The sequence below is a fragment of the Brachypodium distachyon genome, chromosome 3 (assembly GCF_000005505.3).
Source record: "Brachypodium distachyon strain Bd21 chromosome 3, Brachypodium_distachyon_v3.0, whole genome shotgun sequence".
Lineage (NCBI taxonomy): Eukaryota > Viridiplantae > Streptophyta > Magnoliopsida > Poales > Poaceae > Brachypodium > Brachypodium distachyon.
The window spans coordinates 33,933,708-34,071,283 of NC_016133.3; the positions used below are offsets into that span (position 1 = coordinate 33,933,708).

The window sequence follows — 137,576 nt, forward strand, 5'->3', positions numbered from 1 at the left end:
CCTGCAGCTGCAATGATCCACGCATTGTTCGCATGCATATATGCTACATGTTGATCACGGTGACATGTGGAGAGAGAAGCCATGCATATGTATGCCGGCCATGGCATTAATTCTTGTGAGGCCAGACAAGATTTCGACAAGCATTCACAACAATGGCGATTGAGGACCTAGACGCAGCGGCGGGGCTTGAAGTCGTGCCCGACGCCCCACTGCGACCCTCAGATGGACGCCGTCCTCTTCAACTCGAGCAAGTCAAGCACATACGCGGCCTTCTTCGACAGTTCCGCCTCCGGTGACCAGTGCTAGTACCACGACGGGTCGGCCTCGAGCCAACACATACATATCCGAGGTGCTCACGCTCAATCCAGCCAAGCCCGCCGCTGCCATCAGCGAGTTCTAGTTCGGCTGCAGCCACACGCAAGCACCTACGAGAGCTTCAACAATAAGAGCGCTGAGATAATGACGCTTGACCTCGGCACCACGGCACGTGGCATCAGCAGGCCGTGTCGATGCGGTGGAGAAGTCCATGTTGATGTTATTGATTGTTGTTGTTGATCCTAGTCAGTTGTCATGTTTGTTTTACTGCTCAAATAATCTGGTAAGTAGGCATAAATAATCTGATAAATACGCACAAATAACCTGTTAACCATGGAAACTGTAACATTTTGTAAGCCATGTCAAGTAGGCTTAGATAATCTTGTAGGTAGAGAGATAAATAACTTGGTAACCATGAGACATGTATTTTTTATAAGGTTTTATAGGTAGGCGTAGAAAACCTGATAAGTATGCACAAATTATCTGGTAGACAGTCATAAATAACTTGTGAAACACGAGAGTTGTAGGTCCTAGTATGTAGGCACTAATAATGTGGTAAGTGTGCGCAAATAATGTGATAAGGGTGCACAAATAATCTGATAGATAGATACAAATAATTTGGTGACCACGTGATTTGTACTTTCTATTGGTCCTGATAGTAGGTGCAGATAATCTGATAAGTAGACACAACTGATATGGTAATAGGATACAAATAACCCGGTAACCATGAGACTTGATAGGTACTAGTAGGCAGGCGTAAATATACCTGATAAGTATGCACAAATAATCTGGTAGATAGATACAAATAATCTGGTAACCACGTGATTTGTACTTTTTATTGGTCATGATAAGTAGGTGTAGATAATTGGTAAGTAGGCACAACTGATATGGTAATAGGATACAAATAACCCGTAACCATGAGACTTGACAGGTACTAGTAAGCAGGTGTAAATATACCTGATAAGCATGCACAAATAATGTGGTAAGTACATACAAATAGCCTGATAGACATGAGAATTGTACTTTTTATATGTACTGGTAAATTGGCTTAGATAATGTGGTAAGTGTGCACACAAGTGTGCACAAATAATCTGGTAAATAGATAAAAAAAAACCTAGTAAACATGAGACTTGTATGTTTACATGTCTTAGTATGTAGGTGTAGATAACCTGATATATAAGTACACAGAAATAATTTGGTAGGTAGACCCAAATAACTTGATAATCATTTTACTTTCATAAACCCTAGTATGTATCTGGACCTCACACTATATTGGGCAAAACCGTGTCAGCCATAGTAGCACCATCATTGTTATCACAAAGGTCGAACAAAGACCTAGCATGCAGATCCCACCCACTGGTCAACGTGGAAGAGTACCGTGTGCTCAATCTCGTCGGAGACAGAGACCTACACGTTGCATGGCAAACTACTCATACGTGCAACGTGAACCGAAAAAGTAGAAGTACTTCTGCCGGGAAGACGCAAAGTGAAAGGCTCATTAAGCTAGGCCCAACGCAGCCATGAAGGAACAGGCTGCGCTAGCTGCCGCGTTCGCGCTTGCGCTCGTAGTCAGTACGAGGGCGCCGTACGCTAAGCTAGAATGCGACGTCGCTAGATAGTTCGGTCCTTTATTGTTTTTGAATGCAAAACAAGATGGGGCCGGCGTGACACGAGCACGTAACGACCCGGTCCGAAAATGATGAAAATAAACCAATCCAAACGAGCGCAAATTCCCTTTTTTTTTTAGAAAACTAGTCCAGATGGGTCTGGGTTGCACCTTCTCCTGGCCCAGTTCATATTTCTGTATTTTTTTATTTTGAAAAACAGCCCGAACAAACTGAAACAGCCCCGGTTGCTGGTGAACCTGTTTCGGGCCGGGCTCATCTCGTGTCTAGGCCGGCCCGATGGCCATCATTACAGGCTGTAGTAGCCTGCTCTAAAAAAATAAAAATGTGGTTGTTTTTTTTAGATAAAAGGCTTTTCGTCCTATTCCATTTCCATAGAAACGAAACAATATTTTGTCCAGTTTAAGCTCCGAGTACAAGCACCAAGTGCTGAATTGCAGAAACTCGAAAAAGTAAAGTCTACCACCCACACATAAGAGGAAAAACAGGAACTATTTGTCGTTAGTTTGCCCCCAGCTCGATTATCTCTTGCATCAGTACATCTTCAGAATACCCTTGACCTCCAGCAGGTTGGGTGTTCCAGGCTCCATCACATCTGTTCGGCGTTTCTTGATCAGTGCAATCGGGGAGCCTCCGTTGCTTTGCATTCCATTAGTAGCAGACATTGGTCCCAGATCAGGTTGTCTCTCTTTGGGCAAAGTGGTTGCCAGCGCTTTAATAAGCGAAGTAATTTCATCCATAGGACCTGTATATTCAACCAGATATGTCGGCCAAACAGAAGATCGTTACGAAATTTCCAGATTGTCCAAGTAAAAGCAGAAGTAATCGTATTCACAACACCATTTCGTTTATTGCACAGCCAATAAGTGGCCAAATGTTGATAGGATGTAATAGCAGGTTTCTGAATGATGTCCACTAAATCCTGTAGAATTGTTTTCGCTACCACACACTCAAAAAAGAGGGGGTGAATCGATTCTAGCTCATTATAGAAAACACACGTTTTGTCATTTAATTCCTGTCTTTTACCCAGATTGTCTCTAGTGAGTAATCTATTGTTACTTAACAGCCATAAGAACATATGGATTTTCAGGGGAATGGTGATGTTCCACAAAGCTGGCACATAAACATGGGACACACCTCTGAAGTTAACTACATCATACAGAGATTGTGAAGAATAAATACCAGAGGTATTAAGCTTCCAGAACATTTGGTCTTTCTTTGTGGTGAATTCAACACTAGTCAAGATCTGAGAAAGAAGTTCCCATTGTTCCAGCAACCTAGGTCCAAAATTCATTCTAAAAGACAATTTAGTCTCTATCCCATCCCAAACAGCATCTAGAGTTGCTAGTTTTTCATTACAAATGACATATAAGTCCCAGAATTGTATAGCCAGGCTAGAGCCTTCAAAGCACTGATCTTCCCAAAAACGAATGGATTTACCATCACCTACAATCCATTGGTATCCTAGTTGGGCAGCATAGCTGGCCCACATTATACCTTTCCAAAAAGTAGATCCCACCTCTTTGTTACAGGCAAAGATATTGGGGTTTGAAACATCATATTTAAAATCAACAATTTGTTTCCATAGTCTATTGGAGTCAAGGTTATATCTATGAATCCAGGAAGCAAGCAAAGAAACATTAAGGTCTCTTAAGTTAGGGATTCCAAGGCCCCCATATTCTTTTTTTGTGGCCATCATTTCCCAATTTGCCGGATGATACTTGAAGTGTCCTTCATAGTTGTCCCATAGACAGTGTGCCATTTGAGAGTTTATGGCTCGGATGGCCCAACTTGGGAATTTAATAAAAGACAATAGATAAATAGAAATACTTGCTAAACAAGCCCTAATCAACACAAGTCTCCCTCCATAGGAGAGCAACCTACCCCTCCAAATGGCTACTCTTTTAATGACCTTATCAACCAAAGGTTGAAGGTCCTATGTCCTCAATTTACTCTGATGTAAAGGAACCCCAGGATAAGTAATGGGAAGTTCACTTGTCTTACAACCAAATACTTGAGAGAGTGAGTTGATTTCCACCTCCTCTAGATTCATAGGAATTAAGTCAAATTTATGATAGTTAATTTTCATCCCAGAGATCTGTTCATATAGGGTGAGTATCCATTTCAAATTCTGTGCAATCAGCATATCGTTTTTGAGAAAAATTAAGGTGTCATCTGCATATTGCAGGCTAATAATGCCACCAGGGCAGAAAGTAGGTAGAAGGCCAGTAACCAGGGAATGGTTAGCTGCTTTTCTGAGCATCCTAGTGAACACATCAGCAACAAGGTTGAACAGGAGAGGGGATAGGGGGTCTCCCTGTCTCAAACCTTTACCAGTTACAAAGTAACTACTTTCAGCATCATTCAATCTAATTCCAATGGAGCCTCCATGAGTTAGGGTTTTTAATTTAGTTCTCCAATTCAGGCTAAAGCCTCTTTGCAAAAGCATCTGGTCTAAAAAATCCCAGTTGACTCGATCATAAGCCTTCTCATAGTCCAGTTTGAGTAGGATACCCTTTTCATTTTTATGATAGATTTTATGAATAATTTCATGTGCTGTGACCACGCTATCTAGAATATATCTTCCTTTTATAAATGCAGTTTGATTAATGGAAATTAACCTATCTGCACAGCACCCCATCTTGGTGGTGCAAGCCTTAGCAAAGATTTTAAAGCTGCAATTTGTGAGGGCTATGGGCCTGAACTTTTTTAGGGAAGTTGCATCAGGTTCCCTTGGGAATTAATGTAAGCATAGCAAAATTTAACCTATAAAGGTCAGCATTATTCTTATCAAAATCTTTAAACAGATTCAAAAGATCACACTTGATAGTGTCCCGGAACTTTTGATAGAATAAGAAAGGAAATCCATCAGGTCCTGGGGCACCTTCAGCATAAGATGAGAAAACAGCTGCTTTAATCTCCTCCTCAGTGAAAATCTGGTCCAGGTAATTATTTTCCTCTTCTGCCACCAAGTCTTCTGGTCTCCAAAATTCATTATCAAGATTGATGTTCATTCTCGTCTCACTACCAAAAAGGTTTTTGTAAAGGTCCACTGCAATCTGCAGCATGGAAGGGGTATCATGAACTAGACCGGTAGATCCCTCTAGTGAAACAATCTTTTTTTTTCTCCTTTGATTTGCAACAACATGAATAAGCTGTGTTTTTGTCCCCTTCTAGTATATCTTTTTCTCTAGCTCTTTGTCTAGCTTTAATTTCCTCCATTGCCCAAATCTTATTAAGTTCAGACCTAATGGCCTTCAATCTTTCCAGCTCTTCTAAGAGCAAAGGTTAGGATTCAGATAATATATCTAGACAATCATATTCTGCAATCAGGGATTTCTTATGCTTTTTTTGTGCAGCTTCAATGTTCATACTCCAGCCTTTAAGTAGTTTTCTTAACCTTCTGATTTTGAACTGCCAAATATCCATAGCATTTTGATAGGGGCAGGGAAGGTTCCAATTATTAGTAATTAGCTCTACACAACCTTCAATTTCTAACCACCACTTCTCAAATCTAAAGATTTTCCTAGATGGGGGGGTGGCCCCACCACAATCCAACCAAAGAGGAGTGTGATCACTGCCAAGTCTGGCAAGGGTGGAGAGGAGGAAGGAGGGAAAATGAGCTTCCCAACAGGTAGAGACAAAAAATTTATCAATGGCCGCCATAATAGGTGTGTCTTGATTGTTAGACCAAGTGAATCTTCTATTTGCAGGTTTTAATTCCATTAGAGCAGCTGCATTAACCCAGTTGTTGAACTTATCAGCCCAAGACTGGTTAATGTTTCTAGAACTCTTCTCAGCTGCTAGTCTAATGAGGTTAAATTCACCACCCACTAAAATGGGTATGGAACAAGAGGCACAGATAGAGTTAAGTTCATCTAAGAAGTCTTGTTTAAGTTCCTCACAGGCAGGGCCATAAACAGCCACAAACCTCCAACAAAAAGTATCAATTTTATTCCTAATATCACAAGAGATGTAAAAACAACCAGAGTTTTTAACAGAAATGGCAAATATATCCAGGTCAACACCCATCAGAATTCCACCAGCAGTCCCAACAGCAGGGAGATGATGCCAGCAAAAATTGGCATAGTTGACAAAACTGGCCAAGAAAGATGGACTAAAGTCCATTTTCTTGGTTTCTGATAAAGCAAGTATAGCAGGATGATGAACTCTAATGAGTTCAAAAACTTTGTTTAACCTTAATGGGGTCATTCAGACCCCTAACATTCCATATAAGGAACTGCATCTTGAAAATTTTGAAAGGAATTTTTTGCTTTGCAACTTCTATCCTTTTTTAGCTTAAATGAGACATGAACCACATCATCCTGCTCATGGTCATGCTCATTATCACTAATAGGAGAAGCATAATTATATAAAAGAGAATCAGATTCATAATCATGTTGTTCAAGTATATCATCTAGAGTGACATCAATATCAGTAGGTAGAAAAATAGAAGGTTCATCACTAGCAAGTTGTTGTAACCTAGCATGCTCATTTTGCTTCAGTTGATCAATCTGTTTATGAATAGCATTAGGTGTTGGTTCCAAACAGATATTGAGTTTTTTAGCCGTAGAAGCTAATTCAGAATTGCAAATATTAGCGAAAGAGTGTTTGAATTTACCTTTATAGGAAGGCTTCTCCAAGTTCTTCTGAGAAATGATATCTTGAGCTCTGTTGAGAATAGATTTTCCATCCTGAGCTATTCTTGCACTTTGTCTAGTTGGCACTACTGGCCCCCACTTTTTCTTTTTGTTTTTCTTCTTGTTTGCCTCAGCTGGTGTAGGGAATTCAACCTTCTCAATTGTTTCAATGCTGTTATCCATCTCCATTTCATAATTCAATTCCTCCCCCAGAATGGTCTGAACAGTCTCAGTTTCAATTGGTGCCTCAGTACTTTGCAAGGTAGCATCAGATGCAACTGTCAACTTGTGAGTATCTGTCAGGTTCTCCTCAGGAGGTTGCATGCAGGGATTGTCCTCTATTTTCACAGGGATATGTTCATCATCAGAATCAACAAGATTTGCAGAAGCTAACACATGAAAACTATTCATTGAACCAGCTTTTGGAGGTGCAGAGTGTGAGCCTCCTAGAGGAGGTTTATGAGAGGTTTGTTTCTCCTGATTGTTGCTTTGAGTCTTTGTTCTTTGTCAGATCTTGTAGCTCATCTTCCATAAGATTATCTTCTTCATAATTCTCATTTGCATCATAGTCTCTGTCATCTAAACCCATAACCTTGTCAATATCTACTCCATCCCATTCCACTGTTAATTTTAGGAGATAGAACTTTTTCCTAAAGACCACCATCCTCTCAGATGGATTTTTTGCTGGATTCCTCACAGCCAGTTTGACTCTCACAATTTTGTACATAGACTTGAAGATTTCATTCCAATTTACATCAAGCAGCAGTCCAAAGGACTTTGAAATCTGTGTAATAACTTTCCATGTGCATCTTTTAGGAGGAATCACCTCAATCTGCACCCAAACCTCAGTAAGTTCACCCATATCAGTGAGATCTCCATCACATGGTAAGATTTTGATAGTTACTCTATCCTTATCAGCCCCTTCAGTTAAGTTGATTGAAGATAAGTCAATCAGGTCTTCCACTTTCTTGCTTGGTGGGAACCTGACCAGGAAGCTTTTCTCTTCAAGTTGTCTGAGTTGCCATGGCCAATTGTTATCCCAAGTTTCAGTCATTCTTACCACTAGATCTTTTTCTGAGATGTCTCCATGCATAACAGCAATGATACCACAGTTCTTCATGTTCAGTCATTTATTGGATTCTTTATCATCAATGCTTATGTGAAAGAATCCCAGTCCACCATTGGCATTCCCCACAAATTGTGCCATTGGAATCTCCTTTCCCCAAGCTGGACAGTTGTCCATATGATGCCCGGAGTTACTACCAATGAAACAGATCTTAGGTTTTACACAATTCCCTACATAGTGTCCTGGGGCACCACAATTGTAGCAGATCAGGTCTTTGTGTCTTGGATCCAAAGGTTGGATACCTTCCTCCCCCAATTTTTGTTTGCCAAATCGACCACCTTGCTGTGAGGTGTTCTGTTGAAGCTGTTGTTGTTGCACACCTATTGGTTTAGCTGGTTGTTTCTGTGTCTGTCTAGTATTGTCGTTCAGCTGAGGTTGTTTGTCCTGTACTGCAGATTGTTGAGCTTGAGCAGTTGGAGCAGGCATAACCCCTGACCCCTGCAGCTGTTGAACCAGTTGCGATCCCTGTGTATTGTGGTAGTCAGCCAGGTTCTGTCCCAGTTGGCTTGTCTGAACACCTTGCACCTGGTTCTGTTGCTGTAACTGAGTAGATTGAGGATGGAGCTGGAATTGCATTTGCTCTTGGTATGTCATCTGAGCTGTTTGAGGTGGAACCACTTGTTGGCCCCGCAACGGCCCTTGCGGTGAGAAGTTAAACTGTTGTGGTGGCTGCCCTTGCCCAAGAGTCTGCTAGAACACAAGAAATTGTGCTCCGAACTGTTGGCCGAAACCAAATTGCTGTTGAGGGAATTGCTGACCATAGGAGAATTGTAGCGGCTGACCAATTGTCTGTTGTGGTAACATTTGGAGAGATAGCTGCGCCTGATTCCCCATCTGCGCTTGTTGAAACTGAAGAGAAATCTGGTGGTTCTGCGATTGCGCCTGGATTGAACTTTGCGGCTGTTGTGTCTGCGATTGTAGGGACTCCGTCATCTGTCCTTGCGGGAGTTGAGGGTGATTCTGTTGCATGCTCTTCTCCTGATTCTATACCTGTGCCTGAGGTTGAGAAGGGGGCAGCGCTTGCTGAGCTCGATTGTACTGATAGGGGTTGCGAAATCCCCCCTTCTTCTGAAATCCGCGGCCTCCTCCTCCCCGGGTTCCTCCCTGATTTCCACCACGACCACTTTTCATCGGATTTCTGCGAAGAATGTTCGGGAAAGTCGCGCGACCGTGGATTCGGCTCCAGAAATCCTTGGCAAAGCTGAAGGTCTTCGGCACGCAAGCGAAGCGATCTGAGTGTCGTGCAACGAAGCAGTCTGCGGCGGTGAAAGTTTTCGCTACAAACAGGTCTCGCCGGACCCAGACGAGAGTGGCGGCAGATGAGGGATCCTGGTCTAGAACCCTAGATGAGGTTCGCTCTGCAGGGAGGGCCCAAAGCTGCCCATAGTATTCCTCCAGAGCTTCGTCCTCACCACGTGCTGGGTCCCTGTCGTCAGCCGCCCTCCTTCTCCGCAGGGGGCGAGTGGTGGGGATGCCGCCAGGTGTCGAGGATCTGGGCTCCCGTGTTTCAAAATTGGAATCGCGCCTTGGGAAGAGCTCTCGAACAGCCGGGAAATCGCCCTGTGCCTGCGGCGGGATATGAGAAGCATCGCTGGCAGTGAGGGAGGAAATCTCGTCGGTGGTAGCGGCTGGAAAAAGGTGGTAGGTGGGGGCGGAGGTGTGAGCGAGAGCTCCTGCCAGAGACGTCTGTTAAAACTTTCGAGTGAAGAAGTCAAAAAAAAAATGTGGTTGTCGAGAAAGCTTGAGGTGGATCGTACATCTGGTTGCTCCCTAGTTCCCTCCCAAACCCGCAAATCTCAAACTCCGGGAGCAGCGCCGCCGCGGCATCATGGCGTCGCCGGCGCCCCCTCCCCCGTTCGTCTACATCGACGCCGCGGCGCTCCACGAGTTCCTCCCCTTCCCGTCCCTGATCTCCCATCTCCGCGCCGGCCTCCCCGCCTTCTCCGAGGACATCCACTGCCCACACCGCGTCTCTTTCCCGCTCCCCACCTCTCCCTCCGCGGCGCTCCTCCTCATGCCCTCCTGGTGCGCGCACCCTTCGCTCCCCTACCTCGCCCTCAAGGCCGTCACCTCCTTCCCCGCCAACTCTCCGCGCCTCCCCTCCGTCCACGCCGCCGTCTCCCTCTTCAGCTCCGCCACCGGCGCCCCCCTCGCCTCCCTCGACGGCTCCGTCCTCACCCTCCTCCGCACCGCCGCCGTCTCGGCCCTCGCCGCCTCCCTCCTGGCCTCCCCCTCCCGGCCCCCGTCCACGCTCGCGCTCGCCGGCGCCGGCGCCCTCGCGCCCTACCTCGCCGAAGCGCACCTATCCGCGCTCCCCTCAATCTCCCGCATCCTGGTGTGGAACCGCACCAAGGCCAAATCCGCCGCGCTCGTGGCCAAGCTCCGGGAGGCGCACCCGGGGGTGGCAGTTGAGGAGGTCGACAGCATGGACGAGGCGGTGTCCGTGGCGGACGTTGTGAGCTGCGCGACGGGGTCGCAGGAGCCGATTGTGCGCGGGGGGCTGCTGAGGCCCGGCGCGCACCTGGACCTGGTGGGCTCCTTCACGCCGGCGATGCGTGAGTGCGACGACGAGGCGCTCCAGCGGGGCAGGGTGTTCATCGACTTTGAGGCGGCGATGGACGAGGCCGGGGAGCTGGTTGGCGCGGTGAAGCGCGGCGTGCTTCAGAGGGAGGACATGGCCGGGACGCTCGCGGAGCTGGCCGCGGGGACTGTGGCGGGCCGTCGCAGCGACGACGAGATCACCGTGTTCAAGTCCGTCGGCACCGCAGTGGTCGACCTCTTGGCGGCGCAGCTGGCCTACGAGAACTACATTGCAACCAAGAACACATGAGCTGGATCCATGAATTGCAATTCCTCCAAAGAGTCATCAGAGAAACGCGAATAAATAAACTGATCAGATGAGTGCTTCTGATCATTCTCTGTGGCACATGTTCATTTGCTCGTCGCTAGTGGATTCTAATAAGAATGTGTTGTGATCTCTTGATGCCTTGTCTCTCTTTTTACTGATAATACGGTGTGGCATTATGAAAGAGAACTACAGTGTCATAATTTGGTTCTAGTGATATTTTGAATCTTTGCGACGTGTGTTGCAATGTCAGGACCGTCAACAATGCGGCACATCTGTGTGCTCTCCTAGAGCTCAAGATTTGCATTGTGCGCCTCTGTGCTTCCTCTGCAGGTACTGAACATGGTTAAGAACTCTAATGAGCTCAGACCTCAACTGGGAGGAAGCACATTTAAAAGCCCCGGTGCAGTTAGTCAATTTTTTTCTTCTAGGTGACCCTACATCACTTGTTCTGGGGCTTTGATCATATGAATCATCAGGATGTGGTTTCCTTTGTCAACACCTCGAGGCTTCATAGATAATAAAATGCACAAATAACCCATAGGAAAAGTTAGCTAAGAAGGCCATATGCCGAGCCGCTTATCGCAAGCCAAGACGTCCTGGCGCCACTTCTCTTCTAGCCAAGAATAATCCACCTCTTTCCCCCTCAATTATTGCTCCCTCCTAATAGCAATTTTATTGATGAATACAGACAAATCGGCGTCCCGGGCCGGATCAAACATATAAGTCGTCATCTTGCAATGTACCATCAATCGGAGTCCTGAGCTGCCTGTATTCAATAGGTTCTTTGTTGTTCATTCTATTTTGTCCACGAGCCATGTCCTCGAAGTTGCAATGCCCAAAGTATGTTTCTGAAGATGGATGGATAATCTTGGCCCCTTTATAGTCACAATGGAAGCAGCAGCCTTCTCTCAACATAAAACAAAAGAAACGGTTGTCAACTTAACATAGGGAGAAGAAACCTAATATACGAACACAGGTGATGAAAACAGGAACATCAGCTAGTGTTGCCGGGATGCACATCAGAAGTTTGCATCCTTTCATGTGACACACAGATAGCATAAAGCTCGTATTCCTGTCCCTATAATCAGATAGAACTAGAGCTAGTGCTAGCTAAGAACAATAAAGAACTAAAAACAGGTTTCCCTTACCCGTTGTTGTGCATATCTGCATAATGAAGCTTCAACCCCGTCGACAATTGCACTCTGACGATCCTCAAATTTCCCACGGTAGGCTGACATTATTTCGGAGGCGGAACCGACTTCAAAGATTTGCTTACCGGAAGTAGTCGTGACAAAGTTTCAGGTATGGATATGGTACGACCATCACTGGAAGAGAGTATCCACTTAACCTTGAGCACTGACCGCAGGGTTTCCCCCACCTCCAGGCTCCAGCATCACCGCCGATGCGAATTTTATTAGAGCAGAAGGGCCTGGCCGGAGGCTGGGATGACACGCTGCATGCATGAGACGCGGCATCATAGGTATCAGATTCAGAAAAGGGGTTGATTCGATGATGATCGTCATCTTTTGCCATATCAGTTACTACTTCCTCCGTTTCATAACTCTTGTACTATCATATTTGCTTAAAAATAAATGTATTATGGAACGGACGGAGTACGTGATACCTTGTGAGCCGGAGCCCGACTTGTTGTGGTCGATACCTTCCAACCCGGTACCTCATTAATCACGCGACGGCGGGCGGCGGCGGCGGCCATTGCTTCTCTCGCTCCTCTCGTGCCGATGGCGGAATACTGAGTCTTACGTTGCATCCTCAAATTGGGCCTGGCCCAAATATCAGGCCCAAAGTCTGCAGCCTCGCACAGATTTGGGGAGAAGCGAAAAGCCGAAAAGGGTGTCCGTCTCCACTCTCCAGTCTCCAGCAATCTCTCCGGCGAATCTCTCTCTCTCTCTCTAAACCCAACTTCGCCGCATTATTCTCCCCAAACCCTTGTCCCCGCCGCGCAATGGCGCAATCTCGCATCCCAAATCCCCTTGTGCCGGCTCTGTCCGATTCCAAGTTGGCCCGGTGAAGATCGACCGGCTCTGTCCTGATTCTAGGTCGTCCCGGTGAAGATCAAGATCCTTCTGCGGATCCCCGGAGACTTTGCTCCAATTTCAAGTCCTGACACGCAAAAAAGCCCCCAAGGTATCTTCTTCGATCTGGACGAATTTGATCTTGGGTTGACGCGGTTTCGGAGCGGTTCTAGCCAATCGGTCCCTTCGTATTTTTCCGGTTCGGTTGGACTGATCTATTCGTAGACACTAAACAGGACATATGTTCAAGCGTGGCTCAGCTTACTTTTTCTATTAATAATATGAGCAAAACTTTACTAGCCTACTAGGACATTTCAGCAAATGGCCTTCTAGCTCCAGGAGAAGCTAGCTCCTGCTCTGCGTTAGCTTGGCATACAAAATTTGATCTGCTTTAGTGAGCATTGTCAATTGGTGTGACGATGTATTCATGCAATGCTTAATTTTTTGTAAACATCAGGCAATGGTTTATTAGTTATACTAGACGAACTAATACAAAAGATAATGCTGTAATGCTCTATGCTGTTTAGCTTGTCAGATTTGTCTTGCTTGTCGCTTTCCTGATGGAGTACTAATGTTGGTTACTTTTCCTGTTCATATTTTTTCATCAAGGTCCTACGCTCACCACCTTTATAAATATTTAGGTTGAATACTTAAAAAACATGTGTAAATTTGTCTCAAGATGTACTTCAATACATGAGTTATATAAACATACTTGAATAAGATGAAGTAGGATTCCATACATGGTTGAAGTTGGATTCAAGAAGTACTTAAATACATAAATTAGTGATCAAAGTTCTATTTTAGAGACCTTTTCAAAACGAGCGTTTTCATGAAACTGGAGGCAGTCTGTCTTTAGTAACTATAAGCTGGGAGTTTTGTTTGTGTGATATGTTCCATAGGTTCCTGTGTATGCATTCCAATAAGATGAAGTAGGATTCATTGTGAATTTGAGCTTTGGTAATTTATTTTTTGGTTGTCAGATGTCTAATCTAACAGAGCCCTCAAAAGAAGGTTCTACAGCTGATGATTCAAGCCCTCTCCAGAAAACTGGAACCTGGAGTAACATATTGAGCACTCTTATCCAGCAAGCTTCAGTCTATGGTTTGGCTATTGGTTATTGCCTGTCAGCATCTCTGCTCTCCATTATCAACAAATGGGCAATCATGAAATTTCCATACCCTGGGGCACTGACAGCTCTACAGTACTTAACTAGTGTTGCTGGAGTTCTCTTATGTGGACAACTAAAGCTTATCGAGCATGATGGCCTGAATTTGGCAACAATGTGGAAGTTCTTACCTGCGGCTGTGATGTTCTACATCTCCATCTTCACAAACAGTGAACTGCTGCTGCATGCCAATGTGGATACATTCATCGTGTTTCGCTCTGCTGTGCCGATATTTGTGGCAATCGGAGAGACGTTGTACCTTCACCAACCATGGCCATCGTTCAGGACATGGCTTTCACTTTCCACTATACTTGGTGGAAGTGTGATATATGTTTTCACAGATTACCAGTTCAGTGTGACTGCTTACAGCTGGGCAGTTGCCTATCTAGCCAGCATGTCAATTGATTTTGTGTATATCAAGCACGTCGTCATGACCATTGGGCTTAACACATGGGGCCTTGTGCTCTACAACAATCTTGAGGCTTTGATGCTGTTCCCCCTCGAGCTCCTTATAATGGGAGAGTTTAATCAGATGAAGGTGGACAGCTCTAAAATGGCAAACTGGCTTTCATTCGATGTGATTCTCCCTGTTGCTCTGTCCTGCCTGTTTGGGTTATCGATATCCTTCTTTGGGTTCTCATGTAGAAGGGCCATCTCTGCTACCGGATTTACAGTCCTTGGTATAGTGAACAAGCTCCTGACTGTCGTGGTTAATCTGCTTATCTGGGACAAGCATGCCTCCCTTGTGGGAACAATTGGGCTGCTGATATGCATGTCCGGTGGTATTCTCTACCAGCAGTCCACCACAAAACCAAAGGCACCCAGCGTCGAGCCAAAGGAAGAGAAGGACGAGGAGGAGCAGAAGTTGCTTGAGATGCAGCAAGGGCTTGAGGCCAATTCCACTCAAGAACATAGTAGTACCTCGTAAGCCTTGTGCTAGAGTTTTGCTTCCCTGGACCATTCGACAGATAAGTTTGGCCAAAGGGTCCAGTTGACATGAGAATCTCGCGGTGCTGTAGACACTGCAAGTCACGGAGAAAGCTGAATTTCATTCAGCAATTCTTTTGTCATCGTTTTCATTTGTTAGACAGGATTGCTGAGCTGTAGGGGCAGCAGACCCCTGAAACATGCCAACGCCGAATACACAAGCAACTATTGCAGTTTGTCATTTCTTTTCTTTGCGGTGAAAAAGGTCTTCCTTTGTGACGGAATGAAAAATTCCTTGTATCAGTAAGGCTCAATGAGCCTCAGTCTCGCAACCGTGTTAGTAGTTGTATATACACATTGCAATGATCTCGCTGCGTTGACTTGTATTAGTAGTTGTATATACACATTGCAAGCTCAGTAATCCATGTCATCGACAACGATTCTCGTACAGACTGGATTACGAAGTTAACCACGGAAACTCCCGCGTCCCAAACAAAGCAGCATTTTTGCATTGTTTTCTGTCATTGAAATGTTGCTAGCTAGGAGGTGGTGGATCCTCTGACGTGCTGCAGGGCCGACGTAGGCCATGTATCTGGACGACGCGTTGGCCAGCGGGTTAGTCAGCTACGCACACGTCCCCAGCCAGTGAAGCTGACTTCGATCAGTACAGCAACGAGGTCTAAGTCGCGCCTTCACACATATCGTTCTCTGCGAAGGCGACGTTGGAAGAAACGGGTAGCCGGTGATGATGTTGGAGACCCTGAGGCCATGACCTTTCTTGGAAAAGGCGTGAGAAGAAAGTGCCTGGAAGAAGAGGAAACCGAACCGTTACTAGCTAGGTATAATCAGTTGGAGGCTGACGGATAATTTACTTTTGCAGGTGTGTTGCATACTACTATTCTACTTTCACCTCGGTTGGGTGTCAGTGTCATGGTCTGACGACGAGAAGGAATTAAGGATGTTGCTTGCGTCACCTACCAGACGCATGGTGCCTACGCCACCGCGTGGCAGACAGCGTTAATGTTAGTACCGTGGAGGCGTGGAATGGCAGCTTGCCTTGTGGTCAGGACGAGCTTAACTCGTGAGCATCAGACCGGGAGCAGACAAAAATACCATGCATTAGTTGCAATGTCCTCATCAACTTTGCATCCAGGAGGCCAGGAGCCCATCTCGCTAAGTATACTTGCACGTTGGTCTCTGGAGCCTCGAGGGTGGTGGTGGCCATTTAGCACTTGTTTGGTAATAGTTTTTTTTTGTGTGTTTTTAGGATATTATTCATTTTAATTTGAAAAAAAATAGAAATCCAGAATGGTTGTTTGGTATGGAGAGATTAGAGGGAATTATCTCTATTTTTTCCAAAAACATCTCATTTTTTATCAATTAAAAACACTTCTCATACTTGTGTTTTAGAAAAACACTAGGGTCTTGAGGGTTTTTTTAGAGTATTTGGTGAACATCCAATCCACTTAAATAGCAAACATTAGTGACTAAAAATACACTAGTGACAAACAAAAGTCTTGTTTTTTTTCAATGGGGGCGGATATTACATGTCAGTATGTCACACACTAGGCCTTGTGTGTCATGATTTAATGTTAACTCTTTATGCTCATTTTCAGTAAAGTACTTTATTTCCATAGAGACAAAAACCACATTGGTTCAACTCATGACTTTTCCTGTCGGACAAAAAACACATGTTATCTCAAAACAATAGAGGTTAAATCAACCAATTCGGCAAACTTGGCCTATAATATCCACTCTCACACCTCAGTGTTAGTCATCCCATATACCACCGGACTGCAAACTTTATTTTATTTTTCATGAAACAAGGAGCTACCCGCTTTTAATAACCACATTCCCGTTGCCCGTTGCTTGACAATTCCTTTCAACTTTTTTTGTATCCTGCTTCTTGACAAACATCTAGGCCGGTAGAACTAGCATGTTTCACGGTTCTATTGCCACCGAATATTATACATGAAGCGCCCGCTAGTTACAGAACACGTGAAAAGAGTTAAGAATACCAAACCTAGATAACAAAAAAAAATCCGCTGCTCTCATCGTTCTAGGGCTCGAGCAGAACCGTCGTTGGAGCAAGCGGTCAGAGCAAGCCTGCGCGACAAACAGCGATGATGGGGTCATCTTCCCCTCGCGTGTTCTTGTGGCAGTAGTGGTCCACGGTAAAAAGTTTGGTAGTCGACTTTCTGACGTTTCCGCTGGATCTCAGCGTGTTCTTCTGATGATGTGAAGTCGGAGCCGTCATGCTCTTCCAGTTAGTGGCGATAATAGCGATATACTTCTGTTTGCGGTGACTACCTTCTTGGCACAAACTTTGCACATCTCACTTTCAAAGATTGACTCAGAATTAGAGTTGCCGATCACCGATATGGAGGGGTGAGTGTTTGGCTTATGCAAGCATGACAACATGCGATTGGTCTGATTGTTGCGTCGAGGGATCGTTGTTATTCGTCCGGTTTTTCGCTAATTAATCGATATATAAAAAACACCAAAAATGCACAAATTTAAACAGATTTAAATTACTAGCAGTAAATGGAATGGATATACGGTGGGCATTTTAACCGATGACTGAAGTACCGAACCGAAAAAAACGGGACCGAAGCCGAATAGACTGAAACCAAAAAATTCGGTGGTAAATTCGGTTAGCAATTTAAAAAATCGAATTGACCAAGAGAAAATTTTCTCGGTTCCCAATTTTTCATTGAACCGATCGGTTCGGTTTACCCGAAGGCCCAGGCTTATACACATTTTTACCTTCGGATTTTCTCTTCTTTTCTCCCCTGGACACCGCCCCACGCGCGCGGTCTCCGTCTCCGCCTCGGCTGGCTCCCAATCCTCGTTCCCCCGGTCGCCGCCCAAGTCAAAAAGAGGGGCGGAAGCTTCTCCACCACAGTCCCCAACCCATCAACGACTAGTCGCTGTGGAGCACCAACCCTAGCACCCAACCCGACTGTTCTCCCCCTCGCGAGCGGCGAGGAAGACGCCATGGATACTTCCGGCGGCGGCGGCGCGGGTGGGGCGGCGCAGATCCAGGGGATGGCGACGCACGGCGGGCGCTACGTGCTGTACAACGTGTACGGGAACCTCTTCGAGGTCGCCTCCAAGTACGCCCCTCCCATACGCCCCATCGGCCGCGGCGCCTACGGCATTGTCTGGTGCGCTCCCTCCCCCTCTTTACCCCCTCCCGAATCGCAGATTATATACGCGCCACGCGCAGTTAATAGAAAATCTGAGTTGCTATCTATGCCCTGTGTTAGGATGTTCCGTATCCATTCCGTATGGTGGTGTTTGTGTATAGGTTGCGTACACGTGTGGGTGAGGCGTTTTAGGCATGAATTTATGGCTCGCAGTAAAAGTGCTTATATTTCCCTGTTCTGTTTTCCCTCTCCATAGCGCGGCCGTCAGTTCGGATACTGGAGAGGAGGTTGCGATCAAGAAAATTGGAAATGCATTTGACAACCACATCGACGCCAAGCGGACACTGAGAGAAATAAAGCTTCTTCGCCACATGGACCATGAGAATGTAAGAGTTATCTGCTTTCATTTGTTTGGACATTTCTACTGGTCGCCAAGTGTGCTTGCCTTACCACAACTAGGTATTTATTCTGTGTGTGTTATATACATTTCTATACATAGAAGGTCACCATTGGGCAAGACATTTTTCCATTGTGAACACTTTGTTGTTTTGGACAGAACACTTTTACTGCTCTTATTAGTTCATTTTCGAATATTTGATTCTGGCATATGTAAGTGGTCTTGCACTTTTTTCCTTCTGGTTATAAATAATTGCTATACATAAGGAAAGAAATAATTCATCTGTAATACCCCCTCTGTTTCTTACTATCTATACATTTGGGGTTGTCCTAAGTCCTAAGTCAAACTATGTCAACTTTGACCGAGTTTGTAGATAAAAATACCAGCATATGCAATACCAAACAAATGGAGTGTGAAAATATATTTGATAGTAGTCCTAACGATACTAGTTTGGTATTTCTTATCTTATGTTGGTGTTTTTTTTCCTACGAACTTGGTCAAAGTTGACATAGTTGACTTAGGATAACCTCAAATGTATAGATATTTTGAAACAGAGGGAGTATGAGACGAATGAACTCAGAATAGTACTGGATCCAGGTACTGGTGGTTTTTGTTCATCTGTCTACATTTTTAGAAGTGGTTTTGCCTAGTGTGGTTCTGATTTCCTGTCATTACAATTTCACCGTGGATGGGCCATGTTGTACCTGCTTATGCATACTGTCAGACATTCCTACGATGGGTTTTGTCTAATTTTGGTTTCAATATTGCATCACAGATTATTGCCATAAAGGACATAATACGCCCCCCAAGAAGAGACGATTTTAAGGATGTCTACATTGTTACTGAGTTGATGGACACCGATCTCCATCAGATCATACGCTCAAATCAGCCATTGACCGATGACCATTGCCAGGTTAATTCTGCTTGTGCCAACTTCTTCTGTATTTGATGAAATTGTAGTTAAAACCAATCTTGTTGTGGCTTATCTAGATGTCGAATGACATGTGCTTTCCTGTTCACAATTGTCTGTTTGACTCTCTAGTTTTTATCCCATCTTTGTCTGATTTGTTCTGTTCAGCTATCATAAATTACATGTTTTGCATTGCTGTTTTGCATTGCAGTACTTCTTGTATCAGTTGCTACGAGGGCTAAAATATGTGCATTCAGCAAATGTCTTGCACCGTGATCTGAAGCCAAGTAATTTATTCCTAAACGCAAATTGTGATCTCAAGATTGCGGACTTTGGGCTTGCAAGGACCACATCCGAGACTGATCTCATGACAGAGTATGTGGTCACTCGTTGGTACCGAGCACCAGAGTTGCTGTTGAACTGTTCACAATATACTGCTGCTATTGATGTCTGGTCAGTTGGGTGCATACTTGGTGAAATTATTACTCGCCAACCCCTATTTCCTGGGAGGGATTACATTCAACAACTAAAATTGATCACTGAGGTAGGTTTGTTCAACTCATGGCTTGGCTTCTTCTAGTGTCCACACAAACAAGTTATGGTGCTGTATATTTGCAAGCTGTGGTCAGTGAAGCTGGGATTGTTTTGTTAACATCTTTAATAGAATCTGACAATTGGTTAATCTGGAACAACAGGCTCATGTGACCTTTCTTTGCACAGCTGACTAGAGTTGTCAAACCTGCTTTCCTCTCTTGTTTGAATAGAAGTTATTTATTATTGTTCCTTGAACTCTAAACTAATAAACGTACTCCCTCCGATCCATATTAATTGTCGAAATATTACATGTATCTAGACGCTTGTTAGGCGTAGATACATCCATATTTGGGCAAATTTGAGACAACTAATATGGATCGGAGGGAGTATTTTTTTTTTTTTTATTTTTGCTTCTGGTAGCAGGGGGCGACATATTCTGATAGATACTGTTGATAATTCCAATACATCCTGAAGTTCATTTTAGCCATTTTTAGCGCCACTTTTGCTTGTTTTGAATGGTGTCCCTGGAACCAAAATTTTATCAATACTAATCAGCTCTTTTCCCTTCAAAAGTTGATAGGGTCACCAGATGATTCGAGCCTGGGATTTCTTCGGAGTGATAATGCACGAAGATATATGAAACAACTACCACAGTACCCAAGGCAGGACTTCCGCTTGCGCTTCCGCAACATGTCTGATGGTGCAGTTGATCTGTTAGAGAGAATGCTGGTGTTTGATCCAAGCAGACGGATCACTGGTACATGGACTTGCACGAACAACTTATGTTAGGTCTGTTGGCTTTGCTATAACTCAAGCACTCACCATTATTTTTCGGTGCAGTTGATGAGGCTCTGCATCATCCATACTTGGCTTCTCTTCATGACATCAATGAAGAACCCACATGCCCGGCACCCTTCAGCTTTGATTTTGAGCAACCTTCATTTACAGAGGAACATATGAAAGAACTCATCTGGAGGGAAACTTTAGCATTTAACCCTGATCCTCCCTACTAAGAGATAAGGTTTGTGTGTGTTTTGTTGAAATGTTTTGTTCTTAAGAACCAATGATCTATAGAATAATGCGTCATGGACGACTAATCTAGATCCTGACATAGTGAAGGTTTGTACTGACTTCTTATTGATATTTATCTGCAATATTTGTATGTTGAGTAGTTTAAATATTAAGAATTATGTGTCCTTTTCAAAACCAATTATCTGGTTCAATAAAAAATTTCTCTATAACTTACAGCTCGTTTGGTAGCCCTCATAGAAATGAAATCAATTTTTTGATAGGATTTCACTTGGTTGAATTTGAATTCCAGATTCAAAAATCATGTTTGTCTGCCACATGGATTTGTAGAATGAGTTCCAAATCTAGAGAAATGATGCCTTTTAGAGAAGAATTAGGGTTAGGTATAGGTGTGATTCCATGGAATTTCAGATTGAGTTCATGTACCCAATTCCAGGATTCCACGCCCAATGATGGGAGCCAAACAAGCTGTTAGTGTTTTGTAAAATTATATTCGCAAGGCAAGTCTTTATGTGACAGATTGTTTTCCACAAATTCTTTCCTTCTTGCCAGTTATCTGTTGTCTTACTTCACCATTTTGAATTTCAATTGCTTTGGTTCAATATTTGCCTTCCTGCTATTCATGTTAAATCCTGCTGTTTTTCCTTGTGAATACAGAACAATTTACCAGCTGAAGGCATCGAAAATCTGTAGCTCCAGCGAAGCCAAAACTTCCATGCCTGTGCAACTATTTATTTTGTGCCCATATATTCGGCAAATGGTCAAGGATTATGTCTTGCAGTAACAATCTTTCCTAAGGCCTCTCTAGAGAAACAGCTTCCGTACCATTTTCGGATGGCCTGCACCTGGGCTTTGTATCATACCGGTTGATTGAATAAACTCTTCTTGTGTATCTAGGCTTGTAATTTTGTGGACATTTACTTAAACATCCCATGTATATCTGAGTTTGACATCTCAAGTTGTATTATCTGGAACATGTCATTTTGCATCCTGTGACTCTTTTTGAGGATGCATCCTGTGACTCTCCATATCGAAGTTTGTTGATTTGCTTTGGAATTCCATTCACTGGTACCAGACACGTCGATTGATTGATTGATTGATTGATTGATCCATGGCTATTATTAGCCTTACTGTACCAAGTAATGACAAACCGGAAACTGTAACAGTTTTCATGATTGCTGCTAGCTTGGCGTGAGGTCACAAATTGGCTTGACCTGTTTTCCTTTTCCTGGGCAGGAAGCGAGCTGCAGTTGTACTCCGTTTTGATTTGATACGACGGCATAGCCAGGTGGTGGAGCAAGTTCGAAGAGAAAACAAGTTCTCAAATAAGTGACTGGATTTATAAATCTATGCGAATCCACGTCACGTTTTGGGATGGAGGGAGTATATGTTGTTTCTAGAGATGCACACGTAAATGAGAGAATCTGTAGCCTGGCATTGGCATGGGTAACCCCACTTCGCTACTGAGATCTGTACGTGCGTGGAGGTGGAGCACATGAATTTGATGTGATTTGCACTAAATATTGTCATCGTTTTAACTATCTGTTACCTTTGCAGGTAAACATATCTAGCCATTGTACTCGTCGGTTTTTAAAACACAAGGTTCATAAAACATATAAGTACATCTTCGAGAGCACCTCACTGTTGACGAGTTCATCACCTATTATTAAAGAAAAAAAATCTGAAATAAACTTAGTTAAATGCGAGCAGCCATGCAATATCTAAAACTTAAACTTGGTTGAAGTAGTTTCATCAAAAGAAATCTAACCTACTGATCTAGCAGTCCGTTACACTTGGTATTTCTGTATACACAAAATGGGTACTCCCTCCGTGTCATAATTCTTGTCTTAAAATTGTCCAAAAATAGATGTATCTATTTCTAAAAAGCGTCTAGATACACATGTAATATTTCGACAAGAAATATGGAATGGAGGGGGTATGTAGTAGGTCTATGTGGGTTTTGTAATGGTGTGTAATTGTGTACAGGAGTTCTGCAGCGGTGTTTTTTCTTTTTTGACATGGCAGTTGGTGTTTTCTTTCTTTATTTATTGACAGCCTTGCAATAGTTTTGTTTTTAAGTTGCCGGTTACAATTGCGAGTTGCGACGCCGCCGAGACTTGTGATTTGTGAAACAGGAAAAGGAATGCTGGTATCCGGGGCCATATCGTCAGTGACCGTAGCTCCAAAGTTTCCCGATCCCATCGCCGATAAGAATATCGGGAGTCATTCGGGACCAAACCGAGGGAGGACGTGACCACCTGCAAAGCAACCACCCACGCGCCGTCGATTCATTCGATCCCTCTCCCCGCTTCAACCCGACCTCTCCGCCTCCTCCTGCGCCGCCGCCGCCGCCGCTGCCGCTGACGGAGAGGGAGGGGGAGCGGGACGGGGAGGGGCTGCCGTCGTCGATGAGATGAAGGAGGTGGTGCTCCACGTGTACGACGTGACCAACAGCGATTCCGAGAAGACCAACAACACCATCCTCCAGATCAACCGCATCTTCAAGGACCGCATCGGCCTCGGCGGCATCTTCCACAGCGCCGTGCAGGTCCTCCTCCCCCCCGCTCGCCTGGATCCCGGCGACCCATTGCCTGTTTGCTTTTCCCCTTGCTCCAGATCCCTAATTTGTTTTGCCCCGATCTGTTTCGTGCAGGTCTATGGCGAGGAGGAGTGGTCGTTCGGGTTCTGCGAGAACGGCAGCGGCGTGTTCAGCTGCCCCATCAGCAAGAACCCCATGTACACCTACCGCGAGCGCATCGTCCTCGGCGAGACAGAGTGTACCATCGCCACCGTGAACCGGATCCTGCGCGAGCTCAGCCGCGAGTGGCCGGGGCACTCTTACGACCTCCTCTCTAGGAACTGCAACCATTTCTGCGACGTGCTCTGCGACAGGCTCGGCGTCCCCAAGCTCCCAGGTAAGGAAGGGGGTGATACATGCGGCTTTGTTCTTCTGATTAGCCACTGGACTTGCAATAAGGATATTTTGTGGAATGTAAATCTGGCCCCTAATCTGGATGGGTGAATCTCAACATTGCTGATATGGAGCGGAGGATTCCAGTTTAGTTACAGAAGTTAGACTGGCTAGAAAAAACCTGAAACTAGCCTGACTAGGGAAATAAACTGAAGGTGGACACTAGTCAAAGCCTAGAACATACAGTTTGGTGTTGTTGCTACACTTCTAGCAAGGATTGGTGATGTTCAAGGGTGGTGGTGTCGATTAAGCTGAAGGGATTGCTTTAGCTTGGTGTTAATTGTCTCAGTAGGAGAAGGGATGTAGCTGGAGGGTAGGCTATAGGGAGTTTTTTAGCTATCACTTGAAGGTGTTAATTGACTTAGAAGTAGAAGGGATTCACCTGAAGTAGATCGGAGTGGTGCCAATGCCATCGGCCTCATGGGCCCATGATGAGCTACCTATCTTGAGCTCCAAGTGTATATTAGCTTGTATACCTTGTAACTTGTAAGTATGGTAATTAGAGGTTTGATGATTCTGGAGCTGGGGAATGATGGTAAGTCGCGATAGGTTTCTTTCACCATTCGGTGATGAAGGGTTAGAAGCACCCCACTTACATGTACCAGTGGAGTCAATTTTGCTAAGGTGGGTGGTTCTAGTTTGAGCTCAACTTAAATCACTCTTGAGGCAAGTATGGAAATTTGAAAGATAAGCTGGTATTCCCTTACACCCGAAGCTTTAGTGTAAGATGAGTTGTATGAAGATCTCTAGGATAAGATGATTACTGTGTAAAAACTATATAGCTAGAAGTAGAACTGATTAGTTAATTTCAGTAAGCTTGATTTATGCACGGAATTTTAAGCTGGGCCAGATATGCCCCAAAGGTGATGGTAGATGTTCATTTTTGTCTGGCTAACCTTGTATATTAAACTTGCAGGGTGGGTTAATCGTTTTGCCAATGCCGGCGATACTGCTGTCGTGGTTGCTGAGAACACAGCAGTTAAGGTGAGCAATCCTCTTTTGGTTTTCTGATACAAAGCAGCTGTATTCTGAGTAACTGTTTTCTGAGTGCTCGATAAGTTTACCTCGTCGATGTGTTGTATTTGTATATATATTTCACAACAGCATTTCAGTAAAGCACTACATCATTCACAATGTGTAAGGAAGTTTAATGGCATATCGACTGGAAATATCTGATTTATTCCAAATATATACTACGAACCAATACATGTTGGTGATAGATGTAAGGAAGTTTAATGGATTTAACAGAAGACAATTCCTAGTTCTGTGCCTCCTCTTGTATGCTATGTTTATGCCATGTCCATCTTGGATGCTCGAGTAATCTAATCATACAATGTTTATTTATTTCCAAATATTATGAACTGTTTTTCAGTTGAACAAAAAATTATGTTGTAATGCTCTGTCTGTTTGGTTCTCATAATTTTTGTTTCCCTAATGTTGGTTACTTTTCCTGTTCATTATGATTCAATGCTCACATATGTTGCATTGTTGTAACTTTGTGTATTGCAGTTCAGGCAAGCTAAAACAGAAATTGTCAATGCTAGTAGAGTAGCATATAGATTTATGGCAGGCCTGACTTCAAAAAACCAAGCTTCGCCAGAGTCCTCGGGTGACCAAAATAGAGGTGGCCCAACTTTCCAGGGAACTTGGTTCAAGAATGTTGTTTCAGCTGGCGCGAAGCCATCTTCGAGTGGATCAACTCCCTCGCAGGAAGTTGATGATGTATCCCCCTTGCAGCACCAAAAATCAGCAGAGCAATCGACACGGTTGTAGCTGCAGTGTCGGCAGATCTATCAGCCGTGAGTTGAATCTGTAGTGTAACATTAGCCCACATTTGTTCAAAAACAGTGTCATGTTTATTCATACATGAATCTGTGTTCTACCTTGCACCTGGAAACATGAAATGTTGAAAACACTTATCTAGCTTGACAAGTTCCCTAACCAGTCAACTCTTGAAAGTACCTAGTGCCTGGCACCTTGCAAAACTCTGACATTTGGATGCAGTTGCTTTGAGGGCATTCAAAAAGTAGCTTATGGAATGCATGCCAACTGACATTATATCATTGCCTTTATTTTCATCACGAGCAGCAGCAGGCAACCCATGCCGAAGAATTGGCATTTGTTGTATCGGAGCCCTATTGGAGTGGATTATCTCGACACTTTCTTTTTCACGGATATCTTGATACTTATTTGGTGTATTATGCATGATTTAATCAGTATTTAGTTTCAGGTTCAGCAGCACTTGCATAAAAACTTGGTAAAAGAACTGGAGATCCATAGTTAGTTGACAAGTTACCAAGCTACAAGGGCACAAACCTGACAACTTACAAGTTTAGGTTTTATTTCAGTAGGTTTATGTAAAATTTGAGTAAAGAACTGAAGATCAATAGGTTCGGTAGTTGAAAAGTTGACATAATTCTGACAGCTGCACAGTATGATCCCAAGTATTGACAGCCACATGGATTCGTTTCATCTGACCGATGGCTCACTGAATTACGAATGGCAATCTGTAGAATACTAGTGCCCAGGCAAAATCTAGAAATTTTACTTTCAGAGTTCAGGTCTCAAAAGGTACAACAGTCCTCTCTAGCACATACATGACAATGCTACCCACTGGACAAAATGGAGCAGAAAAGGGAAAGGCTCATTTACAAGAATGCAATGTAATTTAATTTACAGCGTGGGCCTGCACAGCGGGGAAAATTACAAACAGGGTAAGATGCTCCTGGCTCGCTACATTAAGCGTTTTCTCAGATAGAGATGATCGTGGTGAAGAGCAGAAGTGGCAGGAAAATCCCAATTCCAGTTCTGGAGATACCTACTCATAACAATATCAAATCAATTTGCGAGCAAGATATTGGAAAAAGGAACTAACAGACCCTAACATTGTACTAGCGAGAAAATGTTAAATGTTAAGTACCTGAGCTTCCCGATAAGGGTGAGACTGGCAATGCAGGCAATGACATTTCTGAAACCAACAGAGAAAAAGGCCAATTTAGTGAAAATCATGAGATAGATGATTTGGTTACGTCTTGCATGTTATTTCTGTCTCAAAAGGAAACAAACATTTCTCACCTGGTGCACAAAGCGACAAGGATTGAAGAGACGACGAGGATGGCCATGGTGCTGCAATGTTGTCACTCAGATCACACGTAAAGCTAATGCCAGTAATGTTGTCGAATACAATGTCTGTCGGTAAGCTCCGAAGTAGACAACCTTCAAAGAGGAATAGCGAATTTAGCATGGAACTACATATATGGAGATCTATGGATGAACCAGATAAACATGATTAAACAAAACTAACCTTGTTGCCCAAAAGCTATTCCAATTTGACACATGGCACCAAGAAATATAGACAATGTTATTAGGTATTCCAATATGATGCAAATATTGAAGGTAAAGTCCTCATGTCTTATGTGCATCATACCTTGCAGGCTGAAATCTTTTAAGTCAATATCACATAGCCCATAAATATCATTCCCCACACCAGCTTTCTGTAGCATTGATCCAAACATTGTTGCACAGTTAATTGCTTGCAAATTCGTGACAAATAGTTGCTTCTGCCTAGTTGCAATGTAAGAATGCAATGCTGCACAACATGATGGCCTTGGAGACGATGCATTGCCGCATGCCTTAACGACTGAGGAAGGATCATCAAATTCCAGTGGACAAACTACATGATTAAGACAAGAGTCGGATAATCCATTAGATGCCATGCATTATTATTATGATAACAATGATATCACTAAGCACACCCGGTAGGGATGACGCGAGGGAAAGATTGTAAAAAAACGTTGTTTTAATTTAAGCATGATGATATTTGTGAAATCTCGGTGTCCCAGACAACCAAGCAAGGAGTTACCATCAGCCAAAAATACCCAAGGTAGTCAAAAGAACATGTGACATTACATACCTTTGTTCACCTTGCAACCAGATAATACTCTGAAAGCAGTATTCACCACTTCTGAAGAAAGCTTCATAGATAAGTAGGAGTGAACTACCCCTTTACAATCACTAACAACATTAATCCCGGTAGCACTTCCAGGTATGCTAGAACTTCCAAACATGCTTGCCCCGCCTGTGGATAGATGAACCGCTGCTTCCACTATTGCTGGCTGGCAAGCTGGCCTACAACACTCTTTCAGTGGGTCAACGCTGCTGCATGCATCTAGGAGCTTGCTGGCGTTAACTATTCTCTCAAATGAGCTAACATCATTCACAGGGCAAGAAGCATCAGTAAGATTTGTTGGCCTAAGGGTACATAGCTCAGGGATGTTGGTGTTTGCCCCTTTACTTGCAAGTATGCTCATAATGTCAGAGAAACATGCATTCGCTGATGCTTGGTTGAGAACAAGCGTATTGTTTCCACCACCATATGCAGCTTGGAAAATATTCATCAAGCTATTAACTTGGGGACAACATATAACATCAGCAACTAGTGGTGCTAAAGGAACGGTGCAATCGGATGCTGTCTTGCCCATAATATGAGAGAGCTCAGAAAAGTTCACATGGCATTTTCCAGTCAAGATCGGATCATAGGACGTATAGTTTGGATACATTGGTGACACTGGCTCAGCTGGGTTAGCATTGTGTGGAAGAACGGATGGAGAAATCTCTATTGGATCAAACAGACCAATAGGTGGATCAGACAGAAGGAACTTATCTTCCGGTTTGAGGGTTGTCTTCTGAGACAGAACATGCTGACTGCCACAAAGCCAAACCACAAACAGCAGAGAACAACAATACACTGCACCTGCAATGCAATGTTACTTTAGCATAGCTCTAGACACGAAGATCACAGAATGCACTTTACATATGGGTATTTCACTAACAGAGCGCATAAATTTACACATAATGTGCATCTCCTTTAACAGCTAGCTCTCAGTTGTTCAGTTCATTACCTAGGATCTCTAGTATCATGGTCAAGATTACAATGGTTTAATGACTGGGAATAGTTGTCGAGTTCTTAGTATCATGTGGACTTTTGGAATCCAAAACAAAACATTGCATTGGTGTGAAGGAAAGTCGAAACTACAACTATTTATTCATTTTCATATGTATAACTGTGTTGACATGCAAACATTGGAAGTACACATACCACATGCCTATGCGACAGCTTAGTGCTTATAAGTTATAACGGCATACACTGGGAACTTAGGTGAGGCACTCATATGCAGAACTTATAAATTCCTTAAAAAGATTCAGCATTCAGTATTAAGAACTGGAGGTTAACATTTCCTATATGATATTCTAAAATAACTCAAATGAAATTTACTGTGTGATTATATTTATATATGCATAAAGCCAACAAATCGTGCACACAACATAAAAGGCGGAAAGACACTCACCGTGCCGACAAGAACCAGAGCTGGAACTCTCCATTTACTTTAAGCTGAAGACACAAGTGCAAGCATGAGGCTCTGCGCACAAGGTCCTCAGTTCCAGCAAAAGTTGAAGTGCAGTACTTCGAATCGCAGGAGCATTGGAGGCAGTAGCGCTGCGCCAAACAAACAGGATTAAAGCAAGGCAAAGCTACTTCCATTCCCTTGTTTCAACCAAAAAGAGTCGGTAAATGCATACATTAGTCGCAGATTTGCTGTGCTGGTGACCGGCAGACACTACAACTACATCAAAAGCGCGTCGTCTCAAGTGCTCTAGCAGGCGCCTCACCTCGGTATCCCGCCGGAATCACTGGATCTGAAAGCGCAGACGACCTCGACGCCGAGTCCGCCGGAGGCGAGCGGGTTAGGGTCCCACCTCCCACGGCGCTGCGCGTGCCAGCGGCGAGGGGTGGAGCGGGCGGAGAGCGACTGCGCCGAGCTGGAGGGGGATTAGGGTTGGCGAGCTGCAGCAGGGAGTGTGAGCTGGTGGCTGGTGCGTGCGTGTGTCAGTGCGTGCGTGGATACACGGTGAAGGGGAGGAGGAGTCGAGGAGAGGAGGAGGATGATCCTCGTGTGGGCCGGGTGAGCCGTGGGCTGATTCGGCAGCTCGTTGTTGAGAGGAAGCCTGGGGGCCTGGGGGCACGCGGCAATGGGCCGATGGGTCGTGTGCTACATAGTGTAAGATTCCTTTTTTTTTTAACTGCCGTTGTATCGGTTGGTGCCATTTCTTCTCTTCGAGGCGGGGCAATAGACGCGCGCCTTGGTCCCGGCCCAACGGACGCATCCCCAACCCCCATACACGTTGGCCCCTGCTCGCGGTCGCCCGTCTCCCTCTCTCCCCGGCTACCTACCCTTGGCCTCTTGCGACGACACGATATCCATCCAACTCGGCCAAGATCTCTACACATGCACTACTGGCTACTGCTACATCCCAAGCACGGGAAAGGAACAAGGCAACAAGCTGCCTGTCTGCCGCGGAAATCTATCATAGGATGCAGACACACTTGGGAGAGCGAGTTCAGAGTATAGTATAGTTCAGAGCACTGGCATAAGCAATGATTATGATTATTCAACACTGCGTTATGAGTAACATGTGTTTACATGCGCATTGTCCCTCTCCTGTGGGTGGCGGCCGGAAAAGGTCTTTCGGCTTGGAGAACTGTCGCCGGTCGGGAACCGGGGAGATGCGACAAACTGGGTTTCCATCCAACGTGTCGAGTTCATCGTAAATTATTCGCCGGTCTCTGGTCCCGCCAGCAGATGCATGTCGAGAGAGAGAGATATAGAGGACTAGTATAGGGTGACCGTGTGGTGCTACCGAACAATAAAACGACATTCCTACGTAAACACCAAGTGAATTTCGTCCATTTTCATCCATTGCGGCAAACCGCTTTGTTCGCGTCTCGTGGACTGCGATGTTTAATCAACCCACATAATCATGTTTAGGATTATTCGTCAATCAAATACTCGCAGCTCTTTAGGAATAAAAGTCCATTTTTAAGGCAACCGATTTACACATGTATTGCTAAAGTTGTATAGTACAACATTAGCTCTTCCAGATAACCACACAATAATCCCAACTCCTTTGATAACAGTCACTCCACAATAATATAAAACAGACACAATAGCACAATTTTTTCATAAACACTAAGCAATTCTATATTCGTATATTCCTAAATATGTAAACAAAAAACATCAAAAGGGAAAATATCACAAAAAAAGGAAAAAGGAGATGTCGATGGCGAGTTTGTCCGAAGAGATTGGCGAGGGGCATGCATCGGATGGCGGAGCTCAGCGGGGAACACCACCGTGGTCCTGGAACAGCGGCAACAACATTTTTTCTGTTAGGCCTCACTGTTGAACGGTTCAAAATGTCAAATCCCGTCACCATGAGTTATGCATGGAGGTTCCAAAAGCAAAGAGAGGGAAACGTCTTGGGACGAAAGGAGATGGTTATAAAAGTGGCAGGAGTACGTACCATCAACACCAACAGGGACAACAACACATGTACCTCCTAGGCATATGATACATGAATCTGCTGACGCCTACGTGCCGTTGGCGTGTTGCCTACAGACAGAGGAAGAGCCAACTGTTATGCCAGTATTGACCATATTGGGATAAGACCGCACGGCCATCAAAATCCGTTGTCCTTCACTTCAATGCCCTATAGAAATGTTAACCCATGATGGTTTACCAATTTTATAACAATTGAAAACCTTACCAATGAAGAATCACTTCACCTGCACTGGTATTTGCCATGTATACTTACCCTTTGCTCATAAGCTTCAAAATCCCTTTTAACCTTCTGCTTAGATGTCTTTGTAGTTCTGGAGAAGTTGTGAAACTAACTGAGCCAAGATACAAAACTAAAACAACTCATATATCTTCTATCAATGCATCGAGACGCAAGCTTCCAGTTTTCTCAAAAAAACAATTCGTACATCGACTATGCTGGCTTCACCCTATATAAAGAATTCGATATATGCATCCCTCGCTTACCAGGCCAAGGTTACTGTAAAGATATTTTTAGGGCAGTACTTTGATTCCAGTTGTGGGCGCCCGCCGATCGCGTCTAGCCACACGAGATAAACAAAATTAGTTTGAAATCCCAAACAGAACATAATTCCCTGGTTTACGCAAAACAAATAAATCAAATTGCACAAACATGTACGGTACCTGAATATGCAAGGTTATGTCTTTGGCCACAAAATAAATCAAATTCCGACTACTGTGCTGTTCTTGAGCCACAAAATCCATAAACTTGCCCAAATATATTGCATCTGAATATGCAAGGTTATGTCTTTGGTATCCGACTACTGTAAAGATATTTAAAGCATGATGTAATATTGATGTACCTCAAACAAACACAGGTGTTTCTATGTCTAGTGAAGCCATCCAGCATGTGCATCGATGATGAGAAAAATTAATAAATCAGTCCTGTTACGTCAAATATTTCTCAGAAAAGCCAATGCGTAGTCAGAGTTACTACCATTCAGTTCAGACTTGTGCTAGAAAATCAAACATTCAGCTTCCAGATTATGTAACCAACAAACTGAATCAGTTCAATTTACATGCATATGGTCCTCCATACATCACAACCCTATCTAAACAAATTTCCAGGACTGGGAGACATTAGTTCAGCCACCCCCATGATACCCCAAACCACATCATCTGTACTATGTTTTCTACACAAGTGGAGTAGATGGTAAATGAAAAAAAATTAGTTTTCTCAAGTGAGCATAGTCATAATTCATAAATATGCAATCTACAATAAGCACTGACAATCCTACAAGTCGATATATGAAGAGTTAACTTCAATACAATTTCACAAAATTAATCAATCAAACTGACACACTAACCTGAAATATGTGGTAGCTATTTACATGTGTTACTAATTCTGAACCATTATGATTCAGTGAAACCACATGAGCTAGACATAGAAAAATAAAGATATTGATTTATGGTTATCCAAAGTATTACACATGTAGTTATCCAAACAGAACCCACATTTTTGTACATTCTACTATGTATTATTCTAGCATACAAAGATGGATCATAGCATTGTTCCCAAGCTAAATTCCTTATGTCCAAAAAGGAGAGTTAATTTCGTACACAATACACATGCTGACTTGAGGCATATATTTCTGAAAAAATACACGGTGAATTATCCGTTCTGCACTGTACAACAATCAACTCGCAAATGATACAAAGAGGTAAAGTGTGTACAGACTTTTAGCATTCAACGACTTAGTCGCAACTTACATTTATAGATGGAAGCTAAACTTGAGCTATTGCTAGAAAAGATTTGACATCCACCTCTGCAGTTGATGTATCAAACGAAAACAGTGTTTGTCCAACATAATTATTCAGAAAATATATACAAGTATTGCAACTACTTTTAGCTTTTAAATATCTCCAGGTCTGACAAGATCAATCTACATTTGAGATTTGACAGCAAAATTAAAACTACCCCTAAATTGCAGTACACGTATAGGGGCCCTAAAAAGAACAAATGATTGCAATAAAGTAGTGCCTTACAGAGTGTCTGTATCTCTTCAGGCTTGTCAATTCACTCTCTAGCATCATTCTTACGGTGGCACCCTGCCGCTGCCCCGCCCGCACGGTGCCGCAGCCGCCAAGCGCGCACCCTGCCGCCGCAGATCTGAGGCTGGGAGTAGGGTGGCACGAGGAAGGGGGGAGGTCGACGGTGCTGCGGAGGAGAGCTTGGGCAGCAACCTGCAGGGGCCACGGCGCCCGTTGGCGAGCTCGCGCGGAGAGAGCCGGATATGGGGGGCAGAGGGGAGGCGAGGGGCGGAGGAGAGCAGGGGCGGGGCGGCGCGACGGAGGAGGAGAGGGCCAGAGGGGGCTGCGGGAACGATGCGAGTGGCGGCGGCTCGGGGATGGGATCGGAGGGGGGGCGCTGCGGTCGCGATTTTCTGAGTGCGTGGGGTGGGAGTTGGACGAGGTACGACGGAGTAACGTAAATGTGAATTAAGAAATAGTAAAGACGAAAAAAAAAACGTGGGATGCTACGGAACAACGAAAAGTGTATCAAGCACGAGCCGGTGGAGACGAAGTCTGGACATTGATTTTTCGATTGGATTGATTTTCATACTGAGATTGATACCGAGATTTTTTGTTTGGGTTCGGATTGATTTTCATACTGAGATGAATACGAAGAATTTTGGATTTCATACTAAGGAGCTTGATTTATTTTAGGACTGTTCGTATTATGTTATGACAAATTTGGACCGTACGATAACTTTCGGTAAATCTAAACCGTAGAATTTCTTCTACTGAAAATCGTGAATAAGACGGGAGGGAAAGAAAATAAAAGGCAGTGGCATATTGATTGTACTTTAACGAAGTTGACCGACCAACACCAACCAACGACGTCCACCCATCACCACCGATTCTAATTTAATAATCATAACAGATTACAGGGAGCCCGTGCGCACGCGAGCTGAAAGGTCCATTTGGATTTCCCGTCACGCCTGATTGCCGGGGTACATAATTCCTTCACGCGTGTGGTCGATCTCCTGTTTCCATGAGTAGCTACGTTGAAAAACAGTGATGAATTACGCAAATAATCAACGCATGCCGGAGGATCGATGCTAGTCTTTGCTTGATTAGTTTTTGCTGGTACCAAAATGGCGTCTGTTAATTCCGACGGGAATGAAAACGGGTTTGTAATTTTCTGAGACGACCAAGAATATATATTCTTTGGATGGCTATTGGTGCGAAATTAATAAAACTAGTTTAGACTCATAAATATTGGTATATTTTTATACTCACAAAATTTATCAAAATTTAAGAAATCGGACATGAACAAAGTTATGACTACTTGCACTGGCGGAGTTGAAATTGTTGTTTTGGGTAGGCCAACTGGGCCTTTGGGCTTTTTTCTAGGTTTTTGGGGTTTTCTTTGTATTTATGCATAATATATATGCGAGACCAAATTGCTAGGGTGGCCCCATCTGGTTGCCCTAAAGAAAGGGTGGCCACACATGGCTACCAGCAGTAACAAATTCTAGGTGGACTTAGTTATAGCATCGAAATGATCCCTCTATGCAATTTAGAGCAAAGACGATATTAGTAGCCAATTGTTGGTTATAAGTCATCTATAGCCAGCCTAATACTCCTTCTGTTTCATGATTTTGGACCCAACTTTCTCTAGATATGGATGTATCAACACAATTACTGTGTAGATTCATTCATTTAGAAAGAACTCGTGTCAAGAATTATGCAACGAAGGGAGTTGCTCGCATGTACTCCCTCCGATCCATAAGAAGTGTCGCTCACTTAGTATAAAATTTGTACTAACTTAATACAAAATAAGGACACCTTTTATGTATGCAAGGGGGTGTAATAGTTAGTGGTAAAGACGTAGTATTTTGTCAATACTTGTCCCACGTCCCGCTCTCACAAATAGCCTAAGAGCTCGTGCTGCAGCTGCAGCTGTTATCATTGCTTATAGCCCGTTGCTCCAACTAAGCACAAATATGATATTCAAATTCCTGTAGCGAGTTTATATCCCACTGTTATCCTTGCTCTGACAAGATCTTGTTATGTATTTTGTTAATTTAACATGTGAAAACTTGGGTGAATAAATAATTTGGTCGAACAAACGAAAATATGAGACGGATCATGACACTCAATTAATTAAGTGTTCTGTTAAAGTAGCACAAGTAACAATCTAGCAGTATTGCTTCACAAAGTTAAAGCACCTCGGAGCACATACCGTCCATCCATACCCTGTACACCGTATGCCACATGCATATACACCAAGAACTCAAAATGGAAAAGAGAAAGCAGAGGAACAAAATAAACGAGGAGGCGCCTCCATTGGCTCCATCTCTCTCCGGATTCTCGCACGATGAAGAAGCGCTCGTCTCGATCCGGGCCTCAAAATTACACATCCTGTTCCCGGACGGATCTCTTGCAGTAGAGGATGGCGTCGCGCACGGCGCTGTCGGCATTGCCGTGGCACCAGTACTGCTCCACCGCGCTGGCGTAGCTCGACGTGGACTGCCTCCCCGGAGACGCCGATGCCGATGCCGTCCGTGGCGAGGAAGACGCCGCGAGCGCCCTCGCCTTCCGGCACAGCGGCGCGAGGAGCCGCAGGTACCCTTGCAGCACCCTCCTCGTGGCCAGCAGCAGCGGCCGCGGCGCCCTGGCCGCGCGGCGCGGGCTGTCCGCCGCGGCCGGCGTGCTCCGCGCAGAGTAGAACGAGGCCGGAGAAGACGCGCTCGGAGGGAGGAGCCCTGAGGCGCCGACCAGCAGCGGGGAGGAGCAGTACTGGTACTGCGCGGCGGCGCATGGCAGGCCGAAGTCGAACTCGGCAGATTCGTCGGCGTCGGCGTCCGGGCACGAGGTCCATCGCATGGAGAAGAGGTCGGCGGGGTCCATGTCGATGAAAGACGCGGAGCTGTTGAAGGAGCAGCACTCAAGGCAGGCGGGGCCGGCGTCGAGACGGGGGATGCTGTCGCTGCTAAGAGACGGGGAGGCCTCCATGACCATGGCCATGAAAGTAGCTAGAGTGGTAGCGAGGGAGGCTTGGGTGATCAGTGTGCGTGTGAACCGTACGTGGTGAGAGAGGGCGGGAACTGTGGAAGTGAGTGGCGCGAGGATGAAGATAATATAGAGGCAGGAGTCAGTCAGGCGAGGTGGGTACGTGTGTGGCGCGAGCCACTGAGAAGGGAAGAGAACAAACTGCAGGTTGACGTCTTGGTGGTACAAAGGCGTTTGGTGCCATGTCCATGTTGTCCCCTACTCCCCTGCCCCCCACTCTTCTTCTTCTTCTTCTTCTCTCTTTTGTTTGTTTCTAACCAAAGGCAAAAAAGGAAGCAAGTTTCTATTTCAGACCCATGAGCATTTCACTGTCAAGTACTCAAATATGCCAGAGTATATGTTCACAGCGAACAATTGCGTGCCATAATATGTGGTGTGCTAAAAATCTCCTCAGAGGGAACCATATTAACCAACTGAGTTACTCTACAAGTCAGTACACTCATCTACTGAATACTCTGAAAGTAGTGTGTCTAGTAGTCGACCAGGCACATGGAAAAATACAATCTTTTTTTAACAAGGAAATGACAAATTTTTCCAAAAAAGGGAGGCAAAGTCCGAACCTGTCAAGGACAAGCTCATCGACGCAGCAAGCAAATACGGGATCAGTCGGGTGGGTGAGGTAATCCGGACAAAAGAGTGTCCCCCCAGAGAGCATCTCCCCTTCCAGAATCCAGATGGGACAATGTTCAATGTTTCCAGATCACAAATCCAGCACTATCTACCAACAGTTTTGAGGAAAAATAATCTATGGTTCAGAGCCAAGAGGCCAGAGCAGTTGGTCCTCACATGCGAAATCTCTGCAAGATGCTGCATGCCAACTTGCCAAGCAATAAGCATCATCGTTTCGGTAATCGACCCTCATGATGTCGCCTCTGTTGAGCCATGGCTGCAATATTCAAATTCATGGAGCATGAGGACATGAGATGTGTAGGCTGACCTGGGAAACAGGAACAGATTCTCAAGGGAAAATTTAGTGGTGTTCGACGAACCTGGTCTCTGAGCAAAACAAAGTTCAACACTCTTAGAAGATGGGACAAGGCAATGGTCTGCGCAAGCATATGATGGTGTACGGTCTACCCGTTTGTTGACGAGGCTCGGCGACGTGGGACCTGTAATATTCAATAACAAAGTATGGTTTTAATTCCAGTAGTCCTGCAGATGCCGTCCCTTTCTTCTTTCCATTGATCGGCGGAGCTCCTGCTTTTAGTGACAAAAATTATTCCAGAAGTAGTGAGTACTGATAGGGATGCAGATGAGAGTTCACTTGGTGAAACAAACAGCACAAGGCAGATCTGCTTGTTTCTGCAGTGGATTAAAGGTGCTGAAGTTGAAGGCAAGACCATAGAAATATGAGTTGGAAAACTACGCTGACATAAGTAGAGTTTTAGTTCATGATATCCTTTAACAAAAGTACTACTTCCTCGGTCCAACAAAGGATGTTTCAACTTTTCCAAATTTTGACAAACTTGAGACATGTTTTGTTGGACGGAGGAAGTATATTATTGTTGTCTTTGTTAAACGCTTCATGTCGGCACAAGTGTTCACTTTAAACTCACTTCCTCACTCTATGTGCCCAGTTAGCTGCTCTGTTAGCTTGACCCATGTTGTTTACTAGTACAAGCAAAGCCAGTTGGTAAAGAAACTTATGGGCAAACTAAGGAACAACGAGAGGTGGAAAGTGGATAGGAACCTTAGCAGAATAGCAGTGCAGTGTAGTCTGGAATTGAAGAAAAAAAAGTATCTTTTACAACTTCTGAAATATATCTCAAATTTACTGATTAAATAGGAAAAGTAGTTGTATTCATAAAGGGTTAATTTGATATATGCCATTGCAAATTCCACTGCAACTTCGTGACTTCGAAAAATGCCATTGCAACTCCATCTTATTTGGATAGATGCCATTATGGCCACTTAAACTGAGATACCCAGGATTATACAGCCATATGAGTCTCGTATATACGGAGGAGCCGTGTAGATATGATTCAGCCCAAGAAATCAACTTCTGAAATATATCTCAAATTTACTGATTAAATAGGAAAAGTGGTTGTATTCATAAATGCCCAAGCGTTGATTAATACCCGACGGCCCAATGCATTTTGGCAAACTTTGAAAAGTCCTTCAGATAACAACAAAAAAAGAGCAAACTGAATAATTCGATGGTGATGCCATTTTGTGATCTAGTATAAGATACAGATGATATCATAAACCACAAAATGCGAGAGTTACAACATTCAGCAGCTATCTGCATGATTCCTAGTCGGTATGAGATGCAAAAAGGACAACTAAGGTTGGGAGACATGAATGACTACTGCTGCTGGCTTGTCATCGATTTATAGTTGGTTCCAAAACTTAACAACAATTCAGGCATACCAACTATATATCAATTGGTGCCGACCAGGCAACCATACCTGTAATATGACAGATTCTGTACTTTTTGTTACAGCTGGTCGAACAACAGAGTACATTTTGTCCCCACAAATCCTAGATTTGCAAGGGCACAGATTTGCAGGCCCTTTACTCAAAGCACCTTGCATCATTATTCAGAATGTGACCCTGAAGAATCCATGTTCCATATAAATGGATGTCAGAGCTGGCATGATTACCCAGACAGCAAACAAACTCAAAGGGCAACAGAAATAAGGGAAGCTAAACGTTACCTGCATATTGTCAACAACATGCACTCCAGACGTTGTACAAGAGATAAATAACATTGAGAACCAAACCGGGTACATGTGAGATTTCAGTTTCACCTGATGCTATTCCATGAATATATTGTACTTCCTTCGATCCATAATTAACTGTCAAAAATTTAGTACAAAGTTGTACTAAATTCTCGACAGTTATTATGGACCGGAGGGAGTAATAAACACAGAGGTACTATTGCTGAAACAAAGAGGTGCAGTAAAAGGCTGGTACCGACAGAAATCACATGTAACAGAACATCGTGAAAGAAAATAGCTATTCAATCCTCGCCGTTTGTGATGTTCTACTTTCAGGTAGTAGCGTTTAAACATAAGCATTGAACTGATACACCAGTAGACAAGCCCATTTTGGCCAAAATAAAGCCTGGATACAATCTTACAAAGCGATGAAAGGACCTCATTTCTTACAAGCAACATTTGTGTTTGGTTGGTGACAAGAAGCAGCAACAGAACATCCAAAATGGTTGCATTCTATTCAACTCCAGAAAACTAACAGTATAAATTGATCTTCAAGTCACATGATTTGGGAGGTAAGTGAGCTCAACAATTTCAGAAAAGCGAGATAAAAGAACTGTGGCGCAATTCGGCTGAACAAATATATGGTGGGCCAAAGATCAGCTGCATAGACCTGCACACTATAAACACTAAACCAGATTGCCAAATGGTTTCACCATAAAATCTTTAGACTTGGACAATGGTGATCAATACGAACTGTTATACAAATCTGATGACCTGCAGTATTTTACACCTGTGGTTTGCCTAACTCAATAAAGCTAAAGTATTAAAGTGGCAGCACCATCAGCAAGGCCACCAGCATAAGAGGGCACAGTTCACAACGCTCCATGTAAACTCACTTCAAAGCTTCTTATCAGATTGGTCACCGGTGCCTATCAAGTTATCTGGCTTAAGTCTTGGTCTTTTTGTGCTACATCCCTCATCCTCCAGAGACTTTAACTTGTTTTTTATAGCAGCTATTTTTGCAGCACGATCAGTTTGAGCTGTTTTGCTTCCTGAACCACCTGCCAGTTTCTTGTCTTTCAGCACTCTGTGTGAATTACCAGAGTCCAGGAAGCACTTCTCGCTAGCCAGGTGAACAACCACAGGGCGCCCGCAGACTAACTTGCCATTCATCTTTTCCTTCGCCAACTGAGCTTCCTGCATGCTCACTTCAGGTGGCAAAGGTGAGAAATTACCAGGACCCATCAATATTGCAACAGGTAAAGAATATTACTCTTACCTCTTTGGTAGTGAACTGAACAAAGGCATAACCACGGGGCTCGCCTCGTTTTGGGCCACGTGTGTGCCACAAGAAATCCTCGGCCATAATCTTTCCATAGGGGGAGAACATCTTGATAACGTCAGACCTAGAGAATCACACTATAATGTTGGATTGCATATTAAAAGATACAGACCTTGGAAGGAGCATGCAAACAAAATACACACGATATAACTCACTCTGATATCCTGAAATCTAGATTCCCCACATAGAGCCTACTCGCCGACTTTTCACTGTCGAAACCCTTCAGATCCTGCAAACTAAATTTGTTACGAATAGAGCAATGTATCCATGCTTTACAATCACAAGACCCTTCAGATCTGTTTCGAAAAAGAAAACAATTGCATGTCACTCCTTTATAATTCAGACTCACTGACCATTGCCGCTTGAAAGAAGAAACCGGCGTGTATGCCAATTCACCACCAATTTCAGAAAATGATAGTAACTGGCTCACTGCAGAGAGCAAAGAGGGCCTCTAGTGAGATGGGTGAATTCTGTCAATTTACCACAGCTGCTTCTCTCTCTACAACAGAATATTGCAACCATTTTCTAAGTACAGGCATACTGTATGATTAACCTAATCCCAGGAAGCTTAGGCCATATACAATGCTAGTCGCTTATTCAGGCGCTTGACGTGATTAAAATAAATAACAAAAATGAACGAATTGGTTAAGCAATTCTGTTTCCAGTGCTGAGTGCTACTTCCAGGCACTAAAACCACCCTCTGATTCTCACGTTGCAAGCCAAAAATGCATTAAGCGGCCAGCGATTAATTAGGCAGCGACGCTACAGGATAAGCTGGGATTGCACGCAACAACTCTATTTTGGCTGGGATTATGTTCCTGGCATCGGTCCTTAGCGCTTGCGCAGGACATGCCCTTATAATTTAGCTTCAGTTTGCACAATGTACAAGGATTATGCAAAAAAGGGGTATCAACAACATTTTCTTGTTTCTCTCTCCCGACATTAAATCTACAAGCAGTCAAGCATACCGAATGCATAAAAGAGAGTCAGTTCTCTAATTTTTTCCTTTACATATTTGCTCCTGTATCACAGATTATTTCTTATTCCTTTACCTGACACACCAGTTCATTACACAAGTCTTGGAAAATTTAAGGCTTGAAATAACAACCCCTTTTTGTTTTTTCGAAGGATTTCGACAATGTGGCATAAGCCAGTAAGCCACTACGTAGTATGTCATTAGCAAAGAGGGCAAACAATCAGATGTTCCGATTTAGTCTTATCCCTACAGAACAGTCCCGATCCAAGTCGCTGGGCAGTATGGTACTGAATGGATTCAGTGGTACTACAGTACAGGTACAGACTACAATTGCCTTACCCGTGTGGCAACCGGCGCCTTTCCCCGCTCGCCGCACGCACGCTCGTCGCCCGAGCGTCCCCGGCACGAGAAAGGACGGCAACGTCTCCGCCGATGCGCGCGTCGTGAAAATAGTACTCCTCCTCTTCGATCACCGGCGACGCTGGGGATTCGGGAACTAGGGTTGTCTCCGCCTCTGCCGTCCGCGCCCGTCGAGTGTGGTTTGTGGAAGGAAGGGAGTTTGCACTACTGGTCTACTGCGGGTTCAACCTTGGGCTGGACCTTTCCAATATTTAGCTTGGCTGGGCCTCATCCAGTTCTGACGACCCATTTAGGACGTTGTATTTGGTTGAGGATATGGGAGAGGATGTTCTGCACAGCTTTGCCTCATCAGATTTGAGCAAGCGAGACGACACACAAACTTCAATCTTCGACAGTTTCTCTTGTCTCCTGCAACCGATCTGTCGTTGAGATCCATGGGCATCAATGTCTGACATCCAGGTTTGTTATCATTTTTGTTAGGTGTATTTTTGGCGGCGGTGTTTTGGTGACGGAGAAGACACACTCTAGAAGACAAGTGTCCTGGCTCCGTTTTTATCTGGTGTAGGCGTTGCACTCAACTCCATGTAGCTAGTGATTCTCATGGTTTGTCTTTTCCTGTCTTTGGTCTTTTTTCATGTCGATTCATCAATGGGGCGGCGGCTGGTAGCTTGTCTAGTGAGGGTCTACATTCTCACTGTGTGAGGGTGGTCGGCTCATGTGGCTTTTCAAAAACTATGAGCTTAGTAAAACTTGTGCAAACACAATATATTATGCCATTTCGTTTTGAATTTTTGGAAAAATGTTAAGATGTGAAGGGTAAATCCATATAAGTTGACATTGAAGGACCACGATGGAGCTTTTAGTTTCATTGAGGATTTTCATTGTTTGTGTCCATTTCAATTATATCTCTGTCCGCCAAATCGTCGTATATTTCACCAATTTTGGTACTCTCTCCAACCCATATTACTTGTCGAAATATTAAATGTATTTAGACGCTTTTCAAACATAGATACATGTATATATGGACAAATTTGAGACAAGTAATATGGGTTAGAGGGTTTTAGAGTTGGATGGCAAAACAAGCATAATGTACAAGTCGAGTGGCCGCATTGAATTATACTCTTTGGAAAATAATGTGCCAGTGTACACTTATAGACCTAGCACAAGTTGAGCGGCCAAAGTGAATTATACTCTTTCGGAAATCATTATGTTGTTCAGGATGCACAAAGCTATAGTCATTTTCGTTGTCTCTTTGAATAACCTATGAGAAACCAGACAAAATCTGGAGACCGTACGTTTCTGCTAGTAAACGTACGTTGTCCGTGTTCAAAGCTACGTACACCGCATGCAGCTCAGAGCTCCTAGCTATAGCAATCCTCCGGAACCTACACAGATCGGCACGCACATCATCTTCATCATCATTGTGAAGCACGCATGACCACCGTTGAAGTGCAGTACTAATGCGAAAATCAGTCTGACTAACGAGCTATGTTAGTCCCCGGCCGTACTCCCGTCCTAACGAGCTAGTGGATACAAGGAACTTCTTTGCCGGCCGTCTCGTTTCTCACTGTCCGGCCGTATGCCGGGACCGCGCGCCCCTGTTCCACCGGCCACCGCTATCTCCTCGCGTCCTCTCCTATTTAGTCGATCTCACTGCATGGATGCAAAGATTAGAGCCACATTCAGGCACGTACGGATGATCGATCTGAAATGAATTAACGAAGCAGAGCAGAGCGCGCACCGACCTAATTCTCAAGAATTGATCTTAAACCTTGGCGAACTCGCCTTCCCTGCACACGCCGACGCTGACGGTCATCGACCGGTCCTTCCCTTTCGTCGGCGACGACACCACCTTGCAGCAATTCCTCCTCGGAGACTGCAATGGCGACAGCAATGGATGCTCGCTTGTTAACTAACGACCAATATATGGAGACTGTACCGATCGAGTTTCAAGCAGAAGGTACGTACGGGAGATGCATGGAAGGAAGAATGGAACTGTAACGTACCCTTTTCCAGAGGTCGGGGTCAGGCTTCTTGTGGACGACAATGTGGTCGAGGAGCGCGGCGGGGTCGGCGATGCGCCACCGGCAGGGTGGCGGCTTCACGGCATGGTGCCGCTCGTACTCCGTGACCGTGGTGGTGCCGTTCCTTCTCCGCTCCAGGCGCGCCTCCCGCATGTAGTACACGTGCGGCTTCTGGCACGGCTGCCTCGCCACGGGCCGCGTGTTGAACGAGTAGGCCGTGTAGTCGGCCCGCCGGTACCAGTTGAGGAAGGACCTCACGGGCGTCTCCATCTCCCTGGGCGACACCACCCCGCGCACCACCATCACCGCGAACCCCCACGACACGGACACCGTCCACTGGTGCTCCGCGTCGTAGCACACCGACTGCTGGGCCACGGCCGCCGAGTCCAGCCTCACCGGCCCGTCGAACAGCCTCTTCAGCGCCCCGGCCCGCGACGGCGGCGTCGTGGGGAACACGGGCTCCAGGAAGTCCAGATGGTGCAGCGTCACCAGCGGAGCCACCGGATGGGCCCCCAGCAGGCCCAGCACGTCCCCCCACAGGTCGCACTGGTGGAACCCCGGGTGCCTCGTCAGCGGCACCCCGAGCTCCGACATGCATGCGTGGATCCGGTCGTCGCTGCCGTACAGAGCAGGGTACCGGTGCAGGCACCCGTCCTGCATCTTGGCCAGCTCCTCCGCCAGGGCCCGGCTGATGGCGAACCCGCCGCCGCCGAACGCCATGCCGTAGGAGAAGATGAGGTTCTGGATGTGGCTCTCGGAGGGGGACCCGATGTAGTAGGGCTGCGTGTGGTCGTAGCGCGACAGCACGTGGACGAGGTTCTCCGGGAGGAACACCGTGTCGTCGTCGCCCATCACGAACCACCGCACCCCGGGGAGCCCGAGACGGAAGCTCTCGGAGACGATGCGGGAGATGCGGAGCGCAGAGCGGCTGCCGGCGCCGTGCGTGTAGGGGAACTTGGACGTGTCCGAGCTCACCATGATGGCCGGGAGCCCCGTGCGGGAGCTCTTGGAGTAGAACTCCGACACGGGCTTGTCCATCCACACGAACCCGCGCATCCGTCCGGGCCGCCACCACAGCTTGATGTACTCCTTCCGGCTCTCCCACAGCGCCGACGACGCGCCGATGCCGAACACGATGTGGCGCAGCCCCGTGGGCGCCTCGTCCGCGGACACCATCCCCCGCGAAGGAGGAGAATGGCCATGGGACGACAGCGTCGTTGAGCCGTTCGACGCGGCGGAGGAGGAGCCGTTTCTGGGATTGGCGGCCACCACGAAGTGCGCCATCTCCGGGGAGCACCGCGGGTTGTAGAGCGGCGATACCGCGACGAGGACCATGTACAGGGACAGCACGGGCAGGACGACGTAGAGGAGGACGCCGTAGAGGAAAGAAGAAGACGGCCTGGCCTTGCCGGGGCCGTGCATGCCGTTGGGCGCCTGCTGGAGCTTGTCTCCGGCGCCGGCGACCCCTCCTCCGCCCCTCATTGCGACCGATCGCATGCAATGGCCGGCCGGGCTTGATCGACGGTTCGACTTGCTAAAAGAGGGAATTAGTGTGCTAATGGTGGCGAGGTCGTTTTGTTCGTTTGTTCGAGGGGCGTCCAAGGAGGGGGCAGGTGCGTGTGCATGCCGAATGGGGAACTCGATTGATACCTCGGGCCGTGGCCTGGTCAATGGCCTCGTCGCCTTTCTTGGATCTTATATTTGCCCGTGCTGTTGTCCGAGTCCATAGTACTGATCAGAAATGCAAGCCTTGTTGATCGATTAAATAAATGGATCTCAAACCTCAATACATGAAGTAGTAGTAGTACATGAACATAGACATGAGAGCTTAGAGTTTGTACAACAAGAAACTAAACACTCCTACACGTATACGATTCAATCCTAGCCATTTTGTTTCCAGCAACAGTTAGATCCTTAGATTTTTGGGCCTCCCAACTACACAAACCGAAAAACTCAAACAATAGACGATCGATCAAACAATTACAGCCCGCTATCAGTTCCTCCGCCGACCTTAACAGGCCCCGAACCTTAATGGGCCCAGCATAAAAACACAAACGGTAAAAGGGCCGACGGAAGGTTACCCAAAACCTCATAACACATATGCATAGATAAGACTCCAATACTCTTTGTCGAGTTGACTTCTCCTAGGTCCCTCAAAAAGACTTGGTTGACTGCCCTCTTGCATGCTTGAAATCCTCACAAGGCTAGGCTCGGGCCTGATTTAACAAGCTTTATTTTAGTTTTTTTACAAACTTTATTGCAGGGTTTGCATATAGGCCCGTTGTTTTGAAGTTTAGATTAGCCGATGGAAGGTTACAAGCCAACGGTAGTATCGGAAGTCCTTTTCCTAATTAGATTTCCGAACGCCATGAACCGTATTTTAACAAAAATATAATATTGAAACGTGAATTGTGATGGCCGAACCATTTTATATCTCCGCTGAAAATAGACATGAAAGAAGGACACAGTTGCTTAAATCTGACACTAAAATTGACAAAACTTGTTAGAAAAGCTAGATTATTATAAAGCACCGCAATGCCAAACACTAACTCAATCTGCACTTGTATCCTCGATTCCATAGCATTTATGAAGAGATAACTCCGTTCGCCACGCATTTGCGCGGGCCACTAGGTTAACCAAGAAGAGTACACGTAATTCATTCCCTTCAAATTCTACAAAATTCTATATTGGGATAAAAATTTCTCAAGCGTTTGAGCCTAATAATATTGGATTATGATGGAGAGTCCCACAGGCTGATCATGCTCAATAAACATTCGTCTTAAACTTTTACAAAATTAAAATAAAATCCCTTACTGAGCCGTAGAATAAACGGAAACATACGTGAGTGGGACATAATGTTTGCAATATAGACATGGCACATGAATCTTTTTCCCTCCTCGTTAAGTTTAGGTGTCGGCAGCGCTCGGTTCCCCTCAATAGATCGGATTCAAATCCTCTAACGTTGTTCTACAATGTCACGGGCTAACATTGCTTGATTAGTATGAACCAAACAATGTAGACCATAACGTTATAGAGCAATGTTAAAGGATATGGATCCAATCAAACCATCCCATAACGCCAGGAAGCTATTAGGACGGTGCGTCACCCCTCCAGTTGCCATATTTCGCTGGTGGCTGTAATCAAGATTAGCCCCCATTTCTTCCACTGCTCACTTTTCTTTTCTTTTTAGGGCAAAAGACTGTAGGCAAAATGCCTACAAACATATATATTAAAAAAGATAACTGTACAGATATACAAGAGCCAAGCGCGCCCGCTTACAAAAGACTATCTAAAAGAATTTATCCAGTCTGCAAATCCAAAGTAGCTCTTTCTTTTTGCTCTGTGGAAGACCAGGTTTAGCTCTTCTTTGAATATCTGCTTACACCTATAGAGACTTGGCCTCCTTTGATTAAAGATGAAATCATTTCTAATTTTCCAAATGCTCCACGTGACCAGAGTGATGATTTCCATGAAGAATGTCACTTTTAGCTCCCTTTTGAGGAGAGCAATATTCCTATGCACGTTTTGCAGGGGAGTGAAGTTGGGGCAGATGTAATTCCAGCAAATTTTGGTTTCCAGATGACATCCATCACAAAGCACACAATCATATGCTGGCAGTTGAAAGTTCTTTTTGAGGGGCATAGCTCTAGTGTTGACTGTTGAGCCTATCGACGAGCAATAGCCAAAAAAAGGTCTTGTGCTTAAGCTGGCAGCAGAATGCCCATAGCCAATTAAAATCAGGTGGCAGCTCCAGATTATGCTCACTTTTCACTTTCCTCCTGATTCTACATCCTTTCCCGCACATTCGATGATGCCACATCAATCCGAGGATGCTCGTGCAATCAGTTACTAAAACTTATAAGGACCGGATGCTCAAAAAATGTTACCAACAGTAGTGCCAACTGCCAATACAAAGACCAAGGTGGCAGATCGGCGGGGCTTGGTGCGGCGGTTTTTGATGACTGCTTTTACCTCGCCTCTGATTGGTCAAAAATATCCTTCCCTCATTGTCCCCGTGAAGCGAATGTGGTGGCTCATGAATTAGCTCAATTAGTTAGATATTCTCCCCCTCTTGTTTGGCTTGAAAATCCCCCTGAGAGTATCGTACCTCTTCTTTTGAAGGATGTAACCATTATAGCTAATGAATAAAGAGGTATTTTACTTGGTAAAAAAAACTGCCAATACAAAGACCACGTGTCAACATGACATGTAAACCACACCGTGCACAGACACGCGGGAAACCACGCTTCCCGCTTGCAGTTGTAGCCGCACTCCATCAGACGAACTCCAACCTATTGGCAAGCTCTCTCGGGCCCCACGACTAAAGAATTAATCCATCGACTTTTGCATGACTGCATCATCATCCGTAAAGAACCCCTACGTACGTAACGGTGTAAGTGGCGCTCGCTTTCATCTTCCGACGGGAACCCAACGCCAAGACCGAGATACGAAAATGACATCCCAACAAACCAAACCTTCCTCGCCGTGTCCGTTCGACCAATCAATCGCGCGGCCTCCGCGGCAACGGCGACGTGCGCGGCTGACGTGGAAAACGTGGAATGAAACGCAGGGTACGTACGTACGAACGAACGAGCTGGCCGGCACAGACGGAGACGCGCTGCCAAGAAATTAAATTAGAGGTATCTAAGCGCTGCAAAAATCCAAAGCCGCGCGCGTACACCGGTGAGCAGTCCAGCACGCGAGCTGCCATGCATGCCACCCTGGCTAGCCGTCGTTTACACATATCCCCCAATTCAATCCCCCATCATCGTTAAGTGCCACGTCGAAATCGTCCGGCCGATCAGCCGGCGAGGTCGCGGAGGAGGTGGAACCCGGCGGTGGCGCCCAGTACTCCTCCCCGGTGGTGGTAGTGCGACGCGGCAGGGTCGGCGCCGCCTCCCATGCCGCCGGGCGCCCCGAACTGGCCTCCCAAGTGCTGCTCGCCGGACATGAACAGGAACTCGGCGGCGCCGCCCCCTTGTGCCGCGGCAGACGACGTCGACGGGGACGCGGACGCGAACGCGGCGACGTTCACGCCGCCGTGGTGGTGTTGGCGATGCGACGGGTCGGCGTGCTGGTGCTGAAGCCCCAGCGTGAGCGACACGGCCCCGCCATGGCCGCCGAACCCGTGCACGCCGCCGCCCGCGTCGTACGCGTCGAAGCCGTCGTCGTCCATCGTGGACATGCCGAAGTCGAGGCTCTGGCTCTGCTGCTGCTGATGCACCCGGCCGATGCTCACGACGGAGGCCAGCGAGCCCGCGTCGTGCAGCTGCGCCCGCGTCGGCTTCTGCTCGCCGCCACCGCCGCCGTAGCTCCCTGCAGCTGCAGTGTTATGGTTCCCCAGCAGCTGGTCGCCGCTGCTGGCCTGTAGCTGCGCGGAGTACTGTTCACCAGCGCCTCCGCTGCCGTCCTCCTTGTCCTTCATCTCTTCCGCGTACATCTCCTCCACCATCGGCTTCCACAGCCTCACCCTCGCGTTGATGAACCAATTCGAAACCTGCGTACGTACGCAAATCAAGAGCAGACATTAATTACTTTATTTGTCCGTGTCAACATATTTTTTTTTTAAAAACAAGAAAATCAAGAGCACACATAAAACGTAAGTACGACGCTGACGTAGCATCCGACCGACCGACCGGTGTTGACGTGTCATCGCCAATGCAAGTGGCATATATCCACCTCACAACAATGCGTGTGCTTGTGGAAATGGAATCAATCGATTTTACCGAATTAATGGCACGAAACCGGACAGCATTATATATGTGTACGCCTAGCCGATGACAGGAACAACGCAAAGCGATTGCGACCTGATGATCGGTCAGTGTGCGTAGGCCGGCCAGGGGCCAATTATTGGATAGGAACTTGTTAACATTTTTGATTCGACGACGGATCATGCGATGAAGTGATATGATAACACTGGTGAATGGTGAGCAGTGTAACGTACTTGGCTCCGTGAGAGGCCGGTCTGCCGCGCCAGGATGTGCTTATCCACGTCGCTCGGGTACCTGAAGGATGGATGACAACGTCAAATGATTTTGTTTCCATGTAGGGTGCGGTTGGAAATTGCACGTGAATATAGAACAGACAAACCTACATTGCTTAAAAAACCTTACATATATATATTTACGTGTAGAGTTGTTTGGAAGAAGGGATATATGTTTGGATTGTTCGCGGGTAACTATATACATGGAATATTCTTACAAGACAAGTGTGGTATTCGATGTAGACATTGCAACCGTATATGCAAAAGAAGAAAGAGCATCCATAAACCGGCGCGTATAAAGTGTAACATGCATGTATAGTTCTTGATATCAACCACACAGACACAGTACTATAGCCTAAGGTTGTACATCCATATAAGTTGTCTGATCTATTTAAAATCACAGTATAATTGTAATCATCCTTTATATATACATTTAATCATCTTCATCTAAAGGTTCATATGTAAATGGGTGAGAACACCTCGTATAGATTTGTTCACTAAAACTGCACAATTAACTTCAAAGAGTGCAATATTCTAGGTTTAATTAGTTGTACTGTGCACTTTGAGGTGACTGACATTACAAAAAAGTCCAGACAACTAAAATCAGCAAAAGGGATTAATTAGCTAAGAAAATAGTGTGACATCTTTTTTTGCCATTAATTATGTAATTAATTAAAGATTGGAAGTGTGCATACATGTAAGTATAATTAATGGCACCTACGACACGTAAACATAAGAAGCACAACTCCCTATAGTGTAATGTGTACGAGGTTTCATAAGATAAGGAATTTTTCTTCAAGTTGAATCAACAAAGAATTATTTGATGCACGATGCATATAATGGAGGACAAATAGGATGCGGAGAGAGCAATGCCACGGAATAGAACACAAGGCCAAATGAGATGTTATGAATGGGAATCACAGTTAAGCATCATGCCATCATCGATCACTCGACTTGCAGATTAACATTTAGTTCGTTAGCATCTTTTGCAAGTAGCTGACGCACGTACATACGTACGCGCTTGTATGGCTCTTAGCTTTGATTGTTTCGTTAGGATATGCTACTCCGTATTAGTTTTTCCCGCATGTATATTATGGAGTAGTATTTTCTTTCTGGAGATTTTGTTTTTGCGAGGATCTGAAGGAATGGAAATGAGTACGTGTCATCTAACATTATGCAGAGATGCATGCCGATTAATATTTTTACGATGCTATGGAAGATTAATTAATGAGAGTAGTATAGAGATTAATCTTCAAAAAAAGAGTGGTATAGAGCGATCATTTCTTACGGGTGCAGGAAGTGTTCGAACAGCCATGCCCGGAGGACGGAGACGGCGCGCTCCGGGAGGCCGCGCTGGGGCCGCCACGGTTGGCTCTCGAGCACGCCGGACTGGTACGCCTTGTGCTGCCTCAGGCACTGGTCCAGCGCCCGCAGCCTGGGCGTCTCCCCCTTGGTCATCCCCGGCGGCGCCGCCGCGTCGACCTTCTCCCCAAGCGCCACGCGCACCGCCCTGGCCTGCGCCGCCACCCCGTCTCTGAGCGTCCGGAAGTGCTTCGAGATCGTCCGCGCCGCCGTCCTCGTGTACGCCGCCGCAGCCGCCCGCCCCGCCGCCGCCTCGAACGACCCCGCCACCGCCCGCATCTGCTCGCGGTACCTCCTGTACCTCCTGTCCACCTGTCAGAGAGCCATCCGAGATCACGTAGTTAAGCTCGCAAATCGTATAAAAATGAAGGAAGGAGCAGGTGGAGATTAGGAAAATTCTGATTAGCTTCTCTAGTGTGCTCTTTGACTGGCTCCAGCTCTGCGTGACTAGATAGTACGAGGCTACAGGCACCTACCTAGCACTCTAGCTGCTAGGTTCTCTGCAAAGACCAAGTTGCACTGCACCTAACTATGAATTGCACTGTGCAAGACTGCAAGTGCGCAGTGCAGTGTACACAAGAATGGCAAACGGAAGCAGTAAATGTGGTGAGGAGGAGATGGGCATAAAAAGGCCGAAAGCAGGAGGGAGTACGTAGTGGCCTGCAAAAAAAATGCAGAGATCGATCTCTGGGGTCGCCATGGCCCTATTGATCTGTGACTGAGAGTGAGTCCATGCATGGAGAAAGAGAGAAAGTTGTGTGGGACTGTTGGAGAGAGAGAGGGAGGGTGTAGGGGTTTGCCTTGCCTTGCCTGCCTAATACTGTGAGTACTGACACCTAGCTAGCTAGACCTGCAGGAGGCAAAGGTATGGAGGTTTCCAAAATCGGACGGCGAGGCCCAGGAAGGAATCACGCCTACTGTGCCCGTCCCAGGAACCCTCCCTGGGCAAATTTTAAGCCATGATGGAACTGCCAGTTGCCCTGCAGCCTTTTAGATTTCCAAGAAACTGGTGCGTCGTCTGTGTAGTTCCTGACGGGCGGAAGCTCGATAGCTTGACCCGTGAATCGTAATCGATCGATGGCTCGGATTTGGAACCAAGGTTAATTAGCAAGCTAGACTGACGGCTGACCTCTTCGAGCATGCTGTAGAGCTTGGCCTTGAGCCTCTGCAGCTCGGCGGCGTCCGTGGCCTGGATCTGCGCCGACGGGGCCGGCCAGGACGCGGACGACCCGCCGCCGTTGGGGTTTTCTTCTTGCTCCGGCCGCTTCGGCGCCTTGGAGGCGGTGGTCTCCGCCGGGATGCTGCAGAATTCCTGCAGGAGCTGCTGTGTCGGGAGCAGGAATCTGGACCCGCGCAGGTGCCAGCCGGCGCCGGCGCCCTGCAGCTGCCACGCCATCTCCCCGCCAAACTGGTGCTGCAGCATGAACGACGACGCCGACGCGGCGTCCGGCGGCGGCCCGTGGAGCGACAGCGACAAAGGCGCCTGCTGCAGCTGGCTCATCATCTGCCGCTGCTGCTGCTCGCTGCGGAAGAAACTGATAGCAGCGGACGAGCCGTCGTCTTCGTCGACGGCCACCTGCTTGCTCTGCGCCACCGATACCGCGGCGGCCGGCGCCATGAATCCCCTCAGCCCGAACATCTCCACCCCGGACGGGAGGGACTGGTGGTGGTGGTGCAAGCCGACGCCGCCGTACATGTCATGCTCTCCGGCGGCGTCCACCTCCGGCACCAGCGTCGCGCCGCCGCTCCCCGCCGCCGCGAAGTAGTCCGCGTACCCTGCCAGGCTCGGATGATGATCGTGCGCCATCTTTATACCCGCCCGGCTCCTCTTCCCCGCGCACGCACGGCGGCCGGCCCGGGCAGCTCGATCGATCGTTAATCTGTCGTCGACGGAAAAGGTGAAGGAAGTAAATTAAGCAAGACAAGGGCAGGCCGGTCGCAGAGCACCGGCGGGCCGAGACACGGAGCTAGTAGAGGGGAAGGAAGTAAAGCGAAGGGGATGGAGACGCACCTTTGTGCAAAGGAGGGAACAGGACCATATGTTTCTGGGAGGAGACCTGAGCTCAGAATGAGATTGGTGGATGGGATACTAGCAGCGGCACCGGCAGGAAGAGGTGCTCGTACTAGGACTTGTACCGCCGATATATGCCAGTACAACGCTACGATTAAGTAGATGATGCGACGTCTGGGGCCGTTTTGAAAGAGTTGTGTTTCTCCTTAGAATTTTGATACTCCCTCCTTCCGAATTAACTGAAGTGAATTTGTATAGATTTTTATACAAATCTACGAAAGAGTTGCGTTTCTCCTTAGAATTTTGGAACTCCCTCATTCCGAATTTGCTGACGTCAATTTGTATAGATTTTCTTATACAAATCCACGTCAGTTAATTTGAGACGAGAGAGTATTTAAGTTAAATTTGTCAAAAACAAAATGTTGTACTCCCTCCTATCAAAGATTTTATCAAATTTTGTACTAGAATTGTATTAAATCAGCGACGCTTATTATGAATTTGAAGGAGTACTAGTTTCTACCATGGTTGCAGTCTAGTACGTTTATGCATTGGTTTCTATTGCATATTTTGTACCACACATTTGCTATCGTGTTTCCGCACCGGTTCCAGCTGAAGTGCTACAACCTTCCAGTTGCCGGTCGAGTCGAAACTAGGAACCAAGCAATCAGACCAAATCTACACGATCTTGATAGTTGATGAGTGAAATTTACACACTAGAAAGGTTGATCCTTCACACTTTGACACACTTTTGTGCCCCAAGTGTGGCAAAAGTTGGTTAGAAAATGAATTTATGACATGTGAGGTAGGAGGCTAAGGAACTTTCGCATGCCACAAGGCTGCAACCAAACACTTGCCACTTATTTGCCTAAGGTTTAACAAAGTTTGCCTATGAACCAAACATGCCCATGTACTTTCACAATAGTTGGGGAACAAAAATCTCTCCTACACAATAGGAGGAGAGAGGAGAGTCAGGAGACAAACACTGACCAATCAAACGGAGCAAGATCACGGTGAGAACTTGTGCACACGAACAACTTATTTGGCACAATGGTGAGAAATTATTTGCATCATTGGTACATACTTCCTCCGATATAGTACTCCTTCCGATCCATAATAAATATATGTTGGATCCATAATAAATATATGTTGGATCCATAATGATAGTATCCCAAGATTTATTATGGATCGGAGTGAGTACAAATTTATAATAAATCCTAAACATTTATTATGGTCGGAGGGGAGTAGTATATTGTGAGTTTTGGACTTAACAAATCCCTGAGAAATAAAATATTATCTTTTATTCATTTCCAAAAAACACACGAGTCACGGCACCGTTGCAAAATTGGCATGAAATCGAAGAAAATCGCAAGACACAACGTGCAAGCAAAAATCGAAAAGCATAAATAGTACTCTTTCCGATTTATAATAAGTGTCTCAAATCTCGTACTAACTTAATATAAAGTTGTACTAAGTCAGAGATATTTTTTATAGATCGGAGGGAATTGCTAATTAAGGTCAGTAGAACTATTACACGATCTATGTGAGTATTGTTTAGATAGGACTGACATCAGCAACTTGTACATATGCTCCGCTCCCCTCGATCTTAGGCTCTTGCTTTTTTTTTCTTGAAAAAGAGTTTCACTGCCTATCCTGGCTAGCATCCTAGGCCCCTGCCACAGTACTACAGTACTACTCCGGTTAATTGAGGTTCGCAGTCAAACCTCGGCACACTGATGTTTTGCTAGTCCATTTGGTTCGTACACAAACACATAGACGTAGATATCGAAGGACGTGCACACGCGCTCGCGGTTCTCTCCGAGAAACGCGGTGGTTGCAGCGTCGAGCTTTCGCTCGCTAGTAGCCTCTCGCTGCCGCAACTTGCACCAAGCGGCAACGCTTCAGGGATAGAGCGCCGACGACGACGTGCGCCCGGTCCGGCCGGGGGAAGAAGAGTGGTCCACGGCTAGTCGTCGACGGACCAACTAATCTCACGGGCCCGGCCCGCCAGGGAAACTGGGCTCGCTATTGGAGAGGAGGACGGAGCTGGCCGTGGGCCCACCTACGTCGCTCTCGCGCATCCCCCACAGCTGGCTGCTCGTTGCTTGTTGATCCGGTGGAGTGCTGTGTGCGACTGTGTGACGGTGTGAAGAGAGAAATCTCCTGAGTCCTGACGTACTCCGTACTTATTTATTTAACAACTCTTTTGATTAAAAAACTGTTTTAATTACCCCTCTTTCCTCCGTTGTTGAGGTGTTTGGACTTCTGGAGCGATCGGTCGATACACCAATACGTCCTGAGAGTCCAACAAAAAATGTCTCGTAGTTAAAATTTGGATGTATTTAGATGTGAGTTAGTGTATAGGTGCGTTCAAATTTAATCAAAGTTGAGACATTCTTTGTTGGACGGGAAGAGTAGAATAGTTTTAGATGTCTAAAACAAGGAAGCCTGCTGACGTGTCCTAGAACGGTTAGATGTCTAAAACGAGAAAATTTGAGACGTCTGGGAAATCATGGGGCAACGTTGATTGATTGATTTAGGGGGGGCCTTTCTCGATTGGAAGACTGTAGACTGTAGTAATCAGATATTTTTCCAGAAGTTTTTAGGGCGTATGGGAAATCATGCAAGGACCTTCTCCGTCTATTTAAATTTTGTATTAGGGCCCTTTGATTCAAATGATTTTTATGAGAATTTTGGTGGATTCTATTTCTAAGGAGTCTTCTTCTGTCCTACTCCTTTGATTTATACGATTTAAGACCACGGCATTTTTTCTATGAACTAATTTGCATGCAATTCCAAAGGAAGATTCCCATGGGGTCCAACATCATGAAAAATTACGTTTATTTTATGACAAACATGGCTAGCATATAGTTCTTCAGTTAAGTTACTGTATTTTTTTCCGTGGTGCAATCAAACGGTTTATATCAATTCTTATACGATTCAACATGGCATGACATTCAATTTTTTTTTTGTAATTCCTGTGTTTTTGAAACCCCGTGAATAAAAAAAAGCCCTTGATCAGTTATTTTCCTACAAGCATGAGTCAGTGAGTGTGAGAGAGTACGTACCAAGGAAATCCACAAAGTAAGGTTTATCTTCTTGCTCGTTACAAATTTCTATCTTAACCGCACCCATTCCAACTCTCTTCGATCCTTCACCTTCATCTTCACCGGTCCCCATTCTCGCCATGTTGCCGGACTCATTGTGCTTCGCCGGCCACTCCACCTCAATTTATCCTCCAAAAATCCAAAGACTCATAAGTACATCTTGGTATTTTTTTTTCTTGTTGAAATAGTACACACTCCCTCGGTTTCTAAATACATGTACATTTTGGGTTGTTCTAAGTGAAACTTTGTCAATTTCGACCGATATTATAGATAAAAAATAGCACCTTATGTAATACCAAAAAATACGATATGAAAAAAATATATACTTGATATTGATCCTTATGATACTAGTTTGGTGTTGCATATGTTTGTAATGTTTCTATAAAATGGGTCAAAGTTAACTAAGTTTGACTTAAGACAATGTAAATGTACAAAATTTAGAAACTGAGGTACTCCCTCGTCCCTCCGACCCATATTACTTGTATCAAATTTGCCCAAATATGGATGTATCTATATTTAAAAAACGTCTAGATACATGTAATATTTCACAAATAATATGGATCGGAGGGAGTAGTACATTTTTAAATTGGGATACATGATAGCAAATAATCTGCTCTTGGGAATGCCGGGCTAAATGTTGTCAATCCTTACTTAACCCCTTCTAGGCCTCTCCTTTTGTTTCTGAACTTCTTTGTCCATTGCGCAACTGTACGTATGGAAGATTTGGCATCCTACTGCTACTGCTGGAGCTAATTAAAGCTGCCCAGATTCTTTCGTCAGATTCCGGTCACCATTACCATTGCACGGTCCTCATCTGCAAGGCTGCAACTAGCAAGAGACAAGAGTTAACAAAACAAGAGCCAACGAACAAAGCAGATGTCCCAAATTTAAATTAATCAATTCACACAAATTCAATGTTTACGCTATTCTTTTTCACATAAGCCAACGTTTATCTTTTTTTTGTTCATAAAAACCAATGTTAGTTGGTTGCTATTTTGTACTGATTCTAGTATTTGGTGAGTAGTTTAGATTGCACTGACGTCTCCCATATATCAAATGGCATGTGGGACCATGTGTACGTTATTCCTGCTTATATGGCCCACGCAAGGTTGACACGCTCTGCAATGGATCCCCGTCACTCGTTCACACGATCGACTTGACGTAGAAAAGGTTTAATAACTTGGCGAAACTGGTTTGCTTTGGATGGACATGGGGACATGACGGATTTAATTAACCAACACGAAATGTTTCACTGATATACAATTTTCCTTCTCAGTGAACAGCTAGACTCTGACAGGGTTAACTGAGTTCGCAGGCTCGCTGCATATCCGCCTGAAATTCTCGTGTTCCTAGATCGCCAGCACCCGTGAAAGACATGTTGGTAGCTAGAGAACTAGAGATGGAGCCGGAAGATTTCTTCGGGCGCATCTCTGGTTAATCGATGAATCGATCCGATCCAAAAACAACACTTTGCAACTTTCTCCATCGTTGTGTGTATACAACTTGGTCGTGTTGAGAAAATTCGTTTGCACGTACAACTAGCTAGAAAGGTGCATTTCAGGACGGGATGATAGATTGAAAAGTCTAAGGAAACAGTTATGGAGATGGATCGTGATGCCCGATACGCTGCTATATATGATTATCAATCTGAGGATGGCAATCAGTAGGTCGATCCCGTCAATCTCAATTAGTTAAGGATGTTTTGGTCCTTCTACGTGGCTAGAAAAACATGTGCAAGCTTATCATCGCGAAAAGACTCCCTGTGTTCCCGACTAAAAAAAAAACCCTCCCAGTGCGAGTACCCATCGTGACGTTCTGATATTGGCCACGCTCCATTCTGTTTCTGCTCTCGCCCGGTACTGCTCAGAGCCAGGCTTCGGTGGCAAACAAAAACGTAGAATCTCCCAACGAATAAAAAGGGTGAATTAATCGACAAGGAATTGGTTATACATAAGCACTAGCGCACGAAGCATTCATGGAGTCGAATCAAGGCATGCGCTTCGAGACTTTTTTCGATAAAAGGCTTTTTAGGGCCCGGCTTTATTAGAAAGCCAAAGAGGTTCTGTTGGGGTTACCAGCGATATCAATCATACAACCACCACCGATACCAGAAACTAGAATTCAGGAAAACTTCACACAAACCAAAACCACCGGCCCCTAGCAACATGTTGCTCAATGCGAATCGAAAACAAAAGTCAGGAGACACAGCATTTAGCCCACACCTACACGAGCATCACCGCCCTCCGAGTCCAGCAAACAAGCATGGATAGACTTGATCGTTGCCTCTAACTTGGCGTGGCTCCTACTCGGGTGAAGATTCTTCCAGAGTGTAAGTAACAACCCCACCTTGTAGACCACCTGCACAGGAGAAGAGCAATTTTTTGATTGAAAACCATATCATTTCTGATCAGCCAAAGCACCCAAGCAATGGCTGCCAACAAAGCCCACCAAATGTAATTAGCTTTCAACCCTTCCTGTCCCATACAACAAGAGAAAAAATCATTCACATACTTAGGGGCACCAGACCACCCAAAGCAGTCACGCATACAGCACCAAAGGAAAACAGCGATGGGACAGGCAAACAAAAGATGATCCGCCGATTCGGGAGCCCCACAAAGCTGGCATCCCCGCTCCCCAGGCCAGCCCTTTTTAAAAAGTTCCTCGGTCACCTGGATGCGCCCCCTAATACTAAGCCACAGAAAGATTTTTTGCTTAAGGGGAATATGAGCCTTCCAAAGTTCACCGATCCGTAGGTCACGTACACCCCGATTAGTCATGGCCAAATACAGAGACTTAGAAGAGAAGATCTTGTTTTTTGTAAGCCCCCAAACGCCCACATCTTGTTCCTCCCGCAGAACAACCAACGACAAAAGCACACAGAGCTCTTGCCATTCGTCACACTCACCAGGACCAAAAGCTTGACGAAACGTCAACCCAGGCGATGTCGGCTGAAGTATTTCCTGGACTGTCCCCCACTGTTGTTCATTGCATCAAAAAAGCCTATGGAACCTTGCATCTAATGGAGCCTGTCCAAGCCACACATCATTCCAGAAATGAATGGAAGCCCCATTGCCTAACCTGTATTCACAGCCAAACTTAAACCACGATTTGACTGCATGTAACCCTTTCCAAAACTGTGAGGATTGCGCTGATGAGGATTGGAAGAAGCCCCCATGGCTAAAATATTTTGCTCTCAGCAAACGACAACTGAGATCCTCACAACCCCCTTCGAGCTTCGCAATCCACTTAACAAGCAAGACCACATTTCTGATCCTACTATCAAGAAAACCCAAGCCGCCCGCTTCTTTGGGTCTACACAGCTCATCCCATTTAACCATGTGGTATTTCCGTTTCTCACCCACGCCTTCCCAAAAGAACCTCGCACGGATCGAATCCATCTTCACATGAATCCCATCCGGCAACCTATAGAAACCCATAATATACGTGGGAAGATTGTCTAAGCAAGCATCAATCGGGATCTTTCTTCCACCAAACGAAAGATCGACCCCTGCCAATAGTCAAGTCGTTTTTCCACTTTTTCTGGGACACACGCAAAATGTTCCAATAGCAGTATCGTTGGGGAGATAGGAATCCCCAAATACTTGATCGGAAAAACCCCCACCTCACAGTTCAATAATTCCGCAATCCTCCGATTCTCCTCCGCAGAGCTACCAACTAAAAAGACCTCACTCTTTTGGAAATTGATTTTCAACCCCGACATCTCTTCAAAGCAATACAATAAGAGTTTTATGTTCCCAAGAGAGATCTCATCATTTTTCACAAATAAGATTGTGTCGTCTGCATATTGAAGATGCGAACCCCCCCCCCTCCCCCCGAATCAAGTGAGGCACCAACCCTGTAAGATGATCTTTTTCCTCGGCAGATTTAAGCATAACACCAGGCGCATCCCCCACGATGTTAAAAAGGAGGGGGGACAGCGGATCCCCTTGCCGTAACCCCTTGAACGTCCTAAAGTATTCTAAGTAATCTCCATTGAGATTAATGCACACTCTTCCCGATTCCACAGTAGCGCGAATCCAATAAATCCATTTCATATCAAAACCCCGTTTTTCCATCACCTCAAAAAGGAAAGGCCACCGAACCTTATCGTAAGCTTTTTCGAAATCGAGTTTAAGGATCACGCCCTCTTCTCTCTTACGCATTAACTCGTGGAGAACCTCATGTAATACTACAACACCCTCCAAATGGATCTCCCAGGAAGAAAGGCTGTTTGCACCCCACTGACAATACGAGCCGCCACCGACGTGAGACGAATTGTTAGCACTTTCGTAATCAGCTTAAAGATCACATTCAGCAAGCAAATAGGTCGGAATTGACGGATATTAATCGCCCCTTTGACCTTAGGCAAAAGAGTAATAACCCCATAATTCAATCTACCTAGATTAAGGCGTCCCTGGTACAATTCATCCAACATATCTTTAACCAGACCTTTCATCTCACCCTCAAACTTTTTAAAAAACTGAACGAAAAACCATTCGGCCCTGGCGCTGTTTGGGTTTTAGTTCTTTTAATAGCAAGTTCAATCTCAGCCATAGTAAACGGTTGAGTAAGCTGCAGATTCTCCTCCGGCAACACCAAGTCTTCACCACTCCAAGCTAGATCCGACAAATGGACACTAGTATCACCCTCACGACCAAAGAGCTGTTTATAATATCCAACAATCAGCGCTTTCAACTCTTCATTTTCAGAAATTATTTTGCCGTCTTCCTCCAAAGAGAAGATTTTTCCTTTACGTTTGCGCCCATTCGCAATTTTGTGAAAGTATCCAGTATTTTGATCCCCTTGAAGAAGCCATTGGACGCCCCCTCGGCGCTGCCAATACATCTCATCTGCCGTGTATACCCCAGAAAGTTCACCCTCAATCTGATATCTCTGTATCCAACCCCTCTTATCAAGCATATCCCTATCACCCAAGGCATCTAGCTGTTCCAGTTGAGATAGTAATTCCTCTTTCACACGCCTAGCCTCGCCTTTCAGATTTGAAGCCCCAACCTTTCAGAAAACGCCGCAACACTCCCAGCAATCTATGCCAGTAATCTTGTATATGTTCTGCCCCTCGGCAGGGCCAATGGTCCAACACCACTTGTTTAAAATCTGGTTCCTCAAACCAGCTCGGTTCCACCCGAAAATGAAAACAGGACTGCTCAGTGTGGCTCCCCAAATCCACAAGGAGCGGGGAATGATCGGATCCAACCCTAGTAAGCGATCGGACCGACGTAAGAGGGAAAAGAACTTCCCATTCCGCACCAATGACACCATTACACCAAAGACTATTGTACGTTCCCGTCAAAAAAGACTATTGTACGTGCCATTGCTGTCTGTCTCGCTGGTATTTAAGCTCGACCGGGTCCCGCGAAACAGACGTACATCCGATCCATCCATGCCGAATAATCCTCCACAGCCTACCGCTAGCTAGCGATATAACGCATTGGTGACTTGGTGAGCTCAACCGTCGACCTTGACCGCTTGCTCTTAGCAGTATCTTGGCTCCTCGTATCTTGGAGAAGAACAGGAAAGAAATACATAACGGAAAAGCACGTAGCGTGCTCGATCACGTGTGGGGTTACACACGGACTGTACACGAGAAATGGACTTTGTACTTGTGCGTGGTTGTTTTGCGCGACCGATCATCTGCCTCCTCCTAGGCTCCTAGCTTCGTCGTCTCCCACGTTCGAGCGCATATGCATGGCCAGGTCTGACATGCAGACGATCGACGACGACTACATATCCACGGAGGAGGGGGACGTACTGCAGCTAGCACTTCTGCTCTGTGTGTGTGTGTGTGTGTGTTTTTTCAGGAAACGATCGGCCGTCAAATTATCGGGAGCTCCGATCCCGTCCGGCCGGCCAGTACTGCGGTGCCGGGTGCCGACACTACCTGCGTTTTGATTCGCGGCTCGTTAATACAGTGCCGATTGCCGACAGGCGACAGCGCCTGCATCTGCATATATAACCGCGCTTCTACCTTAGTCGGTTGATCGAGAGGCTTCCAGTACTTTTGGTGCCTGCAGCCATAGGTTCCAGGTTAATTTCGATCCTTATATTTGGCGTTTGGGACTGTCTGTTGCATACAACACCGTCCTGCATGCTCCGCGTTGTCCATGTTTAGTTTTAGAGAAAATTAATTTGTTAGTCTTCGCAAACAACAAAAAAAACTTAAATATTTGCAAGTTCTGGTAATCTGCATGCTTTTCTCTTTCACAAAAACGTGCATGATTTTGGTGACTTTCGCCAACTCCTGACTGGGCCGGAACACTACACGACTCGACAGGAGCCCATACCAAGGGGTTGCTTGCCTATCCGCATTAGGTTCCGTCAGAAAAATTTGTTGGGCCTAGGCCGTCTTTCCATCAGGATGCTACAGTACATTTTAACCTAAATTTTCTGTCACTAAAAAGATCGAAAAACATCTTATTACACACTGTTCGTCGTCTGGATGTCATTGTGCGCATCGTTTTCGTCAAGTGAAGTAAGGCCAGTGTGGAGCAAGTTCTGTATGGGACACGGTCGTCGCCCGGAGTCGAGGTAGAAGACTAGAAGGCATTGACACATGCGTTGTGGTGGTTAGGAGGTCACGATTCCGTGTTGGTTTTCCTTGATGTGTTGGCGTGCACCTTTGGGCGCCAGTAATCAGGCTGAGGATATATGACGCAACTATAGAGATTGATGACGGCTGCATCAGGGCCAGCTCGATCATAGAGTGGCAACACGGATGTAGAAAAGGAGGAGAGGCTCACTCCATGTTGCCTTCACGAGCTTAGAGTAGACATGTGTAATCCTGCCAACGGTGTCGACAATCAGGGCAAACCATCAGGCATCTCGCTCGTCCAATGGGGGAAGAAACGAGAGTATAAGAACGGGGAAAGCTCGAGGATTTTAGGGATTTACGGGCGAGGAAAAGGAGTCCGGATGGCACCCAGCCTCGTTGGGTACGGGTAGAGCTCAACCATACCCGTACTCGACGACTCGACCGGCAACCCCAACCCGTACCCATGGTCGGGTATGAAATTTTACCATACCCACACCCGCCACGGGTACGAATATCTGCAAGTATTTATACCCGATCCGGTGGAAACGCAAAACAGCTGACAAATGATATTGGGTTGGGCTTTGGCATCTGAAGGGGCCTTAGGCAAGGGTTAATAGACCTCTTGTACTTGGCTGACAACGGTAGGTGCGGATACACGGGTAGACGGGTTCATGTCTTCCAATACCATACCTGTAACTGCCAAACCCGTTGGGTACAAGATCTTATTGTTGCGGGTATTTTTTTACCATCGTATCTTAAACGGGAAATAACCCGTCGGGTATGCGGGTATTGGTTACCAATTGCCACCCTAAAAAGAGAAAGGTTTGAGGATGTACTGTTTAGTTGTGAGACCCCCACCAGCTAGTCGATGTGTGCCATGTCACCAGAATACGCAGGGTCATGCGTATAAGATCGTACACACAAGTTCAGTGACCTGAAATTTTCAGAATCTGAGGACTAAATCATAGTGTCATGACAGGTTCCACATTTAAGAGTGCATTTTACCCTTCAATTTGTGGCTGCATTTGTAAGTTGGCTGCATGCATGCAGCAAAAAGCAATGAAATACTTTCTTTTATTGGAAAAAGGTCCCACGGTTCAGCAGCAAAGTGATAGCTCCTCTACAGAAAAGAAGCGAAGTAAAGCAGATTCAGTCCCTCGAAATAGAAAAGGAGGATCCCTCATTCATACCCCCTCTCCCGCGTCCAGCTTCTGATCTCTTTTCTTTCCTCTAGGAACAAGACAGTAGAGGATCAGCGATTCTTTTGGTTTCTTCCAAACAAAGCGTGCAGCACAGCACTGCAACCGGTAGAGAGACGTGCTCGTCAAACGAACTCCACTAGCTCCTCCCTGGAAGCCCTGTACCGTAGGTAGGCAGCACGTCCTCCGGTGAGAACGCCGTGCCCACCCCACGATCGACGACGACACATACCTGCTCTTGGCCTTCCTAGCTGACAAACCTCAGCCCGATGCGATGGATGCCGTCGAATCAGTCTTGCTGGTTTGGACACACTGGCTTGGCTGCCTTTGTCTCTGAATTGTGTAGCCACAAATGGCAAACCGGGGGAGAGATCAAAAGTTCAGTTATGCAGCAGCGACGTGTTCCGGACTTTCGGAAACAGATGTCTCATTCAATCTTTGTCATCACTGGTTTCGTCTGAAATCGTTGCGAGGAAACAGTGGAGAAACCTTGCAAGCCTTCCATTGACCCGGCGCGGTCTAGAATTAACTCGGTCCAAGTTGCCGCATGTTGTGCTATGTTTCTGAAATTCATGTGGCAAATACTGAAACTTTTCTTCTTGTGTTGTATTAGAGCTAGGGGCATGCACGTGCTTGGTTTCTGGAAGAAAATTGGACTGCTGGAAGTAAAAGTTCTGTAATCGCAGGAAATGTGAGCATGCACAAGAACAACGGACGGCCACAGGTACAGCTCGTCCTGCGTTTCATTGCATCGCAGGAGGCCGAACAAACCGCGACTGTTCCGTATTTACATGACCTTCACTTACATGTAATTAACGCGTCGAGATGTACATCACATGACGAACTAGAAATGTAAAAGCTCGACAAAATTTTGGCTACGTTCGAAGACAAATCTTCATGACGCCTACGCATATATATATCTCTCTCTCTTCACTTCTTCATGCTGCACTACAACTCTCTGCTAGCACTCCTACGGATCAGGCGAGAACAGTGTCAGACGCTACACTGCTTCAGCCCTTTGGGTGTTTGGTGACCGCCTTTCAGCCGTACCTGCATATACGAATGAATATTTTTCATGCCGTGGTTCAGAAGAAACAATTTTGCTTACGGCTGGTAAATAATTTTGCTCTTTCTTATATAGCTGATAAATAATTACTATTTCTAAGTCACCGCTAAAAATAACCCGTATCATTCACTGATAAATATTCGGCCGCTACGCGTTAATGACCATGCGAGGGAATCCTATGACCGAAAGCTTCGGGGATGACATCTCAGTATAGTATACGACACACTACCCCCAGCGGGCTTAATAATGGCTGCATTATTCTGAGGACAAACTCCAGGGGCTCCGCACGATTTCTTTCCGTCGCGTGAACGTGAATTTTAATTTATTTTTTCCAGCAAGAGATGAGTGCGATTTGCAGAGGAAAAGAAAGCAGAAAGAGCAGTCTGGGGACGGGGCTGGCAGTACTCACGGCCTCGACGTCGATCCGGTAGACGAGCAGGCGGCGTCGCTCGCGGCAGCTGGTCCGGTACGCCACGGCGAGGTGTGCCACCGCGAGCGACAGCGACAGCACCAGCATCGGCTCCGGCCCCTTCCCGGCCGCGGCGGCGCGGCCTGGCAGCACGGCTGCGGCCTTGGCCAGCACGTAGGCCACCGACCCCGCGGCGCTCGCCGCCACCGCCCACACGTACGCCGCGCCTCCTCCCCCGCACGCCGTGTACGCGCCTGAACAAAAAAACAGAGCTTCCAAATCAAATCGAAGCAGCAGCAATGGCGAGAAAATACGGTGGAGGATTCGGATGGTTACAGAGGATGAGGAGGGAGCGGGCGGCGGAGAGGGCGGGGAGGTCGACGAGCGAGGAGCGGAAGTCGAAGGCGCGCGCCTGGGCGAGCGCGGCGGGGAAGAAGGCGCGGTACGGCGTGTCGCCGGCGGCGCGGAGGTGCGCGGAGAGGAGCGCGGGCGGGAGGGCGAGGTCGAGGAGCACGACGAGCAGCGGGGAAGGCGCGCAGACGAGCAGCAGCGAGGCGAGCATGGCGGCGAGGACGAAGGCCGTCTTGGCCCACCGCCAGGGACGCGCCCACAGCGGCTCGCCGCCGTGCTGCTGCTTGTGCGCCAGCGCCATGGCCAGCGGCAGCTTCTTCTCCATGTAATCCTCCTGCCGGCCAGCGGGAACGCACGGACAACGGATGGTTGATTCTAGCAGCCGTTGGCCGTGGTACCGGGCGTCCAATGGGGGTTCGGCGGCCGGATTCTTTTTAAGGCCGGGACGGCGAGGCGGGAGAGGGAGGGCGATCAAGTAGGGGAGGCAGGGCAGCGCAGCTGCGATGTGTTCGATGGGGATGAATGGGATGGTTTTTGGTTTGGTTTGCTTCGCCGCGTGGAGACCGACGGACGGTTGATGGGGACGTGGCGTGGTGGCGCTGCCGCTGGGTGACTTGTTGCGAGTTTGACCCACCCCCTTGCCCTTGCCCTTGCCGCGGCAGCAGCATTATAGCAACGGCCTCAATCCAAGCGCGGGAAACGTCCGTGTTTTTCTGCAGATGCTGAAGCTTCTTCGGCTCCAGTCTCTGCTCCTACGGTAACTGCCGGCGGAGACCACGATTCTTTCACCGTGTCAGGACCGGCCGGACCCCTGATTTCATCCTCGTTGCACACTTGTACTTGTACTTGGAGTCTTGGACCAGGACCAGGGAATGGTGAAAAGCACTGCCCCGTCAAAAAGGGTAGATTCCCGATTCCCGCAGGTAAAACACAACACAAAGGACGGGTGATTAGCACTCTGCGGGCGGGCCGGCCGGCCGGTGCAAAAGAATGAAAATAAATGACGTGTGCACTGGATCGCGAAACTGAATAATGCCGGCCGGTGCAATCGCCCGGCAACACATGGCGCCCATGGGCTACATACGGGGGCAGCCGGACACATAATACTACGTGCGGCGCGGCGAGAGGCAGAGCCAAACCACAAAGGTCCAGAAGCCCGGACCACGTGACAGTATGTATGATGCACGTACGTAGGCCAAACACGCAACAAGATACTAGTACCAATAACACGCACGGGTCGTCGAGATTTGAAAACATAAAAAATGGCACGGGGCCGTCCTGGTGCCGTCACGATCCGTGCATGCTCTTCTAGAACCGGAATGGGCATTTACATGCATGGAGGCGACGGGGTAACCGCTAACTGTAGGCAATATTAACAGCGCTAAACGAGCCGGCCAAATTACGATGAGTGATATTGACGGGAGAAATAAAAGAAGAGAAGAGCCCGATAAACTCTCACCTCTTCTTGATCTGTTATATATCCAATGACAACTGCTAGTCTCTGCGGTTTCTAATTCGGCTGTTCTAGGACGTTACGATTTGGACTTTGGAGTTGGAGATGGAGCTGGGGTCGCGTTTGGATTTAGGGCCGGGGTTCTGTTCTGGAACGACCAAGAACTATATATAATAACTAATTAAACGAACGCAGGAGTAATTAAATTAACAGGCGCATCGCCTTGTACTTTCTTAGGCCAGAGAGGATAGAGCTGGCGCACAGCACGTACGGACGACGTAGACGACGTCTTAGTGGGCATCAAGACAGATTGTTTTATAGCCTTTCTCGTCTTGTTTAATTAGCCATGGTACCAGTTTGTGTACTTCCACGCTACTAGAAGAACAAGTCAGAGATAAGCTTCGACACCTGCCTTTAGTCTTAAAAAAAGATGAGCTTCGATATCATAGAGCTAAATCTTCTTTTAATATGCACCAGCTCAATCAGTGTTGGCCTCGGAACAAAGTTGGAAACGTACGGAAGCACAACGAAGCAGGGTACTGCCGTACTGGAGACAGGTGAAGAGAATTGCAAGCAACACAAAAACAAAACAAAAGGACTAAGAATAAAAGCAGAAATATCATTATGCAGCTTCATTTGGACAAGGCCCCCGGTCCGGGATGGCTTCGAAGGGTAAATTATTCGATTTACATTCTCAATACGCTCAAAAAGTTTTGGGGTGGGAATGGTACGGGCTTCATATATCTTAATTCTGCGACCATCATTCTGCTTCCAGAGTCAAACTAAGGCCTTCTCTCCTACTGATTTCAAGGCACTCGGTCTAGTTCATAGCGAAGCTCATCACCAAAATCATGGTCAAAAGTCAAGATGGTAACGGGGCCCCAAACCTGAAAATCCACGGGTTTTTAACCCATTAGGGGACAGGTTTGGGTCAAATTCAAACCCCTGGGTTTGCTCATGGTCAAAAGTGAAAGCCAGTGGGTTTCCGGGTTCAAACCCGGTCCCGCACTCCCCGAACCTGGTACCCGTGAAACCCACGAAGACTCAATATGGCCCATAAAAATGGCCTGGTACAGCCCATATTTCTATACCAAATGACATTGTTATATGTGAGAACTATATGATATTGTTATATGTGTGAAATTGTGCCTAAATTATAATGTTTTGTCTTATCTTGGTGCTGAAACGGGTTGTTTTTCATTTATGTTGCTGCTGCAACTTTGGTTTCGTGCTGAAATGCTGGCGGGTTAGGGTTCACCGACGGGGATGAAAAACCCGATGGGGACGGAGCTGGGAGAAAACTGAAACCCGCGACCGGGAACGGGGATGGGTCTGGGTCTGGGATGAAGGTCGCGGGGACGGGTTTGGGCAGCCATTGGCCGGCGGGTTTCGTCCCCGTTGCCATCCGGAGTCAAAAGGCAGTGGCGTAGCAAGATTTTAAAACCAGGGTGGTCCAAATTTTTCTTCCCGCCACAATGTAAAATTGTTAATATACTACTTTCTCCATTTCAGAAAACAATTCAAATAAATTTTTCTCATTTGTTCCACAATACACCTCATTTAATTTTTCTCTTCATACCCGCACCCAGACAATAAATACTCACATCTATTTACTATTAATCCAATATGAAGGGTCAGACACTAGAAACAAGAGTTAGATTGATCCAAGTACACAAATCTATACGAGGTGTATTTTGAAATGGAGCGAGTACTATGGAATTCAATAAAAACACATATAGCAAGGGGAATCGCCGAAGTGTCGATCAACAATCCAGTCTCCGAGACCCATTTAGATCAAACCCACTATATCATATTGTCTCTGGACTGGATTTTTTGTTTTTTGGGCTGACATTATACAAGTATATTGGGCTGGACCAAAATCCCATGTGGGTCTATGGACCACCTTGGCACCCTTTTGTCAAGATGGCAATGGGCCCCGAAACCCAAAAACCCGCGGGTTTTTACCTCATTAGGGGACGGGTTTGGGTCAGATGCAATCCCCGCGGGTTTGCTCATGGGTCAAAAGTGAAACCCAGCGGGTTTCACGGGTTCAGACCCGATCAAGCACTCCCCAAACCCGGTACCCGTGAAACGCGCGAAAATTTCCAGATAGCCCATTAAAATGACCCAGCACAGTCCATATATCTACCCCAAGCCCCCACATATATAACACTTCTAACCCTAAATCCTCCCCAAATCCCCGTTCTAGCCGCCGGCCCGCCACTGCCTCTCCCGTCGCCCGCCGCCACCGCGTGCTCTCTCCACGACGTGACGCCACCCACTCCTCCGTCTATTTTGTGAGAACAATAAGTTATTAAATGATTTTGATGTTTGATATATGTGTGAATGGTATTGATTTTTTTTTTAATGTTGCTGCTGCTATTTTGGAGATGTAAAACGGGTTCGGGTTCCTCGACGGGGATGAAAAACCCGACGGGGACGGGGCTGGGAAAATTTTGAAACCCGTGACCGGGAACGGGTACGGGGACGGGTCTGGGTTCAGAATCTCGTGGATGGGTTTGGGCAGCCAATACGCGGCGGGTTTCGTCCCCGTTGCCACCCGGACCCTTTTGGCTACGCCAATGTCAAAAGGTTGCACCTGGTCATGTTGACCTTATTTTCGCCTGACCAAAACGCGGTCATCAAGGGATGAAGTACCCATGACAAACGTTGCCCATGTCTTTGCCCTTGCGAGGGCTCTGAATGCCGAGATGATCCTGGCTTTGCTGACTTAAATTGACATCTCCGAAACTTTTAACTCGGTTTCTTGGGAGTTTCTTCTCCATGTCATGACTGCCAGTGGTTTTGGCCCTACTTGAATCTCTGCAGTGACTATTCTGTTAATGCTCTTTAACTCCATCATGGATTGACGGGGGCTAAGACAAGGGGGCCTCTCATCACCTCTGTTTTTTGTCCTGGTGATGGACTGTCTAGGAAGGGTCACTCAATTTGTTGAGAATTCCGGTATTTTCAAGCACCTTGGGAATTTGGGGCTTCATCGTTTTTCCTTCTATGTGGATGATGTCGTAATATACCTGAGACCTACCCGGAACGAGATTGATGCCATGCGCGCGATCCTCCAGTTGTTTGGTCAAGCTTCCGGGCTCCGAGCAAGTGTGTTTTTACGGTACCCTGGCACAAAGTTTTAGGTGAGCTTGGCGTATCCAACCTTACTTTCCGTGGTCGGGGTCTTCGCTTGCGATGGCTATGGAAGAACTGGGGTACTAGACCTTATCTGGCTTGGGATGGCCCCAACGATCACTCGGATGGCCACATTGTTGCTCTGTTTAGAGCCCGCACCACCATTGCGATTGGAAATGGTGCCCGCATCTCCTTCTGCCATAATGTCTATGCCATTGGCAATTTTGTGAAAACCTTCTCTGTTATTATCACCTTTTAACGAAGGGAGCCAAACATTATTGTATGAGGATTGAATGTTTGTTCTTGGTAAAGCTCTATGTCAATATTAGAAAAATTATAGCTTATGCACCACCATATTTAAGGGCTAGACTAAGCTAGCACCGGAACTTACTTAGTTTGGTACTACTTAGTTTGATACTCACTCCGTCCAGAAATAACAAAAATAAACGTACTTCTAAGTTTTGTCTCAAGTAATTTTTTTTATTAAAATCTGACCGATTTTATTAGAAACATAGCAACATTTTGAAACACTAAACTAATATCATTAGCTCTGTTTTGAAATGTAATTTCATTATATACCGATTGGCTAGCTACCGATTGGCATATGTGTCGCTACTCTTTTCAACAAAGTTGGCCGAATCTATTTTTTTACATAAATCAAAACCTAGAAGTGCCTCGAACGAACCATCAATTTGGTTGACCCCAGTTTTTTTTTTTCAGTCTTGATTACGTATGTGCTTTACAAACAATTTCGGCACTTTTCAGTAAACGAAAGGGTCTCGAACGTACGTTCCTGTACACCCTCCTAAACATAAAGTGTTTTAGGTTAAAATTTCCTATGACTTGGAAAAACAAGGGGGCTACACTTTCACGATAGCCCGTCCGCAATCCAGGCGTTTTTTTTGCTGAATCACAAATCCCAGTGCCACGCCATCAAATCCGGTCCACCAAACGGCTTTGGCTGGGATTAAGGGGTTCATTGGCCGGGATTAGGTAGGTTAGGTCCCGAAAATCCGAAACTAGAATGTCACGGTTTGAATCAGACGAGTTCTACGAGAACAAGATTTAACATGGACTTTTCTCCTTACCAGGACTAAAGAGCTACCGGATCGGGTTGGGGTTAATTGTAGTAGGATCTAAGATGTTTTTTCCTTCTATTATTCAGTTTCTTCAGATATTTCGAATATTCGTGGGTCAAAAACGACTTAAATATATTCAGTTTTCTAACTGAACTAAAGACCGGATATTTTTTTTTCCGGTTTCGGTTTTATATCGGTAGGTTCTGTACACGATTAATATGATCATCCCTAGCTAAAGAAGTCATCCTGGGCTCCTAGCCCACATTTTGTCCACCCACGAGCCCACACGTACTAGCCGCCATTTGGGAACGATGTGCGCATCCGCCGAGCGGCATCGCCGTCGCCCGCACGGCCATTTCTCGCGGAGACTTCGTGATCCGGTCACTCTTTGGTCTTCGCCTTCCTTCGATCTAAAGCAACGGAAACTTCTTTACGTTCAAAGCAACCGTTTTTTCCTTTCCAAACTACGACTCTGGCATTGACTGACCGTGTCGTTCGACCATTAACTCTTCCATTGCACGCAGAGGACTGGTGGTACCCAAAAGGGAGCGCGCCTATCTTAAACGACCAGCCTTTAGCCCATCGCCAATTCGCCATTGCTAGCTAAGCTAACCATCTAGCTCCCTCTCGGAGGAAAGCGATCGGAGGCGAGATGGCGGCGTCGCAGGCGTACATGGACAAGGCGCAGCTCCGCCAGAGCTACCGCAACGTCTGGCACACCGACCTCACCAGTGCCATCCAGGCTGACTTCCCGTGTGTGTATCCTATTCCTGACAAGCTTCCGAATCATCTGCTTGTGATGACTTGAGTGAAATTTTTGATTCGTTTGCTCCTTTCCCTGCAGACTGCTGCCTGTCGCTGTGGTGGTAAGTATCGCGCGGGGGAGCTCAGCTCTTCTCGTTTTCTGAATCTCGGAGAAATCATTCATAGTACTAGTTCAATTTAACAGCGAATCTGTTTTTTTTCTCTCTCTTTCCCATTGTTCTACAGCGGCCCATGCATCTCCTACATGCTCCGGAGACGCGCTCTCTACAATGACATGTCAAGGTAAAAGTCCCAAGTTTGTTCTGATCTTCTCGCCCCTTTTAATTCGTGTCCTGGTGCAATCCTCTGTTCTCCGTACGTGTGCCGCAGATACGTGTGCTGCGCCGGGTACATGCCGTGCAGCGGGCGTTGCGGCGAGAGCAAATGCCCGGAGCTATGCCTCGCAACGGAGGTACGCACAAAATCCTTCCACAAGTTCGATCTCCTCTCGATTTCCATTTCTCTGATTAGCAGATTTGCCCTGTCGATTCAATTCCCAGGTGTTCCTCTGCTTCGGCAGCTCGGTTGCGTCCACCAGGTTCCTGCTGCAGGACGAGTTCAACATCCAGACCACCCAGTGCGACAACTGCATCATCGTATATACTCACCACCACTCCTACCCCTACAACTGCCGTTTCACCCGAAGTTTTCAGTTTTCACCACTGCTGCAGTGCTGATGTTTCAGAACTCTGTAAGTGATCACAGGTCACAGCCAGTTTTTTGTTGCCGCGTGCAGGGCTTCATGTTTTGCCTTCAGCAGCTGGCCTGCATATGCTCCCTGGTCGCCTGCATCGTCGGCAACCAGGAACTCTCCGAGGCCTCGCAAGCCATCTCCTGCCTCTCCGACATGGTCTACTGGACGTAAGACACCCTATTCTCTTCAGTCTTCCCCAAGATCATTTATTTCATTTTACAAACAATTACTCGTATCTCTGAACTGAAAGTGCCATGGTCTATTTCAATTTGTGCAGGGTCTGCTCCTGTATGCAGGTAAACAGCCCACTAGTTTAATTTACTTCCCCGACAATTGATGTTTTCTTGTTCGTTGACATCAACACGGTGATCTATATGTAAACATGTGATGGGGTTTCCAGACGCAGCACAAGGTGGAGATGGACAAGAGGGACGGCAAGCTGGGTGGCGCTGTGATGGCCGTGCCTCCAATGCAGCAGATGTCGCGCATAGACCAGCCGGTGCCGCCTCACGTCGTGCAGGCGCCGTAGCCGGCGCACTACAGATAGCCAGCCCGTGTGAAGAGGTTTGGCTGGCTGCTTGTGTTTGCTTGCCATCCAAATGAGATACCACTGCAGGTCGAATGAATGGCCTTTGAGCCTTTACCAATTCTGAGATTGAATATTCCTAATACTCATATATGAGTTTTTGTATGGAGCTTATTATGTATAGAATTGATCACTGTTTATTTCTACTACGTTTAGAAATATCACGGAATCATTGTTATGCTTACTGCAGAAAGATTCATGTCCATACCTGTGGGCGCACAAAATTCATCGGCAAAAACTGTAAAAAAATGGGGTTCGTCCTCCCGAGTTTAATTTTCTGTTTATTTTTATGGCTTTGTAAGTAACTTTGTTCTCCTTTCTTAAGAAATGAAAATCAGCGATGCTGCATTTTCGTAAAAAAAAAAAACTGTAACAAAATTTACATGTTCACGCCATATGATTCATTGCCAAAAATCTTCGATTGCAGTCACCCAAGACTGCTGTCGCAGGCTTGCAGCTGTCAATTCCTCGAAGTTCCTGTCATGAGAATTCAAAGGAGATTAAATAATGATATCAGTAACGAGAGCATGGCAGCATCAAAATTACTAAGATGGGTGCTCTTATAATATATGCTTTAAAACCTGGATATGTTGAATATGTGTTCATATTCTGACGAGGTCAAACAACACAACCTCGGCGGCCAAGTTTCTTGAACTGGGAGTTATCGGCGGTGCCACGAAGTAAGGAAATTTTATCGTCTGCAGGTTCAGCGTGTTAGTTTTGGGTTTTGTGTCCTCGTAGAAATATTCATACCGATCTGATGAGTTTTGTTTAGTGTGTCGTGGAGTCCTTTTGTGATGTGTTCAGATGAAGATCTTGTGGTTTGATGGTCTTTACCTTCAAGGGATCGTACCTGGCTCAAGTATGTTCAACGTCTATGGCTTTCCATCTTTTTTTTTTATTGAGAACTTGAGGACTTTTTGAAACTTTTAAAGACAATCAACTTCGTGCAAGTGTTCGAGTGCTGGTGTCGGCGTGTTGCTGCTCTAGTCTGACTGTAATCTCTTCACTGAACCCTTGATGGTACTTCATGTTGCAAAGATTGCTACCACGTAGAAGATTTCTTTGAAGACTGCATTGTCATCCTTTTATAGGAGATATTTTGTGTTTTTTTGGATTTTATGACGCAAATCACTGTGCTTATAACTGATGTTGGGTTTGAATAAAGTTACATGTGAATCTTCTTTAAAAAGAAAGTTTGCCGTTGACCACTAAAAAAAAGAAGTTTCCTCTTGACTAGCATTTCCAAAAGCATGATCGGTGCAAATTTGAAGAAACACAGCGTTGTATTTATTTCCCTCTAGCGATAATAGCTGTGCGTGTTTTTCAGCTGGCTGGCAAGTTCCAGAAAAATATGTTTTTGAAACTATTTTCAGGACTGCTGCAGAACGAAGAGGGAAAATGCACACGAAATGAGTAGACTTCATCGTGGAGCTGGAGGGAGGCAAGCGAAGCAACATTGGACCCCTGTGAGCCAGGCGTCTCAATGTCGTGATTCAAATGGATAGTTGTCGTATGTTTGAAGTTTCATGAGAAGAAAAACAAGAATGAGGCCCAATAATACATTCTTTTTTTAGACGAGGTGTAGAAGACAACAACAGCTGACCATTTATCAAGATCGAATACTTAAAACAAAATAAATGGTGTTCAGGTTTGTTTGACTTTCCTTTTCGAAAAGAAAACTGCGTCGAAGACCTTGTAACAACAAAAGAAATGTTTAGCGCACCTTGTCGGCCGGCATCAATGTGTTTTCAAAAGGAAGAAGAATGTTATCATCATGTGATCACAAACACAATTCCGTACAAAAAAAAATCCGCCGTACCGGCAAAATGTGCAAAAATAACAGAGTACAGCCCGGTTGCTTGCACGCACGTACGCCCACGCCATACTAATAATCTCCAAAGTTTTTGCGAGTGCGTGCAGGCACGTCGTCGCGCGCGAAGATGTAAACGACTTTCGTTTCTCCCCAATCATCACCGTAACCACCGCTCTGGTTGATCCAATCCAATCCACAGTAACGGTCACTATAAATCCACTCTGTTCCATGCATTCTTCTGCAGAGCTCAGCCAAGAAAGAAGAGAGCACTACACAACACAAGCAGAGGGAAGGAAAGCAATGGCTTCTGCTCCGTCCACGGCCACGGCCATCTTGGCCCTTCTCGTCTCCCTGGCCGGCGTGGCCACCACCGCGCACGGCAGGTTCACGGCGATGCAGTGGACCCCCGCCCACGCCACCTTCTACGGCGACGAGACCGCGGCGGAGACCATGGGTACGTTTACTTGCACAAGCTAGTCCATCGGCAATGGCAATGGCATGCTGCCAGACTCATTTGCTGACACGGTGACACGCAGGCGGGGCGTGCGGGTACGGCAACCTGTACGCGACAGGGTACGGCACGGACACGGCGGCGCTGAGCACGACGCTGTTCCTGGACGGGTACGGGTGCGGGACGTGCTACCAGATGCGGTGCGTGGGGGCGCCGGCCTGCTACCAGGGCTCGCCCGTGATCACGGTCACGGCCACCAACCTGTGCCCGCCCAACTGGGAGCAGGACTCCAACGCGGGGGGGTGGTGCAACCCGCCGCGCACCCACTTCGACCTCGCCAAGCCGGCCTTCATGAAGATGGCCGCCTGGCGCGCCGGCATCGTGCCCGTCATGTACCGCAGGGTGCCCTGCGTGCGCAAGGGCGGACTGCGCTTCGCGTTCCAGGGGAACCCTCACTGGCTGCTCGTCTACGTCATGAACGTCGCCGGCGCCGGGGACGTCCGGGACATGTGGGTCAAGGGCTGCGACGGCGGCGGCCACGTCCAGGGGTGGGTGCGGATGAGCCACAACTGGGGCGCCGCGTTCCAGGCCTTCGGCCAGCTCGGCGGCCACGCGCTCAGCTTCAAGCTCACCTCCTACACCACCGGGCAGACCATCATCGCCGCCGACGCCGCGCCGCGGACCTGGTCCGTCGGGCTCACGTACCAGGCCCGCGCCAACTTCTCTTAATCTCTTAGGGAGGGGGCGGCCGGCCGGCCAAACTGTGAAAGCACATCAAGTAGCAGGAGCTGACGATGCTCTGCTCGGCTCTGATTTTTTGCTTTCCTATACCACATTTTCAGTTCAGTCTAGAGTATTGTTCTTACACGTTGTCCCCCGATCCATTTGTAAACAGCGGGTTTGACTTTGACGCACACGATGACCATGCAAACTCTGTAACAGGATTGATGCAATATATTTGCAGATTGTTTTCTGACTTGAAACATCGAACTCTACTTACAATTCAGTGATGGCACCAGCAGTTTGACACAGATACACGGTAGTCAAAAAGGTTGGCAGGATAAAATAATCATGCAATATTGCAATGTAGCTCTGCAAGCTGTCCCTATACAGATATATTTGCAAATAGTAACATCAGGCTAGATGGAGAAAAATAACCACACAGGGCTTGATTCTGTTGATGGGACCAACACATAAATCAACCCATGGCATGTTTAAACGCCTGCCCAACGTTGCCTAAATGCTGATGCACACAGGCTAATATTTCAAAAGGCACAACCATTGGCATAATCAAAGCTTCAGAAGACACAAGCGACACAACCAGAGCCCGAGAAGAAATATGCCACACAATCAAGGGTCAAGTTCAATGTTATAGACAGATCCATCACTAAGCACGGTTCAATATTTAGCAAACAGGTTTTTTCAGGCCATGCCTGATTCAGTGATCACACACATCACAAAAGATCCACGGTGACAATGGAAAGTTGTCCAAAGATCCCGCTTTTGGTTATAATATCTGGTCAAACTTCATATTTCCAAGGGGGTGGTAGTTTTAGGATTTTGCAACAACTATGCGGATGTTCATGATGAATATCTAGCAAGCAGCCCCCTCAAATGAGAGCAGGGTACTGCTTGGCCTGCAGACGAACACGTTTCTTGTATTCTGCTGGATCCTGCAAAATAAATAAAAGGTCAATGAATGATATGGAAGAATTGGGGAAACAGATAATGTTATACACTTTTTCTTCCAACCTGGATAAACAGATGATAACCATCAGTCTGAGCAGGGTCAGCTGGATTAGGCTGGTCAAGCAAGTCCTGTATTCCTACTAGAATCTGCTTAACAGTAATAGCAGGTCTCCAACCCTGAGAATATGCAACTTCAGCTGTAACTCATAGCATGGCAATTCAATAAAATCTACGAAACAGATTGAAGGCTTACGCTATCCTCGTTAAGAATGGAGAGACAGACTGTCCCTGAAGGATAGACATTTGGGTGGAAAAAGTTTTGTGGGAACTTGCATTTGGGAGGTTTGCTAGGGTAGTCCTCACTGAACTGAAGGGTAAGAGGGAAGTATCCACCTTCCCAATCAGTCTGCATAGATGATGAGGGAGTAGTTAAAATATCGCACATTAGTAAAAAATTCCAGATTGGGGAACAAAGAGCAAAGATAAATACATAGTGAACAATAAATAACAGAAAGCTTATGAAAACAGACGCCAGATACAAAAATAAGTCCACCTGTGTTATTTTTGCTCCCAGTGCAATGATTGTGGAGACATAGTACAGTACTGGTGGTGACAGCACACGATTTATCTACCAGTTGCACCGTTTGAATCCTCCCCCAGTCCTCGTGGTTCTTGGAGACGGTAGGGGAGAAGAATGGCACCTTCACAGCGCTGCTAAACCAGTAGTCATTGCGAAACAACTTCGTAGTTGGCTATGTCCTAGATGGCATCAGAGTGGGTACTTGCTAGTCATGTTAACAAAAACTATCTATCCTCTTAAACAAAGTTTTAGTTTAAATCCCATGTTTCTAGACCTCCTAGACTGATATAACTTGTTAAGGGAAGAACTAATGGGCAGGAATGAGAATAGGGAATGGAGTATAGGGAACCTGCTGGAGAGGAGCCACAAATTTTTCTAAACTTCTTCCCTCTCCTATCCCTAAAACTAATTTTAGGGAACCAAATTTGAGGAACCTGCTGGAGATGCTCTAACATCATCATTCCTTCTGCCCAATCAACCGATAGACAATACAATCCGTTATCCAAAGCACGGACCAAAGCTGTAAAAGGGCACACATCCAGCAGCAATCGAACCTAATCCTAATCTACCATGGTGCACTCACGAATTTGACAGAAGACCAGACCTACCCCACAAACACGGGACCCAATTGAGCAGTATCACTAATAAAAACAGTGACCTTTGCCTCACAGAACAAACCAGATCGAATCGAAGTGGGGATGGGATGATACTTACCCCCTGCTTTCCGGGGATGGTGCAGTGCCAGACCATCAGGTTCACAGACCCGTCGGCCACCGTCTCCGGCTTCGCAACGAACCCCTGCGAATCAAAAGGACCAGATCAGGAACCGAATCAGGACGGCCAGGGGAGACGAGAGGCGGAGAGGAGGGGGGAGCTCGACGGCACGGACGTGGGGATGGTTCTTGCGCCAGGCCTTGCGCTCCTCTGCAAGGCGGCCGCGGGCGATCCCACCTCCTGACATGGGCTGCGGCGGCGGAGGCGGCTGGCTGCTCTCTGTCGCTTGGTCTGGGGTTTGGTCTTCAGAGTCTTCGCGGATGAGGAAGAATTGGTTCTTCCTTTCCCTTTTATTTGGCTAAATTCTTTTCAGAAAAATATCCAGTAAAAACCTCTTTTATAACTCGCAAAATTTTCTTCTCAGCCGTGGATGAAAAACGTGCCGCTCAGATGGAAGGTAGATTTAACCCAAACACTTAAAAGCAATTTTGCACGACACCCCTTGCTTTTATCCTGTGCCCGGTAAAAACCGATTCGTGAGTCAAAAAGAAGAAAATCCATGACGACACTGAAACGAAGGCGTTTCACCGGCGCTGCCCCGCCCACCTCTGTCCGTGGTGCCCCGCCAGCCACTGGACGTGGTGCCCCGCCCTGCCATGATCTTTACTGCCGTGTCCACCGCCATCGGCACATCGGGCGGTGAAAATGAAGGGGGAATTGGCAGCAGCTTCAACGAGGGCCTCATCCATGGCCACGGTCACCAACTTTAATGACAGGAACGCAACCCCGCGCACAGCCCCACCTAGTCAGTAGCCAGTGCCTAAGAAGGCGGCACGAACAGCCCGCGCTCTCGGTTGCTCCCCTGGATTTGGTGGCTGTAGGCAAGGACGAGAGAAGGGGCTGCTCGGCGTCACCCTCGTGGGCCAGCGCTGCCGTTGCCAATGCGTTGGTCCATGGTCCAGGGGTTGCAGGCGTAGCTGTCCCGTGCCCTCTGCTTCAATGGGTGGGGAACGAGGAGGAACAAAGAATTTGGCTCGCGATTGTTTCTCCTTTTTGAGGTAATCGATGGTGGAAGAGACATAGGCTCTGGGACAGCGGCGGTGGCTCTTCGCGGGTGAGACGACGGCGGCAGCGGCCCCTCTATGCGGGAGATGGCAGCGTCGATGTGGGGAAAGTCTTTGGTGTGGCATTAATATTACTCCCTCCGTTTCTAATTAATTATTGGCGACGACTATTTTGCAAAGAAACCCCCGTAAATTTCTGAAATAAACCTGCAGTCCACGTTCTATCGAAACTTTTACGGAAAAAACCTATTGTTTATTGAAATCAACATGTAGTTCACGTGTAATTGAAGATGTGGACTGCATGTTTATTTTGAAATTTTACAGGGATTTCTTTGCAAAACAGCCGGCACCAGTTAATTAGGAATGGAGGGAGTAGGGATGAAACCGGATCGGATTCGGACGGATAATACTCGTACCGTATCCTATTCCACATTTTTGATCGGATTCGAAAATGGTTCGGATGCAGAAACGGCTACGGAATATACCGGAATTTTGTGTGAAACAGATATGGTACAGTAGCGGATCGGTGCCGGACCGGAAACAGATAATTATGGACGGATAATACATGCATCTAATAAAGAGCATGGGGTGTTGTGTAAAATTGCGTGTAAGTGTTGGGGTTGAATCCCACCTTCCATCCGAGCAGCATGTTTTTCATCCAATTGCTGAGAAAGGAAGTTTGCAAGTTCACACTCAAAATGAGTATTTCCCCATTCTTTTCAAAGGGAATTTGGCAATTTGCAACTTTAATGTACCGAGTATCTCTCCATGTTCACATAGTACGGTTAGAAATTGTTGTAGTAAAATAAAACCCTTATATGGGTTGGGCCGTAAATCCTACGTGGCGACGACCAAGTTAACATTTCCCAAACACGAGTCAAAATGCCCACGTGGCGCAATCAATCCTACCTGGCAAAAAAGACAAGTCAACAAGTTAAGCCTCTCATGCCATGGTCAAAAGGAGAATTGAGCTTGAGTAGGGGGCAAGAAAGGTGTGAGTCGCAATCGCCAACCCGCCGTCGACCACCGTGATCGACGCATGCATGCAAGGCCTTCTCCAAGGAGAAGTGAATCGGGCCCTGAGTCGCAATCCTCCAAGGACGACCAGGGAGCTCTATCGGATCTTGCAGGAATACGCCTGGGGCGAAGACGAGGACATTGCTAAGAAGGACACGCCATGCGCCACTCCCGAAGGAACTCCCTTGTTCGACAAACCCCCTGCGCCTGCTTCATCTTCCAAGAAGAGGAGGTGGGGGAAAAAGGCCCCCGGCGACCAAGCCTGGAAAATCTTCGCCGTCGAAGGACAAGCATCATCCCAAAAGACTTGGCAACCCAAGAAGCCACCTCGTCCCGCTGAGGGAGGAACTGGAAGATGCCTCATCCACAACTCGGCAAGCCATAGCACCGAGGAGCGCAACACTCTCATCGCGGCTCGCGAAGAATTCCTGGCACGAATGCAGGCCCAGCGCAAGGATGAAATAACAACCAAAGCTCCGTGCCCCGCCAACATCCTCGTTGCTGACCCGCCACCTAAGGAGGATAACCTCTCGTTTCAAGAACTCGCGTATCACGTCGGAGTGATACTCGGGGGCTCCGCCACAGGCCGGGGATCAAAGTGGCAACGCGAGTAGTATGCTTGCGAAGTCAATATCGTGGAAACCTTCACCCCGACACCACCACCAAAGTGGGCAAGCGTGCCAATTGCCTTCACCGAGGAAGACACCAAGGGGATACACTTCCCACACGATGACGCCCTCTTCGTGACGGCGATCGTCGCCAATTGTGAGCTCAAAAAGAGTCTTGTGGATGGCGGAAGCTCCGCCGACATCCTATATCTGAGCACTTTGAAGAAGCTGATGGAACCACAAGGGGGATACAAGAACGGTTCATTGCAGCCATCCCTTTATCCTCTCACCGGCTTCGTACCGGGGAAGTCCATTCAGCCGCTCGGACAAATTGAGCTCCTCACGACCTTCGAGGACGCCACAAATCATCGAACCGAGCTCGTGCGTTTCGACGTGGTGGACATGGAGGCCTCCTTTAACGCCATCCTCGGGAGGACGACACTAAACCGTCTCTGCGCCGCCGTCCACCACAACTTCTTGTGTATGAACATCCCGGGCCCAAAAGGCGTGATAACGATCCGCGGCGAGCAATCTTCCGACAGGAAGACCCTCTACCGCCATGAGACCAAGTGCGCCGAAAAGGGAGAATAATCCAAGAGTATCAATATGCTTTCGAATGCAGGAGCATCCGAAACCGATCACCCGGAGCGCTACATCCCTAAGCCCCTCCCCGAAGGAGAACTCAAGGAAGTACGCGTCTCCCAAGAAGACGCCACGTGCACGGTGAAGATCGAAGCCGACGTCCCGAGTAAACTCGAGGAAGAACTCGTCGACCTACTTCGCAAGAATTCTGATCTCTTCGCTTGGTCACCTTCCGACATGGGAGGAGTCCCGCGCGACGTCATGGAGCATCGCCTCGCCGTAAGGCCCGACAAAGCTCCCGTAAAGCAAAAACTTCGGAAACTCTCCACCGAGCGATGCGAGGTCATCAAGCAAGAAATCGCCAAACTTTCCGACGCCGGGTGTCGTCGCTCGGTGCTCCGACACCGGGGTCGTGCGGCCACGTCCCCCTTTTAGGTTCGGTAGGGGCGTTTGGGGCGGAGACCCGGTGATCGCCGGCACGGGCGATGAGGCCCTACAGGGCCAGCGAAACGAAGAGCTAGGGGTACGTGCTAGCCCAAGAACAGATGCACGCACGTTTTTTACCCAGGTTCGGGCCACCCGGAGGCATAAAACCCTACGTCCTGCCTGTCTGAACTGATATTGATTACGGATCAAAGGTTTACAGGTTGCCGGGCAAGCTCCCGGGCTTTCTCTCAGTGGCTAGGTGCTCCTCACCGCTCACCGTTGGCTGCCTACTGGAGCCAGTAAGCACCTATCGAGCGAGCTTCGTCCAAACCAACTAACTGACCAACTGACTAACCTCCCAACTGTCTGACCCGTCAACCCTCTAACCCCCTAGACCGTTGGCATGGGTCCTCCTTTTATACACAAGGGGAAGCCACATGTGCCACGGTGCATGTACTACAAGTGTCCAACGGGGAGGCACGCAACTTTCCCTGGTGAGCTGGTGGCATGCATGGGTGCCACCTCCGCTGCTAGGGGCCTAGGACCCTAGGGTAGGATTGGACAACCACTGTTCCTTGGATCGGACGGGTAACTACCCGTCGGTCGGTTCGTTTACTGAGCCGCGCGCCTTACTCCTTGCCTCGGTGGGACCGCGCGTTCCGCGCCCGTCACGGGCCCGCGCGGCGCTGTCCAGTGGGCCCCACGACCCGAGGCGGGGGCACGCGTCCGCGAACCCCCAGTCCCCGCAAGTCGGCCCGGGAAGCACCCGGGAACCTCCTCCCGGGAAGCAGCTTCCCGGGAGGTGCCTAAGCGGGAATATTCTCGGAAGCCCCGCTAGCCCCTTTCGGGTTGGTAGCTTGCCGGGAAGCTCGTCGGCGCTCCCCGGGATGAGACCTTCCCAGGAACCCTGGGGAGGGGGCCACGCGTCGCGTAGCGGTGGTACCCCGGGTACCACTGGTGCGACAGTAGCCCCCGCGCGTGGGCCGGCATCACCTGTCCCTGGAAGGGTCTCTTCCTAGCCGGTTGCCGGGCTACGCCCTTAACCGACGCGTGGGCCCCCGATCAGTTGGGGCCCGTGTCCCTTCGCTGCCCCGTGTACGGCGCCGCCAAAAGCGGAGTAGTGGGCGCGAGATTTCCGCCCTAATCCCCCCCTAAATAGGGTAGTTAAGGCCACTCCGCGCATTACTCCCAGTGATTAGGAGTTATCCCCGCGCACTCGTAGGGTACGGAACCGGCCGTTACCAAATGACCGGGCGTCATAAAGCTTCCACTGTTGGCAACGGGGAGCAACACTTTGCCCTTTCGCCTCCATCCTCTTCCGCATCTCGCATCCCTGCGCTCTTGCCAGCTTCCGCCCTCGCTCCCCATGGCGCCCCCCACCACCAGAAAGGGGAAGGAGGTCCAGTCTTCGAAGAAGCCCGCGACCAGCAAGACCGAGGCGGCACTCAAAGCGGCCGCCGCCAAGAACCAGAAGAGGCGGGAGATGCGCGCGAAAGTAGCCTTCTTCCGCCTTGGCTACAATGGCGAGGCGCTAGGGAAGCTCCGGCACGCCGTCGCCTCCAACTTCAACGAGCACAGGGAGACGCGAATCTTCCCGGTGGGCGTCGAACACCAGGATAACGACTTCCGGGTGTTCGCGCGCTTCCTCCTCTGCGGCATGGTGCCGCCCTTCTTTCTGTTCCTCCACGCGCTGATGGAGTCCTATCAGCTGCGGGTGGCGCAGCTCCACCCCACCTCGCTCTTCCTCCTCACCACCTTCCGGGTGTTCGCGTGCTTCCTCCTCTGCGGCATGGAGTCCTATCAGCTGCGGGTGGCGTTCGTGGGGGTGATGCCGTCGGTGGGGCTCTTCCGGCATTACTTTTACCCGCGCATCGACAATGCGAAGGCGATGTTGTCGGGGGTGGTTTTCCGCGCCCGCGACCAGATGAAGTCGGAGTTCATCGTCCGGTCGGGGAAGAAGATCGAAAAAGAGTGGCGGGGCGACTGGTGCTGGGTCCGAGTGGAAGACCCCCAGGAGTTCATCCAGCCGCCGACGGAGCTGCCGGTGCCCCAGATCGGCTGGCAGGATAGGTACCACCACGACGCCGACCTCCTCCCCATCATGGAGAAGATCAAGACGCTCCGGCTAGCGGGGCTCACAGATGTCGACGTGGCGCGCACCTTCGTCCATCGGCGCATAGCCCTGCTGCAGCTGCGTTCCCGGCCCGCGTGGATGTACACGGGCTCCGGGGACAGGACACGACTCCAGGCGGACGGCATGGACTTGGAGTCCCTCAAGACGTGGGTGAAGGGGATCTCCGGCGAGGTCTTCCAGTCGATAGAGTTCCCGCCGGGGGTCTCCGCTCTCCATGCCGGCGTCAAGGTGCTCAGCGACATCGTCGGCGCCTTCCCGCCCTGCAACGAGTGGGGGCTGATGGACGACACCCCCACCTGCGTCCCGCACGCTCCCCCGCAAGCACCCCGCGGGAAGCAGGTGCTCGAGGAGAGCGAGGGCGGGTCCGAGCCCAGCTGGCCCTCCCTCCGGTCGCTGGACGACGAGGCGGGCCAAGTGGCTGCGTCCCCGGAAGTCGTCGCCGTGGAGGACGACGACGAGGAAAGCAGCAATAGCGCGCCCCTGATCCTGAGAAGGTCGAGCGCATTCGCGGCGGCCGCAGCCACTTCCTCAACAGCGACGTCCGCCCCGGCAGCGCCCCCAACCTGGCGGCGGCCGCCGCTCCTGGGGCGCCCGTTGGTACAACGACGGCATCCGCGGCAACAGGGGCCGCGAGTGCCTCGGCGGCGGCCCCTGTCTTGCCGGCGGCCGCCAACTCCGCGGCGGGAACCGGCCCAGGGGTGCTCGCCGGTACCCCGGCAACGTCAGTACCTGCGGGGGCCATCGGCGCCCCGGCGACGGGCTTCGTTCCGGTAGCGGGGGCCTCCGCGAGATTGGCGCCCGGCGTCGCGGCGGCATCGCCATCGACACCTGGAGCTCTCCGGGTCACGACAACAACGCGGGCGCCCACGGCACCGCCCGCTCGGGGGGTCTTCCAGGGCTTCGTGCTCCGGCGCAACCCTCCGAAGTCCTCCTCGCCGGCGGGCGCCAGCAAGAGGGCGAGGAGTGATTCCCCGCCCGGCTCGCCAAGCAAGAGGACGCGCGGGGACGCTGGAGGCGCCACCGACCCCGCTGCCTCGGGGGCCAGCGTCGGCACGGGCGTGCCCCTTGGCGACCCAGCCCAAGCGGAGACAGAGCCGGCACCAGGTATGTCTTCGTCGATTCCCTGCAACTGCAATTCCTGCTGGCCAAATTTACAAACATGCCTTCTCTTTTTGCAGCGAGCGGCAGCTCGCCCGCGGCAAGACCCTTGGACGCTCCCGCTGGCGCAGGCGAGGCAGTGGAGGCTGCACCGGCAAACCCGACGGCCGCGCAAGGTAACCGCCCCGGTCGCCCTTATTTGCCTTCGATAGCACCAACCATCGCCGACCCTCATGCTTTTCCACGGGTGCAGGCACAAGTGCGCCCGCGCCAGGAACAGGCGCGGCCGTGGTCGACCGCGACACGGTCGTCGGGACCACGGGGGCGGAGGTGGAGTCGGAAACAGCTCCCATGTCCGCCCCCGCCGTGACGGACACAGCGGCCGCAGTGGGGATCGCCGCCGCCGCGGCAGCACCTGGCGACGCGCCCGAGGCCGCGGACGTGGCCGGCTCGGGCTCACCCGCCGTCCGGCAGGGGACGATCCCCGCCGGAAGCAGGGAGCCTTCTCTAACCCTGGTGTCCCGGAGCCTGGGCGCAGGGGAAGTTGTCAGGGAAGGACGGCAAGACCCGCGGGAGCAAGTGGGCGACCCCGCGCCCAGCTCCACTTCGGCAGCTGGGGCTTCATCATCCTCTGGGGCCCTCCCCGGCACCGACCTCGGCACCCTCGCCGGGGTCGCTTGGAATCCTCTTACCTGGGATCCGAGCGTCTTCGAGCGGGGGCACCGGTTCCTGGACGCCGTCCGGGACCAGCAGTTCGCCTTCGTCACCTCGTACAATGAGGTGAGGGAGCGCACACCACCGCCAAGAATCAAGTCGGCGAGGTGCGGGAGGCCGTCGAGAGAGAGCGGCGCGAACTCTCCCGGCTGCGCGAGGAGGTGCGCCTCGCCGAAGAGGAGGCGCGGCTGGCCCGGCAAGCCCTGGAGGCTGCTCGGGAGCCGGTAGTCCCGGAGACCGAGTTCCGTCGGCAACTGGAGGTCCAGCGCACGGAGCTTCAAGGAAGGCTCGACGCAATGGCGTCAACCCTAGAAGCTTCCTGAAAGGAGCATGCCGAGGTGCTCGCGACGGCCCAGGCGCGGCTGGACGAGAAGAGCGAGCTAATCACCAACTACCGTGGCGAAATCGAAGGCCTCCGCGTCCTGCTGAAGGTGCAGGTCAAGGCCGCCGAGGATGCGGCGAGAGCGGCGACCCAGCACGAGACCGAGTTCAATTCAGTCAAAGGCAAAGCGGCCGGGCTTGAGGACGAGTTGGCCGCCGTCTGGGAAGAGCTCGCCAAGGCCGGCGAGGCCAACGCGACCCAGGCCTTAGAGCTTGCGAAGTTGGAGGGCCGCGTCAGCAAGGCCAAGAAGGCCGCGCAAGACGCCTGACTCCATCACAGCACGCTGATCGGGCAGCGGCAGCTCGAGACGGAGAAGCTGGCGAAGATTGCCGGGTCGCTGCGCGACCTGCAGCCCAAGTTCGAGCTGCAGGCGGCGGAGGTGGACGGCACGGAAGTCATGACGCTGATCCCCTTCTTCTCCGACTTGTTGGGGAAGCTCGGGGCGCTCGACGTTTGGATCACCAAGTACGGCGCCAACGAAGTCGCCAACTGCGCCCGGGAGGTTGCCGGGACAATCCTCCCGCGGATTCATCTCCGGGACCCAGAATTTCCCTTCGAGTCCCTGCTGGACGCTTGGTCGGACTGCAAGTATGGCGCTTAGCGCCGTTTGGACAATGACCTTTTGATTAGTCCATGTAACCACTCGACACCTAGTCAATCAAGCTTGTTAGTTTGCTTAATTTCTGTCCTTTATTCCCGTGGCCGTCTCGCGGGGTGGTTCCCTTAGCCTTTGCGTGTCTTGCCTTGTGTTGCGGGGTGACTCGCGCACGCCTCACCCTTGACCAGACCAGGGACCCGGGACGGACCCGCAGTGCCGACCTGGGGCCAAGCGGTAGCGGGGAGCCACTCCGCTTGTGGGGTAACCACTCCAAGCCGTGTCCTCCCGGGGCGGACCCGGGAGCCACACGGGGAGCGCACTCCCCCCTCAAGCGTCCCTTTTTACACTGCGGCTACGCACGGGATCCGGGGCCGCACCCAGCGGGGCAGTGCTCGGTTTCGTTCAGCTCTTAGCGAATTCAGCGTTCATGTTCAGATACTTAGCTTTTTCGTGCGGTCCAATGTTTCGTGATGCTCTGCGGTAGAGTGCAGACGGGGCACTACCTCGGTAGGAAACCATCCGGGGTACCTGTTCAAGGGATACGATCTCGGAGGGATGCGGCAGGAACGCGGGGGCAGGATTGCCGCTGGCGGCAACCGCCGCTGACGATGCTACCACCATGCTCACGAGGCAACCCTCGCCCTCAGGGGCGGACCGTGGCCTTCAGGGACGAACCCTGGCTTAGGAGGACTCCGCCCCGGGAGCAGCTGCGAGACGGCTATAACATCCTCGGCGCCGGCTTCGCCACACCCCGAACGGCGGGTACGGGTGACGAGGAAGTTATAGCCTTCCAGCGACAGCCCCCGCAACTGGGGAGACCTGGGTTTTATCTAGGGGACTCGTCCCAAGGGATGCGACGACCCTTGTTACCCGGGAGCTAAACTGCTCGAGGGCCGTGGCAAGGATGCGGTGATGGGCCGGAACGAGCGACGAGCGCCGGCACCGGCGCCATCACAACGTCCTTGCAACGACCCGCGCCCGAAAAAGGCTCTCTCAAAGGGAATGCGGCCAGGTCTGGGTGATAGTGCACCCGCCGGCACAAGGCACGGATGGCACGCACTACCATAGAGTCTCCGTGCCGACCCTGATCCTTGCGGAGGTGTCCTACGGAGGGGGGCGACAAGGGCACTGTGGCACTGCACCCCGTCGGCACCGGACGCTGACGGGACGCACCACCACAGTGCCTCTGCGGCGACCCTCGCCCCAAAACCGCCCCTTTGAGGAAGCGTAGCAGGGGCACAATGGCAGTGCACCTGTCGGCGTGGGACGCCGATGGCACGCACTACCACCGTGCCTCTGCGGCGCCCCTCGGGGTGGGCTCGATGGGGTGATGCGGCAGGGGCGCGATGGCGGCGCACCCGCCGGCGCTAGGCACCGGCGGGAAGCACCACCTCCGCGCCTCCGTCGCACCACCTGCTTTCACGGCCCCGAACCCGGCTTCGCTCTCAGCGATTCCATGGTTGGGGCGCGCCTTTTATAGACACGGGTGGGAGGCTTGCCACCGCGCGCGACGGATCCGCGTGGCACCGTGGCACCTTTTCCCCGAACGCGGCGCAGGTTCCGCCACCATGCTTACCGGGTAACCATGGCACACGTGGCGGCCAGCTGTCAACTCAGAAGCCTCGGAGTGCGGTGAACCCCTTGTGTTGTGGTCCTCCCTCACCACAAGGCACCGGTGTATGGTGCGACCCGTGGGCAGCTCACGGGCACCATAGCGTACAAGATTCCTCCCTTTCCTGCAGGTTAGACTCTTACCAGATCCGAGGTGCTGAATTTTTTTCGAAACTTACAAAAACAAGTAACACAGGTAAATTAGACAAACCACAGGTATCAGATAAATCTCATCTCTCCTGCTTCCCAGCCCCCAGCACAAAGGGGTCGATGCCAAACTTGGATGTGAGTGTTTCCTTTCCTGGGCGCAGCGACTGCGCGGTGCAGGCGGCGGGAGGCCGAGCAACCGCACGCCGAGTGGTGCACGTTGCGGGAAGCCCGCCAGCAGCACGACCAGTGATGCACGTTGCGGGAAGCCCGGCAACGGCATGTCCAGTGATGCACGTTGCGGGAAGCCCGCCAACGGCATGTCCAGTGCCGGAACGATCCGGCAACGGGTTTTCGTGCTCACAACCAAGTAGGGAAAGACACCTTTGTGCATCTAAGGCAGGAGGCAAGAGGGGGAAAACACGCGAGTGAACAGGGCAAGAACAAAGCTCAGGGGTGAAATACTTATCTTTATTCACAATTAACTAGCGGTTTACACACGGGGGCTGCCCGGTTACACTAGTTCGAGAGGTATGCATCGGAGGCATCACTTGAGGGTCGGGCTCCGCTGCTTCACGGGTAGAACTTGCGCAAGTGTTCAATATTCCAGCTATTTGGCACCGGCATGCCGTCTTCGGTTTCCAGGCGGACAGCCCCCAGCCTGGCACCTGCACTACCCGGAAGGGCCCCTCCCATTTCGGAGTCAACTTGTTCCCGGCCTTCGTTCCTTGTATCCGGCGCAGGACAAGGTCTCCGTTCTCGAGCCCCCGGGGACGGACTCGTCTGTCGTGATAACGATGGAGTCCCTGCTGGTAGCGCGCGGCTCGCACAACAGCCCGGCACCGAAGCTCTTCGATGAAGTTTAGATCGTGGACCCTTTACTCGTGTTGGCTGATGTCGCCGTACGCGCATACTCGGGGAGATCCGTACTTGAGCTCGAGGGGCAGCACCGCTTCTGCCCCGTAGACAAGGGCGAAAGGAGTTTCGCCCGTTGCCCGACTAGGTGTGGTCCGGATGGACCACAGCACGGGCTGGAGTTCTTCGATGCAGTGCTTCCCGTGGCCTTTGAGCTTGTCAAAGGTTCTCGTCTTGAGCCCCTGCAGAACCTCTGCGTTGGCTCCCTCCGCCTGTCCGTTGCTCCTCGGGTGAGCGACGGATGCGAAGCGCAGCTTAGTGCCCATGTCTTCACAGTAGGCATGAAACGCCGCGCTCGTGAATTGCGCGCCGTTATCGGTGATGATGCTGTTAGGAACACCAAACCGGCACACAATGCCCTTAAGGAACTTGATGGCCGCATGGGCGGTCACCTTGCGCACTGGTTCCACCTCCACCCATTTGGAGAACTTGTCGATGGCCACAAACAAGTATTCGTAACCGCCAACCGCCCTTGGTAGCTTGCCGACGATGTCTAGTCCCCAGACCACGAACGGCCACGAGGACGGGATGGCATGCAGGGCCTGGGTTGGTTGGTTGCTCTTCTTCAAGTGGAACTGGCACGCTTCGCATGTCCTCACCAGCCGCTCTGCGTCGGCCAGGGCCGTGGGCCAGTAAAAGCCATGCCAGAAAGCCTTGCCGGCTAAAGCCCGGGAGGCCACATGGTGTGAACATGTGCCTCGATGTATGTCCTCCAATAGTGCACACCCTTCTTCCTGCGGCACGCAGAGGAGTTTGACACCATTTGCACGCCTGCGGTATACGTTGCCGTCTATCATAGTGTACATCTTGGCTCGCCGCGCTACGCGCTCCGCGGCGACGTCATCCTCCGGGAGAGCCTCCCTTTCAAATAGCGGGCGATCTCTTCCGCCCAGGGAGGAATTTCTCTGCCAATGCATGCCGCCATATCAGCGGCATGGACCCCTGCTGCTACAGGGGTTCCCTCGGTTGCCGGAGGGGCGTCCCCGGCAGCCGTCTGGGGGGTGACTGAAGGAGCCAGTTGCTTCTGACAGAACACCCCCGCCGGAGGCTTCCGGTGCTCTGCTGCCATCTTGGCTAGCTCATCAGCAGCGAAGTTGTCCTTCCGCTTGACGTGTTCGAAGCGCAAACCCTTGAACTTCCGTTCCAGCTTGCGAACCTCTTCCACGTACGGCGCCATTTGAGGGCAATCGTAGTCCTTGTTCACCTGGTTGATCACAAGCTGTGAATCACCGCGAACAACCAGGCGCTTGATGTCGAGGGCGACCGCTGCCCGCAGCCCGGCAAGCAGGCCTTCGTATTCCGCCGTGTTGTTGGTGGAGTTAGCGAATTCGAGTTGGGCGGCGAGCCGCAGCTGGTCTCCTGTGGGTGACTCGATGAAGACCCCGGCCCCCACTCCCTGGAGACTGAACGCACCGTCGCAGTAGAGGACCCAGTGGCTCTCGTCCAACTTGCCGGGAAGGCCGGTCTCCGACTGACTTTCTTCTACGCCCGTGGACGTCCACTCCGCGACGAAGTCCGCCAGGGCCGTGCTCTTGATGCTTTTGGAGTTGGCGAAGTGGAGGTCGAACTCCGACAGCTCCATCCTTGCCGCGGCCCTCGTGCAGTTTAGCTCCCGGGTAACAAGGGTCGTCGCATCCCTTGGGACGAGTCCCCTAGATAAAACCCAGGTCTCCCCAGTTGCGGGGCTGTCGCTGGAAGGCTATAACTTCCTCGTCACCCGTACCCGCCGTTCGGGGTGTGGCGAAGCCGGCGCCGAGGATGTTATAGCAGTCTCGCGGCTGCTCCCAGGGCGGAGTCCTCCTAAGCCAGGGTTCGTCCCTGAAGGCCAGGGTCCGCCCCTGAGGGCGAGGGTTGCCGCGTGAGCCTGGTGGTAGCATCGTCGGCGGCGGTTGCCGCCAGCGGGGATCCTGCCCCCGCGTTCCTGCCGCATCCCTCCGAGATCGTTTCCCTTGAACAGGTACCCCGGATGGTTTCCTACGGAGGTAGCGCCCCGTCTGCACTCTACCGCAGAGCATCGTGAAACATTGGACCGCACGAAAGAGCTAAGTATCTGAACATGAACGCTGAATTCGCTAAGAGCTGAACGAAACCGAGCACTGCCCCGCTGGGTGCGGCCCCGGATCCCGCGCGCTGACCACCTGGTCAGTCGCCGCTAGGTAGAGTAGGAGCGGCTCGCCCAACTTGGGGCGACGAGGATGGGCGGTGACCTCAGGTATCGCTTGAGTTCCTGGAGCGCCGCCTCGGCCTCGGCAGTCCAGTCGACTGGACCCTTCTTCTTCATTACCCGGAAGAAAGGCAGGGCACGCTCGCCCAGCCTGGAGATGAAACGTCCAAGCGCGGCAACGCAGCCGTTGAGGTGCTGGACATCTTTCACCTTGCGGGGGGCCTCCATCTTCTCGATGGCTTCTATTTTGGGAAGGGATCCTTGGGGCATGCACGATTAAGATCGGTAAAATCTATGCACATGCGAAGCTTATTCCCCGCTTTGGGCACTACTACAGGGTTAGCCAGCCAAGTGGGGTACAAAACTTCCCTGATCGCCCCGGCAGCCCTGAGCTTGCCCACTTCTTGCTTGATGAAATCTTTCCGCTCTTGTGCCTGCCGCCGGATCTTCTGCTTGACGGGGTGCGCGTCCGGGCGCACCGCAACCCGATGCTCAATCACCTCCCTGGGGACTCCGGCAAGGTCCGACGGTTCCCAGGCGAACACGTCGGCGTTTTCCCGGAGGAAGGTGACGAGGGTGCTTTCCTATTCGGCGGTCAGGTTCGCACCGATGGTAACGGTGCGCTCCTTGTCGCTGGCTTGGAGGGGCAGCTTGTTCACTTTGGCGGCCTCCTCCCGGAGCCCCCGCCCCTTGCCGGGACGTGCGCTCGAGCCCGCGCCTCCTCCGGCTAGCCCTTGCGGGGTGGCGCGGGCCTTCTTCATTGCCGGGGCGTCACCCGGCAGGGCGTCGTCCTCGACAACACCTTCGTCGCCGGCGTCAGCTGCAGCAGCGGCTCGAACGACCTTGCCAACACACCAAGCAGCGTCTTTGAGATCACACCCGATGGAGAGGACTCCGTAGACGGACGGCATCTTCATCACGCCGTAGGCGCAATGCGTAGCCGTCATAAACTTGATCTGCGCCGGCCGACCAAGGATCCCGTTGTAGGGCAACGGGGTGTGCACCACGTCGAACACTATGTGCTCGGTCCTGAATGCTTCTCGGGACCCGAAGGTGACCGGCAGCGTGATGCGTCCCAGCGGGCGCACGATCCCGGGGTTCACCCCCAGGAATGGTTCGATGGGCTTCAGCTGCTCCATCGGCAGCTGGAGCTTTTCCACTAGCCTGGCGGAGAGGAGGTTAAGCCCCGCTCCGTTGTCCACTAGCACCTTGGTTACCGTCATATTGCTAATGATCGGCGAGACGACGAAGGGTATTACCCCGGAACCCAATTGTCGCACCGGGTGGTCGTCGGCGCTGAAGGTGATCAGCACGTGCGACCACCTCAGCGGCTGTTGCGGCTCCGCATCCGGCAATAGCGCGCACACGTCGCGGGTGAGGCGCTTCACCGCGGCGTGGGATGGGAGAGTGTAAGATCTCCCATGGATGCAGGCGACGCCACGAGTCTCCTGGAAGCCCGGCTCGTCGCCGCCGGAATGGTCGAACTCGCACTGCTCCTCGGTGCACGCCCTGTCACGCCCGCGAGGAGGGCGTTCCCGCGCAGCGAGGGGCTGACCGCGCCCTCCTTGGGGTTCAACCCTGCCGGCACCACCGCCGGCCGGCCTCGGACCCGCTCTGGGGTCGCTCGGGCAATCTCAGGAGAGATGCCCGATGTCGCCACAATTGAAGCAGGCGCCGGCGGGGCGGCGCTCCTCGTGGCGCTGCTCCCGCCGCTGCTTGATCCCTTGCAGGACGCGGCAACTTTGTGCGTCGTGGGTGGAGTTGTTGTGGATAGGACAGCGGGACGCGTCGCCCTGCTTCCCGCCAGATTCTCCCCCCGGCGAGGCCTTCTTCGTGGGCCTCGCGGCAGGAGCCCCCGAGTCTGCAGCGAGGACTTGCTTCCCGCTGCGATTACGGGAACCCTTCTTCTGCGAGCCCTCGCCAGGGCTCGCGGCAGCCTGGGCTGCCAGCTCGGGCGCTAGGCGCCCCTCCTCAGCCATGGTGCACTTGTGTGCCAAGGTATACAAGTCCTGCGTCGTCCGGATCCGATGCGTGCTCAGCTTCTCACGCATTTTGGGGTCGCGGACGTTGATGGCGAAGGTGTTGATGATGGCGGCCGCCTCCGCCTCGGGATAGAATAGGAGAGATTGGAGAAGCGGTTGATGAAGGCCCGCAACGTCTCTCCTGGTTTTTGCACGATGGTGTGCAGCTCCGCCATGGTTCCCGGGCGCTTATAGCCACCTTGGAACGCGCTGACGAACTGCTCACGCAGGTCTGCCCAAGTGGCGACGGATCCGGTGGGCAGGTTGAGCAACCAGGTTCGCGCTGATCCCTTCAGGACCATCGGGAACCAGTTCGCCCTGACCTTGTCATCGGCGCCAATGGCATGCATGCCCAGCGTATAGGTCAGGAGAAAATCTTTGGGGTTAGCGGTCTCGTCGTACGTACCGAGCGCAGGCGCTCGGAACTTACGGGGCCACACCACCCGCCGCAACTCGCGCGCGAACGCGATGCAGCCGTCTTCTGGGCCCAGGGGAGCATCTTCTTGCTCCAGTGGGTGCCGGCGCTCCACCTCGCGTCTGTGCCGGCGCTCCAAGCGTTGGCGCTGATCCTCTTGTTGTCGGGCATTCAGGATGCCACGCACATCGCCCCCCGGGACGGTGGGCGACGAATTCGAGGACCCCTCCGGGCCCCCGTCTACCAGGCCCCGCTGAGGAGGGGGAGGGTTCTCCCCCCTGTCGCGAGGCGGGTGGCGCGCCTTCGCGCTCTGAGTTCGGCCCGTGGCCGGAGCCTACCGGGGCGCCCTCGCCTTGCGGCTGTTGGGCGGCCAGGGCGAGAAGAGCTTCCAACTCCTCGCCTCACGTCTCGTGCGCCGGCGTGCCCTGCTGCGGCTCGTACCGCACCATGACGCGCGCGTCGATGATGCCTTCAGCTGGGGTTCGCACGGGGGGCAACCGATTTCCTGAGCGGCTGCTTCCCGCCCTAGCCCCGGACGCCTCCGGGTGCGCAGGGTGCGCACCCCCAGGGGTCGCCCGTGACGCGGCGTGCTCCGGGTGCCGCTGCCGCGGGGCATCCTCGGGTCGCGACTCCACCCGTTGGCTGGCCCGGGCGACGCCATGCGTGCTCGCCCGACTGCCCCCAGCGCGGGGGGCAGCCGGCCCCCTCGGCCGATTGTCGGTCGACGGTCGGGGAGGCGGTGGAGGCAGCTGCGTTTGCTGCACCCTCGAGGGCTCGGGATTCTCTTGAGCTCCCGACTCGGGTCGCACGTCGTGCGACCGCGTGTGCGCCACTGGGGCCTCACGCGGGTCTATGCGTGAATCACCAGCCCGCTTGGGGGGCATGGTGACAAGGCTCGTTGACGAAGAAGAGTGAAGCCGATGCCGATGGGAACTTCCGCTGCCGGCGATCTCCGGCGCTTTCCACTCCCGCGCCCCCTACCTGGCGCGCCAGATGTCGTCGCTCGGTGCTCCGACACCGGGGGCGTGCGGCCACGTCCCCCTTTTAGGTTCGGTAGGGGCGTCTGGGGCGGAGACCCGGTGATCGCCGGCACGGGCGATGAGGCCCTACAGGGCCAGCAAAACGAAGAGCTAGGGGTACGCGCTAGCCCAAGAACAGATGCACGCACGTTTTTTACCCAGGTTCGGGCCACCCGGAGGCATAAAACCCTACGTCCTGCCTGTCTGAACTGATATTGATTACGGATCAAAGGTTTACAGGTTGCCGGGCAAGCTCCCGGGCTTTCTCTCAGTGGCTAGGCGCTCCTCACCGCTCACCGTTGGCTGCCTACTGGAGCCAGTAAGCACCTATCGAGCGAGCTTCGTCCAAACCAACTAACTGACCAACTGACTAACCTCCCAACTGTCTGACCCGTCAACCCTCTAACCCCCTAGACCGTTGGCATGGGTCCTCCTTTTATACACAAGGGGAAGCCACATGTGCCACGGTGCATGTACTACAAGTGTCCAACGGGGAGGCACGCAACTCTCCCTAGTGAGCTGGTGGCATGCATGGGTGCCACCTCCGCTGCTAGGGGCCTAGGACCCTAGGGTAGGATTGGACAACCACTGTTCCTTGGATCGGACGGGTAACTACCCGTCGGTCGGTTCGTTTACTGAGCCACGCGCCTTACTCCTTTCCTTGGTGGGACCGCGCGGCGCTGTCCAGCGGGCCCCACGACCCGAGCCGGGGGCACGCATCCGGGAACCCCCAGTCCCCGCAAGTCGGCCCGGGAGGCACCCGGGAACCTCCTCCCGGGAAGCAGCTTCCCGGGAGGTGCCTAAGCGGGAATATTCTCGGAAGCCCCGCTAGCCCCTTTCGGGCTGGTAGCTTGCCGGGAAGCTCGTCGGCGCTCCCCGGGATGAGACCTTCCCGGGAACCCGGGGGAGGGGGCCACGCGTCGCGCAACGATGGTACCCCGGGTACCACTGGTGCGACACCGGGCTAATCCGAGAAGTTTGGCACCCTGAATGGTTAGCCAATCCCGTCTTAGTGAAGAAGGCCAACGGCAAGTGACGAATGTGTGTCGACTTTACCGACCTGGACAAGGCGTGCCCCAAGGATGACTACTCGCTCCCTCGGATCGATGAACTGGTCGACTCCACGGCGGGATGCGAAAGGTTGAGTTTCTTGGATGCCTATTCAGGATATCACCAAGTCCACATGGCCAAAGAAGACGAGGAAAAAACCAGCTTCATCACTCCCATCGGCACTTTCTGCTATCGCAGGATGCGTTTTGGTTTGTGGAACACCGGCGCAACTTTCCAATGCCTCGTCAGCCTCATCCTCAAGGAACAATTGGGGAGGAACACCGAAGTATATGTTGATGACGCCGTCATCAAAATTCAAATTGCAGGGACCCATCCCAAGGACCTGCAGGAAACCTTCGACAATCTCCGCAAGTACGGCATGAAGCTCAATCCGGAAAAGTGCGCATTTGGAGTTCGAGGAGGGAAACTCTTAGGCTTCCTTGTCTCCCAATGGGGGATCGAGGCCAAGCTGGAAAAAATTCGGGCCATCCTGGAGATGGAACCTCCTCGCTCCGTCAAAGACGTGCAACGGTTAGCGGGAAGAATGGCGGCCCTAGGACGATTCGTCGCCCGGTCAGCCGAAAAGGGTCTCCCTTTCTTCAAAGCCCTGAGGAGCCTCGACAACTTTGAGTGGACCTATTTGTCGACTCCTCCACTTCTCACGAGCCCAAAACAGGAGGAGCCTTTGCTCCTGTACCTCGCCGCGACCCCGGTCGCCGTAAGCGCATCACTCGTGAAGGAAGAAGATGGGTCACAACGGCCGGTGTACTACGTGGCGAAGCTTTGGGAGAAGCGAAGGGTCGATGCACCCAGATCGAGAAGATCGCGTACGCCCTCCTCATGACCTCTCGAAAGCTCCGTCATTACTTCATGGGCCACACTATCATGGTGCCAACTACCTTCCCACTCAAGGAAGTCTTCGGCAACAAGGAGGCCACCGGAAAAATCGCCAAATGGGCAACGGAATTGGCTCTTTTCTCGTTGGAACTCACGGCGAGAACGGCCATAAAATCCCAAGTCCTGGCTGACTTCGTGGCCGAGTGGCACGCTCCACTAGCCCCACACGAAGAAATCACATCCAAGACCGAGCCCCCCGAACCACATTGGATAATGAGGTTCGACGGCTCTAAGCGCCTCGACGGTGCGGGGGCTGGAGTCATACTCATTAGCCCCGATGGCAAGATCTTGGAGTACGCCGCCCACCTTGACTTCAATGCCACCAACAATATGGCAGAATATGAGGCGCTACTTGTCGGACTTCGATTAGCCAAGGCCATGGGAGTCCGACGCCTTCTCATCCAAGGAGACTCCCAACTGGTGATAAACCAAATGGACAAGTCAGATCAATGCCTTGATGAAAGGATCAAGAAATACATCGTAGAAGTTCGCAAGATGGAACCGTATTTCCTGGGCATGGAAGCGTGATGCATCCCACGAGGAGAAAATCACCTGGCCGACAGGTTAGCCCGAACGGCCGGTTCTAAAGAACCGTTGCTGCCTGGTGCATTCTTCGAAATAATTCACGCCCCATCCAAAAAGGAAGAAGCCGACGCTCTTGACGAGGCTTCAAAGACCAGCATGGTCATCGTCACTCCACCCTCTTGGATGACACCGATTATCCACGGCTTGAAAGGCGAGGTGGACGAAGAAGCGGAAGGCCCAAGTGCCAAAACTCTGCTAGCAAAAGCCAAGATGTACGTCCTCCTCGACGGCATCATATACAAGAAAGGAGCGGCCACATTGCTTAAGTGCATAACTCCTGACCGAGGAGCCGAGCTCCTCCTAAAAATCCATTCAGGAATATGCGGCCACCATCTTGCGCCAAGAGCCACCACGGCAAAAGCCTTCAAGGATTCTATTGGCCCACCATGGTGCAAGATGCAATCATCATATTGCGTAAATGCGAAGCTTGCCAGAAAATGGCTAAATCAATCCATGCGCCCGTAACTTTCCTGAACAACATCCCGATAACATGGCCATTTGCACGCTGGGGAATGGACCTTTTTGGGTCTTTCCCCGCATGCAACGGGGCTGCAAGTACCTCGTGGTGACGATTGATTACTTCTCCAAATGGATAGAGGCAGCACCACTTGGCAAGATCACGTCACAGGCCGTTCAAAATTATTTCTGGAAAAACATCATATGTCGATATGGCGTCCCGCGAGAGCTAACCGTGGACAACGGCAAACAGTTTGACTGTGCGGAATTCATCAAATTCTGCGAATGCCTTGAGATCAAGCTGCACTTCGCATCCGTAGCTTACCCCAAGAGCAACGACGCATGCGAAAGGGCAAATGGACTAATCCTCCAAGGACTCCACCGAAGGGTAGAGCACACGGTTAGCAAAGCAAGGGGAGCATGGGGAGATGAACTCGCTAGCATGGTTTGGGCATACGCACCTCCGTAAGCCGTTCCACGGGCCGAATACCATTCTCTTTGGTATATGGAGCCGAAGTAGTTCTTCCCGCCGAGGTCGAGTTCCGCTCACCTCGGGTCTAAAGGATCCAAGAAGCCACCCCAATTGCCTTCATAAAAAATGAAGAGCATCACAAGACGGCAGTCGATCTTGTGGAAGAAGCTCGTGACAAAGCCCTCATGATGTAGGTCGGGGTGGCCCGATCTTTCGATGAGATTGATAACTCTCGATTTGGGTAGGAGGTGACATTGACGATCCGACTACGGCCTAGGAGGCAGCGCCATAGGAATCGATACACCAACTCCAGAGGGTTATTGATCACGTGGGGGCACGATCAACCTGACCACGAAGGTCTTTGTTCCTGCAAGCAATCGAAGAACAAGCAAGAACAAGATAAATAGCGGATGCAATCTAAAATTGCGAGTATACTATACCAAACAAATGTCTCAACGAGACGATAAGTTGGAGTCTTGACGACGGTAAAACAGGTGGTCTAACCGACACACGCGATTACACGAAAGTAGCAAAGATGGCTAAACTTTATCTAATCAAAACCCCCAGGCTCCTTAGGGGGGCTCATGGGGTATATAAAGGAGGAGGGAGAGATATTTTCGTCCACCTTGAGTAAGGAGGTCGAAATCCAACTCTATCTCTAACTTCCCTAACAAACTACAACTCCTTAGGAAACAGAAAAACAGATCCGTCCGCTTGTTTGGTCCGCCACGGTCAGCACGAGTCGAATCTCTTGATGGGGCCAGATCCGTTGGAAATTTCTTGTAATTACCTTTCCAACAAGTACTTGTTTGCTTGATTTGGACTCCGGATGCGGCCTGGGTGATTAAAACAAATTCGGGTCTCCTGACAACTCGGGCCCGAATCGGATTCAACTTTAATTCGTGATATCTTTCTCTAGCAAGCTCCGAATCATGTGCCGTTTGATTTGTTGGAAAGTAGACTTGATAGGCTTCACTTTGAATCTCCCTTTGTAGGCTATCACACTTCATCTTTACTTTGGACTTGTAAAGTTCAATAAGATGCCTACATAATAAGATTACACAAGATATTAGCTCCGCCTCTTTGCAAGTAACATATTGAAAACATTTTGTAATTGAATTCACCTGATTATAATTGTTATTAGATACACCAACAATTAGGGTTCTAATGGTCATATCCATGGTGATCATGTCCATATCATCCTCCCTTTCTTGAAAGAAAAGCCGTCCTCGACGTCGTTTGTGCTAAAAAGAGACTGAGAAAATAAACAAAGTGTGTGCATGGTATATGTATATGTCATCAATTTTAACTCCACTCCCATGCTGCCCATTCAATGTTTCACATAAATAAAACTCATAATAGTGCAAAAGATTAATAGTCATATTCCAACGACAAGTATCACATTTTAATTTGTAATTCTCATCATTAAACCATCCTAATGTAGGTGAACAATAATTCAAAATTCCCAAATGGCGAGCTACAATATGCGTCAATGTGCAATCATGCCACAAGTTATTTGTCATACAACTATCACCAATATTAGAGGTCATATCAAAATGATTGAGCATACGCAAAATATTGTTGTCTCTCAAATCAAGAAAGTTATCACAAGCAATGCAAATCTGATGCACCCAAAATTTATTGTTGACATCATGTTCTCCAATTAATTGAATAGTGTATCCTCAGAGAACCATGCTACCCATATGCGAGATGTCGCGCGCGGGCCTGCACGATAGTAACCGGGTTAAGGCTCCATAATAATCGTGGAAAAGCATAACTTCCTGAAGTCCAAAGAGGGAAAATTCCGCATGAAATTTCTCGAACGGCAGGTCGAAATGTCCGGATCACTACCGGCATATCGATAGCGACCCTCACAAGGGTACTAGGACCCATGGCTCGTAACCATGGCCTAAGGCACCGAAGCCAAGTCATATCCCAACGGTGACAGCAATTGATGACACAAAGGTGTAATCATAGCGAACGATCGTGAGCTGTATAAACTGAGGAAATATAGTACTTCACAAGAAGAAAATATAGTACTCCGAGAAACACATGTTGAGCCAAGTTAACATTTCCGATAATGTCGACTACATGGTGAAATATGAGAAATACATGCTGAGCTAAGTTAACATTTCCGATAATGTTGACTGCATAGTGAAGCATGAAACACAACAAAAAAGCCATCTTACAACCTCTACGACTAAAAGCCTAAACATGCTAGCCATGAGGCTAAGTCAAGTGGAGATATGCAACATCGCATAAGTAAGCAGCTGAGGTGCATCACCACCTCTGAGGGCGACAAGGCTCACGCCTCACCATCACCGTCCTGAAGAGCAGGCTCAAGGCAACGCACGAAGCGTCGAGCCCGAGCGCGAAGAGGAGCACCCTGGTCCGCCAGAAACTTCTTCGCCCCGTGAGACATCTCACCCTCAAGCCCGCTCATCTCAGCACCGCCGTCCAGGACTGCTGCAACCGCCGACGAAACAAGTCGAGCACCCGTACTCAGGAGGCACTTCTTCACGGTAGCCTCGATGAGCTCCACCTGGGAAGTAAGCACCCTGCTCGCCTCATCCACCGTGCGACACGGAGGAAGGTCCGGCTGAGAAACGCTCCTCAAGCAAATCATCGTCTCCCGAATCTCGGTGGACTGAGGAAGCAAAAGCGAAACCACCTCGGGACGACGATCCGAAGGAGGGCGAGCACGAGGAGTGAGCATCGGGCCGTCACTCGCTGCAGCCAACTCCACCTTGAGGGAAGCAGCCTCCGCTCGAGCGTGCTCCCTATCAAGGTTGGCCACCACCAAGTACTCCTCAACTCGACGAGTCTTCGCAATCTCGTCTGCCTGACGCTCCTCAGCGAGCCGAGCCTTGGTCTCCATGGCCGCGAGCTCCGCCGAAACGCAGGAAAGCTCGGCCTCCATGGCCTCGCACCGCACCCTCTCCGAAGCCAACTCGCTCAAGGCAAGGGTAGACTTGGACATCTCCACGTCCAAAGCGGCAGAAAGCGCCGCCACCTAAGTCTTGAGAGCCGCTCGAGCGTGCTCCCTATCAAGGTTGGCCACCACCAAGTACTCCTCAACTCGACGAGTCTTCGCAATCTCGTCTGCCTGACGCTCCTCAGCGAACCGAGCCTTGGTCTCCATGGCCGCGAGCTCCGCCGAAACGCAGGAAAGCTCGGCCTCCACGGCCTCGCGCCGCACCCTCTCCGAAGCCAACTCGCTCAAGGCAAGGGTAGACTTGGACATCTCCACGTCCAAAGCGGCAGAAAGCGCCGCCACCTAAGTCTTGAGAGCAGGAAGGGCACCCACGGCCTCGACCAAACCCCTCACCTACAAAGAAGACGGAGTTAGCCCCAAAGCAAAACCGAAGGACCGAGGGAGACATGTCTCGGACGCTCATACTCGGTCGTCGGAAGCTCTCTGTCCCTCGCTTGAGCCGGGAGCTCTCCCTCGGGAACCTCGGGAGCCGCGACCCTCGCACCTGAAAACAAACCAAGGAAACCATGTCAGAATCTTCAAAAAAGAGCGACACAGCCAAAGAGAAAGGCACTCACCCGAGGTAGGAGCATCCTCCTCGGGACGCTCGCGACCGATGGAAAACACTGGGACACCCGCACCGCTGGCTCCGGTCGACAACTCCACCATCGAGTCGCTCCTCAGCCGAAGCCCTGTCTCGCGAGTGAAAGCCTCAACCTCGTGGCTCGAAGGAGGAAGCACGTGCTCAAGTCCAATCTTTCCCTTCATGTGCAAGTCCAAGGTCACCCTCAAAGAGGACCTCGACTCACCCACGACGGGATCCGCCGAATCCGCCGGGGCGTAGTCGTAAGAAGGAGAAGGAGTCGGGGGAGCCTTCCTCTTGCATCCACTCGACGGATGAGGTATCTTGGGGACCGGCGCAACAGGCACCGCCAGGCCCAGCACCGCCGTCCCTGTCTTCACCTTCCCGCAGGTGTCCCGCAACTTGGACCCTACCGCCAGCATCAACGGTGTCGCCAAGCGGGAGTAGCGATCGCCCACTAGAGGGAGGCGCTCGAACTTCAGATCTTGTCGCATTGGCACCATCTTCCCGAAGCACTTCGCGATGATGTTATGACATCCCCCGCCGCTGATCTTGGTTTCGTAGCCACGGTGCTCCGGCCCGCCGTACGGACCTATCAGCTACACGGCCCACAGCGCCGCCCTCTCCTCGGAAAATGTCGCTGAAAAAAGACAAGCCAAAGTTGTTGAGTACCATCGCAAGGGAAAAACAACCAAAGCCCGAAAGGAAAAAAGGAAGCGGCACTCACGTGTGGTGACGGCATGCGGAGGACAGAAAGACCGAGGAATCCCAAGCTCGGACCTCAGACGGCTCCTCATCATGAAGCGTGCTGCCATCACCATCTGCTCCATGAGGTCGCGGAAGCTCCTCTCGGCGGACACCTCCTTGATTTTGGTCACCTTCCAAAGGTAGGTTGACCGAAGCTCGCTTGGGTGAGGCACCTCCTTGAGGCCCCCAGCCAGAGTGTCGAGGAAGATCGCCTGAGTGTCAAAGACGCGTCTTCGAAGCCCGTAGGAAAAACCACCGGGACTCCCACTTGTCAAAAAACTTCACCGTGCTCCTCCCCGGCATGAGCAGAAAGTCGTCTCCAAAGCAGGAGCGGAGCCTCAGGTTCACCGAACCAAAGGCGCTCAGGGTAAAGCCGTCGGGAGTAAGCGACTCCCTCACCTCCACGGTAAAGTAGAATAGCAGCAGCTTCATCGAAGGCTTCTCGTGAAGCGCTGTCTCGCACAGCCAGCGAAACACGTTCAACTTCACGATCGCCGAAGGGTGAAGCTGGGCCAACTCGATGCCATCCGTCTCCAAGAACTCCAGCAGGAAGGGGTGGACGGGCACACACAAGCCGGCATGGAACCAAGCCGAAAACACCACGATGCACCCTGGACGCCGCTTGTGCCCGTCCTAACCGCGGCGCCGACGGCAAGCTCTGAGGGTGTTCGACGAAATGACCAAGAAGCCGCCCGGCGTCAAGGAGAAGGAAGTTCACCACGGTGGAGCTTCTCTCACCTTCGCACGAGCAGGGGGAATGGCGAAGCCGACGTAGGTCTCCCGGGAAAACTTGGAGGCAGCGCCTACACCTTGCTCCAAGCGGCCTCGCCCGCGCACCTCGCCCCCACGATGCCTCAACAAGGACAAGCTTCCGCATTGCTCCCCGGGTACCAAGACAACCGCCGTCGCAACCGAGGAGTGGCCGACGCCCCTGCAAAACGCACAAGAACACCAAGTCCCGAAGAAGTTTCGGGCGCCGCCGAACGAGGCTTCGGCGTCGGAAAAATCAAACAAGACCGGTGTGAAACTCCACCATGGGCCTTGAGCTCCATTTTATAGGCCACACGGAGCTCCTTGGCGTCCGGGCCGGCGAATGCGAGGCCAACACCTCGCCGTCCTTCCTACTGCCAAAGACAAGCAAAAATAGAAGGGAGACAAGCCGCCTTTTTTGAAAAGAAGGAAAGGGAGGTGGGGGGAGCACCCCTGCGCAGTCCCGACCGGGGGCTGAGCCCCTCCCGTCACCCATGGTGACGACGGCGCCGTTGGAAAGGTGATCGGTCTAACCTGGACCGTACCGAGGAAGAAGAAAGAGGAGGTCCGTCCGATCTAGGGCGGGGAACCCGCCCTGGCCATCGGATCTTCCTCACTAAATCGAACAGTTATTCGGGCCCAACCGGCGCAAAAGACGGCCCACAAAACAGCCCAAGTAAAATAAAAACAGGCCGGGAGACAGCCTGGGCGCCGGCCCAGCTACCAGCCCATCTCGCGCGCACCGGCGGCTCAGTTGGTCCACGTAACCGATGGGATTCGGATTTTTTGCAGGAAAGCCCCAGATTTTGGGAAAATTGTCAGTAAGACCTCGGAAATTTCGCGGAGACCTTCGGGGTCCCGGATTTTTGCAAAATAGTCCTTCGGGACATCGGTTTTCTCACAGAGAGGCCCCTAGGGTCCCGGTTTTTTTGCTAAAATACCCCCCGAAGTCCGATTTCTCGCAAAGAAGACCACCGCAGGCATGGAATTTCCCCAAAAATGCCTCCAAGGCTCCTTTTTTGTAGGAAAGCCACCAAAGTACCATTTCCTCTCGTGAATGGAAGATCTCGGGAGTCTTGCATCGAAGGTTGACCCGAAGGCATTCTCAATGCCTCCGGCTCAAGGGGGCTACTGTTGTAGTAAAATAAAACCCTTATATGGGCCAGGTCGTAAATCCTACGTGGCGACGACCAAGTCAACATTTCCCAAGCACGAGTCAAGATGCTCACGTGGCGTGGTCAATCCTACGTGGCAAAGGAAGACAAGTCAACAAGTCAAGCCTCTCATGCCATGGTCAAAAAGAGAATTGAGCTTGAGTAGGGAGCAAGAAAGGTGTGAGGAGGGGACCCTTAGTCCATAGTGGACCATGGACCAAGGCCCCCGTTTTTCCACTTGGTGCACACAAAAGCTATGTACCAATAGGCTACTTTTACCATTTTGCCCTCACTTTTCTCTCTCTGTCAAGTGTATCATTCACTATCACTTGAATAAACTCAAGGGGAGAGGGCTAGAGAGCTTCTTTGAGAGAAGCTCTAGTTTCGGGATCTCGGGAAGCCTCGTTCGGCCCGAACCCGAAGGAGAGAGAATCGGCTTAGACTCCTAAGGGTATCTCGACCTCACTACTTGGGAAGCCTCGTTCAGCCCAAGTACGAGGCGGCCCCTTCTGACCTCTCGCTAAGTGATTCGGGGAGGCTCGATCAATCCGAACGCTTTGGCTAACGACCCCCTCGAAGCCCCTCCTAACATAGGACTAGGTCGCTCCCGCAGGGTCGACCGAACCTATTTAAAAAATATCGACGTGTCAACTTGTCCAAGTGTACGGCAACCTTCGCTGTAAGGCCGGCGTACACGTCCTACTTTTATACTCGCATTCGTGCCATCGAGTTTTGGCATTCTTACTCTAATTGTTCTCGAGAACAACAACAGAAATAATTCATATGTATCTTTTGAAAACACTGACTACATGGGAAGAATTATTATTAGCGATACAAAATAAAGTTGATGAGACCAACAGGGGAGGCTAATTTGCGGACGACTGCACGGTAACTCTTATAAAAACTAAAGCTAATTACAGGCTCAACCAAAAAAAATTAACTCCTGTGTCACACTTAAATATAATTGATTTACAGCAGTACCGTTCGATCTCAATGGTGGTGGCTGGAGGATTCGCGTCACATAATTGAATATTAATTACCATGGGCGAGAGCGACACAAGGGCATGTTTCCAGTGTTACCCCTCCAGCTCCACTGCTTTCACATAATTGAATATTAATTAGATTGTTGAGACTAGAGTATGTTTTGATCCTAATTACTCCCTCCGATTCATATTAATGGATATATTTATTTGGACAAAGGGGCATCTAACTTTGCTACCCTAGCTCAAAAGGAAAAAAAATCAACCGTGTAAAGTTGAAAGCATTGTTATTAATAACCGGGGATTTCCACTAGACACAATGTAAGTAGAGTCAGTATATATATTATATATTGCGCGTTGATGCAACAATCCGACAGTGTTAACATGCCGAAGAAGGTTCGGGCAGAGAAAGATGGTCTGTCCAATTTACTGCGTCAATTATCTCTATCTACTACTTATAAAGATATCAACATTTTCTTTTCTAAAGCCACCCTACAAATTGTACACAAATCATTCTCACCTCACAATTACCAAATAATTAGACCCACTAAATCAGGTCTAATGACTGACGTTTGGTCTGTTGTTTCTTTACGTGTGTACCTCTAGCGATTAATTTAGGTCCGACACACTTTGCCCCGTCCGACGCCCTCTCCCATCCCGATATGACTCTTCTCCGCTGCCTTCCTCTCTTGTGCCCGCCGGCGGCGGCCGCACTAGCCCTCGCGCCCCCGCCGACCCGCGCTCTCACGCGCCGCCGCCCTCCCGCCGCCACTTCCCTCACGTGCCTGACACTGCCGCGCCCGTCGCCCTCACGCGATCCCTGCCGCCGCCCTAACGCGCCCGACGAGCCCTGGCGCGGCCGTCGCCCTCACGAGATCCCCGCCGTCGCCCTGTAACAGCCCGAGAGCAACCCTTTTCTTTTTAATCCCTTTTGAACTGTTTTGTAATTTAATTATCTTCACATCATGTCATGCTCATTTCATCATAATTGTTTTGCCATGTCATTAGCATCATCTCACATGTCGCTTGCACAAAATGTCACTTCTTTTGTGTGCTCATGTGTTTGTCATTTGTTGTGTTTGCTAGAGCCTAAAATTATTTTATAAAAATCCTAATTTGGTTTGACAAAATAAATCCGGGTTTAATTAGATCTCCCTCTTGTCTCTTATTTTCTTTGCGAAAAACTAAATTTGCAAAACCTGTATTTTTGTTTGAGACTTTTGTTGCCCAAAAGACCACCTAGCAAACCCTAACCCTAGCCTATTTAATTCCCTTCTTTTTCCTTTTCTTTGTTCCTTTTTTTTTTCCTCCAAGCCGCCGCCGCCTCCTTCTTCCTCCCCCGATCCCCTCCTTCCCTGCTTCCTTCCTCACGAAGCCACCTCCCTGGAGTTCCCATGGCCGGCTCCCCCCCCCCCCCCCCCCCTCTTCTCCTCTCTCCCCGCGCGCCCTCCTCTCCCTGGCCTCGTGCGCCTGCTGCCTCCCCGCGCGCGCGCCTCCCGCGTCCCCCTCGCCGGCCGCTCCGCCCTCTGCGTCCTCGAGAGCGTCCCCTGCTTCAGCGCCGCCAAGCCGACCATGCGCGCCGCCCGCCTGGCTGCCCCGCGCCGCCCGGCTCCCGTGGCCGCCCTCTGTCTCCACGCGCGCGTCCTCGCCGCCGGCTGCCATCACCCTCGCCCCCGGTGCCGCTCTCTGTTCCGCGCCCCCTGCCGCCAAGCTGCCCCGAGCGCCTCCCTCGCGGGCCGCGTCGCCGCCTGCCGCCGCCCCGCGCAGCTTTGCCGCCGACGACCGCAACCACCTCGCGGGCCGACCTCCTCCCAAGCTCCGCCCGCGACCAGCACCTCCCTACCCTGCTGCTCCTAGCCGAGCCGCTCCTTGCTCCCCGCGTGGTGCTGCTGCTGTTCTTGCGGCCCAGCTCGCCCAAGCCCAGCCGAGCCTCCTCCTTGGCCCATCTTTTCTGGCCCGTCTCCAAGCCCAGCAAGCCCAGGCCCGTGTCCTTTTTTCCTTTGTTTTATTTCTTTTCCTGAAATTGATGCCTGACGTGTGGGCCCTGCTGGTCAGCGCCTCCCTGTGCTCGTTGCTGTGCTGCTGTGTTGCCGCTGCTCCGTGTCGAGCCGCCTTGCTGCTGCACTTCGTCGACGCCCGCGAAGACCACATCGCTTTGGAGATGAAGCGGCGCGACTACATCGCCTACGTGAACGACTAGGTCGCCTACGTGAACAACTACTTGGACCACGTCGACCACGTGTACGACTATCTCGCCCGTACGACTACTTCCTCTACGTCGACTACTTCGTCTACATCACGACGCCGCAACGAGTCCAAGGTATAATGTGCGACCGTTCCGTGAAGCCACCGGTGGCGAATATATGAAATGCGTGTATTGTATGAGATGCCCGTGTTTGTATCGATAGCACTAGCTGCAGGTACGTCGTTCCCACCGGCGTGTGCAACCGCGACCGAGTTGTTTGTTTGGTGTGTCGTTCTTGTTTTAAAGCATGCATCGCACCTATTCACGTCATTGTCATGCATGCTAATACAACTATCACATTGTTATGTGTACTTAATCAATTAAACTCTATTCCATGCATATGGAGTTGAGATGCTATGTGTAGATGTTTCGGACTCCATTTAACTTGGTAAATTGTAAATCGGATTTACTATCGGAATACTTAATATGTCATGCATCATCCCTATGTCACGCATCATTCCTTGATTGCGCATATTAATTACCATGTGTATCGTGTATACGCATCATTCCTTGATTGCGCATATTAATTACCATGTGTATCGTGTATGCTTATACTTTTCTTTTATGTCGTGTGTTTGCTTCTTCCTCGCTAGTCTTCGATTCCTACGACGACGACTACGCTTGTGTTCTTCTTCCAGGATTCTTGCTCAATTCCGTGCAATTGAGTACTCCAGGCAAGCAGTCCTTCCTTGACCATGTCGATTCAACCTATTGCTTCTCCCTCAATCTTGCATTAAGTTACGATCTCAGTCTTGTCACGATGCCTCTAGGTTGCATAGCTTTTAGTCAGCTCTACTCCATTGCCTTTTGTCCTGTTACTTATCCTATTACCATGTCACATGTTTTGTTGTTGTCCTACCTCTTGGTCATTAGATGTCATGCTTAGTTGCGAGTCTAGTGTCCTTATATCTGGGTTCCACCATTGCTACATCCACATGCTACTTTATGTTTTAATTACATTCTTAAAACTGTGATATGATATTAAACTGTAACAAGGCAACGATGCGAGGCCATTCTCTAATGCATTGGCGATTTGTTCCATTTGCGCCGACCTAAGGACTGAGTTCTCATTTTCGCCGATCCAAGAAACTTCGCGCTAACCGCTCGTGGGAGAATATATGGGTTCCCCCTCGGCTTAGTACTCGTTTCATAGCTCTTCCAGGGGCCACATAGTTCGGGCGTTCCATTTGGCATTTGCATTGCATGCACACAGAAATTCGTGGAGACTTGTTGGTGACTTTGCATTCATAAAAGATTGTGGCACTAGTCTGGAGTGGTCATCCTGCAGGCCCTGAACCACTACCAGTTGTCCTCGCAACTCTTGAGTCCGTACGACGCTTCGGTCGGGCTCTCGTTTCGGATTAGACTCAGTTGGGTGGTCCCCTGGATTAGTTGTGAGGCTTGGAAACGTCGTGTCGCCCAATCCTGCTGACACACGTCTTTGTGTGTTCCTACTCGAGTGGCAACAAGGGTTGGACGAATGTGTACGGGTAAATTGGCACACCCTGCAGGGATAAATCTTTTGGAAAGCCATGTCCGCGGTTATGGACGACTTGGTTGGTCATTACTTGAACATAGAGAACTTAACCAACTTAATTTCAAAAACCTGAGTAGTAATTAGCCTTAATCATGGATATGCTTAAACTGATTAAGTGTGAGTGTCATTTGGATTGCTTCCTCACAGGGTGTTGAGGGGGTGATATGAGGATTGTGTTGTTTGGTGTTTAGTAAATAGGTTAATCACCTCACTTAGTAGACGCTTCTCATCCTCTACTTAGACGTTGTTGTTAGAGTGTCTCTCCAGATATTGTTGCTGGTGCATAACCCCACCATATCCCTCCTTTGAGACTTGTTGCATATTTAATTTAGTTCTCCCCGTAAGTCTTGCGAGTACTTTGTACCCAGTTGCTTTGCAACGTTGTTTTCTTCAGAGGTTTCAGCAGAGCAGGTGAGCCGCTAGCTTCTTCGGGGAGCACGACGTTGGATTCGATGTTTAGCCAGGAGATCCAGATCAGGGTTCTGAGACTCGTGGCGGGTTTCTTTCCAGCTTCCAGCCTCTTCAGGCCATGCTGTAATCTTGTCCGTACTCGGGCATAATTCGACTTCCGCTGATGTAATGTTGGGACATGAGTCCTCTCTTTGTAATAATTGTTATTCTGCTCTTTGTATGAGCTTTGTAATTACTCTCTTCTGTAGAGTTTTGGTAATGATATTCATGTTGCAAAATCCTGCGATGAGCACATTAATGCGTGTATGTATTGAGGTGTTTATCGTAGGTTAAGAACCTGAGGCTTGAATTATGCAAAGGTTAGCAATTTGGGACTAAATTGTATAATTCCGGTCCCGGGGTCTTACACGCCCTAACGCGCCAGCTGAGCCGTCGCTGCTCTCCCGCGTTGCGCAGGATGCCGCTACACGCACTTCCGCTGGCTGCGTCGCGCCGTTCCACAGGTAATTATGGAAACTTGATGGACAGAGTACTGCGCATGGGTTTATCTTCTTCGTTGCTGCAATGCTGCTCTTCTTAGCAGCAGGGCATCGCATAAAGCAACGGCCAGTAAGTTCATGCCCGTCCAGTCCCCTGGAAGTGAGTTTCTTGCTAGAGATCTCTTCTTGCTATACCCTTCTCCTCTCCCCTTGATTTCTTATGCAGTTCGTTCTCAATTCCCCGAACTGTACTTATGTTCTTAGCTCGATGATTGATTAGAATTTGGGCTGGATGACTTATTTGTTAGGGTGTTGGATTCACCAAACTGGATTGGCTGTGGTGACAAAATTCAGTCCTAATTTGGTTTTATTTTGTTGCGATTAGGTTGCAAGATTTATATCCACAAAGAACTCTAATGATATGAGTATAGGCTTCATGATTTAGTAATGAACAATAAGGTTGGACTTGGGCGCTGATTCTGTGTGTATTGATCAAATGGCTGTGTTGTTTAATTACTTCAAAATCTTACTGTTCTGCTGCTCAGCTCACAATCAATATGTCTATCAACATGCTGATTCTGATGCTTCACTTGTGTACACCAGATGCTTGTCAAAATGACAACATGGATGTCCCAACTCCTGATACTGAAGTTGTATTTGCAAGGCTTGGGATCGATGTTGTTGCAACGACAAGGAAATATAACAATGTGCAGCTCGATGTCAAACCTATGAAAATAAGATGCCTGTGACCAACTTTTCCGAGAGGTATATATGTTTGGTTAGATACATCACTCGTGGTTTCAGTCCATAGCAAATGGACTATCCGCATTTTTATGTTTGCTATATAGGTTGATCTGATGTGTCATTCATTCTTGGGATGCAGAGCCAAGCAATGATTCGCCGCTCAACACGCAGGCGGACATGCTATGGTACAAACTCGACTCAATCAACTATTTACATCAAACTGGAATTGACTGAATTTACACCATCTTTACAATTTTGTGTTGCTTCAAACTATCTCACTGCAAGTTTTGTTAGTTTTGGTATGACATGGCTGCAGCGAAGAGAGGTAAAAAAGACTTATTGGCATGTGCTGAGGAGAAGCTATACCAATGTGCCGGAGATGATTGTCTGAATGTCGGGTCCTGGCAGTTCACATTTCAGATAATGACAATAATAATAACAATGCCATTATTGCTCGAAGCCGGGTTGTAGTTTAATTCTAGCAGGGCCTTAGTCATTATAGCATATCTTGACTTTCCTCAGCCGTGCTCTTCCTAAAGTGAGTCATTATGGGCAATAATGACCTGTTGCAAAATTAAAATTGGATTGCATTCTTAATAGGAGCCAACTATATAGCAAAACTGCCTTAATTCCGAGTGAACTTTTGTGGTGGCAGATTTCTGTTTCAGACAAACATAAGGCTCTCTGCTACCCCATCTCGATGATCATCCAGAATATAAACTGACTTTTGTTACGCATAATTGATGGAGCCAAATAAGGTTATTGGTCTTTATAAGTTGAGTTCTTCTTGGGACGATAAACGTCTTGCACAGATCACTATCGAGGTGTGCTTGCCAGGTAAGCAAATTAAGAGGTTGCAAAAGAAGGTATATAGTATCCATTTTAGTGAGATTGAGTTTTCAGTCATGACCTTCGTTTGGTAGGGGTTAAATAGTCTTGCTTTGCTTGGCAAAATATCCCGTAACTGCTCTGCCATCGGAAGAGAGCCAATTCTGCTCTCCCGCACGGGCAAGCGCACGTCGCTGCTTTCTGTTATGCAAACCGTTGCTGACGTTGTGCTTGCAATGGATATTAACCAAACTACAAGCCTTGCTCCTCCTAGCTATGACCAGCTGAGCTAGCTTTAATTTGTGGTAAGGTAGAGATCCAAACGGACCACAAGGTCTGCTGGTTTGGTTATTCAAGAATCAAATAGAAGTTTCAAACTTTATGTGCTACAGTTTCTTGTTTCTTGGGTATACTAATTGTATGAGTCATACTTTTAGCATCCGGTGAAACTTAAGTGATTGGGTATAAATAATTGTAATTGGCCAGATTGTGAAGGGGAAGAATTCCAACACAAGCTAAACCAATGAGCTGTTGATGATATCTGAAGCTTTACGAATTGGAGGTTGCACATATTTACGAACTGACTTGACTTCATATATTTGCTTCGTTTGCAGCTTCATATAGCAGGAGGCCACCACGTGGTAATTTTAAGAGTGTCAAGGTTAGAGATGGAATTTATTTTTTCTATTTACAATACTTTTTATGCCTCCTGCAAAGTTCGATGTTCTGAAGTAGCCAATCTTTTCATTTGACGAGTTGTTGGACATTCAAATGCTAAGTCCATTGCGAATGAGCATGTAATATACTTGTAGTAATATTGCCGAGTAGTTGTCTATAAGTATCGCTTTAAACTGGGCTAAATATTTCTTCAACTAATTTTAATTTATTGTGTCGGTGGATTTTATCTGATGCAATGTAGACGTGCGAGTTTATATAGATAGACCATGTTAAATTTATCTGATGCAATATTGCTGAGTAGTTGTCTTTAAATTAAGTACTCGTGCGTGCACGTGCACCCTCGCTAGTGAATGCTAAGGATATATACGAACGCTCCCAGGTCAACGAGGCCTTTCCGGCGAGTCGACTGAAAGCCAATTCTGCCCGCAGCCTCGGTGCCTACCACGTACTGCAGCAAAGGCATGCAACATGCAGATTTTGGACACGCGAGCATGCAGAAAATACCAACGAAAGCAAAGCATGTATCATCGATCGATCAGCTTTGCATCGATGCCGGCCGGGATCCCTTTGCTTGATTCGAGTCTTCCCAACAAACACCCGATGGACGAGACATTCCAAAGTGACCAGGATAAGCTATAGCAAGCTAGTATAGGGCGCGTTACTGAGGAAAATAAAGGCAACTAGAGCCTCTGCTCCTCAGTCATTGGGCATTGGCTCATGTAGTCGTGTCCCCGAGTATTGTGTTAGCATTTGGCGACCACCCGGCCGCTGCCGAATGCCCCGTCTGATCAAGTGATCATGATGGAGGATTCGACGGCGGTCAGTTGTCACATGACCGATGGACGGGAATTAAAGCAAGCAAGCTTGTCGCCGGGAAGCGAGTCGGGACTCTCTGGGGACTAGAGCAGTTTCCACGAGCACAGACTCTGTGATCTGGTCTCTGGAGGGCCGTCGGGTGATCGATAGCGGCGCCGGACTGATAGGCGTCGAAAGATCCGCTGATTGGGTGGGTGAGGAGAGAGAGATGTATGCATGTGATCTTGTACTTCGTCCGTACAACGAACGATATGGTTCAATTTTAACCAAATTTGAATGTATATCTATACACTAAGTCATGTCTAGATACATTCAAATTTTTACAAAATTAAGACATCTTTTGTTGGACGGAGGAAGTACTCTTTTTTTAAAGAGGGATGTATGTGATCTAAGCATGTGTAAAATTACATGTTTTCTTAACAATTGAACTAAAAAACATCAAATTTACGGATATCTAATACTCCAAATTAATTTTCGCAGCTTTGTATAAAAAAAAATCAAATTTACAGATATCCAAATTAATTTTCGCAGCTTTGTATAAATACACATATGCCTACATACTGAAACACGTCTAGAAACGTGACAATTAATTTGGATCGAAGGGAGTATCAAATGATACATGTATTACAGATGTGCATATTTTTTTGGTGCAGACCATGGAAGTGTATATTTTTCAGAATTCTGGAAACACTAAGACATTATTTGTTTATTAATTTTTGAAAAACCAGGCTCACTGGAGCCTAAGATCCAAAAGGAGTTTTCAGAGCTGAGACTTGGTTCCGTCGTATTCCTGGTGCCAGTGGTGTACGAGTCGGGTCCTGTTTTTGTAGGGGTTAGGGCATGTATAATGGGACGACGCCAGCATTCTCTTAACAATACCAAATTATATAATTGCTAATGTTGAAAAAAGTGGGAGCCTCTCTTCACAAGAAGAATAAAATAGTTTTTTTAGTGTACCAGATTTCACCTTTTCTTGACATTTATTTTATTCGTTTAATCTTAATTGCAAAATATGACACTGATAGATCCCGTTGTATACATGTTTTATTATCTTTTCTAAATGACGTGGAAAACAAAAAGAATTGAAGACAGTCTTATTGATCTATAGTCTTGTAGTACATGCCATTATGATGGTTATATGGTAAAGAGGATAATTATTATTTTTAGAACACAATACAAGCGCAGACGCTCACAACACGCGCGAGGAGAATTACTTACATGCTAGCAAGGGCAACTCGATTGGTAAGTATGCAATTAAAAGACCTCCCACTATACTCAGATTTTTTTCCAAGTCATTTATTTTGTAACTTTGACAGAATTCATACTCCATTCCCAAGATTGGTATTGTAGACGTTGGTATTCTTATCAATAAACATTGTCATGCATTAATATATGGTATTTTAGACAACGATGTTTTGTCGTTCATAAATACAAAAAGTACATATAGGCAGAATATTGGCAGTCTTAAAGAACAACATATTTTTGTGACTAATCAGCGGACTTCAGTACTAATGGAAGGTTAACAAAATGGCACGAATATAACACAAAAAATCATTTTCACTAGTTTACTCCCTTCATTTCTAAATAGAGAGAACTGAACTCTCTAATTACCAGTGGCTCATAGTTACCTCTTTCAATAGTACAGCTAGCCTCAACAAAAATGAATTGTCAGAAGTGAGCATAGCTCATATGGTGAGTCCGTGAGTGCATATACTGGCCACCATCTACATCCCCCATAGATGTCAATTTAGGTTCCTATTTATACCATATGAATTTCTTCTACACTTTTCTACAAAGAGTGCTATGAAAAATGTTAAAGACAAATGAAAAAACGATATATTGGTAAGGATGAGGAAATGATTTGGTGGAGGAGGATGGAACGTACAATTTCATCGCACCATTCGGGCCGGTTCTAGTTTTAGTGAGCTCAAATTTGAGTTCCTAATTCTTATCCACATAAACATGTAGTTTCCTTCCTCTATTTCGTCAACAAAATTATAGATGCTTGAGATCATTAAGTTCATATATACAAGTTGCCGTAAGTACTGTATTCTTTTGTTTCAAAAGGAGCTAACTACTGCTGTTAGTATGTTGTCAAGTTGTTTTATACGCCTCCTGTCAGTTTAATTGTCAAGTTGTTAGGATTCACTCGAGGAAGGCTTTACCGCTGTTCTCTGCACAATGTTTTCTGTCCCCTCAAAATGCAGCGGTTCGAACTTTGGGACAAAGTGAGACGATGTGGGAGACCGCTACTGTTGCCTTGCGAATTTGCATAGGCCAATCACTGATCACATAGTACGTTTTCCTAACTGGCATATGGCTTAAAAAGGCACGAGCTGCCTGTTGTCAGGTACTACTACCAGCGCAAAACATTTCATTAGTAGGATACTTGCCATAATTGCATGGACCACAAATCCACTCACTGCTATTTTAAGCTGCCTAGTACGTACAACTCTCAAAAGAGGTTATCCTCGGTGGTTTTGCACGCTCCATGCACAAACCAACAGACGAAAATTTCAGGATTCAATGTTTTGGACCTTTATGTGGTTGGGAAAAAACATATAAATATTTAGATCAATGACCGGTAATTAGGAACAGACGAGGGTGGACTTGCATGTTAGTGTGGCGCAATCATTTCTATAGACTTTACAAAATAATCTGGGTCGGAGAGCCCGAAAAAGTCCGACGATCGATGCGCAATCTGGCTGAGGAATATATTATTATAATAGAAGAGGTCCACATTTTTCACCAATCTAGTTATGATCAAGGATCTATCAGGTATCCTAACTTACCACGCATGGGTCAGATATATTATGATAGATACATTATAAACTTACTAGCGACGCGTCTGTACATTTTCATGCAAGTGAATCTCGAGGTCATATTATATATAGAGGATTAAGTTAGTTGCGTTGCAAATAAGTCAATACGGATGAGACAAACATTCATCTTCTTTTTTATCCTTTGGTGTTCATCCTACTCTTAGATACCAGCAAAAAGGAAGAGAACAACCCGAGCAAATTAACAAAGAGAGCCTATACTGGCTTAACACCGTATTAAAAGGGAAAATAAGGATGGGGAACACTGATGAGTTGCTTTGTTCTCTCGTGCACATCACACTTGCCATTTGACAAAGTTATATGCATGTTGTATGTATAAATACTTGCAAAAGTCTATTATAAGTACCTGCGCGTATATATAATTAATGAAAATCACACGTATGAAAAAAAAGAAGGTATGGTGCATAGAAACTAACTTATCGAAATATGTATAATCTCCACTCAGATGACGAGACAGATTGCTTGGTGTGTTAGACGAATCACGTGAGTGACCCGGATTCACATTATTGCGAATATGCCATCACAAGACAGAGATGATAGATGTCCCAATACGTACTCTAATTATAATTACCAAACAAAACCTCTGGGAATTGCTCGTCCGATCCATCGAGATGGAGGATGCTCTGGGCTACTCACTCGTGCCCGTCTCCGTAGTGGGTTGGCACGTGAAAGAAAATGACCAACACGGCACGAGTGCGCGACGGATCTCTCCGCACCCAACCCGAAGAGAGCGTGGCCTGGACCCTCTGGATACTATCGAGGCTGTGCCTCCGGCTCCGGGCGTACGTGTCGCCACGGGAGCGACCCGTCCGTGCGGCCCCGGGTCCGAACGAACTTCCACTCTCGTACGCGCCCGCGGGCCCCGCCTTTACCGGGATCGGGAACCCTGGTTGGCTGATGCGACTCGTTGCGGGACACAAGCGGTTTGCCTCACGGATTTCCATACGGAAGCGACACATACAGATTGCAGAGACGATGGGAGCTAGGCCCCGCGTCGTGTGCGGCCCATTTGCCAGGGACGGGTGGTAAGGAAGATTGACGGCGACTGCGCCCCGCCAGGGAACGGAGAGAGACGGCGTTCCACTTTTGAAGCGGTTTTCCGTTCCTGATTTCCTGCCTGGCTGGTGATTTTGCATATAGGTCCAGGTTGTCCTGTAGTACCTGCATGTTTCGCAATTACGGCCTTTTTTTTTTCCTTGGAAAAACTTCCTACGCGTACAAGAGCTTTTGTGAAACAAAACGTCAGGGGAACGTACAATAACACGCTGTGTTTACCTCGATCTACTAGTATATGAGTGGTAAATAATTAGTTACCCGAACCAAATCGATTGCTAGCACCCCAGTTTTGCGCACAAACAAAGATTTCTATCCCAATAAAATTTCCTTCCTGTTTTTATGTTCGTCACATCGTGTCTTTGTGCCCATTATTTACTCATGACGGAGGTTGCGTCCACCAAGGTGCAATATGCACATGACGACTTTCCTATACAAGGTGTTTACAAATAATAATCTTCTAGGGCAGTGCTCATGGTAGAGCCAATGACATCCCCCAAAAAGCTATCTAAATGTCCTATTTGGGGATATGTACATTTTGCTCTCAAAATCATCCATTAATAGCCTCCTCTAAATTGACAAAATGTCATGTTTGTCCGGACACCCCAAACCTCTCCCAAATTTGGGAGAGGTTTGGGGTTGTGTCCGGACAATGTCCAGTGCTCTCTTTTGTCCACCCCGGCCCCACAACAAGAGATGAAAAAAGGAGAAGAAAATGTGAAAATGAGAGGAGAAATTTGGGAGGTGGATGAAGACACACATGGGGCGGACATATGTCCACTTGCTCTCCCAAATGACCAGAAAAATGGATATTTGGGTGCAAAATTTAAGGTATCACACATTGGAGTTGCTCTAAAGTGGCCAGCGTATTCTGTTGCATGCATTGGTTAATCTATTGGACACATGTGAATACATCAATCATGGTTTTGTCCAGGATGCTGTTTCGGTGGTTTTAAGCTTAACACTAATTTAACAAGAAATCATGGAAACCACAGCAAGCACGCATCATCCCAGCCCCGGTGCACGGCCGCCGCAAAACGTCACCGTGTGCGGGCGGGGGTTTCATGTTAATTTCCGTGAACCGACGGCGACGGCTCATGCGCGGCCGGGCCCCTCGATTTCCCCAGGGTTATCACCTTAGAAAAAAAAGGAGAAAAGAAAAGAGAGTTTTTCCCAGGATGGGAAATTTCCCTTCCAGTCGCCTTCTTTATTTGGCCGAATGGCTTCCCTTTTTCTACCCTCCGATCGATTCGATGCCTTGCCTCCTCCTCTCTCCGGCCGCCTCCCTACGAGTTTATAAACCCACCGCACAGTGCCCGCACGGCCGCACCCTTCTGCTCCGGGCTACGCACACAGGGCCGGAGCCTGTGGCCGCGCCGCCCCATTTCTGGTGAGCGCCCTCCACGCCCCTCTCTCAGATCTACCCACTTTTGTCCCGTATTGATCACCGCTCGGTCGATAGATCGAGTTTATTTATTTACACTTACTTAATTTCATGACTCACCGTGCTGCTTTATTCGTGATTGGTTGCCCGCCGGGTTGATAATTAGGGGAGCGTCTGAGGATTAGATTGGATTCCGTTTTGGGGAGCACGAAGAAAGGAAGGAAGGATGGTGCGGGGCAAGACGGAGTTGAAGCGGATAGAGAACACGACGAGCCGGCAGGTGACCTTCTCCAAGCGCCGCAACGGGCTGCTCAAGAAAGCCTTCGAGCTCTCCGTGCTGTGCGACGCCGAGGTCGCGCTCGTCGTCTTCTCCCCGCGCGGCAGGCTCTACGAGTTCGCCAGCTCTGCCAGGTAGTACCGCATACCTACTTTAATTCTTCACCACCTGCTCTCCCCGTTCCCAATTTCAGAATCTGGAATCTCGTTCAGTCGTTCCGCCGCTAGCTGCCGCGAGTTTTAGATTTGGTTTGTTGTTGATTTGGTTATTTCAATTGGGGTTTCTGGTTTGGGTAATTCGGCTCCGGGGCGATTGTGACGACCCAAGCTCGGCGTGCTTGTGTTTGCAATGCTGCGGTTGCTATTATTGGAAGTGTCACGAACTCCTGTAGCTGCTGCCCAATCCTCCTCTCAAAATATCTGTACGGACTCGATGACCCACAGCTCTTAGTCAAAAGGCACAAGCATCCTCTTCTTACTTTCCTCTCTCTCACCAGCCCAAGGAGGTTTCTGCTTCGGTGCTTTGCCTTTTGCTGATCTTTCCTTTCCCTCTCCTTCGGTTTCTCTTGTCCCCTCTCGCTGCCTTATCTCTCTCCCCCTCTTCGTTCTCCCTCCAGTTTGATCACGGGGCTGCAGCTAGTCCAAGAGGTTCTGAGAAATCAAGGACAAGCGTGGTGGCCTGGTACATGGAGGCAGCCCGACGCACAAAGAGCGGAGTTAATGCGCGGCCAATGGGTGAGTACGGGAAAGGACGCAGGACTGCCCGGTCACTGCGGTGTGGCCAGGCAAGGGAAGGCTAGCTGCGGCTACGAATGGAGAAACAAGCTCTCATGTGACGTCAAGGACTCGGGGTAGTGAGCTTTAAGCAAAATATTTTTCTCTTGCCGTACAGTACCGCCGAATGCCAATCGACATTGAGTATTGACTTGCCTTTCCTAGCTCTGCTCCCCAATCGCGTCAGTTCCATTAATTCGAGAGGTATGGCCATTCTGCTGTGACGACGATGGGCACAGTAGCTACCGTGTAGGAGTAGGCTGGTTCCTTGGCTTCTTGCTCCGTTGGGGCTCGTGTACAATGGTCTCGGATTCTGCGTTTCGTCAAGGATACGTACATGCGATAGTACTGTAGTTTCGGCAAGATTTCTGCTCCACGTTTGGTTCCACTGCAACTGGGTTTTGCTCTAAATATCGTTAGCTTTTGGAGCGTTACAGAAGAACCGTCAGCAGGAAGAGTACTGTTGCTTTTCCTGATCTGGAGGGTGTTGCATGTAATTATCCGTCATCCGTTGATTTGGCTTAATATAGTGCACGTACGGTTAAACTTAAACACTAGACTGGTAATTAATATTTCTTACGAAAACAGTATGAGGTTAAAAAATATATACTCCCTCCGTGCAGAAATAACTGATGTATATGTGATCAATAGTGACTAGCTCGATTTTTTTTTGAGAACAACAGTGACTCTAGATTTGGGCGGTTGGTTTACGACCCGAACAAACAAATCACAGAGTACTCAATCCGTTCCAAATCGTAAGAAGTCATAGTTTGTTCTAAGTCAAATTTCTTAAACTTCGACCAATTTTACAGAAAAATTCTACTAGCTAGCGTCTACAAGTCTAATCAAATTTGTTTTCTCAAACCATCATGATATATATTTTCATAGCATCCTTATTTGATATTATACATGTTGATATATTTCTCTATAAACTTGGTCAAAGTTTAAAAAGTTTGACTTAATAACAAATCTAGGATATTTTATATTTTGGAACATTGGTAGTACCATATAAGATTTGGTTAATTAATGATCTCTCTTATAACCATCAAGTTTATGCTGAAATAGTTAAGCACATCAACTCTCCCAACAGAGAATTAGCATTTACCGCCTACAGATTGGTTTGTAGCTAATTGATTGATGTGATGAGAACAGCACATCAGTTTATTCGTTGAGAATTATAAACACTACATCGGTGTACTCTTTTTTTCGTTTGTTCAAGATTCCTTAAGGAGCGATCATCAGTTTACTCTCTATATAGAAATAGTACTGTGCACATTGCCACATTATGACTAGAATTTTGAAGAAGGAACGTACGATGCAATTAACCTATTCAAATCATGTTTTGAAAAGAAGTAGATGGTGTTCGAGGGTAACATTGACTCTAATTTGGGATCAGTTGACATTCATTCTCTAATGAGTACTTTCTCCTTTTCGTCAAAATTAGTACCTTTTTCTTTTCACAAAGGTTGTCATATTTAGTTTCGTCAAGACAAGGCTTTGACCAAGACTTACTTTACTAATATGTGTTTTTTAAGACATGAAAATTAAGATTCACGTTTAAAAGTTCTTGCTGATAATTATGGTTTCCTATCATATAAATTACATATTAATAAAGTTATCATTGGTCAGAGCTAGCTTGTTTCAACGAAACAAAATACGCTAACCTTTGTAAAAGGAGGAAGTATTGTTTTCCTGCAAACTGATCATTTCCTTTCAAATTAACAACCACCGTCTCAAATGTTAACAACCACCGTCTCAAGCACTAGTTAGGCGTGGATATATGAAACCAATGACAGGAAGCGTTCAAGAAAATAAGTTAAATTACGTACATAAAGACCGCTCTCAGATTAATTGCTTGGCATGCCGAGAGTACTTTATGCACTGAAGTTTATAGTAGTTTTAAATTACCCATTATTTGATCAAAATTAAGCTTCTCATCTCAAAACAGACATTTAATTACCTTATATGGCATAATCACGTGATTTTCACGTGATCCAATTGGATGCCTCCAATTATGTGAGTGCTACTAGCTAGGTCCATGCATGGATGCACATCCAATTAATTTTACGTTTCTGAAAATATAGTTCTGCCTACGTTTCTTAGAATCAAGCATGTGATAATGAATCATGCTTTCTGGTTACATGTGCAAGAATACGTGCAGATACTATCAGACTTTAGTATTCGAAAACCATGGTTCAAGTATCTTCCGTACGAGTGATCAAGTGATAATTCTTGCTTCATAATTTTCACGTCATTTGTTTGCCAATAAGTGAGAACCAGCCCACACACTGTGTTCCAAAATTTCCTATATTCAGAAGACAATAGTTAATGAAAATAAATTATTCTAAATCACGTCTTACTAGCTGGAGCTTCTCCAATTTGATTTGGAATCCTGATTCTAGTAACTTTTTTTTTGCGGGTAATGATTCTAATAACTTTACATGCATGCGTGTTTTTCTCTGTAAAATGTATGCAAGATAAAGGGGGAAACGGGACTGCTTGCTGACAACTATTATCCACATCTCTGCACGCATTGGTATCATTCCCGAGCTGTTCCGCATGATATTAGAATTACGGAACTGCACTGCGATATGGTTTTTTTTTCTTACAACATGATTACGATGCATGGTTTTTGTCTTTCTACTAAATTTTCCCAGCACAAGCTAAGGTGACAGTGGAATGGTTTGTTCGGCATCTCGTAAATGAATTAATCGTACGTATTGCCGTTAGAATTATCTTGTATGTATGTACCATCTCGAGCAAAAGCGGGTTATTATCCAAATAAACAAAATATACTGTCAAAGAAAATTAATAAAGACGAGCATGCAGGTCTCACTTGCGGAACCAACACCATATACGACACGTACATGAACATGTGACGCCATGAATACACGTAGCATGCACCTGTAGTCCTGTATTGGTCTACTTAGCTATATCAATTCATGAATAGTATGTGCACTAAATTGGCTTCCTTTATCCTGCTTAATTAATGAACGGATGTCCCAAAGGTTTTGCACGTTCTATAAAATAATAATAATAATATAGTGCATGTTTGAACGTATATGTGCACACTCTTGAACAGACAACCTTGGTCATTTACAAGTAGACATATGGATATCTAAGTACAAATATAACATTAAATAATTACAAATAATTCATGACAACCTAATGATATACAATTTTCCCATGGTCATAAAAATAATTTCCCCCTAGTTTCATAATATAAGGTGTGTTATGATTTGTTGAGATGAGGGTTTGACCAATATTTACTCGATCTATCTATATGCACTTTAATTATGTGAGATGAAAGTTATGTCATTGGACTTGAATGCAAAAGTACTAACTATGATTATAATTCGGCATCACGTATATAATTAAACTACGTAAAAGTAGAGTAATTGTTAGTCAAATCCTTGCCTTAGCGAATCATATTGCGAACCATATTATGAAATAGAGGGAGTACATATTATGAATCGAAATTAGAGAAGTTTGACCGCACTTTTGTTATAGGGCATCATCTATTTGCACTAAGAGTATTTGGTGCTTAATTTCGTGTGATGGTTGGTTGTACTTAAAGAGTACTTGTTTTTATTTTCTAAAACAACCATGAGGAGGAGGAAGGAATATGTATATATATGGGCCAACCAAATTTGGGTTCTGGTTTACAACTTTCTGCCCTGTCAGAACCAAATTTGGGTTCTGGTTCACTTTTGCTATCAACAATACATATCCCCTGTTAAATGGCTTAATCAAATTTGGGACTGTGAGAACGTCCCGTCGTGCAAAGATAGAGTCATTGGTTTATGAATTATTTATCAATAATTGTTGCAGCATCCAAAACCATTTACTGCCTCGATCATCCTTGCCATCTTGATATATCCTTACATCCGTACAACCATAATGGAAGTGGCCACATGAGGATACCATCTTTATTTTATTTTTGAGAAAAATGGCAAGAGCTCTGCCGTTCATATTAGTAAGAAGAGAAAGGTAGATCTAGCTTTGGGTTATCAGGCTCAAAGCTAGAAAGAAAACCTAATACAGCAAACCTACACAAGCAACTACTGAATGTCAACAACTGCTGGTCTCACGGCCAGTCTAAAAACCTGATCATAATCCTTGTGGCAAATAAAGGCAACACTCTCCTCTTCCCTCTCATCATGGGAAAAGATACGATGATATCTCTCATTCCAGAGAGTGTAGATGATTAGGCCGTCAAAATCCCGCTTCAAGCCTGCATTTAGGTTAGCTCTGTCCAACTCCCACCACTCATCGACGGAGGAGGCCATGTCGATTGTAGATGGGTGATCACCATTCTAGAGCCTCACCATATCCCAAACCTTTCTCGTGAAAGGGCAATCTCTGCAGAGGTGATGGATTGTTTCTGGAACCTCATTGCAAAGCACACGGTGATCTCATGGTCCCATCCTCTCGCTACAAGATTGTCGGCCGTAAGATTCACCTGCTCTCACATGGAGGTTTTCTCATGCCCTTCGTGCCTTCACATCGTTTTACTTGGCTAAGATGCCTTGTCTTCATGAAAACATGTTTAAGGAATTTTTTGCCAACTTCTTTAGATGTTTTCCTTCTTGTCTTAATCATCTATGTTTTGATTCCCATTATGCATTCCCAAGCCATGTATATATATCGATATGAGATCTCCATTTCCATGCGAGAATGCACATATATTAATATATAGGAAACGGTATTAGGGTGTAATGACCACATTTTGGCTAGTGTCATGTTATTCTGATACAACAGAAGGTTGGAAAACCAGTATATATAGAAAGTGTTAATCAAGATTGTTGTCAACAATGTGGATTCAACATGAGAAAATTTTCTACCGAGCCATGAGGAGGAGGAAGGAATATGTATATATTATATATATATATGGGCAAACCATATGGTACCGATGAACATTAGGGGAAACATGTCAGTGAGGGTTGTAGGGAAACATGCGTGATACCATAAAACAAGCCACCTATCATGTAGGGGTTCTAGGGGATAGATTTCACATCATCGTGCTATGGATGTTATGCATGAGTCATGACAAAGGGGATATGCTACCTCCTAATTGTGGAGAAGAAAAGACAGATTCGGTTAGGACTTGGATTGAGCATGGTGACTTCAATGGGCAAGGATAAATCTGGAGATTGTTGAGAAACATGACTCAAATCCAGGATCAGCGACACTTATTATGGATCGGAGGGAGTCCATAATCTGTATAGGATTCCGTGTCATACAGACTTCAAGTCCTATTAGAATGGATTTGAGTCATGTTTCTCAACAATCTCCAGCTTTATCCTTGCCCATTGAAGTCACCATGCTCAATCCAAGTCCTAACCGAATCTGTCTTTTCTTCTCCACAATTAGGAGGTAGCATATCCCCTTTGTCATGACTCATGCATAACATCCATAGCACGATGATGTGAAATCTATCCGATCAGCGACACTTATTATGGATCGGAGGGAGTAATGATTTCTCTTTTTCAAGAAGCTGTAGATGACCAAGAAAGCTAAGATGTGTGATATTGAGAGCCCAATCGATCCAAACCATGGTAAAGAAATTAGTGCACGGTCGAAAGCAAGGCAAGGCAACTATCACACAATCTAGTACAAAATATGTAGCATGATGAATAGGAGTCAAGGGTTCAAGCAAAGTTGTATAACTTCATGTTCACACACTCAACTCTACAATATATGAACCCTAGGCCACTGTGAGAGTGAGGCGTGAGGAACGGGGAGAGCGGGACATGTCACCTGCAGAACATTCAGATGACAGTTTTAGAGAGATGTCACCGAGGGTACTTAATTTGAGTTTGTTTGTCCCTATGTATCTCCAGATCTTATGATAGCTAGTCGAGTGCATCTAGTTAATAACCGTTCTCAACCATAACCTGAATATAATAATTTATAATACTGTCAAATTACTATTCATACCAATTCTAACACTAATTTTCGTACAAAATTATTCATCATTTCTTTGTTAATACTGAAATTTTGACCCGTCAAAGCTAAGTATGATACCATATAACTGACATGGTATGCACACATGTGCATCATCTGTTCCTACTTTGCCTTGCACAAAGCGTGCATAGCTCAACATATTTGAGCCTCATTAGCATTTAAAACATGGCATGTGAAATGTCTAAGAACATTATGGTAACATCTGTCAAATTATGATGTATGCATTTAGGACTAATTAACACCCATTTCTACAAGTATAGAGCTAGAGTATAACTTAGGCCAAATTCCTGTTTCATGACATAAGTGAGCAACATGACTCAAATAAATGCGATATGAACTAAGGAACCATAACTGCGATTCCTCATCACAAATGAGTCATTGGTCTGTGGATGCATTACTCACAAAAACATCCATCCATGTGATCATCACATTCTGTTCAAATGCGGTTCATCCCATGATATCTAGTAGCTGAGCTAAGTTTGTAAATTAGCTCCTAAAGATGAGCCTAGACTCAACGTACCATGATGCACTAATGCACTGTATCTTGAAGAATGGACATACTATATATTTTATTGGGACAACAACTGATGTGTGGCACTTCCACAAGACACAGTTTAAGATAGATGCTATATTCAATTTTGCGAACAACAAGATAGAAGCTGTAGACACAGTTTAAGATAGATGCTATATTCGTTAGCATATGGTTATTGACTTCATTTGTCCTAGATTAACATTGACATTTCCAAGCTCTGGTTGAAAATATTTGGCGTCCACACTATTATTGCGCCAGCAATTGAACTTTCTGACAAGACAATGCACTCTCGACGCTCAACCAAAAGATGCCTAATATTTAGATTTCCATTTGTCGCAAAAATGATTATTATCTTCTAAGTCTTGATTTTCTTACTGTGTGTGCAATTCAGCCTGCAAAAGACGATCGACCGCTATAAGGCATACACAAAGGATAATGTTAATAAGAAGACAGCACAACAAGATATTCAGGTGAAGTACGTCAGTACAAAACTTCTGCAGCTTGATGAAAACTTGAACATGCAATGCGCTTTATGTGAATATCTCATAATTGATATTTAGATATAGATGATATATAACTACTTCTCTTCATTTTACTTAGATATAGATGATAACTGCTTCTCTTCATTTTACATTGAGACCTTATTCAGAATAGTCATACACTCATACTACAGTATAGCTGGACACGTCATAACATGTGTAAATAACTTAAGTGAGTTCCCAATTGTAATATCACATCAACAGATATTAAGGACAATATTTCCGACTAGCTTTCAGTATCATTAGGACTTCAATATTTGCCCTGGGCGGTATAATATGGCATGTGATGTGATGGCACATATTCTAAGGCTGAATCATCTGAATTCTGAACTGCAGCAAATCAGAGCTGACACTGTAGGCTTGGCAAAGAAACTTGAGGCTCTTGAAGATTCGAAACGGTAAGCAATCTTGCCACTTTCTGAATAGCTGGCCATACTTAGACCAAAAATATGCTGAGTTACATGAGACGCAGAAAAATCTTGGGCGAAAACTTAGGAGAATGTACTACTCAAGAACTGCATATTCTGGAAGCTAAAATTGAGAAGAGCCTCCACATCATCAGAGCAAAGAAGGTTGGCCAGTTAAAATATCCTGCATCGCTACTAAACATCAAAGCTCAATCTTACACAAAACTAACATTCATTCTTATATATGTTCACTTCACTCCACTGCCACCAGTCCCAGCTGCTGGAACGGCAGATAGCTAAGCTGAAAGAGAAGGTATACATATGTACCCAACCCCACATGCAAAATATAATCGATGTTGATTCTGCATGCCTTTTTCTTCTTCTTACAAGCAATCTATACAGAATTAACAGTACAGAAAACAACCCCAGCTAATTCTGTATGCTTGCATTTCTTTGATCAGGAGACGATGCTGCTCAAAGATAATGAGGAATTACGCGAAAAGGTAAAGACAATGAACACTTCCTATGTCGGTCACTGTCATAATGCAAACCCCAAGCTTTTCGTCTGTTTTTTCCATGTAAAGCTGCAAATTAAATATCTAGCATATATGTATGCTTGAGAGCATACCCAATTAATATCCCAGCCACATGTTTGTGAACAACCAAACACTGACTCGATCTTGTTCGATGCAGCAGCAGCATCTCGCCGCACTGATGGTGGTTCCCTCCCTGAACCATGTTGCGCTTTCGCCTTTGCAGCCCGAGCCCGAGCCGGAGCCTAGCAGCGACGCCATTGACACCGTGGAGACGGAGCTGTACATAGGGTTGCCCGGCAGGGAGCGCTCCTCCAACCGGCAGTCAGGTTGAGCCAAGTAGCACGCGTGCACCGTCAGATTAATCGGCGGCAGGTTCAGCTCACAGGAATAAGCTCTCTTCAGTCTGCACCTGCATCTGCACGCGTGAAGTGCCCAGCCTGTAGCCCACTGTTAATTTCTCTATGTTTAGTTTATCTCTACTGAAATGATTCACCTGCACAAAAAAGAAAAGGGTGTAAATTAGCAGCCGCGATGGCGACAAAATCAACCCGCAGCTGACCTCCGACATCTGAAAGAAAATGAAACACCCAGGAGCACGTGGACGGTTCCTTCGTTTGGATGTCTATGTAAATTACAGTCTGAAGCTATATGAAGCACTTGGAACCAATCGATGATTAAGTAGAAAGGAAATAAAAAAGAGGAGGTCCGAATCTTCTGAAGTGTTGTGGATTACTTCTGGAGCTGCCTGACTGTGTTAGTCGTTTGAATCTTAGTCTCATCGAGAGAGAAGATGACACTAGGAGTTGGAACAATTTTTTGGTTTATTTTCTCACACAATGCCATACCAATCTAAGGGGTTGGGGATACATATTTATAGGCTGTTGGCAGCCAATCATATGCTAGATGTTAGTCTAAGATGCTAAAGCTAAGATGATGCTAGCTAGTCTAAGATGCTAAAGGAAGATGATGCTAGAGCTAGTCAAAACGAGCAGCCACAAGGACGGTCTAAGATTCTAGTCTAAGATGCTAAAGCTAAGATGATGTTAGAGCAAGTCAAAACTAGCAGTCACAAGGACGCAAGGACCATATGCTGCAGCCCCACAAACACCTTAGTACAGAGACTTATCCATCATTCTCCCCCTAAGTCTTGTGCGTCGTCTTGTGGGAAAGCTGAACCATCCCGATCCTGGAGCAGAGTTCAAGGAACTTGATCCTCCCAAGAGGCTTGGTGAGCAGGTCCGCAAGCTGGTCCTTGGTGTTGATGTAGCTCATCGTGATGCTCACTTCATCCAAGGAGCCTCGGATGAAGTGGTACCTCACCCGGATATGCTTGCTTCGTTCGTGGAACACGGGGTTCTTTGCTATGTCCAAAGCGGACCTGCTGTCCACCCTGAGCTGCACCGCTCTAGTGTCTCGGCCGAGGAGATCACCAAGAAGTCGAGCGAGCCAGAGCGCTTGAGTGCAAGCGGTGGAGGCCGATATGTACTCGGCCTCGCAGCTGGACATGGCCATCACCTGCTGCTTGGCCGACTACCAGCTCACGAGGCACTTGCCGAGGAAGAAGAGGATCCTGCTCGTGCTCTTGCTGGTGTCGATGTCGCCGGTGTGGTCGCTGTCGCTGTACCCGACGAAGTATGCCGCCCCAAGACACCTAGGGTAGTGGAGGCCGTGGTCGAGAGTCCCCGCAATGTAGCGGATGATCCTCTTCACAGCCTGCTGATGCTCCGTCGTCGGTCGCTGCATGAACCGACTGACGTAGCCAACGGAGAATGCCAAGTCCGCCCGTGTGTGGGCGAGGTAGCAAAGGCTCCCCACTAGACACCGGTACTGTGTAGCGTCCACCTCCTCCGTCGTGCTGTTGCGGCTCAGTTTCAACCTCTCCTCCATCGGAGTGAGAGCTGGGTTGTAGTCGGTGAGCCCAGCTAGCTCAACGACGCGCTTGGCGTAGGCGGTCTGTCGAAGCGTGATCCCGGAGTCGTCCTGGTGCACCTCGATTCCCAGATAGAAGGAGAGGGGCCCCAGATCACTCATTTGGATGACGGCCTTCATCTCTTCCTTGAATGCCGCCACCTCCGCATCCTTGGTGCTGGTGCTCACCAAGTCGTCGACATAGATGCCCACCAGCAGGGCATTTTCGCCACTGCCCCGTCGGTAGACGGCCGTCTCATGCGGGCTTTGCGCGAAGCCCATCCCATGTAGCGTGGAATCCAACTTGGCATTCCACGCCCTTGGTGCCTGCCGCAAGCCATAGAGAGCCTTGCGCAGGCGGAGTACCTTGCCCTCCTTGCCAGGGATCGCAAATCCCGACGGCTGATGCACGTAGACCTCCTCCTTCAAGTCACCGTTGAGGAATGCCGACTTGACATCCATGTGGTGGACACGCCAGCCCTCCTGGGCAGCTAGCGCAAGGAGGAGTCGCACGGACTCCATCCTTGCCACGGGAGCGAAGGCGTCGTCGAAGTCGACCCCCTCCTGCTGCAAGAAACCGCGTGCCACCAAGGTGATCCCCTCCTTGCGCCGGCTTCATCCCTCTTCAGCTTGAACACCCATTTAAGGGTGATCGCACGGTGACCATGAGGGAGGTCAGCAAGGTCCCAGGTGCGGTTCTTCTCGACCGCATCCATCTCCAGCTGCATCGCGGCGCGCCATGCCGCGTCTCTCTCGGCCTCTGCAAAAGACCGAGGCTCGCCGTCGTCGCACGTAAGTTGCAGCGGCGCCTCCAGGTCGCGGGGCACACCGGCTGGTCGCCGAGTAGATCCTCCATCGTACGGTACCGCAACGGCTCACCGTCATAATATGCGTCGATGCGCTCCTCATCTTGAGAGAGCGGAGAAGCGAACTCCACCGAGGTGTGTTCGACGTGAGCTGGTGCTGAAGTAGACGTGCCCGGAGGAGTGGTTGTCGGTGCTGGAGTACGTGGTGTCGCCGACTGTGGTGGAGTCGGCGAAGGGCTCGTCGCAGCTGAAGTCATGGTCGGAGAGTGTGGTGCTGCTGGTGTAGCAGACGCCTGGGGCGATGGAGACTCGGGGACAGAGGTAGGCATGCTAGGTGAAGAAGAGCTGCCTACTCCCCTGGCTTCCTCGAAGTGGACGTGCTCGACGGTGAAGTCGTCATACGTCAGAGTCGAGCCATCGTCCACCGCCTTATCCCATGCCCATCCTCGCCCTTCATTGAACACGACGTCACGCGCCGTGCACACACGTTGTGTCTTCCGGTCGAGGATGCGGTAGGCCTTCGAACCCTCCGCGTAGCGAATGAACATTCCTGGAGTGCTCCTATCGTCGAGCTTGCCGATGTGGCCAAGCTCCTTGGCGAACGCGAGGCAGCCGAAGACCCGCAAGTGAGAGACCGTCGGCTTTCGCCCATGCCAAGCCTCGTATGGCATCATGCCATCGAGTGCTTTAGTAGGCGAGCGGTTGAGGATGTATACGGCCATCACCACCGCCTCTCCCCAGAAAATAGCCGGCATCCCTCGTTGCTTGAGAAGGGCCCGAGCCATCCCCACAACCGTCTGGTTGCACCGCTCGACGACGCCGTTATGCTGCGGGCTGTACGGCGCAGAGTAGTGGCGCTGGATGCCCTCATACGCGCAGTACGACACGAATTCAGCCGCTGTGAATTCGTCGCCGTTGTCGGTACGCAGCACGCGCAGCTTGCGGCCGCACTCTGCCTCCGCAGCAACCTGTGCGCGCCTGATGGCGTCCGCCGCCTCTCCTTGGGTCGGACCATCACCCACATGTAGAGGGAGAGATCGTCAACGAGCAGCAGGAAGTAGCGTCGTCCTCGCGGGGTGGCCGGGGTCACCGGGCCGCACAAGTCCCCGTGCACAAGCTCGAGCCTCTCCTTGGCTCGGACGCTCGCCCGCTGGGGAAAGGGGAGTCACCTCTGCTTCGTCAACACGCAGACGTCTCAGAACTGCTCCACATGGTCAAGGCACGGCAGGCCTCGCACCATCTCCGTGGCATTGAGCCGCTTCAGGGCCTCGAAGTGAAGATGCCCGAAGCGCTCGTGCCACTGCCACGCCTCATCGTCCCGACGAGCAGCGAGACAGAGGGGTTGTGCCACCTGCACGTTAAGAACGTAGAGCCGATTTGCACCTCTGGATACCTTGGCAAGAAGGCGACGATGGCGATCCCAGATGCGTAGGATCCCATGCTCGATCAGCACGCACGAGCCGTTCTCGTCCAGCTGTCCTAGGCTGATGATGGAGTTCCTCAGCGCGGGGATGTAGTAGACACTAGTGAGCAGCCGGTGCTCCCCAGTCTTGGCGGTGAAGATGACGGAGCCGACACCCTTAATCTCCACGGGGAAGGCATCCCCAACCTTGACGGAGCCTCGCACGACGGAGTCAAGCTTGGCGAAGAACTCCCGTCTACCGGTCATGTGATGGGTGGCGCCGGCATCGAGGCACCACCCGCCAATCTTGTCGTTGCCAGAGCCGTCGCCGAGAAGGGCGTGTGCTTTGGGCTCGTCAAGGTGGAGGAGAGCCGTTGCGGCCGGTGCCGCTGGAGGTAGCTCGATGCTTGCATGCGCCATGAACAGAGCCGTCTCCTCCTCCTCCGCCTGTGCGACGTGGGCCTGGCCGTGTCGTGGCTGTCGACAGTCCTTGGCCCAATGGCCAAGCTGGCCGCAGTTGCGGCAGGTGTCGTCTTGTGCCGGCCTGTTTCTGCCGGCGGTGCCTTCCTGGGCGCCTCCGCGGGCATCACCTTTGGCACGTCCTTGCGCCCTGGTCTGGGCGTCTTTGCGCCCCTTGCGCGCCTTGCCACGCTTGCGGCCGCCTGTAGTGGAAGCGGACTCCCCCCTCTTCCTGTCACCGTTGCGGGCATCCCATTGCTCCCGAGTGAGTAGTAACTTCCCGCCAGTAGTGATGGGCCTCGAGAGAGGCTCTGGCTCGTCGGTGTCGATGACCTTGAGGTGACCTATTGCCTCCTTGATCGACATTGTGGAGAGGTCCAGCAGAGATTCGATCGAGCGAGCCATCTGCTTGTACTTCTCGAGGATGCAGCGAAAGAGCTTCTTGACAGCTCTCTCCTCGTCCGAGGTGTCATCGCCGAACTGCACCATCTTCTGTGTTGAGACGGAGAGCAAAGTCATCAACGTCCTCACCTGGCTGGAAGTGCCTGCAGCGTGGACTTGCGAGCGCGGTCGCTGCCGATGCGTGCCGCGGCTAGGGCGTCCCAAGCCTCCTTGGCAGTCTGCTTGTTGGAAAGCGAGAACTGCATCTCGGGCGGGACTGCGGCGATGAGGGCATCCAGCGCCCGTCGATCCTCATGGTGGTCGACGTCGCCATACTGGACCGCCTCCCACATGTGCCGCACCTGGAGCCTGATCCTCATGATCGCGGCCCACTCGACGTAGTTGGTTTTGGTGAGGGTGGGCCACCCAACACCGGGACCAACGTCCCTGACCACTGCCCGGACCCCGTAGAGGCCGCGGTATTGGTCTTCCCAGTCGCCGCCGCGGTGCGCGCCTCCTCTGAGAGCGCCACGGTCTGTGCGCCTCCTCCGGGAGCACCACCCTGGGCGTGCTCGGGTGCCCACTGTACCGCCCGCTGTGCTGCATCATTGCTGTCTGCGTTGGCACTGCCGTCTCCAAAAACAGAGTTGTTGGCGCTGCTGCGCAATCCCTCGACCTCCGCCGCCGCCTCACGTGCCGCATCCGCCACCGTTGCTTCTTCTACCTCCGCTCTGGCTGCTGCCAGCCTTGATGCCCTTGCTGCCGCCGCTCGCTCATGCTCCTCTGCCGCGGTGAGCTCGGCCTCCTGCCGACGCCGCGTGCTCGAGGTAACCGAGTGCTGAGAGTGGCCTGCGGACATGGCTCGCCGCTAGAGCTGCTGCTGACGAGCTGCTGCTCGACTGAGCGGAGGGAGAGAAGCAACCAGGGGCAGCCGGAGCTGCTGTTGCTACAGTGCCCGTGGAGGGGGATGGGCAGAAAATGCTCAGGCTATAGGATATCGTGGCTCTGATACCACTTGTTAGTCGCTTGAATCTTACTCTCATCGAGATAGAGGATGACACTAGGAGTTGGGGCAATGTTCTGGTTTATTTCGCACACAATGCCATACCAACCTGAGGGGTTGGGGACACATATTTTAGGCTGCTGTCAGCCAAGCATATGCTAGATGCTAGTCTAAGACGCTAAAGCTAAGATGATGCTAGAGCTAGTCAAAACAAGCAGCCACAAGGACGGTCTAAGATTCTAGTCTAAGTTGCTAAAGCTAAGATGATGCTAGAGCTAGTCAAAACTAGCAGCCACAAGGACGCAAAGGACCATGTGCTGCAGCCCCACAAAGAACTTAGTGTCGGGGGGATGACCCCGGGTAGGGTCATGGCGACACAACTCTAGCCGAGATAACGGAGGCAAAGGCGACATAGCAATGTATGCCGGCATCATAAAGTTAAACTAACGATAAGCCGGCATCCCGGGCGTATGCCGGCATAGTTTTCTTATCTTGTAGGTTTGCAGGATAAAGACAAGCCCCTTGACCTCAGCGGCGCCGAGATCCTTCAATGGTCTTATCTTGACCACGCGGTGCAAAGTAAAGCAGCGCCATCATCATCTCAAAAAAGCAGTCAGCGCTTGCGTACCGGTGTCCGGTGACCACGCTAGAGAAGCACCGAAAGGGAATCTATGACGGAAGCCGGCAGAGGATAGCTGTACCCGTTGCAGGCTGGCAGGAAAAAGTAAAGTTGTCTTGTCCCCTGCGGTACTGCCTGGAGGGAACCGAGCCGCGTGCCCGGCGGGGCCCAAGGAAGGTGACGTTAGACTCGGCCCGCATGTCAGTGTGACATGCCTGACCCATAAATAGAGCACTACACCTCCCTGAAGAGGAGATCGAGCACGTAGACATTTTAGGGTTTTCCCTTCTTCTTCTTACTCAAGAATTCAGCTCAAGGAGCGCCATTGTAGAGCTTGCCTATCTCGGCTAATACAGCAAAGCAGGAGTAGGAGTCTTACCTCGACAAGAGGGCTCCGAACCTGGGTAAATCTGTGTGTTCTTGTGTGAATCGTGCGTGTTCTTTTTCATGTCCTCCCTCCTCCGGTTCCTCCTTCGTCCATCGGCCCCAAGTTAAGCCATCCTATGGCATCTGTCGTGACACCACCACGACAGTTGGCGCACACCGTGGGACTAGCAGTGGCGTTGGCTGGAGTTTTCATCCGGACGGGAAGCTTTCTCGTCACCGGAGAACGCGTGGTCTCCGGTTTGGTCCAGAGATTCGGCTCTCTGGGCTTCATCGACAACAACGCGGGCTGCTTCAACGAAGCACCGCTTCCCTGTGCAGGCCGCTTCATCAGTTTCGGCATGCACGAGGTCTATGTTGCCACTGATAGCCCTTGCAGGTACCCAGAGCAAGTGGTGATGGCTGAAGATCCCCCCGTCATCTGCACGGCTTGCAGCTGGCATGTCGACTGCCCCGCTGACCGTGTAGAGGCTATGGTGACGGCTCATGGCGCTGATGCGGGAAGGGACGCTGCAGGAAGTGGCGCTGTCCCAACCAAGTCCGGCAGAACGGCGAAGCTCCCTTTGGAGAAGCCGGAGAACATCGTCGCTCAAGCCGGGACATCGGCTTTGCCGCCAAAGCCAACTCTGATCCTGGCCTCCATCGAGCGGCTAACTGCGCCGGTAGCATCGAACGCTAACCCGGCCCTGCTGCAGGTGGAGTTGGAGTTGGAGAGACAGAAGCTGCTGAAGGAAGCTGTCGACGTTGCCAACGCCCGACAACAGCTCGACATCTCGCTCTGTGAGTATAACACAGCTCATGGTCTCAGTTCTATTGCATTTGCTAACCCTAGCAGAGTTGGGGAGGTGCATAACCGTGGCAAGAACTTGAATGCTGAGATGACGAGAGATGGCAGGGGTGTGCCAGTTGTGTCGGCAAGTTTTGCCTCGGCACTAAAGCCGAAATACAATACCCCCATCAAAAACCTCCGGGCTGCCGAGGCTGCGGCTGAGGAGTTGCCAAATCTTACGGGAGAGGCACTTCGGCAGCAGCAGCTGCGCATGAAAGAACTGCCCCAAACAGCCAACGAACAGAATAAGGCATACTTGAGAATGCATGGCAAACCCGGTGCATCTCAGGTCATTCACTCGGCTACAGATGCTGGTCGCCGGGTTGACAAACAAGCATCCTCACCTGGTGGCAAACGGAACAAAAGCGTTAACTCTAGCCGGGATAAGCAGTTGGAACGCTGTGACCCGGCCCTGGCCGAGAAACAAATAGTCAGAAGGGTTGATGACAGCCAAAGTGGTCTGCGTCCCGGCGGCGACCGCCGAGATTAGCAGGAGTGTTACTCATATGACCATGGGCACCGACCTCGGGGTCCGGTACCCAATACTGCTGCGGGACAGCAGGGTGTCGGGCGCAACCCCCTATATCAAGGTGAAGATCGCCGTTATGACCGTTACGATGACGGATACTCGGCCATGGCTGCCGAGGGTTATATCAGGCGAGAGCGCGACAATCTCGGTCCGCTCGAAGGCCGAATTGGGAACAGGCAGGTATCGCCCCTGGATGCATGACATCGGCTTGACAGAATTTATCTGTCCAAGCTTCTGGAGGAGCAAGGCCCTCCGGGACCGCGTTGCTTCGCGCATCGGATCATGAGGGAGAGACCAGCCCCGGGTTTTCAGCTGCCCAGGGGTACAAGAACGTATGACGTCAGTACTAAGCAGGAAGATTGGCTGGAAGACTATGTCACGGCAGTAAGCGTGGCAGGTGGCAATCGCAGATGGGCAGTATGTTATGTACCCCAGATGCTCGTGGGGCCGGCAAGGATATGGTTGAACAATTTGCCGGAAAGCAGCATCAATTGTTAGATAGACTTCGAGGAAGCATTTGTCAGCAATTTCACTAGCACTTACAAGAGGCCGAATCTTCTTCAACAGTTGTCCATGTGCAAGCAAAGAGACAGCGAAACCGACTGGGATTACCTGACAAGATGGAACAATCTTCGTAATTCCTATGAAGGGATAGTGGAATCACAAGCCATAGCGTGGTTTGCCCAGGGATGTCGGCACGGCAGCATGCTGTGGCAGAAGCTGCAAAGAGAGATGCCGACCACTCTATCTGAAATGATCAGGATCGCCGACATGTACGCGCTTGGCGATCCGACTCAGCCATCGCTGATGCCGGCGGAACCACAAAGGGAGCAGCCGACATACAATCCTGCTGGGGCGTTCCGGAGGAACGATCATCAAGATCATCGCAACAAGAGAAGGGATGACAGGCCGGATTACCGGTATGGGCCAGCCCATGTCGCTGCAGTTCAGGACCAGCCTGACGCCGGCTCTAGCCAGCGTCAGAAAACAGGAAATCAGTAGTGGGTCAAGAAGGGAGAACAAAAGAAGCCCTGGCAAGATAAGCCGAAGTATACATTCGAGGTGATGTTGGATCAGGCTTGTCGTTTTCACACGACTAACCCCAACAAGCTGGCGAACCAC

At 48.8% G+C, this 137,576-nt stretch overlaps 14 protein-coding genes and 2 long non-coding RNA genes across 25 annotated transcripts; 8 read left to right on the top strand and 8 right to left on the bottom strand.

Moving 5' to 3' along the window:
• The first annotated feature begins 9,436 nt into the window (after positions 1–9,436).
• LOC100846628 (protein SAR DEFICIENT 4) lies at positions 9,437–10,786 on the top strand. The gene has a single exon (XM_003574200.4). The coding sequence runs from the start codon at positions 9,535–9,537 to the stop codon at positions 10,534–10,536; it is 1,002 nt and encodes a 333-aa protein (XP_003574248.1). The 5' UTR covers positions 9,437–9,534; the 3' UTR covers positions 10,537–10,786.
• A 1,574-nt stretch (positions 10,787–12,360) lies between these two features.
• LOC100821124 (GDP-mannose transporter GONST3) lies at positions 12,361–15,116 on the top strand. Its single transcript, XM_003574202.4, has 2 exons — positions 12,361–12,699; positions 13,568–15,116. The coding sequence occupies exon 2, from the start codon at positions 13,568–13,570 to the stop codon at positions 14,678–14,680; it is 1,113 nt and encodes a 370-aa protein (XP_003574250.1). The 5' UTR covers positions 12,361–12,699; the 3' UTR covers positions 14,681–15,116.
• Positions 15,117–17,479: 2,363 nt separating this feature from the next.
• On the top strand, positions 17,480–21,759 carry LOC100846323 (mitogen-activated protein kinase 6). Of its 2 annotated transcripts, XR_731596.3 has the most exons (8): positions 17,480–17,846; positions 18,085–18,214; positions 19,001–19,138; positions 19,347–19,679; positions 20,243–20,426; positions 20,510–20,690; positions 21,135–21,198; positions 21,356–21,759. XR_731596.3 is itself a non-coding variant. In XM_003574199.4 (7 exons), the coding sequence occupies exons 1-6, from the start codon at positions 17,677–17,679 to the stop codon at positions 20,680–20,682; spliced, it is 1,128 nt and encodes a 375-aa protein (XP_003574247.1). In that variant the 5' UTR covers positions 17,481–17,676; the 3' UTR covers positions 20,683–20,690; positions 21,356–21,759. The 2 variants fall into 2 exon arrangements, 1 of the variants encoding a protein (XP_003574247.1); XM_003574199.4 differs by lacking the exon at positions 21,135–21,198 and having other exon boundaries at positions 17,481–17,846.
• Positions 21,760–22,918: 1,159 nt separating this feature from the next.
• Positions 22,919–25,630, top strand: LOC100846937 (desumoylating isopeptidase 2). The gene is made up of 4 exons (XM_003574201.4): positions 22,919–23,246; positions 23,352–23,613; positions 24,586–24,653; positions 25,179–25,630. Exons 1-4 carry the CDS (start codon positions 23,112–23,114, stop codon positions 25,440–25,442), a joined length of 729 nt encoding a protein of 242 aa, XP_003574249.1. The 5' UTR covers positions 22,919–23,111; the 3' UTR covers positions 25,443–25,630.
• A 557-nt stretch (positions 25,631–26,187) lies between these two features.
• Positions 26,188–29,609, bottom strand: LOC100821422 (uncharacterized GPI-anchored protein At1g61900). Of its 3 annotated transcripts, none has more exons than XM_010236642.3 (8): positions 29,340–29,609; positions 29,018–29,166; positions 27,583–28,416; positions 27,097–27,342; positions 26,974–26,988; positions 26,745–26,885; positions 26,590–26,637; positions 26,188–26,487 (listed from the first exon to the last, which is right to left on the bottom strand). In XM_010236642.3, exons 2-8 carry the CDS (start codon positions 29,049–29,051, stop codon positions 26,420–26,422), a joined length of 1,386 nt encoding a protein of 461 aa, XP_010234944.1. In that variant the 5' UTR covers positions 29,052–29,166; positions 29,340–29,609; the 3' UTR covers positions 26,188–26,419. The 3 variants fall into 3 exon arrangements, with proteins under 3 accessions (XP_010234944.1, XP_003574251.1, XP_010234943.1); XM_003574203.4 differs by having other exon boundaries at positions 27,583–28,422; positions 29,340–29,606; XM_010236641.3 differs by having other exon boundaries at positions 27,583–28,422; positions 29,250–29,606.
• Positions 29,610–30,526: 917 nt separating this feature from the next.
• Positions 30,527–33,511, bottom strand: LOC104583687. Of its 4 annotated transcripts, none has more exons than XR_731600.3 (5): positions 31,727–33,511; positions 31,550–31,622; positions 31,320–31,377; positions 31,029–31,117; positions 30,527–30,865 (listed from the first exon to the last, which is right to left on the bottom strand). It is a non-coding gene; the product is annotated as an uncharacterized LOC104583687 (long non-coding RNA). The 4 variants fall into 4 exon arrangements; XR_002965246.1 differs by having other exon boundaries at positions 31,029–31,214; XR_002965247.1 differs by having other exon boundaries at positions 31,029–31,377; positions 31,727–31,830; positions 31,906–33,510.
• Positions 33,512–35,186: 1,675 nt separating this feature from the next.
• LOC100828403 lies at positions 35,187–36,200 on the bottom strand. Its single transcript, XM_003571958.4, has one exon. It carries the CDS (start codon positions 36,074–36,076, stop codon positions 35,462–35,464), a length of 615 nt encoding a protein of 204 aa, XP_003572006.2. The 5' UTR covers positions 36,077–36,200; the 3' UTR covers positions 35,187–35,461.
• Positions 36,201–39,423: 3,223 nt separating this feature from the next.
• Positions 39,424–41,698, bottom strand: LOC100821728 (probable RNA-binding protein 18). The gene is made up of 5 exons (XM_010236643.3): positions 41,439–41,698; positions 40,477–40,552; positions 40,279–40,352; positions 40,061–40,187; positions 39,424–39,978 (listed from the first exon to the last, which is right to left on the bottom strand). Exons 2-5 carry the CDS (start codon positions 40,477–40,479, stop codon positions 39,679–39,681), a joined length of 504 nt encoding a protein of 167 aa, XP_010234945.1. The 5' UTR covers positions 40,480–40,552; positions 41,439–41,698; the 3' UTR covers positions 39,424–39,678.
• A 954-nt stretch (positions 41,699–42,652) lies between these two features.
• LOC100822043 lies at positions 42,653–44,965 on the bottom strand. Its single transcript, XM_003574205.3, has 3 exons — positions 43,466–44,965; positions 43,205–43,335; positions 42,653–43,112 (listed from the first exon to the last, which is right to left on the bottom strand). The coding sequence occupies exons 1-2, from the start codon at positions 44,963–44,965 to the stop codon at positions 43,225–43,227; spliced, it is 1,611 nt and encodes a 536-aa protein (XP_003574253.3). The 3' UTR covers positions 42,653–43,112; positions 43,205–43,224.
• A 3,124-nt stretch (positions 44,966–48,089) lies between these two features.
• Positions 48,090–52,999, bottom strand: LOC100828705 (BEL1-like homeodomain protein 4). The gene is made up of 5 exons (XM_003571959.4): positions 52,840–52,999; positions 51,958–52,708; positions 50,755–51,140; positions 49,428–49,488; positions 48,090–48,980 (listed from the first exon to the last, which is right to left on the bottom strand). Exons 2-5 carry the CDS (start codon positions 52,633–52,635, stop codon positions 48,285–48,287), a joined length of 1,821 nt encoding a protein of 606 aa, XP_003572007.1. The 5' UTR covers positions 52,636–52,708; positions 52,840–52,999; the 3' UTR covers positions 48,090–48,284.
• An 11,344-nt stretch (positions 53,000–64,343) lies between these two features.
• Positions 64,344–66,147, bottom strand: LOC100822351. 2 transcript variants are annotated; one of them, XM_003574206.4, is made up of 3 exons: positions 65,504–66,143; positions 65,168–65,421; positions 64,344–64,742 (listed from the first exon to the last, which is right to left on the bottom strand). In XM_003574206.4, exons 1-3 carry the CDS (start codon positions 65,841–65,843, stop codon positions 64,686–64,688), a joined length of 651 nt encoding a protein of 216 aa, XP_003574254.1. In that variant the 5' UTR covers positions 65,844–66,143; the 3' UTR covers positions 64,344–64,685. The 2 variants fall into 2 exon arrangements, with proteins under 2 accessions (XP_003574254.1, XP_010234946.1); XM_010236644.3 differs by having other exon boundaries at positions 64,344–65,421; positions 65,504–66,147.
• Positions 66,148–71,663: 5,516 nt separating this feature from the next.
• LOC100822657 lies at positions 71,664–73,548 on the top strand. Its single transcript, XM_003574207.4, has 8 exons — positions 71,664–71,946; positions 72,036–72,057; positions 72,182–72,238; positions 72,326–72,407; positions 72,496–72,591; positions 72,732–72,856; positions 72,967–72,985; positions 73,090–73,548. Exons 1-8 carry the CDS (start codon positions 71,844–71,846, stop codon positions 73,216–73,218), a joined length of 633 nt encoding a protein of 210 aa, XP_003574255.1. The 5' UTR covers positions 71,664–71,843; the 3' UTR covers positions 73,219–73,548.
• Positions 73,549–75,191: 1,643 nt separating this feature from the next.
• LOC100822974 (putative expansin-A30) lies at positions 75,192–76,525 on the top strand. The gene is made up of 2 exons (XM_003574208.2): positions 75,192–75,545; positions 75,628–76,525. The coding sequence occupies exons 1-2, from the start codon at positions 75,320–75,322 to the stop codon at positions 76,269–76,271; spliced, it is 870 nt and encodes a 289-aa protein (XP_003574256.2). The 5' UTR covers positions 75,192–75,319; the 3' UTR covers positions 76,272–76,525.
• A 340-nt stretch (positions 76,526–76,865) lies between these two features.
• Positions 76,866–78,864, bottom strand: LOC100823283 (SUMO-conjugating enzyme SCE1). The gene is made up of 5 exons (XM_003574209.4): positions 78,701–78,864; positions 78,526–78,609; positions 77,485–77,637; positions 77,295–77,408; positions 76,866–77,215 (listed from the first exon to the last, which is right to left on the bottom strand). The coding sequence occupies exons 1-5, from the start codon at positions 78,770–78,772 to the stop codon at positions 77,153–77,155; spliced, it is 486 nt and encodes a 161-aa protein (XP_003574257.1). The 5' UTR covers positions 78,773–78,864; the 3' UTR covers positions 76,866–77,152.
• A 32,413-nt stretch (positions 78,865–111,277) lies between these two features.
• Positions 111,278–113,053, top strand: LOC112272008. Its single transcript, XR_002965643.1, has 3 exons — positions 111,278–111,525; positions 111,644–111,689; positions 112,947–113,053. It is a non-coding gene; the product is annotated as an uncharacterized LOC112272008 (long non-coding RNA).
• Positions 113,054–118,941: 5,888 nt separating this feature from the next.
• On the top strand, positions 118,942–128,866 carry LOC100823796 (MADS-box transcription factor 56-like). Of its 3 annotated transcripts, none has more exons than XM_010235334.3 (8): positions 118,942–119,109; positions 119,270–119,514; positions 127,044–127,122; positions 127,528–127,589; positions 127,664–127,763; positions 127,870–127,911; positions 128,060–128,101; positions 128,295–128,866. In XM_010235334.3, exons 2-8 carry the CDS (start codon positions 119,330–119,332, stop codon positions 128,463–128,465), a joined length of 681 nt encoding a protein of 226 aa, XP_010233636.1. In that variant the 5' UTR covers positions 118,942–119,109; positions 119,270–119,329; the 3' UTR covers positions 128,466–128,866. The 3 variants fall into 3 exon arrangements, with proteins under 3 accessions (XP_010233636.1, XP_010233635.1, NP_001288329.1); XM_010235333.2 differs by having other exon boundaries at positions 118,943–119,109; positions 128,292–128,866; NM_001301400.1 differs by lacking the exon at positions 118,942–119,109 and having other exon boundaries at positions 119,330–119,514; positions 128,292–128,465.
• Positions 128,867–137,576: the final 8,710 nt, after the last annotated feature.

Excerpts from the sequence above, each read along its gene's own strand:
- LOC100846628 (XM_003574200.4), top strand. The coding sequence starts at position 9,535 with ATGGCGTCGCCGGCGCCCCCTCCCCCGTTCGTCTACATCGACGCCGCG.
- LOC100821124 (XM_003574202.4), top strand. The coding sequence starts at position 13,568 with ATGTCTAATCTAACAGAGCCCTCAAAAGAAGGTTCTACAGCTGATGAT.
- LOC100846323 (XM_003574199.4), top strand. The coding sequence starts at position 17,677 with ATGGATACTTCCGGCGGCGGCGGCGCGGGTGGGGCGGCGCAGATCCAG. Across the intron at positions 17,847-18,084 it reads GGCGCCTACGGCATTGTCTG|CGCGGCCGTCAGTTCGGATA; the intron begins GTGCGCTCCCTC and ends CCCTCTCCATAG. Across the intron at positions 19,139-19,346 it reads TGACCGATGACCATTGCCAG|TACTTCTTGTATCAGTTGCT; the intron begins GTTAATTCTGCT and ends TTTGCATTGCAG.
- LOC100846937 (XM_003574201.4), top strand. The coding sequence starts at position 23,112 with ATGAAGGAGGTGGTGCTCCACGTGTACGACGTGACCAACAGCGATTCC. Across the intron at positions 23,247-23,351 it reads TCTTCCACAGCGCCGTGCAG|GTCTATGGCGAGGAGGAGTG; the intron begins GTCCTCCTCCCC and ends TGTTTCGTGCAG. Across the intron at positions 24,654-25,178 it reads CTGAGAACACAGCAGTTAAG|TTCAGGCAAGCTAAAACAGA; the intron begins GTGAGCAATCCT and ends TGTGTATTGCAG.
- LOC100821422 (XM_003574203.4), bottom strand. The coding sequence starts at position 29,051 with ATGGAGAGTTCCAGCTCTGGTTCTTGTCGGCACG. Across the intron at positions 27,343-27,582 it reads TGGTTGCAAGGTGAACAAAG|TTTGTCCACTGGAATTTGAT; the intron begins GTATGTAATGTC and ends TTAATCATGTAG. Across the intron at positions 26,638-26,744 it reads CTTGTCGCTTTGTGCACCAG|AAATGTCATTGCCTGCATTG; the intron begins GTGAGAAATGTT and ends TGTTGGTTTCAG.
- LOC100828403 (XM_003571958.4), bottom strand. The coding sequence starts at position 36,076 with ATGGCCATGGTCATGGAGGCCTCCCCGTCTCTTAGCAGCGACAGCATC.
- LOC100821728 (XM_010236643.3), bottom strand. Across the intron at positions 40,188-40,278 it reads CTAGATTTCAGGATATCAGA|GTCTGACGTTATCAAGATGT; the intron begins GTGAGTTATATC and ends GTGATTCTCTAG. Across the intron at positions 39,979-40,060 it reads TTCAGTTCACTACCAAAGAG|GAAGCTCAGTTGGCGAAGGA; the intron begins GTAAGAGTAATA and ends GTGAGCATGCAG.
- LOC100822043 (XM_003574205.3), bottom strand. The coding sequence starts at position 44,965 with ATGAGGGGCGGAGGAGGGGTCGCCGGCGCCGGAGACAAGCTCCAGCAG. Across the intron at positions 43,336-43,465 it reads ACCCCGACCTCTGGAAAAGG|TCTCCGAGGAGGAATTGCTG; the intron begins GTACGTTACAGT and ends TCGCCATTGCAG.
- LOC100828705 (XM_003571959.4), bottom strand. The coding sequence starts at position 52,635 with ATGGCGCACGATCATCATCCGAGCCTGGCAGGGTACGCGGACTACTTC. Across the intron at positions 49,489-50,754 it reads TTCGAACACTTCCTGCACCC|GTACCCGAGCGACGTGGATA; the intron begins GTAAGAAATGAT and ends TCCATCCTTCAG. Across the intron at positions 48,981-49,427 it reads CCGGCCTCTCACGGAGCCAA|GTTTCGAATTGGTTCATCAA; the intron begins GTACGTTACACT and ends GTACGTACGCAG.
- LOC100822351 (XM_010236644.3), bottom strand. The coding sequence starts at position 65,843 with ATGGAGAAGAAGCTGCCGCTGGCCATGGCGCTGGCGCACAAGCAGCAG. Across the intron at positions 65,422-65,503 it reads CCGCTCCCTCCTCATCCTCT|GCGCGTACACGGCGTGCGGG; the intron begins GTAACCATCCGA and ends TTTTTTGTTCAG.
- LOC100822657 (XM_003574207.4), top strand. The coding sequence starts at position 71,844 with ATGGCGGCGTCGCAGGCGTACATGGACAAGGCGCAGCTCCGCCAGAGC. Across the intron at positions 71,947-72,035 it reads CATCCAGGCTGACTTCCCGT|ACTGCTGCCTGTCGCTGTGG; the intron begins GTGTGTATCCTA and ends CTTTCCCTGCAG. Across the intron at positions 72,592-72,731 it reads AGTGCGACAACTGCATCATC|GGCTTCATGTTTTGCCTTCA; the intron begins GTATATACTCAC and ends TGCCGCGTGCAG.
- LOC100822974 (XM_003574208.2), top strand. The coding sequence starts at position 75,320 with ATGCATTCTTCTGCAGAGCTCAGCCAAGAAAGAAGAGAGCACTACACA. Across the intron at positions 75,546-75,627 it reads GACCGCGGCGGAGACCATGG|GCGGGGCGTGCGGGTACGGC; the intron begins GTACGTTTACTT and ends GGTGACACGCAG.
- LOC100823283 (XM_003574209.4), bottom strand. The coding sequence starts at position 78,772 with ATGTCAGGAGGTGGGATCGCCCGCGGCCGCCTTGCAGAGGAGCGCAAG. Across the intron at positions 77,409-77,484 it reads CCATTCTTAACGAGGATAGC|GGTTGGAGACCTGCTATTAC; the intron begins GTAAGCCTTCAA and ends GCATATTCTCAG. Across the intron at positions 77,216-77,294 it reads GTTATCATCTGTTTATCCAG|GATCCAGCAGAATACAAGAA; the intron begins GTTGGAAGAAAA and ends TTTATTTTGCAG.
- LOC100823796 (XM_010235333.2), top strand. The coding sequence starts at position 119,330 with ATGGTGCGGGGCAAGACGGAGTTGAAGCGGATAGAGAACACGACGAGC. Across the intron at positions 119,515-127,043 it reads GAGTTCGCCAGCTCTGCCAG|CCTGCAAAAGACGATCGACC; the intron begins GTAGTACCGCAT and ends TGTGCAATTCAG. Across the intron at positions 127,123-127,527 it reads CAGCACAACAAGATATTCAG|CAAATCAGAGCTGACACTGT; the intron begins GTGAAGTACGTC and ends TCTGAACTGCAG.